The sequence below is a fragment of the Watersipora subatra genome, chromosome 1 (genome assembly GCF_963576615.1).
Source record: "Watersipora subatra chromosome 1, tzWatSuba1.1, whole genome shotgun sequence".
Classification (NCBI taxonomy): Eukaryota; Metazoa; Bryozoa; class Gymnolaemata; order Cheilostomatida; family Watersiporidae; genus Watersipora; species Watersipora subatra.
The window spans coordinates 37985159-38129337 of NC_088708.1; the positions used below are offsets into that span (position 1 = coordinate 37985159).

The following is a 144179-nucleotide window of genomic DNA, read 5'->3' on the forward strand; positions in this document are numbered from 1 at the left end:
GGTCATATGTGGGTATGATTACTCAAACATTAAAATTCTTTAGGTGGCTTGATATGTTACATTTTGTGAACAATTGTTCTGTTTTTATCATTCTAGCGAGAACATTTATTCAGAAGTGGAAGTGATTCCAAAGGTTTCTGAACTACAGCGCCAGAAATGGTAATGATTTCTGCTTCTCAAACGATTGTACATTTTATGATTCATGTGGAAGTACATACTCTGTGTGAACAATGATGATTCAATAGTAAAAAGACAAAATTACACAACACTGGGAGATATTACTGTTTATGATATGCACATCATGTACATATTATTGAGTTTTTTAAGGCAAGCAGCTATTGATGCATTCCACAAAGACATGTCGGATAAAATCGAAAACTACTATGAGGCGGCTATGTATGGTCCGGCCTTTGAGACCTTCATTGAACAGTGGAAGGTACAGTGAAGGCCCGCTGTACACTGTACAGTGAAGGCCCGTACAGCGAGTCAGAAAATCACTCTCCTGAACACACCATTGTCTTCGGGAAAAGGATACAGCTTTACGCAAAAGAGGTGAATTTTAGGGTGAATTGGCAGGGTGTAGTATTACCATAGTTTAGGTAACAAGTCAGTCAGTTATACATTAATGTACAAGCATGCCTCACATGGTATTCAATATTGATAGCTGTTTGATACATGCCTAACTATTAGGCCCAACCCCAGCGGTTTTGGGACTAATAGTTTGGCTGGTGTCAGACACTCCTCATCAGATATTCTGGATAAATTTTTGTGATTAATTGAGGTATCATCAGATTTATACCATGTAAGACATAACGCAAAACATATTTCACATGAAAAAGAACAAATATCATAATAATTACAGGACTAAAATTGGAGTGCGTGCAGCCTTCAGCAGTGGCCAAAATAAAAAGGCCACTCGGCCCAACAATGAGCCAATATGGAGGTTTTCGTAGGAAGGCTGCTGAACATGCTTATGAGAAGGAAGCCAAGAAGAACTACCCTGCCCCACATAGTTTATCATTCTGTTTGTAAAGAACCATTTCTTTAGGCAAAACTCACTCCAAGAAATGATACCGGTATGTTTATAGGTATAGAATAGTCTATGGCTGTGACTTGCGCTTTTAATTAACTGTACACACCAGAATTTATAAATGATGTCTTATGAATGATAATGGTTTCTTGTTTACACGTCCAAAGCTCTGTGAGAATGTCAGCAGGCCATGCATTTTTATTCACAGCTGTCCGATCCACATGTTTGAATGGAACATAAGTGTAAAATATTATAAATCTAAAAAACCATCTCCTTAAATCTTTTAACATTCATTCAATCAATTTTATTGATCAGTTTTTGGGATTACTTTTCAGTATTGTTGATAAGATGCATGTGAGTACATCTCAAGTCTCATTTGTCAGTTAACATTTATGTATACTTTCTGTTAGTAACACTTTCTTTTGTTATTATTGTAGTAAATTTTATGACACAATGAATGATGATCAGTTGCCAGTGGCTCAAGAAGATACCATTACTACATTAGAAAATGTTCCAGCATCTTCCATATATGACATGGAAGCTCACCCCTTTGCATTATTTTGTTTTATTATTTTAGGTGTTAGGTGTGAGACTTCATCCTCGTAGTCTGAATAGCAACTTACTGAGTATTTCCAAAAAAGGTTTTTATATATTAAACTTATTGAAAGAATACAATGAACATTCTGGGTATACATTGTAAGTGTTTTCAAACTTCATCTCACATTTTATCCCCTAATCCGCCACATCATAAAGCGGACATGATTCCTGGATGAGGCACAAGCATGAGTCTTTTTAATGGTTAACACCAGACATTGTTAATCAAACTCTACTAATTTATGCTGTAGCAATAGTGAGGATTACGACGCTTTTGGGATTTGTAAAAAGCTATAAAGACACAGCCTGGCCAATTATTTTACTTATATTTATTGATACAGCTTGATGATAAAACTGAGCCTCTTGATGAGTTAATGCCTGCATTTGCGCAAAGAATTGTCTATATAGGTCCAGCTGACTTGGTTTGATCAAGAATTATAAGTTTGGTATTGTTACTTACTATTACAACTGATCTGTTTCAAGTCACATGATGAAATGCGGATGTGTAAGTGAGTTGTGGCATGTAAAAACTCTGCAATAGTTGTACAGCAGCAGTGCTATTCATCACTGTAAATAAATCCCTATTAGATCAGCCAAGCCAAAAGCATTTTTATAGCTTACCACCCAAAGTGGGAGTATAAGTTCACTCCATTCAATGGTACACACACAAAAACTGAGTTAACTTTTGTTCTTGGCGTTGAGAAAAAAAATGATCAGTTCCCAAAATTTACGTATTCTGCAGTGACATTGCATTTTTCTATTAACAATTGCTCAATCATGAACTGAAGCTTGGAAGACAGAGTATCAAATATCAACAGAGCTAGTTCCTTGTTTGTATCAAAGCCGTATAGTTTCACAGAGTTTCGTGGCCAGCGGAAGCGTTTATGGGAGCTCTATTTTTATTTAAGTTATAATGGAGAGGCACAACATTAACCAACAAATATTACTCTCATTAGCAGTTGCTTTAAAGTTGATTGTTGTATCATACACCATTTGAAAGAGGACAACATTTTCTACAAGAAACTACAACTTTTTTTGTAAAAAAATAAAATAAATGTAAAAAAGTGAGATGTTGAGAGCGAGGTAAGAATATTCCAATAGAGATCAGTATATCGATCGGGTTTGTTTGGAAACAGCATCTTTGTTTCCGGTTCGTGGTGCAGGACTCTGAATCTCTACGGCTTTGGTTGTGATGTCATATATCGCGGCACAATCGCGCTTTCTTGACTTCTCTCACGAGAGTTTTTGGGGTAGTAATTTCCTCTCACTGCCCGGACATTGTCGCAAATGGGAGCCCACCGAATAGGTAGATTGCGATAACATAGCCTATTTATATAGTACGTGTGCAACAAGGTGGACAGTTTCATCTAGACCCTTCAACGACCTTTGATCGATGATTAGCTATCTTTTGTAGGCGGACTGTCTTTTGGTCACGTCCTTTCCCCAAGAAAGACGCAGGCTGCTGATTCCGCAAAATGCAAGCAAAAACCATGAATGCCGATATTAAAAAAGAGAGAAAGATTGGATCTTTTAATCCTGAAAATGTTACTATTCAAATATTTGGGAAAGAAGGCATGCATGCGAGACGATTAGCCCGTAAGTAATTGAGCTGCACTAAGTGTGTACTACATCTATTCGTGTTACATAAGTATATGCATGCAAATTGGGAAGAATAATGTGTTTAGTTTTAATAATTGTTTAGCTTTCCTTTGTTATCTTACAAACTATCAAGTCACTGGATAAATTATTGCACACTTTGCAGTAGAGTGCTTTGGCTCCGGTTCATGCGGGTCTTGTTAGATATGAGCAGTCTTAATTTAGTCAAAACCTTGCACCATTAATTGCTTTTATTGCACTTATTTAGGTATGTTACTAGTTTGTTATTACATCTTCGAGTTGCACTAGTCGAATGTCAGCTTGTTGTGCACTACAATACTTTGATGCATCAATTGGTTTAGTGGCTACATACAGCCTTTGAACCATGTTTTTTTCTCAAAAGCTAATTGTTGTACATTGTCTACTTGCTATTAGAACATATGGTCTAAAACTGTTCAGACAAAAGAGCTGCTGAAGACCCTGAATATAAAATTGCGGAGTCATTTGTAATGATGGACCGAGATGACTTGTATGATCACTCAGTGCGCATATACACCAGTATCGCGCAGAAGGCTAAGGAGTATGGATATGATAAAGACACTACAGGTGTTCTTAACCATTATATTCAGTAAGTGACAGACAGACATTAGATACAGTAAGTGACAACGAGAACAGTCTGAACACAAGTGACAGCGGGTGATAACTGGAACAGTCTGAGCATTAGATACAAAGCTTTAGCATTTCCTCAAGCTAATTCGCCATTAAATCACATTTGTCAGGTTCAGATTTTTAACAAGCCAAAAATTCTGCTTGGGATGCTCATATTCTATTTTCAGAGTGTGATTTTCTGATACAATGTACAACTTGGTTTTTATCTAACATCAAACTCTTATAAGCTGCCGTATAGTATTCTTGAATATAGATGCATATGTACGTTTTTTTTAAATTTTGAGTAGTATTTCTAAACAATAGTTTGTCACACTACTTTTATTCTTCTTTAAATCCTAGAGAATGTCTCAGTTTTAGTTTCACGTTGTTCTAAAGGTTCAGTGGTCGTATTTTCAGGATCTATTTGTTTTAATTAGATTACAGGTGTTTATATATGTAACAATGCGAATTTGTTCGCAGATTTAAAATCGCTTAATACACTTTTAGGCTCGATATATCGAGATGATCCTTGACATATGACCTATTATTGGTTTACGATTATTATTATTATGCTGCAAGCTCAAGATTTCTATGAAAATAAACCACTTATATTCTTAGGGCAGCGCTACTGGATACCTCGCATCCTTTTGGGCTGCACGGTTCTATGTTTGTGCCAACGATTGCAAGCCAGGGAACTGAGGCTCAGAAGGCTGAGTACCTACCTAAAGCTGAAAGATATGAGATCATAGGAACTTATGTCCAGACTGAGATTGGTCATGGTAACTAGCCTTAGGTTTAATATTTGTTTTGTCAGTTTTGTTCATATCTTTTGTACCAGCTGAGTGTTTATAGAGCAGTCAGCGTATTGTGAGTGTCCGGAGTTGCGCGCATGTTCAGAACAATGACATCTTTGCAACACATTGGGTGCAACTATCACAAACTTGTGTAGTAACTGTTTAGGTACACTGTAGCAGATGAATTATTTTTGAAATGTTTAGGAACATTTCTGAGAGGCCTCGAGACAACAGCCGTGTATGATCAAGTTGCGGATCAATTTGTAATCCACAGTCCAACAGTCAGCTCTATAAAGTATTGGCCTGGAGGCTGTGAGTATATCTCCATCTAGTTCTTATCACGTGTTGATAGTTCATAGGCTAAGCTCACTGGCATCAGCATCCTTCACTAGTGAATGCGTTTTTAACACCAGTACCTCGGCACTAGTACCTCAGGTGCATCGAGACTCTGAAGAGTTATTCAGTTGCGTGAGGGCCTATCACACACCATCATGTGTGTCGGTGTGACTCAACCTAATACACACCATCATGTGTGTCGGTGTGACTCAACCTAATACACACCATCATGTGTGTCGGTGTGACTTAACCTATCACACACCATCATGTGTGTCGGTGTGACTCAACCTATCACACACCATCATGTGTGTCGGTGTGACTTAACCTAATACACACCATCATGTGTGTCGGTGTGACTCAACCTATCACACACCATCATGTGTGTCGGTGTGACTTAACCTATCACACACCATCATGTGTGTTGGTGTGACTCAACCTATCACACACCATCATGTGTGTCGGTGTGACTCAACCTATCACACACCATCATGTGTGTTGGTGTGACTTAACCTATCACACACCATCATGTGTGTCGGTGTGACTCAACCTATCACACACCATCATGTGTGTCGGTGTGACTCAACCTATCACACACCATCATGTGTGTCGGTGTGACTCAACCTATCACACACCATCATGTGTGTCGGTGTGACTTAACCTATCACACACCATCATGTGTGTCAGTGTGACTCAACCTATCACACACCATCATGTGTGTCGGTGTGACTCAACCTATCATACACCATCATGTGTGTCGGTGTGACTCAACCTATCACACACCATCATGTGTGTTGGTGTGACTCAACCTATCACACACCATCATGTGTGTTGGTGTGACTCAACCTATCACACACCATCATGTGTGTTGGTGTGACTTAACCTAATACACACCATCATGTGTGTTGGTGTGACTTAACCTATCACACACCATCATGTGTGTCAGTGTGACTTAACCTATCACACACCATCATGTGTGTCGGTGTGACTCAACCTATCACACACCATCATGTGTGTTAGTGTGACTCAACCTATCACACACCATCATGTGTGTCGGTGTGACTCAACCTATCACACACCATCATGTGTGTCGGTGTGACTCAACCTATCACACACCATCATGTGTGTCGGTGTGACTCAACCTATCACACACCATCATGTGTGTTGGTGTGACTCAACCTATCACACACCATCATGTGTGTTGGTGTGACTCAACCTAATACACACCATCATGTGTGTTGGTGTGACTCAACCTAATACACACCATCATGTGTGTTGGTGTGACTCAACCTATCACACACCATCATGTGTGTCGGTGTGACTTAACCTATCACACACCATCATGTGTGTTGGTGTGACTCAACCTATCACACACCATCATGTGTCTCTCTACATTGCATATCTAGGAAAACTTTTTTGATTTGTTAACTCAAGTTTTGTTTTTATTTTGCCAATAAATTTGTCAAAAAAACTATCATAGAAGGTATTTAATAATAAAATGGTACTTCATTAGAATGGTTACCTTGGAAGCACCTTGGAGATTTACTTATGTCTGTGGCCACCCTTAGTAGCAGACGTGACAGTGCCATGTGGAGGATAAATGTGTGTTGGCTGTGCGTGTGTTGTTTTTGTTCTTGCAAGTTATCAATGTTGAGCCATAGCAAAGATGTTTTCATCCTTTTTTCAGTGAAAGCTCATGTAAAGCTTTTGCTACATGCATGACCAACTCATAGCGCAGACACCTGATGTGGCTACACACACGACTAATGCTCCAGAGTAACGAATTGCGTTGATAAATAAATTGATAATGAGAATCGGTTGTCATATGATCGCTGGATTTTCTTCATCGTTATAGAGATATCATACGCCTATAAGCTAATTATTGGCATTAATCAACAATTCGTGATGGCAATAGCCTTTGTTCAGCTGTTTGCACTGTTTTAGGTTTACTCAAAAAAAGACTATATTTTATGATGAAAACTACCCAGCTACAACAAGAAAAATTTGTATTCACGAAATTATCACACACCTTCGTGTGTGATAATGTTCAACTAAACAGAAAAACCGTCAGTTTTCAGTAGGTCTAGGCCTAATCGTCTAAAACAGGGGTGTGCAACATGTTTTTTTTGAGGGCCACTTTTCAATATTTGAATAACACCTAGGGCCAGCGACCCAAAATAATGTAATCTAATAGAAAATTGTGTGTCGAGTGGAGGAAACTGAGAAAATATTATAATATAAATAAGTACATTTCTTGCAAACAATAAATACAAACTTTTATTAGAATGAATCTGTAATATTGGACCAAGAAGTTGAGACAAACAAATAGAGTGCATATCAGATAATTAGTGTGAAACTTGGTATTTTACGTTTTTACACAACTTTTCAATGTCTGCTTTTACTGATGTAGTAGCAACTCGAAGTTGACTGGTCAGGTGTTCATCGGTGAGTTGACTTCGGTACCTGTCTTTAGTGAACTTCACTTTTGAAAAAAACTGTTCGCAACAATACGTACTGCCAAAAAGTGATAACATGTTTCTAGCATGCAGCTCTAGATTTGGATACTTTCCAAATACATATTTCTCATAAAAAGATACTAAATCATTATTAGTATATGCTCTCCTCAAATCAGCATCTGATTGTAATTCTATCAGCTTCATTTGATAGCGGTCAGGACTGTCTTCAGTTCCATGTTAAAGGGCTGAGAAAATAGTTTGAACTTAGGTTCACATCTCCTAAAATCAGCAAACCTCATTGAAAATTCGGAATGCAAGTTGTTCAGTATATTTGGAGCAATCTATTCCTGGCAGTTCTGCTTTTCTGACTGCTAAACAAGGAAAATGAGTAAGTTGTGTTTTACTCAGTTGATTCCGAAAAAGTTGAGGCTTCTTTTCAAAGGAACATATGTGTTCAAACATCTTGTTTACCAACTGAAATTTGCTTTGTAGTTTAACATTTAAATCTGAAAGATGTTGTATGATGTCAGTTAGAAAGGCAAGGTCATTTAAAGAGTCATCATCAGTTAAACAAGCAACATCCGGCTGCTTATTAACCATGAAAGTCATAATCTCCTTTCACAGATTCCAAAATCTTTTTAGCGTACTAGCTCGGCTCAACCAGCGCACTGCAGAGAAGTACACAACATCTGGGTAATCTGAATCGAGTTCTTCTAAAAATGCCTTGAATTGGCGATGATTGAGTCCTCGAGCACCAATGTAGTTCACACATTTAACCACACTTTTCATCACATCAGTAAAACCAAGAATTTTTGTGCATAAATTTTCCTGATGTATAATACAGTGATTCACCACAACCTCTGGCGAATCTATGGCATCTAAGAATTTCTTGGTGAATCCATTAATTGTCCCTGTCATCGAAGGTGCCCCATCAGTTGTTGGGCCAGCGAGCCTAGAAGGGTCCAGTTCAAACTTATCCATCAGCTTCACTACTTGGTCGCAAATGCCTTGTCCAGTGGTTGTTAAAGACATACTGGCCATGTCTGAAAATTCTTCAATTATTTCAAAATTATATGTGATGCCTCGTATGAAAACAACCAATTTGGCAGTGTCACTAACATCTGTGCTTTCATCAAGAGCCAAGCTATATGATGTGCATCTCTTTATTCGTTCTTTCAAAGTCTCTTCAATGTTATCCGAAAGCTGGTTAATCCTGCGTCCCACAGTAAAATGAGACAAACTGGTTTGTTGCAACAACTGTTTTTTTTCAGGACAGGCGAAATCAGTGAATATACCCAAGCAACTTTTTACGAAATCTCCATCACTAAATGGCTTCCCATTTTCTGCAAGTAACTCACAGACTTTGAAGCTAAGCTTGGTTACAAGCTCAGAGTCTTTCTTATATGAAGTAAACACCCCTTGTTGGTTCTTAATTGCTGCGGTCATCTGTTCCAGCTTGTCTAATCTAGCTTGGCCTAACAAGGTATCGTATGAGGCTGAATGTATTGATGTGTAATGTCGTTTGTGTATTCCTTCAATACAGCGATTGTAGCTTGGCAGATTACACATATAACTCCTTTGTTGTGCTCAACAACAAAATATTTGCTACTTCAATCTTTATTGAAAACTCTTCCTTCAACGTCAACTTTTCTTTTCTTAGTAGCAGACATTTTTAGCTACAAAAAACAAATTTCCTTGACTGTTATATTACCATCGCAAAAAAAGCTTTAATGAGTACAATTACATGAATGATTGCTAATAATATAAATCGCATACCTCTTTGGCCTTCTACCCAGGTAAGGCAGCAAAAAGACTTGATCACTCGTATGTCAAGCTATGATTGTTGATAAAGCATAAATATTAAAAAACTACTTGCTGCCAACTAGCAGGTAACCAGCCCCTGCATTGATAATCTTTTAGACTCTAAAAGATTATCAATTGACCCCGGTGGCCTCCATGTATGTATTGCAGTTTCAATTGACCCCAGTGGCCTCCATGTATCTATTGCAGTTTCAATTGACCCCAGTGGCCTCCGTGCATCTATTGCAGTTTCAATTGACCCCAGTGGCCTCCGTGTATCTATTGCAGTTTCAATTGACCCCAGTGGCCTCCGTGTATCTATTGCAGTTTCAATTGACCCCAGTGGCCATCGTGCATCTATTGCAGTTTCAATTGACCCCAGTGGCCTCCGTGCATCTATTGCAGTTTCAATTGACCCCAGTGGCCTCCGTGTATCTATTGCAGTTTCAATTGACCCCAGTGGCCTCCGTGCATCTATTGCAGTTTCAATTGACCCCAGTGGCCTCCGTGCATCTATTGCAGTTTCAATTGACCCCAGTGGCCTTCGTGCATCTATTGCAGTTTCAATTGGAACGGTACCCCTGCATACACATTGGCTACATGCTAGCAATGCAAACTACGCATTGATTCAAAGTGTGTAGCCCGGGCTTAATCATCTGATTTGTATGATGGCCTTGCGTCTACGCCTCTCATTTGTGCATTCTACGTAACCAACTTTATAGTTGTGTATTCTAACATTGTGTCCTCCTTTGATATTCTATTATCAGTTATTCAACGTGTGTCATACAGAGTTAAGGAAGAGCCAAGAAATGTCAATCGTCAAAGCTTTCTTCCAAGACAGCATGGAATTGTATGTTCTTGACCTAAAAATATCTGTAGTTCAAGCTTTTTTAGCTCATCTCTCCTTTTTTCTAATTGTTGTTCACTTCTATATAAGAGCCACATATCATCATTGAATTTCTTGCAGTGGGTAAGACAACCAACTATGCAGTAGTCATGGCTCAGCTTGTTATTGATGGCGAGCAACACGGAATGCATGCATTTATCTGCCAACTGAGAAACTTGGACACGCATCAACCACTCGCAGGTCAGTCGTTTCATCAATATATATATTTCTCAAAGTATGTATGTGTGTCCCTTCAAATATAGCTATTGTTAGAATGGTTGTAGTTGCACAACGCTGATGCAGCGTCATGGCATGCCATCATTAGAAGCCTAGCGTCATTAGAAGCCTAGCGCTTATTAACTAGCTTACTAGAATTTTACATTGGCAATGTGCCAGGCTAATAGCAAGTGGCGGGCAACTCTCATTATGTCTCATTGTTTATAAGCTGATTTTTAATACCGTTTTCCATTGGCAATGTGCTAAGCAAGTGGTAGGCTACTCTCATCACTTCTCATTGATTATAAGCTGATTTTTAATACCCGGGCAACGGCGGGAGGCACAGCAAGTATAAACATAGGTATGCATGTGAGTAGCAAGTGTGGCTATACGATGTCTGAAAATGAACTGTTGAGAACCGTTGAATTGTGAATACTATGGTGAAGAACATTGACTCCAGTTTGTAAATCCCTAAATGTTCTTAGACATTTACTATTACCTGATATAGTTAGAGGGTATAGGCCTACTATAGCCTTAATCCCATTAAAAATGTGATTGCGTTAAATTTTAGTTGATTTTAAAAGGCCTTTTTTGTCTATCAGTTGATATGTCGTTTTTTTGTGTTAGGCGATCTCATTGTCAAGTTTTTTAGAAGAATAAAACCAAAAAAGTTGATCGCGGTAAAAACGCTCATGCCAAAAAAGCATGGCCAGACTTGCCCAAAATGATGTCACGCGTTATACAACCTGTCTCTATTTCTCGTATTCACATCGGCTATTTGCGATAAAAGTCTAGTCCTACGCGGCTCTATTGGCATATAATTTATTTTGTATTTGCTCATGTTGGCTAGAATAAAATTTTAAATCCAGCTACAGATACATTATTATAAATGTCTCAAACGCCTTAAATAAGGGAAATTAAAAACTTGTCATATTAATTGTCCTGTAAATGCTGTGTAAACATTTGAGTACCTACTACGATTCTGCCGGTCTACGGTAATTAGGTCGTCGAGTTAATTTATTTCATCGCGGCCTTTGTATAAGCTAAGTTCTCAGTTGCTACCCGCACCGGAAACTAGCTACTAAACAAAATAAGCACGCCACCATCTTTGAAAAGAATGCATGTATGTTCGGATATATGGCGAAACCAACCGCATCCCAAAAATTCATGTATAGTCAACTAGAGTTGCCCCGACTTTGGTATCGGTGCCGATATGGGTGTTAATTATCTGAATCGGTATCGGCCGATCTTTTTTTAAAAATCTGAAACTTCCGATACTTTTTACAGATCAAATAGTTAGCAGAAAACCGTATTTTAGCCTGCTACACTAATAAAAAATCATCAGCTGCAAGCTCCTTACTTTTACCTAATGAATTTCGGGCCTGTCACACAATTTATTTCATTTCTATAGCCTGATCAAGAGAGCTGAGAAACCTTTTTACTTTAGTCAGGACGTAATCGCAAAGTGCGGTGTTTCCCAATTACAGCGATAAGATTTATTGCAGCCAATCACGAACAAGATAACAAATATGGGAGACAAGAACGCAGTGTAATATTCCCACGGCCAAACACGAGCGGAGTGATCGTTTGAGAGATTTATGATAAATGCATCTGCACACAAGTCACGAAAATTATTCATCAACGCCGTCGCAACCCCTTGTACCGAAATCTCATCAACAAATTTAACCATTTTTTAATCGAGTCGTTTAAATATAATAACGTTACAAAACACTTATAAACCAATTTAAATATGTTACAAATCTTTATTATTTGTAGACAATATCCTAAACCTTACCCATCTGATCTGGTTATACAGAAATAGACAGATTAATTTGGCCTAAATTCGCAACAAAAAACTTGACAAGCTTTTTTATTAAAATTAAGACCAGCTAACGATACGCCAATAAAGCCGTGTGACAGATAGTAGAACTATTAAGCTGGGCGCCATTCACGAGAAAAACGTGCACATTTCACCAGTCTATAGCATTGTCTAATTGCTGAAGGTTTCTAATATTTTTCAGTTTTTAATATCTTGCAAAAATATTTAATTATAAGAATAATTATTCGATTTTATAAAATTATCGTAAGATTTAATTATAAGAATAATTATTAAATTTATTTATCCGAAGGTTTCTGTAATAAACGTAGGCCGTTTGAGGCGTAGACCGATTTACAGGTACGAAATTGTGGTACACAGTTTATCAGCCTATGTTTTTTTCCATTTACCGAAGATTTCATTAAATTATTTAAAACGTTAGCCAAAATTCTTCACATTTTATGTACAAGCTAGGGCCGAACTACAACGCCCCTTTATGACGAGAACATTTTTTAATTTTGCTTCAGTTTGCTGAAAACTTCCAGACGTGTGAACGCTCATACTTGCTTTCTGCTAGATCGCTATCAAAACTATTCAACACAACCAACTTTTAAACTGTGTATATTACAGAGCAGCTTGCCTGTTTACTTCTAATATTGCATTTCAGAGATATAATAAACATATTTCCTTATTGCTGTTGTTAAATTACATACATTACAGTAGGTTAGGTCCACAGCTTTAATTAATATTGATTTTATTGTTGTAAAACATAGGTTTGAGATAGTAGTAGATTAGGTGTGATTTTTTTACAACCTTTTGTTTTGCATAATTGACTTTTTGAATTTCATTTCAAAATAACTTGACAACTACCATGGACATACAATTTCCCAGAACACCACGTCGTGGCCGACGCAGTGGCCGTCCACGTGTCTCTCAATTATTACAGCTCAATAGGAGGATAAATAGAAGGTCCTCATAGCATCCATCAACATCAAATGCTAATTTTCAACAACACGTTACTCAAATTAATAACAGCAACTCATCTGATTCAGAGAATTCTTTAGTAGATGTTCTAGGTGATGTAAATGACATGGACTTGGCAGCCCCTTTGTTTCCAGATGATGATCATGATTTTATGGACATCATTGACCATGAAAATATTGCACAAAACAACATTGCTCCTCCCAATGCTGCCCCCTTCATCACATTCCTCATTTTCAATTTTTAAATTGTCCTGATTTTCAAGAACTGCGTAACAACTTTCTAGGCAGACTTGACAACAACATATCACAGCTCACATGCACTGGATGTAATGAAAAACATTTCCTTACATACAATGCTTAAATACAACTATGTCATACGTGCCAACAAGTTCCCCTGTCAAATTCCTAGATTAATAGAATTTCCTTTTTGAAGTCATGCTCCCTCAAATTTGTTTTATATCATCTCGAACAACTCTCATTTACACTATACTCTGTCAATTCCTGCTGACAACTACTTTTTCAACAACCAGCACTACCCTTTCTTTTTTCCATTATCACTTATTCCATTATCAGGTCGTGGGCTGTATGACAGGGGAATTTCTAGTTCTATTTACTAACATTAGGAAAGTAATTTGAACAGTCAGATGCATAAAGTTATCTATCACTCTCTTGGTCCTGACAATACAATATATCGTTTGTATTGTTCAAAAACGGTAACCCCAGTGGGTTATCGGTATTTAGCCTGTCCTCCATCATCTGTGGCGAGTCAGTTCCCACTTCAGTACGACTGGCTACATTGATAGTGATAGAAGAAAGAGACTTCTTACTGAGAGAATTGAATCACCAACGGTAATTAAAAGAAACATCGATTTGCTCTAAACTTGTACAGGCGCAGCAGTTCATCCAGCAATAGAAGAGAGACTTCGATATCACGGAGAATATAATATTTATATTTTCTTTGCATTATGTTTGCATAATAAAATGAACAATTGATATTCTATGCAACACATATGATCTGAATTGGAGTATTTTTCAATAAGAATCCGTATATCGGATCGCTATCTGAATCAGCTGGTGAATTTAGAATCGGGGCATCTCTATAATAGTCAACGTTATCTAGTCATTATCAGTAGAGATGTCCCGATTCTAATTTCACCAGCCGATTCAGATCCCAATCTGATATACCGATTCTTATTGAAAAGTAATCCGATTCAGATATCGATTCATATCTTTTGTGTTGCATAGATAATTGTTAGTTTTATTATGCAAATATATTGCAAAGAAAATATAAATATTGATGTATTTATTTGTTTGTATTTATGGAAAAAAATATACATGTATATATATTCACATATTGACATACCGTGCATCTAGTAACAAAACAGTCCATGTTTCTTGTAATTTGTTATTAATAATAGTAATTACTGTTAGTGGTACAACTTTCTTTGTGATAATGAAGTCTCTCTTCTATTGCTGAACGAACTGCTGCGCTTGTACAAGTTTAGAGCAAATCAATGTATCTTTTAATTACCATTAGTGATTCAATTCTCTCAGTGAGACACCTCTATCTTCTATCACTATCGATGTAGCCAGTCGTACTGAATAAGCACTCACTTGCCCCAGGTGATGGAGGACAGGCTAAATACCGATAAGCCACTGAGGTTATTTTATGCGATACAAATGACACAATAGATCGTCAGGATCAAGAGAGAGTTACATGTAGATAACTTTATGCATCGACTGCTCAAATTACTTTCGTAATGCTAGTAAATAGAAATATTACACCAAATTCTTGTTTCTCATCATTGTTCTCTTGTTCGTGATTGGCTGCAATAAATCATATCGCTGTAATTGGGAAATACCGCACTTTGTGATTAAATCCTGACTAAAGTCAAAAGATTCCTCAGCTGTGTGGATGTTTATCAGACTATAGCCATGAAATAGATTGTGTGACAGGCTCGGAATTCATTAGGTAAAAATAAGGAACTTGCAGCTGATGATTTTTTATTAGTGTATCAGACTGAAATACTGTTTTCTGCTAAATAGTTGATTTGTAAAAAGTATCTGAAGTTTCCGATTTTTTAAGAAAAGATCGGCCGATACCGATTCAGATACTTAACACCCATAGCGGCACCGATTCTGATATTAAAATCGGGGCAAATCTCATTATCAGTATCAATTTGTAGAAGAGATTCACTGGTCGCATTCGATTAGTTAATTCAAGTATACAGTGCACCCTCGAGATACTATGTTGATCCATTCCAGGGTTGGCATCGTATGGTGAAAAATTCGTATGTAGGAGTATAGAGACCATTGTAATTATACAATGCAATCATCCCCTGGTAAACATCATCAAAATTTTATAAAAATGTACATATTGAAAATTAGCAACACATTATTATGTTAACTTTAACTGTAGGTAATTATATGTTAACAATATAGTTACCTACAGTAACTGTATTGTATTTAGTGTATTTTAATGGTTATGATCTGCAATAAAATGCAAAATTATAATGTGGGTAACAAATGCAGTACGTACGGTAAAGAGTTCTTACCTTCAAAAGGTACGCATAACAAACTTTGAATTCGCTTCAAATAAGTTTAGCTTGCTAAACTCACTCTTAAAACTAAGTTTTAGTATGTATTTTGAACTATTTTACTGAATTTCAACTTTTTATCACGAATTTTATCGTTCATCAGTGTCTGTCTTCACTTTCATTGTAAAATTTCGCGTGTCTGGTTGAACATTTGAAATTTTTCTGCCGATGTAGGCTTTTCTGTCTCTTCTACTTCCTCTCCACTAAATGGTTGATTAAATTGATTTCGACCATATTCCTCGACAATATTAACAAAACGGGCGCTTTCTCCCTATTTATTTATGACTTCCAATTTTGCTGTCATAGAAATCATTTTTCCTTCATCTTGTAACGTTTGTATCGGTCTCAGATTCCACAGCTAATGAATTAAATATAGATGCTTGTTGTTAAATACGTATGCTGACTAAAAGTTTATTGTAAAAGAGAGTATAACGCTAAAATGAATATTTGCTTTCGCTTGTGGGTTTTACACGAAATTTCCCACGCGGTATGCTGACCTGAGAAAAGTCAGTCATCATGTCTCTTATAAACGCTTTGAAAATGTTTTCGGCGAACTTTAGTTTGGCGTCTTTGTTATTTCGACGTGCGTTATGAGCACACCGACCGCCAAATTTTAACTCGGGCGAAATTTTTCTCGAATTCATATGGTGAAATAAAATTCGTATGATGAGGTGAAGATCTTACAATGTTCAACTTCGTAAGGTGAAAAATATCGTATATCAGGGTAATCATATTTCGAGGGTGCACTGTACAAAACAAATGGTTTTATGAGTTGATCAAAACAATGAACGCAAAACAACGTCAATTTCATTAAAATCGATTAACCCATCTATTCTCGCGAATGTTTACTAAAGCCATTCTTGCACCTGGTTGGCGGTTTGTGGACTCACCTGTTTTCACTTAGTAGGGTGGAGCATAACATTTTTTGAATTTGATATTTGGTCTGTTGGAATTGAGTCGAGCTATGCAAAAGCCAATACAACTCTGATTACATTTCATAAATTCATCTATCAGAGAAGATTTCAACACAGGGAAACAGGTCTATGATGTATTCGATGTTCTGCAAATCATGTTTTGCATTGTCTTCAACAATATTATTTTATTATTTTATTTTTACAAGCCAAAAAGTTTTCATCGCAGCACAAAGTTTTTATTAAAAACATCCATCCAAGTCGTGGCCATTCACATAGCTTCAGCTCATATAATAGGACAAATTAGTGTACGGCAGCAACTCAAACGAAACATATTATGGTTTGTGCAGCACACATTCGTGTCTCTCTTTCTCATTTATGGCAGTTTCCAGACTGACATGACTACTCCCGTAGTGAACCACATAAACATCCTGTAACAATAAAACAAATGTAATTAATGTCATTCATATATATGTCGTATCTACTAAAAGCTTTCAATTTGAGAATTAGATACATATATTGCGAGTGTAATTTTAAAACTGAATAAATGTTTAACAAAAGCATAAATACGCAAAGCCAACAATTCGAAGGTTTGTTCCTGAGAGTTGAAGATGAGCATTGATCAATCAATGTTCCTCACTTTCTAGAAATGAAAAATGAACATAAATTCTAATCGCTATAAATTCCCCTGTCATACAGCCTACGACCAAAGTGATATTGGAAAAAAGAAATGGTACTGCTGGTTGAGAAATGCAATATTAGCAGTCAAGTGGCACTGCAGTGCAATGGTAGCTGCAATGGTAGCTGTAATGTACTGGGTGTCATTACGTACAACAAACAACAATAATAAAAGGAAAAGGTTATATGTTTATATCTCTCCCGTGCAATAGGAGAAATGCAATATTAGAAGTAAAATGGCAAGCTGCTGTGTAATATACACAGTTTGAAAGTTGGTTGTGTTGAACATGTAGATTGGGTTTCATAGCGATCTGTAACAGAAAGCGAGCATTAGCATTCACGCGTCCGGAAGTTTTCTGCAAACTGGAGCAAAATAAAAGAATGTTCTTGTCATGAAGGGGCATTGTAGTTCGGCCCTAGCTTGTACATAAGATGTAAAGAATTTTGGCTAACGTTCTAAATAATTTTATGAAGCCTTCGGTAATTGGACAAAAAAAACAAGCTGATAAACTGTGTACCACAATTTCGTACCTGTAAATCGGTCTACGCCTCAAACGGTCTACGTTAATTACAGAAACCTTCAGATATATAAATTCAAATGATTATTAAAATTAAATCTTAAAACAATTTTATAAAATCGAATAATTATTCTTATAATTAAATATTTTTGCAAGATATTAAAAATGGAAAGATATTAAAAACCTTCGGCAATTAGACAATGCCATAGACTGGTGAAATGGGCACGTTTTCTTGTGAAATACGCATGACTTATTGGTTCTACTTTCGGTCGCACGGCTTTATTGCCGTTTCGTTGGCCGGTCTTAATTTTGATTGAAAGAGGCTTGTCAGGTTTTAATAGCGATTTTAGGCCAAATAATCTGTTTAGTTATGTATTATCCTATCAGATGGGTAAGGTTTAGGATATTGTCTACAATAATAAAGACTTGGTAATATATTTAAATAGGTTTATATGTATTTTGTATCGTTATTATTCTCAAACGACTCCATTGATAAATGGTTAAATCTGTTGATGAGATTTCGGTACAAGGGTTTGCGACGGTGTTGATGAATAATTTTCGTAAGTTGTGTGCACATATGCATTTATCATAAAGCTCCCAAACAATCGCTCCGCTCGTGTTTGGTCGTGGGATAACTCTAATTTACTAGATAAAAATGCCAAAGAAAATTTTAAGCAAATGTTATAGCTAGGTGAAACGATAAAAAGTTGTGAAACGATTACAAAGTTATGAAATGATGGTTCGTGATAGCTAAAAGTTATAATTTTACTTATTAGTAAATGTATTTATGAGTACTAAACTTATTACCGTTAGTTTAGAATATATGTAAATAATACTCAAAGTTAAAGATAAATTTACCTCCATTCTCCTATCTTTCTCTGCAGCATAACGCTGTTGGCCCCTGTCAGCTCTAATCATAACCTGTCTGTCCCAATCTTTAATCACCTGAAGCTCAGGAAACTTTGAGTCACTTTGAGTGCAGTAATTCAGTAAATTGAAGATGTCAAATAAATCAGTAAATTAAATATCGATTCACGTAGCTACTAAAATCTACTACTAGTCGATGCGCGTAACTAACTAGCGATAGAGTGAAATCCCTAACAATGAGAATCTTTGAAATCACAGACAAACCGTTTTACGATCGATTGATAACATTTATTAAGACCTATATAAAAATTGCGTGCTGATGATTGGCTAATGAAGTGATCTTATATTTTTCTCTCGTGGACTCATTTCACGCGTATCACTCATCACGTCACGAATGAAGCACCCGCTAGAATCTGAGCTTTTTGAAAGATGACCTCATTCAAACACTTATCTCTGGACAGGGTTAGTCTATGAAGACAAAAATGGCATCAAATTGTAGCTGATGTTTTAGCGTTTTATTCGTCTTAATATCATTAAATCAACCTTTTTGATTCAATAACATCTTTAAACGTCTCAAATAGAAGTAATTAAAAAATTATCATAATAGTTCCCTCTAAATGCTAGGTAAACATCGGAATACCGACTACGACTCAGCCAGTCTCCGGTAATCAAGTTGTCGAGTTAAGTTATTTCATCGAGGCCATCGTATCGGCGAAGTTCTCAGTTACTACCCACCCTGGAAACTAGTCACTAGAAAAAACAAGCAAGTCATATCTTTAAAAAGAATATGTTTGAATATATGGCAACCAACTCCATCTGAGACCATCCCTAAAATGTCATGTATAATCAACGTTGTCTAGTCGTTATTAGTATCAATTTGTAGAAAAGAATTTAATGGTCACATTTGATTAGTTGCTTCAAGTACAAAACAAATCTTTTTTTGATTTTACAAAAAAATAGTGAACTCAAAACAATGCTAATTTCGATTGATAAAATCAACCCATTGATTTTGGCAAAGGGTTAATAAAACCATTCTTGCACCTGGTTGACGGTTTGTAGCGTGAACTCACCTGTTTTCACTTAGTATCGTGGAGCATTAAATTTTTTGATTAGCTCCTAGTATTTGGTCCGTTGGAATTGAGTCCACCATGCAAAAGTACCTGCCAATACAGCCCTGATTACACACCATAAACCTACCTATTAGACAAGTTTTTGGCACAGGTAACAATGGGGCTGCAATGTATTCCATATGTTCTGCCAATCACGTTTTGCTTTATTTTTAACATTATTTTATAATTTTTGCAAGCCAAATAATTTTTTATCTCAGCAAAAAGTTTTCATTACAAACATCCACGTCCTGACCACTCATAGTTTCAGCTCATATAATAGGGCAAGTTACTCTACTGCAGTAAACTCAAACTCAGTATGTATTGTATCGGCCTATTCCTCTTCATCTTTGGTCCTAAGATATGTAGCTCTCACTATGTCGTATACGCAGGTTGTTAGTGGTCACCACTCCGCTCTAGCAAGTCCTTCCGGGTATGTCCAAAAAACCAATGATCTGTAGGTGCATGACTTCCTCTGTCTTTACATACCATGTTTTACATATCATGTTCCTGCAGCCTTTCAGATGGTTTCAGACACTCTACATTTTTATACTAGGGTACAAACAAAATATTAAACTTTCATTATCTTTGGATCACTCATTGAATGTCGCTTGGAAGTGTGTGGCAGTTTCCACACTGACATACCTGTTCCAATAACTGTTCCAATAACTGTTCCAATAACTGTTCCAATAACTGTTCCACTTTGAACTATTCCACTGGTGACATCACATAAACATCTGTAATCAATAAAACAAATGTAATAAGTGTATGTTATTCATAGATATGTCGTTCTAACGTGCATATACTGAAAGCGTTCAATTTTAGAGCTAGATAGATTGAAAGTGTAAAATTACAAAATGAACAAATGTTTAACAAAAGCATAAGTACGCCAAGCCAACAATTCGAAGCTTTCTTTCTGGAGTTAAAGAATGAGCATTGATCAATCCATTTTCTTCACTTTCTAGAAGTGAATACAAATTCTAATCATGAATCTAATTTACTTGCTAAAGAAAATTTGAAGCGAGTATTATAGCTACCTGATACGATAAAAAAGTTATGAAACGATGGTTGGTGAGAGCAAATAATTATGATTGTATCAATTAGTAAATGTATTCATGAGTAGTAGAATTATTACCTTTAGTTTATATTATTATAACGTATAAGAGATAAGTATAGTATTATAAGGATTATTGTATGGGAGACTCAAAGTCAAGGATAGATTCATTCTATCCTCTCAAGGATAGATTCATTCTATCCTTGATACCTCCATTCTCCTATCTTCCTCTGAAGCATAACGCTGCTGGCGCATGTCAGCTCCAACCATAGGCTGTCTGCCCCAATCTTTCACTACCTGATGCTCAGAAAGCTCCGAGTCACCTTCGCTGGAACTAGAAGCATTATTAAAATTCTGTTGTTCGTCAATAAAAGGTGTCAATTCAGTGTGTTTCATTAATAATTCAGTCAATTCCCTAACGACGAAAATCTTCGAGATCGCAGACAACGCGTTTTACTAGCGATAACATTTATTATAGCCTAAATAAAAATTTTGTTTTGATGATTGGCTAAAGAAGAGATCGTATATATTTATTGGTCACGGACTTTTCATATATGCTCACTATATATGTCATGATAAACGCACCCACTTGAATCTGAGCGTTTTAGAAAATTATCTCATTCAAACGCTTGAATATCTCTGGACGGGGTTAGTCTAAAAAGACAAAAATGACATCAAATTGGAGCGGACGCTGTAGTCTTATATTGGGCCTAATTTTATTTGAATGACTTCGATGGTGCAATCACATTTTTAAGACACTTATCACTTATAATGTATCTGTAGCTGGATTTACAATTTTATTTTAGCAATCATGAGCAAATACAAAATAAAATATCTGCCAATAAAGCCGCGTAGGACTCGACTTTAATCGCAATAGCCGATGTGAGTAAGAGAGATAAAGGCAGACTGCCTCACCATATACATCACACTGGGCAAGTCTGGGCACATCTTTTTCTGCCGAGCGATTTGACAGCGATAAAATTTTGTCGATTTTAATGTTGAAACATCTTAGCAGTCAGGCCACCTCAAGCATCAAAAACAATTGTAAATGATAAAATAATGCCTATACTTATGCCTATATCTGATATAATATATATATTATATCTGATAGAATCAACTAAAATTTAGTGCAACTACATTTTTATAGTTTTGATATTTTACTAAACTTGACTCTAATTTTGTCTTTGTTTTATTTTTTTCTGACTTTTTACTCGCTTTTGCCTTTAGCGGACCTTTTGCCTTTAGCAGACCTTTTGCCTTCAGCGGACCTTTTGCCTTCAGCGGACCTTTTGCCTTTAGCAGACCTTTTGCCTTTAGCGGACCTTTTGCCTTTAGCGGACCTTTTGCCTTTAGCGGACCTTTTGCCTTCAGCGGACCTTTTGCCTTTAGCAGACCTTTTGCCTTTAGCAGACCTTTTGCCTTCAGCGGACCTTTTGCCTTTAGCAGACCTTTTGCCTTTAGCGGACCTTTTGCCTTTAGCGGACCTTTTGCCTTCAGCGGACCTTTTGCCTTTAGCAGACCTTTTGCCTTCAGCGGACCTTTTGCCTTTAGCGGACCTTTTGCCTTCAGCGGACCTTTTGCCTTTAGCAGACCTTTTGCCTTCAGCGGACCTTTTGCCTTCAGCGGACCTTTTGCCTTTAGCAGACCTTTTGCCTTTAGCGGACCTTTTGCCTTTAGCGGACCTTTTGCCTTCAGCGGACCTTTTGCCTTTAGCGGACCTTTTGCCTTTAGCGGACCTTTTGCCTTCAGCGAACCTTTTGCCTTCAGCGGACCTTTTAAAAAAAATTTCGAACTGATTTCACAAGAAATACGCAGCAACACTGTTCTTGAAACTGGCCTTTTGCATACTCGGCCTTTCACATACTCGATTTCTCGCGTACTCGACCTCTCGCGTGCTCGGCCTCTCGCGTACTCGACCTCTCACGTGCTCGGCCTCTCGCGTATTCGGCCTTTCGCGTACTCGACCTCTCACGTACTCGGCCTCTCGCGTACTCGATTTCTCGCGTACTCGACCTCTCGCGTACTCGGCCTCTCGTGTACTCGGCCTCTCGCGTGCTTGGCTTCTCGCGTACTCGGCCTCTCGCGTACTCGGCCACAGTAGCAGTAGCCACTGCATGGTTGTTTTTCTAAAGAACCCAGAGTTAAACTAAAGTTGCTATTGAGTTAAAGCATTAGTCTCAAGTAAAGAGCTATGCAGTGGACAAGAGAGTTCATTTTACTTTGTGATTATCATCTAGCCAAATTTCTCCAAAGTATTACTCTACAGTTTCAGAGGTTGTTTAAAACTGATACATAAGATAAGGAATGATATGGGATGATGTTAGATCGTAGAGAACTTTTCAGCAGAAGATTTGTCTTTTCACGTATTTCATTGATTAAGTTTGCTCGATTTGGCTATTTATCAACTGCAGCACTGTGACTGTTTGCAGGGATTGAGTTGGGGGATATCAACAGGAAGTTTGGTTATGACAACATGGACAATGGCTACCTCCGGTTTAATAACTATCGCATACCAAGAACAAACATGCTTATGCGATACACTCAGGTAGATGTCTCCACTTATTCTTGTTATAATTTTCGCTAAATTTAGCAGTTTAGATGGGAGGAGTAAACACTTTAGTAGTTTAGATGGGAGGAGTAAACACTTTAAGTTTAGATGGGAGGAGTAAACACTTTAGTACAAAAAACAGTCAATTCTATGTGTGAGTGCTGCAATTAAAAAAGCAGCTTATCGCTTTACAATTTGGTAGTGTTAGCATTCTCTAGAAGCTTGGGTGTTTCTACTAATTGATGATATTGTCCTGAGTTGGTATTTCAAAAAATTCATGTGCAAAAAGAGCTGCATAGGAAATTATCCATTTTTCAGTACACTATCAGCTACCCACGGTCAAACCTTCATCTATAGCCACTACAAAATACACTTTTTACATATAATGTGTAATCTTGAAAGGAATTGGCTTGTTGCACAAAGTAATTTTCCCAGAAACAAATTCTGAAGTTTTTTGATAAATTATAACTCAGTACATAATGTATGCATTTTTATGCTCAAATAATGTTATAGCAGTCGTGGCTCAGTCGTGGCTCATTCCACCAAATATGTTGTGAACATAATAAGTATAGGTTTTAAATCCCATCACTGTTCCTGGCTCCAGAATGAAAATGTGAAGTGTCATAACTCCGATTTGCCATTATTGTTGTTAATACAATTTTAATTGAAATGATTTTTCCTTCAACAGTATAATAGTGTAAAATTATAAGCTGTTGACAATGCATCCAATAATGGAGTTTGAGCAGAGAATTATTTTTTGTTTGAAGTCAATATTTTTTGGAGCACAAAATTAAGAAGAGGCAACTCCAAGCAACATGGAATTACTTTTCTTATGCATGTTTTAAAGGCTGCTTTATTCGCCATGATCAGTAAAAAATTCTTCCTTGTTAACATTGACCTTCTGTAATGAAATGACATTTGAATGTATCTGGTTTGAGTATAAGTATCCATAGAGAATTATTACAGGTCAACTGACAGTATGTTAAAGTTACATATTTATTTCTTCTAATATATGATAATATATTGGAACAGAAACAGTTTCTTCTAACATAAATAATTTTAATGTTAGACGGACAAAAAGCTAGTTTTAAAGTTAAAAATACTATTATTGGTCAGCAAGTAATAGTAATAAATAAATTGATCAGTAATAAATATGTACAAACCTTGACATGCAAATTTAATTCATACTTGAGTGAAACCATCTTACTTTAGTGCAAAAATTCTATCAAAAATACATTGTATTTTTATTTCGTTTAATTCGTTTCTTTTAATTTTAACATTTGCATTTTAGCATTAAAATTAACATTTAATTCGTTTCTTAGCCTAAAAGCAAAAATGATTACTTCCAGTAATTACTTATAGCATTAAACAAATACATTTATATATTTACATGTACATGTATACCCTAGTTTTTGCCTGACGTGTGCCAGTTTCTTGGCACATGATGTAAAATTTGAGAAGTATGTGTCTCAACATACAACATCTACAGTTTCTTGAAACATTTGCTTTGTAAATTAGATGTAATAGATAGGATCGGTTTGCCAAGGTTCAAAACGGAGTAAAAAGCATGAATGGCCATACAATATTACAAGGAAGCGTGATAACAAATATGGCGCACCTAATTTATACATTAGTCATCAACCACTCGACTGCAGTATGTTGTGCTGATTCATTGCACGCTTGAACACAAGTGTTTGGAGCTATTTACAAGTTTAAAGAATGATAGGTTGGTCTAGCTCATAAATGCTCATTGCAATTCACCACTAGCAGCCATAATATAAGTGTTATATATAGTACCATATGTAAGTGTTATATATAGTGCCATATATAAGTGTTATATATAGTGCCATAATATAAGTGTTATATATAGTGCCATATATAAGTGTTATATATAGTGCCATATATAAGTGTGATATATATAGTGCCATATATAAGTGTTATATATAGTGCCATATATAAGTGTTATATATAGTGCCATATATAAGTGTTATATATAGTGCCATATATAAGTGTTATATATAGTGCCATATATAAGTGTTATATATAGTGCCATATATAAGTGTTATATATAGTGCCATATATAAGTGTTATATATAGTGCCATATATAAGTGTTATATATAGTGCCATAATATAAGTGTTATATATAGTGCCATATATAAGTGTTATATATAGTGCCATATATAAGTGTTATATATAGTGCCATATATAAGTGTAATGCCTCTTAAAAATTTGGGTATTTTTGGGCGCCCAATAAGCATTAATTATATAAAATACAATTGAAATGATATTACTGATATATACAGTCATACTTCGACTTACGAGCTTAATGCGTTCCGAGACTGAGCTCGTATGTCAATTTACTCGCATGTTGGTGCAATTTATTTATATATAGAACAATTAAATATATATTAATTGGTTTCTATACTCTAAAAATGCAAATAAAACACTCAAAACAAGATATTGTAACAGAAAAAACATGTTGGTTATTGTCCTAACTTACCACATGCTTTCAAAAAGCAACAAATAAAAAACAATGCAAGGAAATGTGATTAATTAAAATGTAAAATTAAATACATACAGTAGCAGCTAACGCTAGCATTTGCCAGGGAGGGAGATATAAGTCTTATTCTTTAATACAACAGTTGAATTTGATAAATTTGGATTTTATCAAAGTCTTAAAAAACAAACTTAAAAGCAAACCTAAAAGCAAACTTTCATTTTTCGTAATTAAAATTTCTTCGGCGTTCATAGTTGGAAGTTTCTCGCTGGTTAGCTAATTTTTCCTTTGTTTTGCTTTCACGATTAGCCGGCCGTTTTAAGATAAACCTATGTAAGGACGTTTGCCTTTGTCGCCCTTTCAACGTGTTGCGATTAGGACGAACACTGGTATCGTCACAAAGGGTTAATGCACGACCACTAGCCAACTTGTCCGAAAGGCTATTTTTATAGATAGCACTGGCCTTTTCACATAGGCCTTTTTGCTTTTTAATCACAGGCCTTTTCGCCTCTATTGAAACATCGTTTCAGTTACGCTGTCACCGGCCAACTGTTTATCTTTTATCCAATGCCTGAGCAGTCTCTCCATCAGCGGTCGTGAAGATCGCTGCGTCGTTTAGAAACTATGGTTAGTCCTTTTGCAAACTAAATGCCCTGAATATAACCCTTCAGTTTGATGATTGTAGACGTATTTCTGTCATATTGCTGAGCTAGATCAATCATGCATACACATTTCGCATATTTTACAATAATTTTCCATTTAATATCAATTATTATCATTTGCTTTTTCTTTCCATTATCTTTCATTTTACTGGCAAACTTTCGGTCTACGCACCGTATTTTTAATTCACATAATTCTGCACTGAAAATTGCGCACAGAAAACACGGTACAAAAGTATAACCTGAGTAGTTGAAAAATACAGAGTGATGCTGTTCTCATAAAACACCTCCGGCGTACTTTGCAACTGACTCACGTGCTCGTATCTCAAACATTGCTCATATGTTAGTGCTAAAACTTGCTTAAAAGCTGGCTCGTATCTCAAGTTTCTCGTACGTTAGAGCACTCGTAAGTTGAAGTATTACTGTAATTGAATTGGCTGTACCATTATAGCAATTCTGGCAACTTGAAACACTGCAAAACTACTTGTAACAAGTGTATTACAATTGTATATGTTCAATATCAACAAGGCATTCATATCATCCTAGCTATTTCTTAAGTACTATTATTTGTGGGAGTTGATAAACAGGCGTTTTTTAATGGGTCAACATCAATAATTTCATTGATTGTTTCGAGTATTCTTTCTAGAATTTATCATATTATAGCAAGATTTTAGATATCTCATTACTCTGTTGATGGGTAGTATATTAAAAAGAATATTAAAATCAAGTTTACCAAGTTTTTAATAAGATGTACTGAGAATTTTACCAAAGATGTGTAAATTCACTGTCTTGTAATAAAAGTCTGACCCTCACAGAAACATATAAAGCAAGTTTATCAAAATTCACTCCATTTCGATGCAGCTTAGGATGGGAATACCTATGTTTATTGTTTTATAATATATATATATATATATATATATATATATATATATATATATATATATATATATATACAGTGAAACATGGATAACTCAAACTTCACGGGACCAAGCGAAAGTGTTTGAGTTATCAGAGCATTCAAGTTATCAGAGCACAGTCACAAGTGAATGTATTTATCAGTAGATACATATATAAACTACATGTACATGTATATATAAAACTAAAGTATAGGTTGTTTGTTGTAAGTTAAAGGGCATCTGATGTAGAGTTTTGAAGCATTTATCAGAAAGTATAGATATTTTTATACACTTGAGATTTGTGTTGTTTTAGGTGATGTGACTGCCAGAACTTTTTTAGATTAAAATTGGCAAAACCTAATCGCGGTTAAAATGCTCAGAAGACATTTTTCCTTTGTTTTACTTGAGATCAATTTTCCAATTTTAATCTTAAAACGTCTTGTCAGTCACATCACCTAAAACTGCAAACAAATCTCAGCCCAATAGAAAAATATCTATTCTTTCTGATAATTTTTAAAACTGGACATAAGTAAACATTCATGACCAATGCAAAAAAGCATGCTTTACATCTGATCAGTTGTTTCATTTAAAAAACTTATCAAGTGTAGTCTGTGACAAGGTATTTTTTTGACAAAAATCAACGGTGTGACTTATTGTAGAAATAGATTTTAAACAGTTATTATAGTCCTTGCACTCTCTCGTATCTATAAAACGTCTGAGGACATCTAAAGCGTTGTTTGCATCAGCCAAGGTAGGTGGATCAGGTTCAACAATCTCAGCCTCATCCTCTCTATCGGACTCATCGAGAGTACCACAATATGTCACGGACTGCACAACCTCTGCATCACTCAAGCGCTCAGCAACAGCAATGTCTGCATCAACCACTAAAAGTTCATCTGCAAAACAAACTTAAATTTAAGCTAAATAACACTATTTTTAAAACATTTGTTAGGCACCTTAGACAGTCATAAATTTAGCCCTTTATCGGGTCGAGTTCATAATAATGTAGCAGCGTTGGCTATTTCAAGATTACTTACTTGCTGTCACATTTGATGTAGAGTCTATGGTGTGTAGTAGAAGATTTAGATTTCTCACAGTGTCACCTTCTTCATTATCATCAGCAGTTAAAGTCGCATCTGTTTGATCAAGGTTGGTATGACCAAACCCGTGGTGAAAACAGTTGGCAATCCTTAATTTTGTGACACGGCTCCATGCTCTGTCCACTCAGCGTATTGCTTGCGAAACATTGATAGAAGCATCTGGCTTCTTTCCATGAGTGTCAATGTAATCAACAGTGAATTGCAAAACTTGCTGACGATAGTAAGATTTAAAAGTTCGAATGATTCCTTGGTCCATAGGTTGCAGCACGCTTGTGGTATTGGGTGGTGTAAATAGAGGCCTGATTGACATAAGCCCATTCATAGTTGGGTGTGCTGGACAGTTGTCAATGATGAGAAGCACTTTTCTGTTTTTTCTGGTCATCCGGTGATCAAAATCTCTTACCAATGTTTGAAAGGTGTCACTCACCATCCAAGCCTTCTTATTGTGGTAATACTGACATGGAAGGTTAGTAACATTTTTAAAACAGCGGGGATTTTTGAACTTTCCTATTACAATAGGAACTTCCTTCTCGGTACCCGACATATTAGCGCAAAGTGCCACAGTCAGTCTTTCTTTTGACAACTTCCCTCCACTACACTTCTCCCCTTTAAAGTGCAACGTTTTGTCGACCATGAGCTTGTAAAACAACCTGGTTTCGTCCATATTGAATATGTCATCATAAGTGTACGTTTGAAGTAATGGAGTAAGCACCTCTTCTTTCCACTTTTCCACTTCTCCAACATTAACTGCAGCTGACTCTCCAACAACTATCTGACTGCCAATAGAATGCCTTTTCTTCCACCTGTCGATCCAACCGCGAGAAACAGTAGTATCCTTTCCTAAATCCTGTAAAAACTTGTTAGCCTTTTCTAACAAAATTGGCCCATCGATAGGTACGCCTTCACTACGCACTTGTCTAAACCAAGTCAATAATACACCATCCAAATCATCGTGCGACATTGAACGATCTCTTAGCCATAATGAATTTTGGTCTTTCTTTTTGTTTAATCCATATTGACACTGTACTTTTTGGAAGATTTTCTCTTTTTGATAAGGCTTATAGCTTTTGTCCTGCTTCGATTTCCTCGAGTACTTTAAGTTTGTCAGAAGGTTTCCACGCTTTTCTTTGCTTGCGTGATGCCATCGTAAAGCGGATGTCTGTTGTAGCGGACGCCAAGCCACGAGCCTATTTGTGACATTTTATCTTTATGTATCCGCATATAATCGCTGTTACAATATGTATTTTGCATGCTGTGTCTATCTTTATTAAATTTTTATCGCTAATACCTTCTAACGTTTATAGCTTGGCCGTAACTGAGCGAACGTCTTAGCGACCCTATTAATCATTTTTATACGATTTCTTTTTCGGTTCCATTATACGGTACGGGGGAAATTGTATGTACACTATACGCGTATAAAAAGCGCTTTCGTTAAGAAAGCAGAATAGTCTCAGCTCCGCGACTAGTGGAAACTCCTTCGAAATAAATTGAACAGAAACCACGTTTGTGAATTCGGCAAAAAACTGCTCGAGTTAACGGTGCCGAGGTCGAGTTATATAAAGCCATTTATCATTGCGTGGGAACGGACCAAGCAAATCCATTCAAATTAACCATGTGTTCGATATATCCGAGGGCGAGTTATCCATGTTTCACTGTATATATATATATATATATATACTAGCTGCATTACCCGTCTAGGGGAACAGATTCACGTACAGCAAGAGGTTATTGCGAGTATTCTTTCATACTGTAAAACAACTCCAAACATGCAGTCTACCGAAAATGTTGCCTTAATCAGAGTATGCATACACATATGCAGTCATACATGTCAATAATGTTTTGGAGAACAATGGAAATCTGCAACGTGTTTTACAGTTAGTCTGCAATGCATCAGTCTCAAACCACTCAAATCGGAGCTGTCCTATTTTTGTACAGATAACTGGTAATGAAATTGACATTTTTAGGCAAATTGAAGTTCTTTAAACGGGCAGTATTGAAAGATTTTGCATCTTTTAAGAAGTTCTAACAAATATTTTTCTATCGCCAACATTTATTGAATGGAATATTACTGCATGCTTTAAACACCAAGCATGCATCAACAGTTCTTCGTCTATAGCCTGTTTTTTGACATGGTATATACAAACAGTGCCGCAGTAATGTGGTTGTCTTGATAAAATTTATATGTATAACAGCACAGACAGTATGATGTCAAGGCGGGTACAGAATTAGCACCTTACAGTAATAAAACATAACGCGAACATGATAGCCTTTTTATGAGATACTATAAGGAAAACGAATGCTTGAAAATATATACAGTCAAACATGGATAACTCGAACTTCAAGGGACCGAGCAAAAGTGTTCGAATTATCAGAGCATTCAAGTTATCAGAGCACTGTCACAAGTCCATATATTTACTTATTTATTAGTAGATACATGTACATATACAAACTATAATATAAATCAAAAGCACAAATGGCTTGTTTCAAATTAAATGCTTCTAATGTAAAGTTTAAAACGTTTTCATGAAAAAGTATAGAGATTTTTCTATCACTTGAGATTGGTTTGTTGTTTGAGGTGATGTTATTGCCAGGACGTTTTTCAGATTGACATTGGCAAAACTTGATCGTTGTTGAAATGCTCAAAAGAAAAGACATTTTTTTATTTTGGGGTTTAACCCACAATCAATTTTGCCGTTTTTTCTTGAAGTTTATGCAGATTACCTTACTTTACCTGGGATTCGTTAAGAGCAACCCTCCGAGGCAGTTCAATTAGAAGTTTTACGAGGTTTTACGGTACATTCTATATCACTCACGCTTTTTTAATAGATACTTATTGAATGTACACACGTATTCTGTGTTTAGGTCAAACAATGAATAGTTTTTTGTAGCTCAGACAACGTATACGTTTAATTACAACATTTTTTAAGACGTTTTAAACATTCAACATTCCGACGTTGATTCAACACGGAATCAACGTCGGAAAACTATTCATCACGGGCTAGCCGAGTCACGCACTCAAGGATTTTCGCCACGCACATACAAAACAACATGGGATTTTTGTTTTGTATGTGCGTGGCGAAAATTCTTGCGCGCGTGACCCGGCTAGCCCGTGCTATTCATCGTATCGCAGTATAAATCAAATTCACCAAACTTTTAGAAAAGTCGTTGACAGAAATATTTTGCCGATGGTGGTAATAACGACGCTTATGAACTACGAAAAGATGAAGTTTACCTCTATGGCTTTGAATAAAGTGATTTTCTAAAGCGAAAACAACCGTTTCGGTAGCTGTTGGGCAAAAAAACAGTTCGAATTAACAGTGTTGAGTTCGAGTTATCTATAGCAATTTATCATTACGTGGGAACGGACCAAAGGAAATGTTCGAATTAACCATGTGTTCGAGCTATCCGTGGACGAGTTATCCATGTTTGACTGTATATATATATAGTCCTACTGAACAATATGTTAGAAAATGTTGCAGGTGGATAATATGTAGGTATAGCAGAACATGAAGAACATAGCATGACATAACAATAACATAATGATAATTCAATGCAAGCATGGCATAACAATAACACAATGTTAATTTAACGCAACACTTGCGGATAGACAACATTTTTTTTACGTTTTTCTGTCGGGTGTATGAACAAACAGTTTTTAGTTTGTGCCTACTTTTGAGCAGGCGACGTACAGCTGGTCATGGCTAAAGCAGGGTAACAGTAAGTCGATACCAGCTGCTCTCTTTTTTCTCATCATCGCCTATCGCAACGCTCCGAGTACGCGTGCGAGTTCTGTAGTAGTAAGTTACAGTACTCGTAGCTGGAAAAAAATTAGTAACTCATCTGCGAAAGGAAATTAACATGTTTACTATCACGAACAGTGGCAAATCCAACGTTTTTACATGTAAGTAGTGGAGCTGTGGCAATTCATAGACAATACAACATTGAATGAGAAGTATTTACCTTTTTAAAGCAGAAAATTAATTTAGTAGGTAAAACGCGAAAACAATTTGTCTGTGTGGCTGGGAAAAACTAACGTTCACGTGACCTTTCTCCTTTGCAGTACATATTAATTACATGTAAATCACTACTCAATAATCTATTTAATGAGTAGTAAATTTTATTTAATTTTATTGATTTATTTACTAATATCAAATCAGTTAGCTTGGATGACGGAATGGGAAAAAGGAAAGACCTCTCTATAAGGTGGACAAATACGCAAACACACAAATTTTGCCGTTTATATAGTAGATATACATTTGGCTACCAAAGGATTTGACATATTGTAATGGAGATGTAACTTGGTTCATTATGATGACCAAATATAGCAAACAGACCTGAATTTCTTTGCAATGCACATTTGAGGGATTTAAGGAACATCACTAATCATAGAAAGCTGTTTGACCAGCCTCGTCAACAGTCAATAACTTTGATTGTTGCATTTGTCTTTGACCTGCGCAGCTGCTTGTGCTCAAATAGGAAGTTATTCTAGATTTACAGACACACCTTTAACCAGTTCAATATGAGCTCCAACAAAAATTGTTATTGAGCAAAGATCATCACATGACACCTAAAATCCAACAGTGTAATGGAGGCTGATAAATAAAAAAAAACAGAATTGTTGCTCACAATGAAAACATGCATTTACTCATAACAACCATGCACAATTATTTTAGATTTTGACTGTATATTATTTTGCACTATCTCATTTTGGACAAATTGCGTTAGCTTGAATCCGATGATTATAAATATAGTTATGTAGCCTTTGATCATCAATCTCGCTTAGTTCAGCTGTTCTCGTTAAATTATTTACAGAAAGCACTACATATTTTCTGACAGTCTGGCTGGAATTTTTGTTGGCAAGGGAATTGTAAGTAGGTTTCATCATAAAATACATTTGACTTTGCTTCTCAAAATGTTCAGTACATGGTCATTGCGGAAAGGCACGTTTAGGTGTATATCATTTTGAAAAGACTTCCTTATCAAATATACGTTGTATGCCATCGTGAAAATGTGGTTTTGGTTTTGTCAAGGTACACGTTTTAATTCATAATCTAACTTTGTAATTGCCACCGTTGCATCTATTTACAATCATTTCCAAATCAACACTTGAGCCTACTTGACGACACCGACTGTTGCACTGACTGTTGCACTGATCATAAATGAATAAGACTATTATCTGATATGCCAGCTAGCTAGTATCGGATTTGAAAGTGAATCGCCAGATTGTTTTTATAGAAATGCACTTCCTACTATGTTTACGTGTTCATTGCACATCACGCTGTTGTTAACTACTCGCAAGGTGTCTACTGATGGGGAGTACACAAGACAGAAGCTGCCACAAATAGCATATATCACTATGGTGCAATTGAGGATGCTGATCACCCTAGGCTGTGGTAATGACTTGGCTATGGCTGCTACAATAGCCACAAGATACAGTGCTGTTCGCAGGCAAACCACCAACTCACAAGGGTATGTCATACCTGGACATCTCTCTAGCTTACCTTCACCTATTCACATTCAGCATTTTCTTAATTATTAAATAAACTGGGTTCTGGGAAAATTTCAATTTTGCATGCTTAATCACTCTTCATCATCTTTTAGTGAAGTTCAGTTCTCATTCCTCTTATGTTGTCTTATCTGCAGCATAGAACCTCAGATCCTTGACTATCAAACACAGCAAATGAAGCTGTTTCCTTCCATCAGTACAGCTTATGCAGTCATCTTCACAGGCTTGGCAGTTCGAAATATCTATACTGAGATATATAACTCGGTGCAGGCAGAAGACATTTCAAGACTGGCTGAGGTGAGAGTTATTATCGTACTTGCCTGTCCCTACATTTATCTTCTTTCGCATGCTTCCATCTTTCATCTCGTATAGCTTTAAACAAGATATCTTGAGATTGACAGTTTTGAGATCTTGCATAGCTTGCACAACTGTATGAGGCATCGTCTGTGCTGTAGATACACATGCTTACCTCAGGAATGAAGGCTTATGCGTCAGAAGTGTGCACTGCTATGATAGAAGTGTGCCGAAGGTCATGTGGAGGTCATGGCTATAGTCATGCTAGTGGCATACCAAAAATATACGAGCGATGTGTGCCTGCTTGCACATATGAAGGAGAGAACACTGTCATGTATCTTCAGTGTGCTAGGTTTGTGTGGCTGTTTAGTGCTTTCTTTGTCTTTACCTTCACTCACCTATATTCCTAAATTTTACTAAATGTCCATATTTTGGATTTCTTATTTTGTTGGAAGAAACCTTTTGCATCTAAAATCGCTGATTATTAAGCTTTAATATCGTTTGCATATCACGAAGGGTGAGAGTGGCGGCTCTTGTTTAGGATAGAGCCTGGATGTCCCTTTATATCGTAACTTGTAAGTGTAATGAGATGATTATTATTAGTAGCTCTCTACCCTCTATCTCAGTAAAATTATCATACTTATTCTCAGGTCACTGCTTAAGTTCTACGGCAAGGCTCAAGCTGGGGAGGAACTACCAGGCATGATCGGATTCCTCAAGGATTCTGCTGATATTCCTGTTCACTTCAAGTCTGCCAAAGTTTTCAACTTCGAATTCTATTTAAAAGCCTATAGACTAAATGCACTGATGTACGTAGTTTTCTATTTGAGTATATCTCTGAGCACTTTTTAACTCTTATCATCTTAAATGTTACCATCTTAACCATTATCATATCAATCGTTATCATCTTAACTGTTATGGGTAATTTCTAGTATTTGCTAACATGAGTAATCCTATGTATAAATAATCTTAAAGGTTGGCTTGCAACAAAATTCACATGACAGTTATTTAATATGAAATGATTCACCATGTCTTACTCTGTTGCGTTGTAGGTGCAAAATATGTGGAAATGTGATTACAAGGTCTTAAAAGCTCAAAAACAAACAGTTAATCGCAGCCACACGAGACCCCCGTAGTTTGGATTCTCTTTCCAAACGGCTCAAATGGGACGTAGTTGTGGTAGATGGTTTCTGTTTACACTTTCATGCAACCTTATTCGTCGAAATATTTCACAAATATACTTCGCGCATTCAATAAAACCATGTCAACTGTTCTTACGCGTCTGTTTTATCGTCATTGAAATGCTGTCACTTTTAGCAGTGATATCTTATAACTTACCGTAAAAATTCATTTAATTTTTTAACCTTACCTTGAAGGAGTACATATCATTGTCTGATAATCATGACGAGCCTGTTGGTCACTTGTGATAATCGAAAAGTGCTGCAGAAATTATTTGCAAAGCATTGGGTCACATGATCAAATTACGACTTGACGATTAGATCAAGCTGAAACAAAACTGTAAAGTAGCGAGCATCTATATTTGATACGGGGTCTTCTGTAAAACCCGAAGTGTTTATCATAAACTAGTGATAATAACTGTAATGTGAATTTTGTTGCAAGTCAACCTTTAAACTAAAGGATATGATAGTGTGAAGAGCTTTTGACGGGAATTCATTCATCATTCTAATTCCAAATGGAGTACAAATCATCAAACTTCCCGAAGCCTGAAAATTCCATATTTTATATAATTGTAACTATTAAAATTCTGGCAGTTAACCTTTAAATCCTGAATAAAGCTGATATTGCTTTAACAACTAATAATAGATGCTATTTTATACTATGTGAAAGCATAATTGCTTCTTGTTCTTACTGTAGGATGCTAAAGAATGTTGCCAATGCCATGCAGAAGTGCGTCTACAAACAGTCTACCGACCCAGAAATTGCATGGAACAGAAGCTCCCAAGCACTTGTTGAGACAGCAAAGGTAGGCAGCTAGTACAGTGCAGCTGGTTGTGATGTCATTTTATAAGTTTGGTGTTTAAAGATGGGATTGCGCCACATCTTAGTTGATTTCAACAGAAAGTATCCATTTTTTCGTCATTCGAGATGTTTGTTGTTTTAGGCGATCTCACTGTCAAGATATTTGAAGTTAAAAATTGATCGCTGTAAAAATGTCAAGAAATAAAAAGATGTGCCCAGACTTGCCCAAATGATGTACACGTATATATAATAGTGAGACAGGCTGTCTCTATCTCTCATATTCACATCCACTATTGAGATAAAAGTCGAGTTCTACACGGCTTTTTTTGGCAGATATTTTATTTTGTATTTGCTCATGATTGCTAAGATAGCATTTTTAATACAGCTATAAATGCATTATCATAAATGTCTCAAACGCCTCAAATAAGGGTAATTAAAAATTTTTCACATTGTTTCCTCTAAATGCTGTGTAAACATCGAGTACAGACTACGATTCTGCCAGTCTACGGTAATTCGGTCGTCTAGTTAATTTATTTCATTTTCATTTTGTATCAGCAAAGTTCTCAGTTGCTACCCCACACCGGAAACTAGTTACTAAATAAAATAAGCAAGCCACATCTTTGAAAATAATATGTTTGAATATATGGTGAAACCAACTGCATCCCTAAAAAAGTCAGGTATAGTCAGCGTTATCTAGTCATTATTAGTATCAATTTGTAGAACAGATTTACTGGTCGCATTTGATTAGTTGATTCAAGTATAAAAAAGGGTTTTTTGAGTTGACCAATATAGTTAACGCAAAACAATGTCAATTTCTTTGAAATCAATTTACCCGCCGGTTCTGGCAAAGGGTTAATAAAGCCATTGTTGCAACTGGTTGGCGGTTTGTAGACTCATTTATTTTCACGTAGTAGTGTGGAGCATAAAATGTTTTGAGTAGCATATTTGGTCTGTTGGAATTGAGTCAAGCTATGAAAAAGTACCTGTCAATACAGTTCTGATCACACTTCATAAATCCATCTATCAGACAAGATTTTGGCACAGGTTGAAACGGGGCTATGATGTATTCAATATGTTCTGCAAATCATGTTTTGCATCATCTTCAGCATTATTATTTTATTATATAATTTTTGCAAGCTAAAAAGCTTTCATCTCATATACTATATTTCATAGTTTGCGCAGCACACATTCATGTCTCTTTTTCCCGTGTATGGCAGTTTCCACACTGACATAACTGCTCCACTGGTGACATCACATAAACATACTGTAATCAATAAAACAAATGTAATAAATATATGTCATTCATAGATATGTCGTTCTAATGTGCATATACTGAAAGCTTTCAATTTGGGAGGTAGATAGATTGAGAATGTAAAATTATAAAATGGACAAATGTCTAACAAAAGCATAAGTACGCCAAGTTAACAATTCAAAGCTTTGTTTCTGGGAGTTAAAGGTGAGCAATGATCAATCCATTTTCCTCACTTTCTACAAATGAGAAGTGAACATAAATTCTAATCATGAATCTGCTAAATCTAGCTAAAACTGCCAAAGAAAATTTGGAGCAAATATTACAGCTATGTGAAACGATAAAAAAGTGATGAAATGATGGTTGGTGAGAGCAAAAAATTATTCTATCAATTAGTAAATGTATTCATGAATAGTAAAATTATTACCTTTAGTTTATATTATTGTAAAATATATATATAGGAGACTCAAAGTTAAGGATAGATTTACCTCCAGTCTATCTTCCTCTGCAGCATAATGCTCCTGATGCCTGTCAGCTCTAACCATAGGCTGTCTGCCCCAATCTTTAACCACCAGATGCTCAGAAAGCTCTGAGTCGCCTTCGCTGGAACTAGAAGCATTGTTAAAATTCTGTTGTTCATCAATAAAAGAATCTACGTAGCAAGTGCCATCTAGTAATTCAGTAAATTTCTTAACGACGAGAATCTTTGATATCATGGACAATGCGTTTCACTAGCGATATCATTTATTATAACCTTTATAACAATTTCATGCTGATGATTGGCTAAAGAGATAGTATATTTATCGCTCACCGACTCTTTTCATTGCTCACTGAATAAATATCACACATCATGGATAAAGTATCCGCTCAAATCTGAGCGTTTCAAAAATGATCTCATTCAAAAGTTTATATCTCATGTGGACAGGGCTAGTATACAAAGTTTATATCTCATGTGGACAGGGCTAGTATACAAAGTTTATATCTCATGTGGACAGGGCTAGGATACAAAGTTTATATCTCATGTGGACAGGGCTTGTATACAAAGTTTATATCTCATGTGGACAGGGCTAGTATACAAAGTTTATATCTCATGTGGACAGGGCTAGTATACAAAGTATATATCTCATGTGGACAGGGCTAGGATACAAAGTTTATATCTCATGTGGACAGGGCTTGTATACAAAGTTTATATCTCATGTGGACAGGGCTAGTATACAAAGTTTATATCTCATGTGGACAGGGCTAGTATACAAAGTTTATATCTCATGTGGACAGGGCTAGTATACAAAGTTTATATCTCATGTGGACAGGGCTAGTATACAAAGTTTATATCTCATGTGGACAGGGCTAGTATACAAAGTTTATATCTCATGTGGACAGGGCTAGTATACAAAGTTTATATCTCATGTGGACAGGGCTAGTATACAAAGTTTATATCTCATGTGGACAGGGCTAGTATACAAAGTTTATATCTCATGTGGACAGGGCTAGTATACAAAGTTTATATCTCATGTGGACAGGGCTAGTATACAAAGTTTATATCTCATGTGGACAGGGCTAGTATACAAAGTTTATATCTCATATGGACAGGGCTTGTATACAAAGTATACAAAGACAAAAATGGCATCTGATTGTAGCTAATGTTTTAGCCTTAGCCTATATTGGTCTTAATTTTATTTGAATGACTGCAAAGGTGCAATCACATTTTTACACTCTTTGTTCTCCTGTTTGTTTAGTAATGAGGCTAAGGTTAAATGTCACAAGGTAGTAGCTATCTCTCTACCATATATGCGTAATTACCTCAGAATAAGAACTATCCATTCTGTAATAGCCATCAGGCAAATATGGTAGATGACCCACAACGTAAGTAATCTGAGAACGTTTACGCTATAGGGATTTTACGTCATGTCATGCAAAGCGTAAATTTGTGTAAACAGTCTAATCTGTTACAGAATCTTCACAGGATCTTCAAACCCCTTTCATCCTTCAAAATAAAAAATGTAAACTTGACTGCTTAATTTAATGTACATTAACTGTGGTATTGTTGTTTTTTCCTTCTTTTCTTATCACCTAAACTTGGTCCATGATTAAATTAAGGGGAGCGTACGTCTTCTGAGTCAATTTTGCTCAACATTTTTCACTGTTTTCCCCAGCAAGGTCTGTCACAAATAAAAAAGTTGTATGTCTAAAATAATTTAAAGAAAATATAATAGATGCTCGTATACGTCATTTTATTTCTCATAGGTGGCAAGAGAGATGGCAACTTGATGTTTTATATTATATAGAATTTCTTACATAATAATATGTGCAAATTTTACATTAATTCTTTAATTTTCAGTGGAATTCATATAAAAAAAGGTTTAGATTATAGGGGGTCCTGCGCCGTCATAACTCTCATATATCTGTGATTTTTGTTGGGAGTGTTTGTTTCATTGGCTGCTATTCTCTTACTTTTTTTAATCCTCGCAATAAGTGGATTTGTGTCCTCTTTGTCCTCGCAATAATGCCTGTGCAGGTTAAGGCATATAGGAGTACTATTGGACGGGCAGAGTTCGCTCCCATCCTTTTTGAAGAGTTCTATCTTGTCTTGTTTTAGGCCTATGCTTTATACTTGACGGTTGTTCTCTTCATGGACCATTTGCGAACTGATGGCTGGGAGCCATGTGCAAAGGCCGTCATGGCAGAAGTTTGCGAGTTTTACGCAGTAAACAACATTCTAGAGAATTCTGGTTCATTCCTACAGGTACTGAGTGGTGGCTATAAGATTCACACTATCGCGTCATTGGTGACAGCTATAGCTTTAGACACTGACAAGCTTTTCTGGTTTTCAGCACAGAACCTCGTGTTTATATAACTAGAAATTCCCTTGTCATACAGCCCACGACCAAGGTGATATTGGAAAAAAGAAATGGTACTGATGATTGAGAAATGCAATATTAGCAGTCAAATGGCACTGCAGTGCAATAGGATAACTGCAATGGTAGCTGTAATGTACTGGGTGTGTGTGTTATTATATACAACGAACAGCAATAATGAAAGGAAAAGATTATGTTTATATTTTTCCCCTGCAATAGGAGAAATGCAATATTGGCCAATATTAGAAGTAAAATGCACTGATATTATTAGAATAACCAATATTATTAATATAGTAATAATAGAAAACCAATGCACAATTTTGTTTACATCTCAAAACGTCATAGCTAACAATATCAAGAAGTTGTGATATTTGTGTAGATTTTTAGAAAATCTATTTAAAAAAGTGTTTGGTAATGACAAACAGCAATAATGAAAGGAAAAGATTATATGTTTATATCTTTCCCCCTGCAGTAGGATAAATGCAATATTAGAAGTAAAATGCACTGATATTATTAGAATAACCAATATTATTAATATAGTAATACAGTAATAATAGAAAACCAATACACAATTTTGTTTCCTTTTTAAAATGTCATAGCTAACAATATCAAAAAGTTGTGATATTTATATAGAATTTGAAAAAATCTATTTAACAAAACTATTTAGAAAAAATAATAACAGTAACATATTGCCCATCATCGATGTTGTTAGTGTGACTATAAGACTTCAATAGTCATCCAAACTTATAATTAAATATTGTAATAATCTCATAAGAATCGTTAGAAAAAAATACCATCGTCATTTCCTTTCCTTTCACTGCTTTGGACATCAGTTAGAATACCAAAGTGCTCAAAAGTTTCCAAAATGTCAGTTACTTAGAAATCAGCAAAAAGGAAATGATTTCTGTACTTCTACATTAATTACAGAAACCTTCGGCAATTCGACAATGCTACAGACTGTTGAAATGTGCACGTTATTTTTTCGTGAAATGCGCACGATTTAATGGTTCTATTCTCTGTCGCTCGCCGTTTCGTTTGCCGGTCTTAATTTTGATAAAAGTAAGGCTTGGCCAGTTTTAATATCAATTTTCGGCCAAATTAATCTGTCTATTTGTGTATAATCCGATCAGATGGGTAAGTTTTAAGAGACTGTCGACAATTTACAAAGACTTGGTAACATATTTCGAAACGAGGGTTTGCGACGTTGTTGATAAATAATTTTCGTAAGTTGTGTGCACATGCATTTATCATAAAAACTCTTAAACGTTCGCTCCGCTTGTTTGGTCGTGGGATTAACCTTTGAATTTACATGTAGATAACTGATAGTAGATATGTAGATAACTATAGTTTTGCTGCCATATACATGTATTTAAAGCCCGTGTAACTTGAGTTATCACTTTAAAATGCATCCATGTAGCTTTAGCCTCTAATATACTAACTAGAGATGCTCCTATCGGGACATCAGTATCGGGATCAGTGTCATGGATTTTTTTAACCATGTAGAACTTCAAATACCATCTACAAGTTTGCTATCAATCGTAGTAATAACATCTTAGCTTTAACACTCTAGGATGATCAGTTGTTTGCCTTCATTAACTTACAGGAAAAAGATCTTCTTGCTTCAACCTGTATCACCCTCTCAAGACTCCTTTAGGACCAACCTCACCTCACAATTTCAACCGTATTTGAGATTAAAGGTCATGTCTGTGTCAAAGTTTTGCCAGTTATTTTGTGTGTGTGCGCCTATGAATGCCTCAAACTTCTGACTTTGTTAACAGCTCACGCTTTTCATCCTCTACATCGTTAGTATTTCACTTTGTTATTTACAAATTCCATTTACCCTGCTAAGTTCCAAAGGAAGAATATCTCATGTCATAAAGATGTCTCATTAATACTGGTACTGGTTCACATGAACTGCTTCTATTTATGCGTGAGCAACAATTTAGTGAATTCAGTGGTTTCTTGTTTTAATCAAATTAGTAGATGATACATGTCGCATTTCCGATTTACAGTAATGAAAATTATTACAGCCAATCACAGGCTAGGATTGCGGTGTAGTACATTTATATGTAATATACTAGCATTATTACATATCAGGGTGGCTATAAATGTTATATAAAACAGAATGCAGATTGTCTGTTACACATGTTGAGAAAACTAATTAACTGTTATAGAAGTTTTTTATGGTATTGTCAACTGAATGTCCTGTGTTGCATGAATAAAAAACAGCTTATAAACATTACCTTACCTACTACATAGCCTTTACCATACCTTTCCTGAAACTGTTTATAAGCTGTTTTAGTACGGCTAAACTAGTACTCACCTAGTGAGGCCTGCTACTAATCATTACCTTTGACCACAACATTATGCAAATTTTAAGCGATGTAATATCTTCACCGTTATAAATGGTCAGTTGAACGCATAGTCTAATGAATAAGCTAAATGCCTCCAGAACTGGAGGCTCCGAGCTGAAGCCTCTGCAAAGCAGATTTGCCATTTCTAAAACTGGACCGACGCACACACAGTGATATCTATATATATACAGTACATGTATATAGAGTTGCTTTGTAGAATGGAGTTCTCTCACCAGAGCAGGTGGAGGCAATTGCGACCAGAAGGGTGGAGCTTCTGGCTGTACTTCGACCCAATGCTGTTTCTCTGGTCGATGCATTTGATTATCCTGATCGCCTGCTCAACAGCTGTTTGGGAAGATACGATGGAAATGTCTATGAAGCTCTGTATGAGTATGCAAAGAGTTCTTCACTCAACAAGCAACAGGTTAGCTAGTCTATTCATACCTACATTAAACTCTTAGGGTAACAGGTTAGCTAATCTATTCATACCTACATTAGACTCTCAGTGTAACATGTTAGCTAGTCTATTCATATCTACATTACACTCTCAGTATAACAGGTTAGCTAGTCTATTCATATCTACATTACACTCTCAGTATAACAGGTCTATTCATATCTACATTACACTCTCAGTGTGGTAGCATTTTGTCAACATTTCAAATTTTCATCACAATGTGAGTGGTGTTATTTTTTAGGTTCACCCATCATTTCAGAAATACATCAAGCCCATGAGAAAGGCTTTGAAATCTATGCTATAAAGCCCCGACAATGGGAAGAATAGCTTAATCACAACCACAACTTGCATCATTGCTATTGTTACATGAACTCTTACGATGTTATATTTTTTATTAATGGACACACTCATGATTTCACTTCTACAAGATTTCTAATTTATTTTAATGCATGAAATGAGTCATTATGATTGTTAGTGATTATTGTCGTATAAATCATTTTATTACGGAAACCATTACAAAAATCAACAAGCACTACATGTATTTCGGGTAGCAATGTACAATATATACATTTTATACAATTGGCCACAATTATTATATATAATATGTTCAATTTATACAATAGCATTAAAAAGATGCAATAGCCCTTAAAAAATTATCATATTGCACATCTGACAGTTGAGAGAATGTGATGTGTAGAGCTTGTGTAGTTAGTGTCATGTGACTTCCATTGTGGATGCTACATCTGTCAGGTTGTTCAGACCTGCTGACTCAGTGAATTCTCCTTCCGAACTGCGAAGAACACAACCATGTCTACAGGCAATACTTCGAGTATGTTTCACTTTCTCATACAGTAAAGACTACACAATGTAATGATTCAATAGAACCCTGAAAGCAATAAGTTAGCACTTTTTTGGCAGTACTCAGATTAAAATACAGTGCACCCTCGAGATACGATGTTGATCCGTTCTAAGGCTGGCATCATATGTCCGAGTATAGAAACCATTGTAATTATACAATGAAAAAAAGATAGAACAAAATAGTATATTAACTTTAGTAACTATGGTTACCTACAGTAGCTGCATCGTATTAAGTGCACATAGTGATTATAATCTGTGTACCAAATGCAGATCATACGCTAAGGAGTTCTTACATTCAAAAGGTACGAATAACATAAACATTGAATTCACTTCGAATAAGTTTGGCTTGCCAAACTCACACCTAAAACTAAAGTTTTATGTTTTAAGTTTTATGCACAATGCACCCTTGGGATATGATTACCCTGGTATACGATTTTTTCACCTTACGAAGTTGAACATTGTGTGATCTTCACCTCGCTATACGAATCTTATTTCACGATACGATTTTGAGAAAAGTTTCGCCCGAGTTAACATTTGGCGGTCAGTGTGCTCATAATGCACGTCGATATAACAAAGACACCAAAAAACAGTTTGCCGAAAACATTTTCAGAACGTTTAGAAGAGATACGATGACCGACTTCTCTCAGGACAGCATTTCGCGTCGAAATTTCGTGTAAAATACACAAGTGAGAGCAAATATTCATCTTCAGCGTTATACTATCTTTTACTATAAACTTTTAGTCAGCATACGTATATAACTACCAGTATCCATATTTAATTCGTTAGCTATGGAATCTGAGACCGATACAAACGTTACAAAACGAAGAAAAAATGATTTTCATGTCAACAAAGTTGGAAGTCATAAAGAAATAAGAAGAAAGCGCCTGTATTGTTAATATTGTCAAGAAATACGGTCGTAACTAATCAGCATTTGCAGTTATTATTAAAGCAAGCACAAGGAAGAGCTTACGACTGACGATTTAAAACATTTGGAAGGCCATGCACGCGATCAGCATTAAAGAGGAGCAACCCTTTAGTATGGGCGAGGGCCGAGGAACTTGAAGATACAGAAAAACCTACATTGGCAGAAATATTTCAAGTGTTTAATTTACTGATGTGGACTGGTACATAAAACCAATGCGTGTGGAATGTATATCATTATTTATATTTTTGTGGCATGTTTTATTCATTTCATTTTATGTATTATTTATTTCATTTTGATTTTATGTTTTATTTTCTTGTTCAATCATGTCTTTGCAGTCCGGCCTGTTCTCTACTATATGAATACAATTCATCGTATGTATGTAATTCATATATAACTAGCTACTCAAGATAGTTGACGCATCCACATTACTTTCTGAAACTTGCTAAAGCCCCGTCCTCTAGGGTATAAATACGTAAAAACTTTGTATGTATGGTTACATTGATTCTTGTGCACATTTCATACAAGACAAACTACTGTACCACCTTCTCTGGATCATTTTACAAGCGTTAGCTAGCTAGCAATTTTCTGCATTGCACGATCAACCTTTTCTTTTAAACCAGGAGAAAAATTGGACAGGAATGGACAACTTCTTTTACCCTGCTAAAAAAATTCCAATTCATTACGTATTAAATTTATTTTCAAGTGTACAGCAACATAATTAGCATTGATATGCTTTCGCCTCCTCTATGCTTTACTCGCTACATGTTCCTGCTGAAGCCACGTTACTCCAAAGGTATGTACACCCTGTATAGCAAATAAAATTTTATTTTTCGGTAGCCATTAAATGGTCAAGTGTGCGAGAGGCCGCTTTCTATAACTGCATCGCTCGGCCTAATTGATTTAGGTTGAAAAAGGTTTCAACCAGACACGCTAAATTTTATAATGAAAGTGAAGATAGGAACTGCTGAATGATAGAATTTCGTGATAAAAAGTTGAAATTCAGTAAAATAGTTCAAAGTACATTCTAAAACTTAGTTTTAAGTATAGGTTTAGCAAGCTATACTTACTTGAAGTGATTTCAAAGTTTATGTTATGCGTACCTTTTGAAGGTAAGAACTCCTTACCGTACGTACTACATTTGGTAAACACATAATTTTGCATTTTATTGCAGATCATAACCATTAAAATACACTAAATACAATACAGTTACTGTATGTAACTATAATTACTAAAGTTAACATACTATTTTGTTGTTAATTGTCGGTATGTACACATTTTTATAAAAAATTTGACGATTTTTACCAGGGGATGTTTGCATTGTATAATTACAATGGTCTCTATACTCCGATATACGAATTTTTCATCATACAATGCCAACCCTGGAACGAATTAACATCGTATCTCGAGGGTGAACTGCATTTTGAAACATTTTACAGAATTTCAACTTTTTATCACGAAATTTTATCCTTCATAAGTTTCTGTTTTCACTTTCATTATAAAATTTAGCAGGTCTGGTAGAAACCTTTTTCAACCAGAATTCAATAAGGCCGAGCGATGCAGTTATCGAAAGTGGCCTCTCACACACCTGACCATTTAATGGCTACCGAAAAGAAAAATGAAATGTCATTTACTATACAGGATGTATATACCTTTGGAGTAACGTGACTTCAGCTGGTACATGTACGAAATAAAGCAGAGAGGCAAAAACGTATCAATGCTAATTATGTTGCTGTACACTTGAAGATTAATTTAATACATAATGAAATGGAACTTTTACTAGGCTAAAAGAAGTTGTCTAGCCCTGTCCAATTTTTCATCTGGTTTAAAAGAAAAAATGCTGGTGCAATGCAGAAAACTGTTAGCAAGCTAACACTTGTAGAAGGATCGAGAGAAGGTGCTACAGTACTTTTTCTTGTATGAAATGTGCACAAAAATCAAGGTAACCATACATATAGAAGTTTGTACGTGTTTATACCCTAGAGGACAGGGCTTCAACAAGTTTCAGAAAGTAATGTAGATGCGTCAACCATCTTGAGTAGTTAGTTATATGAGTTACATACATACGATGTTTTGTATTTTTGTAGGAGATAACAAGCCCACCTGCAAAGACATGGTTGAACAAGAAAATAATACATAAAATCAAAAGAAAACAAATAAAATGAATAAAATATGAAAAACATGCCACACGAGATAAATAATATATTATACATGCATTGTTTTAATGTACCAGTCCACATCAGTAAATTAAACACTTGAAATATTTCTGCCGATGTGGGGTTTTCTGTATCTTCTACTGCCTCGCTCTTACTAAATGGTTGCTCCTTTTGAATGCTGGTCGCGTGCATGGCCTTCTAACTTTTTCAAATCTTCAGTCGTAAGCTCCTTCTTGGGCTTGCTTTAATGGAGTTCTTGTTTTGATAATAATTGCAAATGCTGATTGTTTGCGATCATATTCTTTGACGGGTGCCTTCTTCATATTTACGACATCCAACTTTGTTGACATAGAAATCATTTTTCCTTCGTTTTGTAACATTTGTATCAGTCTCAGATTCCATAGCTAACGGAATTAAATATAGATACTTGTAGTTATATACGTATGCTGACTAAAAGTTTATAGTAAAAGATATTATAACGCTACAAATGAATATTTGCTCTCACTTGTGTATTTTACACGAAATTTTCCACGCGGAATGCTGACATGAGAGAAGCCTATCGACGTGTCTCTTCTAAACGTTCTAAAAGTGTTTTCGGCAAACTATAGTTCGGTCGTTTTTATTTCGGCGTGCGTTATGAGCTCACAGACCGCCAAATTTTTACACGGGTGAAACTTTTCTCGAAATCGTACGGTGAAATAAAATTTGTATAGCGAGGTGAAGATCTCACAATGTTCGACTTCGTAGGACAAAAAAAATCGTATATCAGGGTAATCGCATCTCGAAGGTGCACTGTACTGCATTTGACTTTGGTACATTGCTTCGCTGACAGAGCAGCAAAGTCAAATTGTGTTAATGTCTGTTTTAGCATTGAATAAAAAGAATGACCCGAAAAACCAAAAGGCATTTCGTATTTTGGCCCATTTGCTTGTTTTGCGTCTTAGCTCATCAGCTTCTTATGAGTGTCATTATGACGCGCAATGCATTTCACTTTCATTTGCTAGTCAGTCGATAAACAACAAATGTTTTGTTTTTGTTCGTTGTATAATTTTAGTTACAAATAAGTTACTATGTAACTCTAAGTTACAAATACAGTGTAAGGCTCTCGACCAAAAAATTTGAGATTTGTTCGTCTCGGATCTCGACCAAACCGGAGCATGCGCAATGGAATTAAAACATTCGGAACAGCTCTGGAAACAGCATTTTTATATGATTAACAGCGTTGTTTTGAGCCACTTTCAGAGGGTTCTCAAACAAAGGGATAAGTTTCGGGTCATAAATTCTATACAAAAAAGGAGCCATCTGGGCTGACGTCATCTCTACCGGAGATATTTTCTAGGGACACAACTCCTCCAGTCGAGTGACCCTAAATTGTTTTGGAGGATTCTTCTTTAAAGATGTGAAATAAACGTGTCATTGCTGTTTCTATTTCACACGATTTGTGATGTAATAGATCTGTTGCATTTTTTGCTGTTTCATTAGCAATTTCTGCGATTTTTGGTATTGTATCGCAACCTTTAATGTTTTCAATGTTTTAAGAGCAAAGCATACAAAATGTTTACTCCGTTTTCTTTTTCCATCATAAAAAGAAAATCTATTAAAATTAAACACGAGCCATATCTACCGGTTTTTATTTATAGTATACAGCACAGCTTATGGTGTGAAATGTTAAAAAATACTTTACCAAAGTTGTTAAATCGACTTGCAACAGATTAAAATTTACATACATTAATTCTAATGGAAAAACTTGTTTCGGATTTCGACCAACTCAGTTTTCGAACAACCTCCTGGAACGGATTGTGTTGAAACCGAGGTTCCACTGTAGATCACAAAGCAGGACAACTTTCTGTATTTTCTGTATAATGGAAGTTATTAATGTTCATGCCGATGTAAACAAATCTTTCTACTTGTGTTTATAAAAACATTTATTCTGAGTACAACAATACTAAAACTGATCATCATCCCACATTTCCAATCCTCGTCAATTAGCCTTGTCAATTAGCCTTATTTAGATCACCGAAGGGAAAAATCATACCAAGCATAGTTTTATTCATTATTTGTCTGTTTTTCTTTGCATGTGTATATTTTCTATTTATTATGTAGTAATATAATTCTAACTTATATTTGTTAGTTTTAACCATTTGATTTAAAATCCAATATGCAAACTTACATTACACGTATTTGTAATTTATACAAATGTTATACCTGCATTTTATGGGGCTTGAAATGGATTCGGGCATTTATACCGCAAATCAATTCCTGCTTACAAAACGGTTTCCCAAAGGAATTACATTCGTAGTTGGCGTATCCACTGTATTATGCAGCAGTTCACTGTATATGCAGTGAACTGCTGGCCCGTGAAACAAGTTAGACACCCTTGGAAACCTACCTCAACCTTGTTGGGCATGTCACATCCCCACTTTCACCAGGTATCGATCCAATGGAACTCGTATCACTCAAAGGTGTTAGCGGGTAGTTTAACTTCCGTATACTTTTCACCATAACAGTTCCAGTGGTGTGGACATCCTCATGCTTATGTTCTACAATTGATCAAATGTCAATTTAATTAGCTGGAATTTCGCATATCGATTACCGAAAAACTTTCAAATATAAGTAACCTAAATGAAAGTAAGTAATGGACTGTATGCATCAATTGAAACCTATAAACCCAAATTTAAAAACTATGTAATACATCCATTGATTGGACTGTGTGCCCACTTTGTTGTTCCCAACATGAGTCTACTAGAACTCGTCGAATTTGGCTACCTACTATTTTGCATTGGCTGTATAAAAGTCAACTCCAACAAGTTCTTTGAAGGAATAACAACTCCTAATAAGGACACCTCAGGACACCTTAAATTGTCAGGCAAACCGTTAACTAATGTAATATTGCATAAAATATAGTGGGATCAGCAGCAACTGGCTAGAACACACAATTGAAATATAAGGTGTTCTCACCTTTAGAGGGCCCATTGAGATGCTTGATACCATTACCACGAACTAAGGACGGACCATTAACAAGGGTTGAGACAGCATAAGCAACTTTTGAACGCTCCAAAGAACTGTTAGTGTTATTTTCTGACCGTGTTTCGCAGCTTACTTCGTTATCTAGTCGACCATGTCCTGTGGCCAAGTAGTGAGCATTGGCGGCACCTGAGGAGTGACTATTGGACGCATGTTGATTTTCCTGCGAGAGCAATGACCAATAAAAAATAATAATCCGTATTCGTTAAGAGCACTTGATGTGGAGATAGAGAATAGCACAAGGTGTTCAAGATTACCAAGAACTATTGCTATTCACCTTCAACCCACCTTTAGGGTCTGTAGTTGTTTGTGGTGTGGTTCATAGTCAAATGATGTAGTAGACTTGGCACTGGATGGAGTTGAAGGTGTTTTGCTATTAATGCTAGTAGTGGAGTCATGCGTATCACAGTTAGCAGACACTAGTGGCACTTCATTGTGACTAGTGTCTGGATTATGTGAGGATTGAGAGAATTCTGTAGTTGGGGAATTTAAGGGTGTCGTCACTATAGGCATAAAACCAAGTGGTAATGATGAATCGCTCATAGATTCGGGAACTATGTCTATTATAGGGTCTGTATTATCTATAAGAGGGTCTATGGCATCTTGGATGTCACCGGAAGACATATCTAGTAGAGCACCATTGAAGAGCGCATTTGCACTGTTATGATCATCTGCAGGACTGAAATGTAGCCTGTAAAATACCACAGAAGATGATATCATTACATGAACTTACCTTCAAGCGGACACAAAACAGATTTTTGCGTGAAATTATGCGTTCATAAACACGAGTTACAAGGTCGTACAGTTGAAAATAGCAGAATCATGGCAGTTATATTATGGATAGTAAGGAAACTAGGAAACTAATACTAGCAGACCTACAAGGAAAGGCTATGGATAAGATAGCATCTGAACAAACCATTTGTTATCAGTTATGAAGTCATGGAATGTAGGGGAATCCATACTCCCTTCTTTTAGGGTAGTTGTATCTGAAGAACTTTGTAAATGCTCTGTAGATCGACTTGATATGGAGAGCTGTGGAATCGAGGCCTCAAAAACTTTATCCCAGAAAGTCGCATGCTGCTCAGCATATGCTCTGTCTAATATAACCCTACCACCTCGACCTCTCCGCCTACGTGCATACCCGATGCACCGATGGCTCTCTGGGCCACAGTCTATAGAAGTTAATGAGTATCTATATCGTGTTTCGACGTGCCTGCCATCATGGAGAGGGTCCCATGGCCAGCTCCCAGATGACTCAAGAGGCTACAAGAGCATCAGAGCAGTCAGTGTTATGATAGCTGAGACAGGCGGTGTTGTTGAGCATATATACATATAGTACAAGTTGGTAGCATCTAAGAAAAACAAATTGTATTCAGCCTAATCTTTATTCTTTTAGGTTTCAAACAAACTTAACGATGCTTAACATAATTTAAATAACTACTGTTGTGACTTTCATTTCTTAAAGCACATAAATCACATAATTTTTTTATTATATATTTCAATACATCAGAGTCTTGGCTCTCGAATGAGCCTATATTCAATACACAAAGAATAATAGAACTATGAAAAACAAGGTGTCAAAAGTATGTCCTACAAAAAAAACACTTGGTTCAGGTACTCAAAATGTGGCGTCATAATTCTTATTTAGCCTTAGGTCGTCGATCCCTTTCGTTGCCATTGAGGCTGCGTTTTTCTGTGACAATCGGTGCTGTTAAACCCGGAGAGCGCTAATAATAAACTAAGATTCTAGATAATCAACAATGCCCGCGATCGCGCTATATAAACACATGTTCTGGGTTAATTAATTATGCTTCAATAAATGTACTGTCGTTGATAAAGGTAATGAAATCACATCGATTAAATTATGGCCTGCGGTTGCGTGGCCCTAGGACTAAATGTCAATCGCACTTTTGCGAGATCACGCAATGCTTGAAATTAATTAGTCTCAGTCGTCACCCTTAACATCGCATTAAAAATAAAGAGCTAGTGGATAATATCATCGGAAAAATATAGTATGGTTCTTGGAGTCTGAGGTACTTATCATAGAAATGATATGTACATGGAGAACTAATGACACTGATTCCTTTGTCATCTTCATTCGTTCTCTGGAGTTGTCCTACCTTCGCCTGCCACTAGCGTCATTATCGTCCCTTTCGTAGTTGATAAATAAGCAGTAAGAGCACACAACAACGAATATGAGAATTGTGACATCACAATTTTCAAGACTATGCCAGTAAACTTTTTCGCAGTAGAGCTTTGGGGAAATCCTATAAACACCAACCAATGTCTGTCTCACCATGGCAAACAATAGCTCATTCGCAAGCCAAGACTCTGATGTATTGAAATACACAATAAAAAAATTGTAATTTATGTGCTTTAAAAAGGAAATCTTTAAATTTTCTATACCAACTTGAACAACGTGTCAGCAACAAAAACATATTTGTATGAGTAAATTATTATGAACCTCACATCATGGCCGACTGTTACAGACTAATTACATGCACATGGATCTATCGGTCTTCTGATACATTTCAGTGTTAGCAAAAACATTGATTTTTAACTATGAATTCTGTTTAATACAAAGGATGGGTGTAATATGTAAATTACTGTTTTTTTATATAGTGATAACATGGCATCTGTACACACTTATTGGAGTTTTGTAATGTGTATGGAAATGCTTTCTTCTACCTTCTCCATTATGACTGATAACTCGCAATTGGTGCAAGGTGATCACAATGTATTCTTACATCCTTGTACCGGCAGACACAGGTTCATACATAGCATTAATAAACTATAAACAGATTCGTTATGTCAGCTTTCCAAACCATATTCTCACACATAAGCAACGCTGATAGATCCATAATGGCACTCTTGCAGGTCATTTTGATTAACTTGACAAAAAGAAAAAGCCTTAAGCGTGCCACAACAAAAATTCTATACAATTTGATGCAGTTTCATTAAGTCTTACCGCGTGGTAATTGCAGTGCTTTTTTCTACGGAACGCAAATGAACCATCCGGATGAGCCTCATCCTCTTGATCAGACACTGACATTCCCTGTAATAAAAGTCCTATTTTTTAGGTTATCATCCACACAATAGCCTGCATGGCAAGTCAAGATTTTCCACCGTAACTTAGCAATTACTTTTTGATGACTCACCGGTGATACGGCATCATCTTCATTGCTGCCATAATCCATCACATCCACCTCAGTGTGATAAACGATCGCTCCTGTTTTGTGCTTCTTTTTTTCATATTTGCGCTTCAATTTCCTGGTTGTAACTTCTGAGGTTTCCTAAACAACACAATATGCTCTAGATTATGCCTGCCAGAAACTGCTTGGTTAGTTTAAACATTTTAGATGTTACAGGACTGAGAGCAAATGTACTCAAATCAATCTACCGGTAATAGCAAATCTCATTTAACAACTGCCAACAGTATTTAGTAATGTTAACATGCAGCAGATGGCATCAATTAAACATACTACTCACCTGAGATTGCTACTAAACTGGTCAAACATAATTTAAAACCATTTTACGGTTGCCTATATACTTTAAACAATTCTTTGAAAATATATCAAGCAGGTGTTCTAGTAGCATTACAGGTTTTCAGTTACTTAATACACTGTATCTAAATTCTTAATTTTGAACTGTTTGAAGCAGGTTGGTAAAAATGACAAATCACACAAAATCACTTCCAGCAAGTAACTTCATTGATCAGTATTGCTAAAATAAAAAATTGCTGTAACATAACCCACCATTATCGAAACTAGTAAAAACTAAACGTGAGCATGGTGCCAATTTGTATAGATCTACAAGATGAGCACCATCATGACAGAACATGCCTTTTTGTAACTCTGCCTTCCATGCGTGAGAACTGAGACTGGTTTTACATGCAAAGTTGTAGATGTGATATTGAAATATAATGAAATGTGTAATGCCAACTGAGACGACTTACTTTGATCGTCTGGTCATGATATAGAGGGTACAGAGAGGAGCGTACAACCTTTTGAGCTTCCGCGTAGTTTAGATTTGAGCCATTGAAGTCATCCATCTCATATCGTTTGTCAAGGATGTCTATGGTCAACTGCAACAGCTCTTTTTTACACTTTTCTCTCTTCTTAATCATCTCCAGCACCGTCCTGTAGTGTGACACACAGGAAGCGTGTGAGAGACACGCACAAGTGTTATAAATAAATAACGCTAAGAATAGCCTACTCCCGCAAAAAAAACTAGCCAATCAGTACTTCATATTTAGTCCTGGTTCCCATATACGCCGCAAAGCACCAGCGACAGCACCGCAGGCTATTGCAGTAAAATGGGAACCTACACGCCGCGGATCGCAGTGCACCGCCGGTGGATGCCGGCGGTCAACGCAAGAGTTTGCGCATGTTCAAATTTCGCAAACGGCCGCAGGCAAAACATTCTCAAAATGCATTGTACGGGTAAAGGTCACCATTATAGGAACGGCAAAAATTTTATTTGATTACGCAATTATGTTTTCGATATTATTAACGATGCGGCTTTATGTGAACATATCCCGCAGAGCCTAGCGTCGCAAGCGTTTTACTGTGCATGTTACCGCCAGAGTCTAGCAATCGATATGGGAACCAGGCTTTAGCAGTGTCCATACACTTTCACAATGTCAGGGTGAATGATGGGGTCACCCTGGTCTAACTTAAATCAGCCCATTGAACTCTCCAACCATGGCCTTCAAAAACAGCCTAACCTACCTGTCCAGAGATAATGCGTTTGAATGAGGACATCTTTTAAGAAGCTAAGATTCTGGCAGGTGCTTCATTTGTGTCATAGTGAGTGATACATGTGAAAAGAGTCCACGAGCAATAAATATAAGATCTCTACATTAGCCAATCATCAGCCTAAATCTTTATATGAGTCATGTTAAATGTTATCGCTTGTAAAACGGTTTGTCTGTGATGTCGAAGATTCTCGTTGTTATGGAGATTACTCTATTACTAGTTAGTTACGCGCATCGACTACTAGGAGATTCTAGTAGCTACATGCATCGACATACAGTCAAACATGGATAACTCGCCCACGGATAGCTCGAACACATGGTTAATTCGAACCGTTTCTTTGGTCCGTTCCCACGTAATGATAAATTGCTATAGATAATTCGAACTCAACACTGTTAATTCGAACTGTTTTTTTGCCCAACGGCTACCGAAACGGTTGTTATCGCTTTAGAAAATCACTTTATTCAAAGCCATAGAGGTAAACCTCATCTTTTCGTAATTCATAAGCGTCATTATTACTACCATTGGCAAAATATTTTTGTCAACGACTTTTCTAAAGGTTTGGTGAAATTTGATTTATACTGCTATACGATGAATAGCACGGGCTAGCCGGGTCACGCGCGCAAGGATTTTTGCCACGCACATACAAAACAAAAACAGCATGTTGTTTTTGTTTTGTACGTGCGTGGCGAAAATCCTTGAGTGCGTGACCCGGCTAGCCCGTGATGAATAGTTTTCCGACGTTGATTCCATGTTGAATCAACGTCGGAATGTTGAATGTTTAAAACGTCTTAAAAATTGTTGTAATTAAACGTATACGTTGTCTTAGCTAAAAAAAACTATTCATCGTTTGACCTAAACACAGAATACGTGTATACATTCAATAAGTATCCATTCAAAAAGCGTGAGTGATGTACAATGTACCATAAAACCTCGTAAAACTTTTAATTGAACTGCCTCGGAGTGTTGCTCTTAACGAATCCCAGGTAAAGTAAGGTAATCTTTGCATAAACTTCAAGAAAAATCGGCAAAACTGATCGTGGGTAAAACGCTCAAAAAAAAAGATGTCTTTTCTTTTGAGCATTTCAACAACGATCAAGTTTTTCCAATGTCAATCTAAAAAATGTCCTGGCAATAACATCACCTCAAACAACAAACCAATCTCAAGTGATAGAAAAATCTCTATACTTTTTGATAAAAACGTTTTAAACTATACATTAGATTTAATTTGAAACAAGCCATTTGCGCTTTTGATTTATATTATAGTTTGTATATGTACATGTATCTACTAATAAATAAGTGAATACATGGACTTGTGACAGTGCTCTGATAACTTGAAGGCTCTGATAATTCGAACACTTTTGCTTGGTCCCCTGAAGTTCGAGTTATCCATGTTTGACTGTATTTATTTTACATTAATTATCAGACATACAGACAGGTTATGGTTAGAGCTAACAGGGTATGCTGCGAAGGAAGATAGGAGAATGGAAGTAAATTTATCTTCAACTTTGAGTATCCTATACATATATTTTAGGCTAACGGTAATAATTTTAGTACTCATGAATACATCTACTAATCCCACGACCAAACACGAGCGAATCGATTGTTTGGAAGCTTTATGATAAATGCATATGTGCACACAACTCACAAAAATTATTCATCATCGACCGTAACCAAACCCTTGTACCGAAATCCCATCAAAAAATTTAACCATTTTTGTGTAGTCGTTTAAGTATAATAATGCTACAAACACATATAAACCTATTTAAATAAGTCACCATCTTTGAAAAGTTGAGACAATATCCTAAAACTTACCCATCTGATCGGATAATACATAACTAGACAGATTAATTTGGCCTAAAATTGCCATTGAAACCTGACAAGCCTTTTTTAATCAAAATTAAGATCGGCAAGCAAAACACAAATAAAGTCGTGCGACAGATAGTAGAACTATTAGGCCTAGTAGAACTACTATTTCATGAGAAAAATGTGCACATTTCACCAGTCTATGGCATTGTCCAATTGCCAAAGGTTTCTGTAATTAACGTAGAAGTACTGAAAGGTAAAATTTCTTTTTTGCCGATTTTATTATTCGATTTAATTAATCGATTTTATAAGATAATTATAATAATTATAAGAATAATCATTCGAATTTACAAGATGGAAGTATATAGTGACCGATGGTGTGCAATATGTTACAGTTATTATTTTTCTAAGGATTTTGTTGATAATATTACGGCTGTGCCCAATATCGCGGTACTGCCAAGTCATTTTTTAATATCTGCAAAAATAAGTACTCTACAGGATGAAAATATTCGATGATTATAAAAATTCGCGATTTCGCAAACAGTCAATTCCGCGAATTATTAAATTCCGCGAAAAATTAGTTCTATTTTTAATTACAAGAGAGAATAACTACTGCCTCAAAATTAAAAACTAGACGCTAGGCATAAATACTAAACGTAGTTGAGTTCCAAAATTTTTTTAAAATCATTGCTGGGGCTTTGAATTAACCCCATTGCTAATGCATCACATTTCTTTACAAAACTATTCAAGGTTGTCACCAGATATGCAGAGTGGCGTCATCGCAAAATAGCCGCTAGGCAGAAGTACTAAATGTAGCCGAGTTCCAAAACTTCTTTAAAATCATCGCCGGGGCTTCGAGTTTTATTGCCATTGCATCGAACTTCTTTACAAAATTATTCAATGTTTTCACAAGTTATTCGGCATGGCTTCGTCATCGCAAAAATCTCTCCTAGACTTTTGACACTGAAATCAACTCCATCAATCTCTAATACTGTAGTTGAGGACGATCATGATTGTGATCTGGACATTATAGTATGTATTTGATTTGCAATGCAGATACGTTTTTTCATAATTAACTGCGTTGGTTAATTCTTTTGTTTAAAAACTGATCGTTTTCATTAAATACTTCAGCTATTGTTTTTGTACTTCCTTTACACGTATTAATATTTTTTCGTTTTTGTGTTTACTGCAGATTGAGAATGAAACATAACCTATTCCGATTACGAAAACTAGAGACAAGTAGTAATATTCATCAAGGCAGGAATATTGGCAAAGAAGCAATAAGTCAACCTAGACCCTTTCATCAACAACTCCTTGATATTGCTGCAGCAAACATGATTATATTATATATTTCATTTCATGTATAGATATATTATAATTTATTACAAACTTGAGTGTACAAATAAATTATTTCAAATACAAATAATATTTTACAAACGATGAATGGAGTAAATATAAACGGTTTAGTCCATATGGCGGTTGTCTAGCAATAAAATTAAACCGGTACTCTTAATAAGTGAATACTAGCGTGTAATGGTGCTCTCTGACTAGTTATTTTGGTAATAGCAGCTCTATATCGCTGTCACTGTTTTGGGCAGATGTTAAAGGCGATTCTCTCGCTAATACATGGCTGGTAAGGAAGTTATCATCGGAACTCTCCTCATGGATTACTATTGCAAAGTTTTGCCGGTTGGCCAAAAATTTGTGCTCGTAAAGGCGTTTTTGCTCCTTTTTAAAACAGATATATTCTTCTCGTTAGCAGCTGCAGTCACTTCTACCTAATTTCAAGACCTCTCAGAATGATTGGTGATCTTCTAAGAATGACATCTACCACCCGTGCAGTCATGGTACCTCCGTGTATGATGAAAAATCTCTCTCACACTAAAACAAATAACGAAGCGGTAGGGATGGAAAAAAATAAATATTGCGTTTTACTGAAAAACTAAAGTAAAATTCAACTAATTTAGTAAATGGTTTAAAAAAAAACTCATTACTTACCACAAGTTGTTGGTTCATCAAAGGCCTGCAAATCTATGAATATTCGTGAAAACCTCTTGAGGCAGCAAAAAATTTATAGCTTAGCACCAGCGACTCGTAGTTGTAAGCTAAATAGAAACCGAAACACGCAATGTGCGCATGCGTAGGGTTAACTCTATTGCTAGACGCAATAAAGTTAACTCATCATAAAGAGTGACAGTGTTCAGCCGCGAATAAATTAATCCACGAATATGCATGAAATGGCAATTTTCGCGAAATTTAACTCCGCGAATAAATTCATCCTGTAGGGTAATAGGCCTACATTTTCTTACAGATAGACAGCTATTTCTATGACAACCAACTTAAAAATCTGTTTAGATTATTAAATTCGGCATAATTTTTGAATATGTTCAGAAATCTAAATAAATATCACAACTTGATATTGGTTGCTATGACGTTTTGAAATGTAAACAAAATTGTTTACATTTCATTGGTTTTCGTTTCTCAAACCTTAACACCAATTTTCTCAGAACTATGTTTCCGCACTAATGGAAACATGCATTCAGTTTATTGACCATAAAATCTGCTGTAATTAAACTGGAATCAAAAAAATCTTTTCTAACTGAGAATTTTTTCCTTCTGCTGGTGTAGATAACTCTAAATCTCACACACCCGATGTAACCATGGTTTCTGTGACATGACCCATTTCTTTATTTTGCTCCAATTTGCAAAAAACTTCCAGACACACGTGAATGCTAATGCTTGCTTTCGTTACAGATACTATCAAAACCATTCTACATTCAACACAACCAGCTTTCAAACTGTATATTACACAGCAGTTTGCCATTTTACTTCTAATATTGCATTTCTCCTATTGCAGGGGAAAGATATAAACATAATATTTTCCCTACATTATTGCTGTTTGTTGTACATAATAATACCCAGAACATTACAACTACCATTGCAGTTATCCTATTGCACTGCAGTGCCATTTGACTGCTAATATTGCATTTCTCAACCAGCAGTACCCTTCCTTTTTTCCAATATCACTTTGGTCGTGGGTTGAATGACAGGGGAATTTCTAGTAAGTAAAATTGCAACTTTTTGCTATCACGAATCGTCGTTGCATAACTTTTTAATTGTTTCACAACTTTTTATCATTTCACCTAGCTATAGCATTTTCTTTGGTATTTTTAGCTAACAAATTAGATTTATGATTAGAAATTATGTTCAGTGTGTAAAAAGTGAAAAAAATCAATTGATCAATGCTCATCTTCAGCTCGCATCTTCAGCTCGCACAAACTTTTTGGCTTGTAAAATTATATAATAAAATAATACTGTTGAAGACAATGCAAAACATGATTTGCAGAACATATTGAATACATCATAGACCTGTTGCTATCTGTGCTGAAATCTTCCCTGATAGATGGATTTATGAAGTGTAATCAGAGCTGTATTGGCAGGTACTTCTGAATAGCTAGACTCAATTCCAACGGACCAAATATTAAGTTCAAAAATTTTATGCTCCACCCTACCAAGTGAAAACATCCGAGTCCACAAACCGCCAACCAGGTGCAATAATGGTTTTATTAATCCTTTACCAGAATCGGTGGGTTGCTTGATTTCAACGAACTTGACGTTGTTTAATGTTCACTATTTCGGTCAACTCATAAAGCCATTTGTTTTGCACTTGAATTGACTAATCGAATGGAACCAGTAAAATTTTCTACAAGTTGATACTAATAATGACTAGATAACAAAAGACTATACATGACTTTTTGGGATGTAGTTGGTTTCGCCATATCTTCAAACAGATTATTTCCAAAGATGGCGGCGAGCCTATTTTATTTAGTAGTGAGTTTCCGGTGTGGGTAGCAACTGAGAACTTAGCTGATACAAAGGCCGTGATGAAATAAGCTAACTCGACAACCTAATTACCGTAGACCGGTAGAATTGGTAGTCGGTACTCAAATGTTTACACAGCATTTAGAGGAAGTTAATATGACAAGTTTTCAATTTCCCTTATTGGAGGCGTCTGAAACATTCATAATAATGTTTCTATAGTTGGATTTGAAATTTTATTTTAGCCAACATGAGCAATTCCAAATAAAATATATGCCAATAGACTTTAGGACGTACGACTAGACTTTTATCGCATTAGCCGATGTGAATACGAGAGATAGAGACTGGTTGTATCACGCATTACATCATTTTCTGCAAGTCTGGGCATGTTTTTGGGCCTGAGCGTTTTTACCTCGATCAATTTTTTCCAATTTTAATCTTCAAATATCTTGACAATGAGATCGCCTAACACAACAAACAACATATCAACTGATAGACCAAAAAATTTGTTCTTTTAAAAATCAACTCAAATTTGACGCAACCCCATCTTTAACTCTCTTATGAAGTCCACTTTTTAAACCGAGATGTTGGAAGCAGGTCAATTAAATTGGTCAACTTACACAGCTCGTTGAAGGTCACGCCTTAGCTTGAGCATTTTCTCATAAGAAACTTCATCATTCTTGCGATTCTGCAACAAATCATATGGTTTATCTAGCACATGTGTCATAAGCTAATACAGGCAAATAATAGAAGAGATATGTCCCACTCACTTCTTTCTATTCTTATATATTTTAGCCTTGTTACACAAACCAACCTTTCTTGTTTGCATCTTCTCTGTACGCCGTCTGAAGGCCACATATGGGTTGTTTGTGGTTGAGCCATCCCTTTTTTCACACTTTACAGTAGGTATCAGCGAATGTGCCTACAATACAATGGCTAGACTGAGGCTTGGCGTGGTGATAGGGAATGATCAATAACGTGGAAATGACAGCCAAACAAGCAGAGGGCAGAATGGGTGACTAACCGTGCCCTTTAGACGCTTATTCAACCAATAGTCATAAACGGTGATGATCAGGTCATCATCTTCCTTGAGGAGCACTTTGGCATCTTTCAATTCAACAACCTGCCCAAAGTATGAAAAAGGTAAGGCAATCCTTCCTCAATTTGATGTCATTTTTCCATACTATTCAATATGCATGTCTGAATGCATTGTTATACAATAAGACTTTCTAATATCAGTAATGCCTTTTCTTCGAGGTCAAAATCGAATTACTGGTATAGCAATGATGAGCAACTACCTGTTGGCCACTTCCTTTTTCTAACCGGTCTATCATTTCTTCGAAGACCTTTGGTGTGATCTCCATTTTTTTACTTTGATTCTCCAACCAGGCTTCATCTTCAGAATCAATGTCGTAGTCAGGTATTTCCTGGAGACAAATATTATGTGGAGTGTGAGATATGACAATACTTGTTGCAACCTATAACCAATGCTTTTTATTTTTTATGCAAATGACGTTCTGCATTTTGCTAAACATGAAATTAACCGGATTAATAGCAATCCCGAGATACAATTAGGCCTTAAACATTCAACCCAAATGGTAATATCAAAAATCTCGGGCACGGTTCGAAGTGACGTTTACCGTAAAACCTTTATTTGAACGCCATGGCGCTTTATTTTTCAATTCTTGCCTCAGAGTGTAGCTGTATAAAAGGTGAAATTCAAACAAAGGTTGGCGTTGTATTTTCCAAACACCTTGTCGGGATGTTGAGTAGATAAATTTAACCCTTTTACGGGCGAATTGAATGTCGCCTTTATTTTCCGCTTTTTTTTGGGCGGTGCAACATTAATCCTTTTGGATGCAAAAAATTTGCTAACTTACCTCCAACTTGTCATAGATTTTTTAAATATGCGCGAGGAAACTGATACATGTCTCTACCAGTTGATAGTTATTGCTTGCAAACAACCAATGATGATCTTACAGCCTGCTTTGCCATTTGACCTTTCAAGTTTTTGATTTCATTTTAAATTTGAAGGTATATTTTCATTTTATAACTATAGTTAACGAAGTTGCATAAAATCTCATTGCAGTCATCAATGTTTGTTACAGTTCGCAGCCGAAACTGGCTTTTAATGTGCAATAGAACAGGAGCAACGAGCGTCGATTCATTGTGGGCTGAGTTCAGATTATAGCAATCATGTTATCAAATAATATGCTATAAATCTGCAAACTTACAAGTTTCATAATAATAATCTATCAAATGCTACAAATATATATTCAAGAACAACAGGCTTACTGGCATAAACAAACCATAATTATAATACATGCAGCAACAAAAATTAACATTTAAAAACAAATATTAACATTTTTAAAAAAATATTAGCATCGTTTGCTGGGCCAGTTGCATTCTGATTGTTGTCTCCATTTGAAACGATTTCATATTCTGCTGGCTGTTTAATACCTTCCACAGTGTCCTCTGACCTCAACTCCTCTTCTGCACTGAGCTAGTCGATATAGTATAAGCGTTCACAATTTTTTTTGGAAATGAAGAGAAAACGTTCGTGTTAGCCATGTTAGCATGGCTAACACGAACGTGTTAGCCATGTTAGCATGGCTAACACGAATGTGTTAGCCATGTTAACCATGCTAACATGTTAGTCCAAACATGTTAGTCTCAAAATTTGTTGCAGCACTTTTTCCGTCGCAAATACGAAAAATTTTTCAATATAAATTGAAGTATCAAGATCGTTTTAAAAAAGAAATTGCTATTAGCCTGTTACAGTTACTAATTATTTCTATGGTGTTGCAATCAAAGTTTCTAACGAAAAAATGTAAACTTTGAGTTGAAAAATGGCCTGCGATACCAACAGAAACAATGATCAAATTAATTGTTATTGATGTAATTGAGTCATTTTTAGTATGGTTAAGTGGACACTTTTTCATTTGATCACTCGCTATTATGGGTTCGTGATAATTGAGAATGTCAAATAGAAGTGGCATTCAATTAAAGGTTGGCCCTCTACTTTTCAACCCTTCTCCCATAGTGATGCTTAAATAGAGGTGGCATTCAAATAAAGATGGCGTTCAAATACAGGTTTTACGGTAAGGACACAATCCCGCTGGCTACCATTCCTAAATCGTGAAAAGGTGGATATGCCGTGTCAATGAATAGTGGATACAATTTAAAATGCATGCAATTGCAAATAAATATGATCCGCTACGAAGCTAATAGTCAATACCTAACCACTGAAAAATATATGTTGCGACATAAAAGCTAACAAATTAATTCAAAGGGTCATGCGATATATCTGGGCTGGATAAAGATACAAATGCAAATTAAACACTGAAAAAATGAATTGATGAATTGTGATGCGATTGCTCATCTTGAGTTCCATTCTAAAATATCCATCAGTACCATAACGCAATGACCAACATAAAATTAACTTTTTTTGTGAAAATGTGTTCACCTATGGGGTGCCAATATAAGCGTTAGTTATCATGTATGTGTAACCAATTCGGAGTTATAGAAAACTTTTAAGATGCAGCAAATGTTTGTGGACAAATCTAAATAGAAATATATTACTTGAAATAATTCCCAAGTTATAAAGTTGATGAGTCAATATAGCCCTCACAATATAGCTCTAGCAATGCAGTCCTAGCAATATAACCCTCCCGATGTAGCCCCAGCTGTGTAGTCCTTGCGATTCAAATCTTACAATATAACTCTCACATAGTTTACTTTACATATATGCTTTCTATGGATATAGATATAATTTTAGCTGTCATTAATGTTCTTGGGTGTATTATGGTTGCCTTTATTATGTTTACCAAATGAATGAAAGTTTTTTAAATTGTTGCAAAAGATTACTTCATAGCAGCAAAATGTGCCATACAGTCACACATCAATGTACGAGTGCCCCAACACGTGACAAAATCGAAATATGAGCAAAATTTTAAGCAAATTTTCACCTTGAGATACGAAAAAACTGAGATACGAGCTGGTTGTCTATGCGGCCATCAAGCGACCAAGTATGCGAGAGGCTGTTTACAAGAACCGCATCACTCAGTCTTTTTCGACAAATCAGTGTGACAGTTTTAAAATGGCTGGCTAACAATTATAGCGAAAATGAGGGCAAAAAGTGCCAAGTCAACAAAATCAATAAAAAATTAAAACGAGGACAAAATTAGAGTTATGTTTACTACAAAATTAAAACTTAGTTTTCAACGTTTAGTAAGCTAAATTAATTTGAGCTAAATTCAAAGTTTATGTTGTTACATAGCACCACAAGTCTAGTGTACCGAAGACATAGCTGTCAAGTCTCTCAGCACACCCTCGTTAGTCACTACGCCTGTTTCAAAGGTAATAACTCCATACAGTACTGCACATAGTGACATTGCATTTTATTGCAGGTCATAACGACTAAATAGGTATTTGTTACTTTATGAGCGTAGGTAGAGAATTGCAACAATTAAAAACGTTTTTCCGTGATAATATCCTGTTTTTAGATTTTTTTTCCAAACAGGGGAATGGATTAATTTGTATTTAGTTGTATTATATAGGAAATATTATTCAGATATGAGAAAAATGACATATGAGCTGTCCCAAAACGCATTAGGCTCAAATGTCAAGGTATGAATGTAATCCGTTATTGATGCACCTGTCTAATGAAGTATATAAATAGTAGCATAGCGTATATTATCCACAGGATAAAAACTGTAGCAACATTGGCAAAGCTTACCACAAACCATTAACATTGCTTTATCTCATTCGCACCCGACTAATTTCTAGGCGATTAGCCCCAGATACCGCTAATTTTTCAGGAAGTTGCCGTAATTCAAATTACTACTACAGGAGACAGACTTGAGATAATTTACTCATTCAAATTTCACAAGAACTAGCCAAGTCTCTTCTTTCAAATTATGTTATATTAATATACACTATGTTTCCATGGTGCGCAGTACTGCGAAGCAGCCCCCCTCCGAAGTCGAGGGGATTGTACGTTTCCATGCTGCGCAGTGGTTTTCAGAATTTCAGCAAATTAGCCAGAGAAGAGAAATTGTATAAATCGAATCGCCTGATGGAGAAATAGAATCGATCACGGATACCGAACGTCATAAACGGTCTTTTTATGATTCTGTCGTCATTATACTTTTATTTACAATACACATTCACAAGGTTTTACAAACCTTAACACACTTTTTACAAAGTAATATATTTTTAATAAGTATTTTTAAGTAATATATTATTTATACGTTAATTTAGGACTTGCCACCTATTTTTCGAAATGTGTTGGCATCGATAACAAAGTCCAGGAAAGTAATCACCTCATCATCCTCGTGAATGCGGACCATAATTAAATTTAAGTGAAAGAAGATCGGAAGAATAAAAAAACAAGATTAGCAGGACAACCTTTGTACTAGTTTATGGCCTTCGAAGAATCCGTATCCATGGCATGAGAGCTATGCGCAGCCACTGCGCAGTCGCTGTTTCTTTGCTGCGAATTTGCACTGGCTTCGCGCTGATCAGTGCGCAGTGATTTCAGTGCGAAGACGTCGTTTCCATGATTCGGAGATAGCACAACTCCGAAGCACTGCGCATCATGGAAACATAGTGATAGACAACTCATATCTCTTTTATGTAAATTCTTGCCTCAAAGAAGGTAGTTTCAGGAAATCTCCAATTTTGAAAAAATTGTCACTTGCCGAAACAAAGTTAGATTTGCACCATAACAGTTGCAAAATATACAAAGTTTGATTTAAATTACTTATTAATTACACACAATACATAGTTATGAGTATTATTATACATATGCAGTTAGTCATGAACATGAAAATCATAAAACTGTAACTTTTCCTCATGAGTATCATCCTTCAAACAAAAGCATAGCAAATCTATATGCCATTACAACTCAAATAAAACGTCATGAAAATGCTTAAGATAATAAAAATATGTTCAACAACTTTGTTCTTGACTTTTCAGAATTCATAGACAGCTCTAAGAATCAATATGATCCTATCGAAACTGAAGGATAACATTAGTCTGACTGCGGCTGGCAGCCTGAAGATTGCATTTTTATTTGAGCATAACGATTCAATTTGGCAAAATTAAAAGTTGATAAAAACTTTGAAACATTAAAAAGAATTTTTCAATTTAATTTATGCAGTCTTTTAATGTCTTACCACTTCTGAATCTGCATATTTACTTCTGGAGTTGAAAAAAAATTATCTCGAACAATAGAATTTCAAGTCAGCACAGTGATTTCCGGTTTTGGTGGATATTGAGATGGGTGTACTAATTTGGTTATAACTTTTGCCAGGGACGTCATAGAGGCATAATTTAAAGTTTCTCTGATTGGCCAAAATTTTTTCTTTCTAATTAATCAGAAATTATTTTTGATAATTTGAAAACAACGATGAGAGGAGTCGGTAGATTTCAGACGCGAGCTAACTCGCGTTGGGTGCTTAGCAACGTTATAAATAGGCGAGTTAACTCGCGCCTGGGTGCGAATGAGTTATACAAGTTGGAACGAAAACTGAATGCATTATTTTCAAATTCAAGTGTGAACTATTATACAACATTTTTGCTGCTTTACATTACAATATCTGATAATGAAACAAAAAATCCATTCACACATAAGTCATCCATCCTGATTTTTTTGGTCCACGAGAATATCTGTAAAAAAGACTATTACAAACAAAAAATATATGCTTATACATAAGTCTGTCCAAGTATGAAAACATACCTGGTCAACTCCATACGTTTGTGCATGAATATACTGTTTGGGAGGTTTGTAGTTTGTTGGGTATATTTGCTCGTACTGTCTTCTGGCATCATCAATGTCAGGGATTGGAATGACTAAAGCTTGAGACGTACCATACACCTGTTGAGCAGATAAAGCTCGCTGCAGATGATGTTCCTGCAAAAGAAGTAACATGGTTTGGAAATGGATGATATGCAATTGTCATATAGACATAGAATATTATTGCATCATTGGATACAGTTTTGCCAGCAAACATTTTTTTCAGAAACTCGTGACAAGTACGAAATAATTTAGTAATAAAAACTTGTAACCCATTTGTGTATGCGTAACTTACCGGTATAGCTAATTTTCAGAAATTTCTGGTTAAAACACCATGCCACTGAAAGGGTCAGTATATTTGCGGCATATTTACAAATGTGGCCCAACTTTGTTACTGTATACAATTTTGCAAAACATCAAGCACGGCAAAGTATTACTGTTAGTAACTGTTGCAACTAAGTTGTTATTCAGCAACAGAAAATATAATGACTTAGATATGAACATGGGTTGAACAGTCACAATGTATGATCTGGTTATTCCAACAAATGATATGATAAAATACACTTGCATGTTTTGATGTCTTTGTGCTTTTTCAGCAAACTAGCATTAATATTATTGCTTTATGTACATCACCAATAATGAAAAACGCTCCTTCACAAAACCTAGGCGGCGTGGCAGATCGGAGTAAGCTGAAGTGGTTGTGGCTTACTAGTAGCACGCAGTAAACAATGTGACGTAACCAACTCATTCATAAATCTATCACGTGACCACCTAGTTAAATACAGTTAGTATATGTATTTATATAAAATACTTTAACGCATGTCTAGTACATGAAGCTAAAATATGAAATGAAAAATGTGTATTAGCATAAACAAATATTATCAATACAAGATCATGATCACAGCTACAACAAAAAAGTTAAACTCGGTACTACAGGAAAAACGCGGGGCACAAAACAAAATGGCGGTCGTAAAACCAGGCCATTTCTTTGCAACAATCACCTACCGTTTCCTCCTCTTTCTCCATTCCAGTTGGCATTTGCGGTACTGCACGATTTATAGCTGCAACATCTGTGACTTCTGGTATTTCCTCCGAGCGGTAAATAGGCATTGCCTTGTAGACATCGAGCTGTCTAGCTCGAAAGGATAACTTGCTCATTTTTGCAACCCTGGAATTTCCGGCAGAGGAGACAATATAGTTAATAAAAGGGATTTCCTTCTTCTCACCCTTTTGGTGTCATGTTTAATTCTCTACGTACGTAGAAAAACTGATTATTGATACATAGCAATAAGTTTATCTAACTCTTACGCGGTAGTAAAGACGTATAGCCGGTTCCAAAATTGTGAATTTGTTGGATTGTCAGAGGTATCATGGCGGAGGAGGTGTCCCTAGACACCCAGAATGCCTCAGCGAGTTTGCTACCAAAGCGCTTGCGCAAAATTATTGAGCTAGGGGAGCGCAATTCCAATAAAAAGTTCTTTTAAAAGGGTAGATAATTACGGTATAGACTTTAGCGTGATAGGCTAAAGTCATTATCGTAATTATGTAATGATTTTAGCCTATACAAGTATAGCCTTGGGCTGAGCAGGCAAAAAAGTTCTAGAAATGATGTTTTGTTGGCACCCCCTTTCAGTGGCAATTTTTGCTGAGATTCAGACTAATTTTGGAATGAAGAACTCAAAACTGTAAAGTTGCCTCAGCTGCCATTCCCACTTTTAACAAAAATTTGCAAAAATTATATTTTCTGATTTATCTCCCTGTAAATAAAATTCCTTCCATAAAAGCATCGGATTTGCAACTTTTTATCATAATTATTTTGCAATAATTTAAGATGTCAGTGGTGAAGTCAAAATTCATCTATTTCTTTTCGAAAATTCCATATCCTACGATTGTTACACGCACATGTAAACTATATACATGTATATACGTATACGTACACGTGTATATTATTGTGTGGTTTAATAGCTTTGGTTTACAAAAAGATTCAAAACACTATAATTATGTTTAATAACCTGACACTGGTGAATCATAGAAACTAATAAAATACAAGATAAGTGCATTCGTGGTTTGAACTTTGACATGACTTTTGAAGCCCACATACATGGTTCTCAATAAATTAATTTGATAAACATTGACTAAGCACACAAATCAAACACTTAGCCACTGTCTATAAAACTGAAAAAGGACTTTTTAAAAAGCCTGAATGAATTGTTTCCAATGGTGTATGCCTTTAACTTGTCTGCAAGGGCTCCTAGATTCACAGAACATGCTACCGAAGACTTACTAATAACAGAAAAATTGATCTTGCTAGGAAAAAACACAGTGAGGTGAGTGAGTATTTTTTAGACTCGTGATACTTTACCACTCAAACATTTAAGGTAAAATAGCGGGACTTAGAATTATTCTATAAAATTATTATTATGTAACTTAATTACATAATTAATTATTATTATCAAAATGGAAGGAATGCTGACATTGTAATCTGTACAAACCAGCAGTGGTGGCTATTGATTGAGATGCTTGTCTTCAGTTTGAAAAATAACTAAATTTCAATCCAGCAAGGCATTAACCCTTAGTCTTGCCCTCATTTATCAAATGGACAAATCATGCATGTGTTCACTCAAGTTTATTGGTCTAAGCTGACTAAATAGTAGCGATTTCCCCAGTCAATGTTGTCCTGGCATTTATTTAGCCACATGAAAAGAGTTGGAAACCTGCTACTCAAAATACGCCTTATCAAGATGAAGATGAGCCACCAAAGAAAATCACAAGATCCAATTCTGCTGTCCACTTATATGCATCAAGACCTACATTTAAACATATATGCATGATTTGTGAAAATAAGGTGCGGTATTACTCACACCAAATCAACTCCTCACGAAGCTGTCCTTCATGTGGCTAAAACTGAGTCTGCTGGTATGTTCATCTATATATTGTATGTCTATTTATATAATGTATGTCCATCCATCTATTATATGTCCACCTGATATTCTACAAGCAATTCCATGGAAGTGTCAAAAAGGCCGGTGCCAAGGGAACTGATGTGCCAGTATCACAACAAAGCTGCCTTACATAGAGCGTTGTACATGCATGTGCTAAGACAAAACTGAACTGAGAGTAGCAGAGGATGCCGATGGTGAGAACAATGACTAAAAACTCAACATATTGAACAAACAGTTAGAATATGCGATATTGATATTTTGAAATATCCCAGCTCCTTTTGTAAGACTGTTGATATTAGCTACTGATAATACCGTATACTAATAATAATGCTAATAATAATTACCATGTTCACACTGCTTGCAGCGTTCTTATTATTTTCGATGATTCATCAGTATCAGGTTATAAAACATAATTATAGTGTTTTGAATTCTTTTGTAAACTAAAGCTATATTTTAAACCATACAATTATATACACATGTATATACATATATTTGTGTATATAGTTTACATGTGTGTGTAACAATCGTAGGATATGGAATGTTCGAAAAGAGAAGATGAATTTTTACTTCACCACTGACATCCTAAATTACTGCAAAATAATTATGCTAAAGGTTGCAAATCTGATGCTTCTAAGGAAGGAATCTTATTTACAGGGGAGATAATTCCTTAAATATCATTTTTGTCGAATTTTTTTAGAAGTGTTAATAGCAGCTGAGGCAACTCTTCAGTTTTGAATTTTTCATACCAAAATTAGTCTAAATCACTGCAGAGATTGCCACTGAAAAGAGGTGCCAAGGGAAATGCAAAATAAACTGCTATGGCCCACGGCCTAATACTAAATCAGATGCAAAGCTTATACAGATCGTAAATACAATGTACTCAAAACTCCAAGAATGGCCAAGGTCATTCGTGAGTACAGAAACCTGCCCGTGCCATGTTGAGTTAAGCATTTGAGTAAATTTCACTGTTTTCATTGGGGGTTCAACGAGAGAAAAGAAACCTAGCATCAGATTTAACAGCTGTGAAAGATCACGAATACACCGCTAGATTAAAGGGACAGACTACTGAGATTACTACTAATAATTTATGTGAGAGAGAGAAGGATGTAGGTGCACAGTGCTATCCCATCAACTGCAAAAACCGCAGGAAAGAGTTTCAAAGGAAAGGGCATCACATTTCACAAGTGAGTCACTTCTACTACTAGTTCTATTACTATCGCTAAAGTCTACTATTACTACTACTACTATAGTAGTAGTAGTAGTAGTAGTAGACTTTAGTTGTGCTACTACTAGTTATTACTACCCCTAGTTAGTTCTACTACAAGAGTGACTGGGTGAGTGAGAGTGGATCAGTTTCACTACTGAGTGTGTGAGTGTGACTGTATGTTGTCGGTGATTAGATGAATTTATAAGTTAGTGAGTGAACTTTTTTCTCCTTCGGAACAAAGGTTTTTATTATTTAAATTTGAAATTTTTATTATTATAATATTTAGGAACTACACACCGTTGTGTTATTTTTAAATAAATATTTGAAAAAAAATGTTTGTATTTCCTATAATATTATTTCTTGTTGTACCTGGATATAGCTGGCTAGCAGTAAAGAGGTAAGAATAATAATACTATTGCTATTAATACTGCTGCTAACTAACTACTACAGTTTAATTTTACTTTTTAGATTTCCAAACAAAGTAACTAAGAACTCTTGTTATTTACAATGGTATTGCAACTGCAGAAGAGTAAATATGCCTAATTATTGGGCACTTGTCTGCAACGAACATTTCAATGTTCCATGTTTGGACAGAACAGGCCAAAATGTTTGACTGAAACCAGATGCAGTGCCCCCAGTGTTTTCACTACCCAGTCATTTAAAGTTTTTTTGCAATGTTGAATGGTACTTTTCAATTATTGAATTCAAAACAATATTGTCAAGTTTTGCTGGGTTGTTCAACCTAAAGTAGATATGTTTATATACCAAAATGTCTTTCAGAAACCTCAAACAGCACGCAAAACAGAGGCAGCTGCCACAGCAAGTGCTTGTGAATATGATATCGGCAGCTTAGCAAAAGATGTTGATATGAATCTATCTAGTAATGCATCTGTGGCAATGGTTAGTACTTCTTTGCAGTATTTCTGCAAACTGTCTGTTGTCATTTTTGTTGAAATGATCTCATGGATGCAATCCATTTTGCATGCTTGATAAAAAAATTTCCATTAAGCGTTATGCCTACGATGTGTGTGAATGACTTCCGGTGAAAACTGCCACATTTACATTTTGCATAGCAATATGTTAGCATTTTGACCTATTTTATTTTCAGGATCATGACTACAGCTTTCCACTGTAGTCATTATCATAGCTGTATTGTTGCATCTTAAGGGTACTATGTTTAATGTGAATAAGGCGTTCATTTTTGTTGATTTTATGAAATTGTTCTAATTGATGCTTTTGTTTAGGTGGTTGGAATAATAATACTACTGTTACTCAGTTTAACTCTCCCCTCGTTATTCTGCCTGCTCAGCTCTCAGTGGATCACATTCCACAACAATGTTGTCTTATGGCATTAATTGATTGTTGTTTTTCTTATAGCGGATGCTATAATTTTTGTTACAACTTCTAATTTTAGAAAAATATGTTTTAAAATTAAACCAAATGTGTGTGCCTGGTACCATGTACTGGGCAAAACAATAAGTTTATCAGGTCTCTGAAAGTAAAAGAGCTCCCTTTATTTTGTAACACAAAAATACTATGTATGTTGTACTTACTGCAGCAGTTGGTAACTAAACAGTAGTAGGTGTAAAACAAAACAAAGTATGTGATAACTATTCAAAATTTTGTTTCAACACAAAAGCAACATTTTGTAACGCAAAACAACTATGTCATACTCATTAGTAACAGTAGGCGTACAACAAAACAGAGCATGGGATATATGTTCATTGTCCGCATACAATGCAAAGTAACACTGTATCTGTAACACTATGTGTACAGATGTATCTTTAATGCAAAGTAATACTTGTAGCAATTCACAATAGGTGTGCACGCACAACACAGAGTATGTCATCGCCATTTACAGTTGACATAGAGCTCAATGGAAACTTATTATCAGTGAGTATATAAGACAGAGTATATGTAATCTGTTTCAACAAGAAGATAAGCTTGAAAGTATAGATCAGAAATAATGACAAGAAATCTGGCAAATAAAATGAAATCAGCTACTGCAAGCACCTGTCCTTGTCAATATGGTGCTACAGAAATAATCAGTTAATTTGCTAGTGAAAATGTGATGATATCTGTTGGCTCTAGAGTTATACATCTTCTGTGGTATCACTTGTCGCAAGTACTGCACTGCACCGTAGATATGCTATTCTATGATAGTCATTCTCAAGCCGATGCTTGTTGTATGGCGAGTGATACACAGTAAATCTATAACAAACCAGGCATAAAATCTATGAACCACAATCAATAATCTCTTCATCCAGGTGTTTCCAAATGGATGTCATTGTGAGCTATACGACATGCACACAATGGAAAAAACTGAGCAAAGGCAAGCTTGTTAACAGAAATCTAGCCTCTTACTGTAAAGAAGCAGTAAGGAAAAATCTTGCAAAATAGATAGTCCTTTCTGTCTCCAGTTGTGTTTTATGAAATGTGCCACCTTGACCGAGGGCTGTGCTTATGTCATCAAAAGGGTGCTGTGATTATTTACTATGATTTATATAATGATGGCTTACCTTGTCACTGATAGTGTGGGCTCTAATCTGTCTGACCTTTGGCCTATGAACCCCTGAAAGCAAGTTCAAAACGGATAAGTAGAAATTATATCCTCAAGAGAAGGCTGTATTCTCTTTTACCTCACAACAGACTACTCCCTCAAACTGTTTGAGAATGTCTCTGAACATTTACAAATGTGCACAACTAGCATAGGAAATAAGTTTAGGATAAAACTGGTTGTCTACAAGTTTGCTGCAGACTTTCTTGAGGAGACGAAGGTAAGGAGGTAGGTAATGAATGAGGAGGTAATGAATGTAGTTCCCACATAAGTCAAACATTTCCTTTAACAATAACACTATCAGCTGGTTGATTGATATATTAAGCATACAAATACAAATGTACCGTATCAAGCTATAGTTTTAGACTTTACTGGGCTTATAAACAATACTGTTCAGGAATTAAATGCCACCCCTTTTGATTTTCAAAGACGCTTCCTCTCTAGCTAAGTGAACTGCTAATTTGGTATTTGCTTGCTTATAATGGATACGCGTCAGAGATATGGTTCCCTGATCTAAAATACTTATTTCATTAGATTATTAGAGAAAATTAATCATAAGGCTTTTATATGAACATATATGGCTTTAGTAGACTTAATTTTATTTCCTTTAAAGTGATAAGTAACAACTGGCAATCCCTTGAACACAGACAAGAGCTGAAAGAATTGCACACCTTCAGTAAAATCCAATCTCAAGATCTTAAAGTTACTATTCATCGGCTCACACAAACCAACTCTCAACATTTTACTAGACGCAACCACATATGGCATACTATAAATTACTAACACAATAAAAAATTTATTTTTAAATTTTGAAGCATTAAGGCTACCTTTTACAAACTTATCAGCAAATGTGGTACAGAATCAGATGCTGGTAAGACAGGTAACATTAATGCTCAAGACGAAGTTCTCATGATTCCATCTACTCCAGAGGTTGATTAGTTTTGTGGAGCTCACAATGATTTCAGATGTCAAATTTCTGTTATAGGTAACAATATAGTCTATATAGCTGGTTACTTTGTGCAAAAGCCAACTAAAGTGCTGTCACATGACATTGGCCATCAGTCGCTGGTTACCACTAAGTCAAGTATCCAGTACCGACATCTCTATACTCTACTCGTACTACAAAACAGTATAAGATTGGTGCGTCCATCAGACGATGTTATCAGGGTCCTGCTAGCTGCAGATCAATACTTCGTATTAATGCAAAGCCAGATCCACTTCATTGTGTGGTGTATGTTATCAGTAGTGTAGGATCTAGTGATGTGCTATGCATTGAGAAACAATGCATAGCACATCACACCTTACGAACACAGCAGATGGCATATCCAACCACTGTGCTTTATTCATGAGAAACCTCATTCATTCCAGGGGCGGATCTAGAAAAAAAAAGAGTGTGGTGCAAAATTTGTGTAGTATATCTAGAGAGGGAGGGGGTGCGCGGGGCGACGCCCTCACCTGGCCCCGCGCTAGCGGAACTTTTTGAATTTTAGGCATCTTAGAATGAAGGAGAGGTGTGTTTGAGCCCAAAAAAGTGTAATCATTTATTTGCAGCAAACAACAAGTTTAGAGGTAAAAATTGACATTAGATATGATTAATTAAATTGGTGTTTTATAATGTTCCTTATACTATGTATATCAAGATTACTTGTAAACGGAAAGTTAACAAACATTTATGCAATAAAATAAAATCAAGACAAAATCAATCATAAAACCTCAACAGCCATTTGGTTTGGCTGTGCAGAAATTAGCCATCATTTCTGCAAACTACCATAAAAAATGTTTTGTAGTATTAGCTACATAATGATGCTATTATAAAACAGGCATATTAGGGCATACTTTTTTGAATTGTTGTTTTTTCGTTGAAAAAAATGATCCAAAGTTTGTTCTTTACCTTTTTTTGAGACATTTTGCTTTTAAAATTGCTTGTAGTACTTCTTTCGAAAAAGTTGTGGCTCAATTGGGGATGTTTATTGGGACCACTCTCATTTGTTTATAAGCTAAACAAATTCAGGTCAATGTTATTAAAACTGATTCATTATAACGAGCTCTACTAGGCCGTTTTTGTTCGTTTCCTCCGAAAGCAAGTTCTCAGTGAAATGAATTGCAATTTACCCAATTCTTGATGGATTTTAAATCATTTTTTTTTAATTTTTTGCAATATTTATGGTGGAGCATTTGCAGCATATGCACCACAGTAGATCCGCCCCTGTATTCTTTTTATGATCTCTGGCAGCATCATTATGCTAAAAATTGTACGTACATTCAAACTGTAAGGTGCATCTTTGCGGCATAAAATACCAAAGCAATACTTTTTAAAGGCCAGTAACAATGTAATCACTGTAATATTCATCTGTAGCTGCTGTTGTGCTGTTATTTCTAATCTCATTTAGTTCTAAGAAACTCTGATGCACCTTGGCTCAATATCCAATGATATACAAATCTTTTCACACAGTTTCTGTGACGCCTATCGGTCTATGTATAGGTTGACTCATCTGATCACACCACATCCTTCATTTCCTTGTTTGCATTATTTTGATTATCCTCTATTACAACTGTTTTTAATGTCCGGTTAGTTGTTGCAGTAGTTTATTCCATCTTTTACAGATACTGTATCATAAACATCATACATTTATGAGCTATTATCACTTCATTCTTGAAAACAGTTTCTGTTTTGGCAACATTTGTGTTGTTTGTTTGTCAAAATACTTCATGTGCTAAGTTTCTCCATTATGATTTATGCATATGTAATATAACCTGTAATATAATGGAACAGTTGTTATTTGCCTGAATATATCATTTGCTGGGTTTATGCATCTGCAATACAACAGTTTGTATGAATATTATGGTCCACTAAAACCTATTTGCCTCCACTTATATATTATATCCTACTCTACATGTTATAAATAGGTTTTCTTCTATCAGAGCACTCTAAACGTTGTGTAGGAAGTTTTCATTAATACCCAGGTGGAACATAACCATTCAACATGTACGTTTTTGTCATTTTTCAATGTTTGTTTACATACGTAACTAGTACAAGATTAACTTTCCAAAATGGCGCGTGCATTACGTATCACTATCAGTGTAAAAGTCATGTAATTGCCATTTCAGAATTTTTAAGTTCAATGGTAAATACTGTACTGTGCTGTACTGTGTACAGTACTTGTACCATACAAACCCTATATGGCTGAGTGGAAGATAGAAGAGTATAGACAATTGTGTAAACATCATTTTATATAGAGCCTCACTTCCGGTGGCGACGTGCGTTCAGAAAATTTGCATACGCTTGGGAAGTAAACTTTACTAGACAAGGATAGATGACTCCCAACTTAAGAGCTAGTTCACACAGACTCGATGATGAGTTGAAAAACAGACTTGATTGTGAGCCGATAAACAGACTCGTGGGTGAGCCGATAAACAGACTCGATGGCGAGCCGATAAACAGACTCGAGAGTGAGCCGATAAACAGACTCACGGGTGAGCTGATAAACAGACTTGAAGGTGGGCCTATAAACAGACTCGTGGGTGCCTTTTCCCAACTTTTACCCCTTAGTAAGCCAATTGCGGTAATTCTTGGTGTTCGGTCAATAGCACTTATAGTGAATGCAGCTATAGTACTCTGGTTGATATCACAATGCTAAAGTCACAAACAGTGACAAGAATTTTATGCACTATTTGCCTTGGAAAATCAAGCAGAGCTATTGTAAAGGACGCAGTATTTTTATTGGTGTTATATCTCACAGCGCCAAGCAGTAATACAACAGCAATGACAAAACTGAAAGGTTATATTGTAAACCAAGGAAAAAATTCACAGTTGACTGGCTGCACAATAATTAGGTCAAGTGTTGCCACAATAAAACATTTCGAATACGAAAGCAATAATATTTGTCACTAACCAATCCCGCATCATGAGTATTAATAATTTCTGAGTATTTATATAGTAACATGCAAATCCTAGAACAGTATGGTAATAAATGGTTAAAATAAAAAAATTGCTAATACAAAACTTACATATAATATTATACTACAACGAACATTTATTAAGCGAGTGCCTTATAATTGACTGTTCAAATTTGAATAAACGGCGATAAATTCAGAGAACTCTATTACGTAGGCTAGCAGTCTATAAATACGAGTATCGACTGATAGTCACTTCATTAGTTCCCCTCTTCCATCTCAGCTCTTCTCGGGGCCACCATTCTATCTTAAAAGCTCTGTCTAGTGGTGACAATGTTGGGAATTCCGTGTCATAATTACCGCCAACCTTTTCTATTACACTTGCATTGAGCTAAATTTCTTTTTACACTTTTTGAAGCTTAGAGCTAGTGCTAAAAATAAATGTTGAATGGAGGGCTTTTATATTAGTCTCAACTAGCAAAGAAGTTTAAACTCTAATTATAATTAAAATATTGATTAATGTTATATGGGTTATTTAAGGAATTTGCTCACTCGAACACCACACTAACATCAGTGATTAGTAACTAAGATGTCTCGTTTTATCCAGACTATGCTTTTATGATTAATGTTTCAAAGGCAAGCCACTTTGTTGTTATGGTTGTCGAGAGTTGAATTTATAAGACTTGACCCAGATCTTTAGTGCAAGTCGAATTATGCCATTTCTCAGATGCATAATATAGCAATAGAAATATTCTTTATTCTCATGAACCAAAACCTTAATACTAAAGTAGCAAAATTCTAAAATAAAGCAAAGATAACAATAAGTAGTAAAAGCCAAGTAATATAAAAATATATCTTACGCCAACAGCTGTATCTGCCCTTAAGCTCAGTCTTGTACGTCTACAAGGCGTCACTGTCAAAGAGGATGAACTATGATAAGTGTTCTCTTTTATAAGCATTTGATTTGAAGGTAGATGTATAAGCTTTCAGGGTCGTGTCTTTAGATTACTGAGGTTGGTCATGGAGGAACCACCGTCTTCGAGTATGTCATCTATCGGAAATTCACCAGAATAATGAGATGGTATGTTCAAATTATTTTGTCAGTGTCTGTGTTAGCTGGCAGGATAATAGATTTCAGCCTCTCTTGGTGGTTTCTCTAATATGCGATTAGCTCATCTTCTGTGGTTGATTCTTCTCAGCTTGGAGTTTTTAATTAGCTTGATGCTGCTTTCTAATTATTGGACTTTGGATGCCTTCAGGGGTATTATTGCTGGTGTGGCTTGCTATCTGTACGTCCAGATGTGCGCATTCACTTCATTGTATGTATATCTTTTTGGGCTTACTCTCTTCTTACTTTTACCAATCTCAGAATTAGTAAAAATAGGTGATTTGAATTTTTTTTCAATGGATCCATTTTTTGTTAAAGGTTGACTTGCAACAAAATTCGCATTACAGTTATTTGGTATCAAAACATTCACCATGTCTTATTCTGTTGTGTTGTAGGTGCAAAATATGTTGGAATGTGATTACAAGCTCCTAAAAGCTAAATAACGAACCTCCATCACGAAACTGCCGTATATTAGAATCTCTTTCCAAAACGGCTCAAATGGGACGTAGTTGAACAAGATGGCTTCTGTTTACACTTTTATGCAACCTCATTCGTCGAAATATTTTCACAAATATACTTCACGTATTCAATTGTTATGTTCCTGTATGAATAATAACACAAGATGTGGTTTATTCGCTCTCATAGTATGTATTGCACTGTTGCCTTCCAGACCTAGTTTATATAAGCCTGAGCTATGGCTATGTAATAAATAGCTAAACAAAAGCATTACTTGTATTAGAATATTTAGCTATATTAAAATAGATAGCGCAAAGTTAGTTTTAGATTTAAGTTTTATGATGGCAATCTAACACCTCCTCACTGGTCTGGAGATAATATGAACAGACGAAACGTTACGGATAAAATTGTTTTTGCTGTCTCCTTCTAGATGATCTACATGGATTATCTGGTCCATAATCCCTGTGTAGAGGATGTCTAGGATTTGGTCTCTTTGGTTGACACACTGGTTCTTTGGGAGGTACCGGGTTAGATAGCCTGTCACTATTTTTATCTGATGTTTGAGATATATCCCCAGGGTGTAGGTCTTCTTCTGTGCTAAATCTAGGTTGTAGTTGTTCTACATGTCTCCCCCATGTAGGTCCGCGTGGTCATACTCTAACATTAACACTTCACTGGCCATAGACTTTAGTCAATAATGCTGGAACCCATCGAGGCTGATTAGATCTCTTAGGGCCACAGAATAATGCATAGCATGGATCTCCAACTTGATAGCTGTGAATCTTGTTTACTGTGTCATTCAGAAGCTGTGTATTTCTAGATTGTCTTCCTTGAACTGAATGAGCTGGTGATGGAATAATTGTGTCAATTTTGGATTGGATTTGTCTTCCATGTAGCAGTTGGCTTGGTGAATATCTAGTCTCTAAAGGTGTTCTTCTATAATGCATCAGTAATTCTAATAATGCTGCATTAGGTGGTAGAGTAGACTTCCTCAAAGCTTGTTTAAACGATTGCACTATTCTCTCAGCAGCTCCATTTGTTGCAGAATGATAAGGTGTTCCTGATAAATGTGTAATTCCTCTTTCTTCGCACCACTGTTGAAACTCTTCTGATTTATAGGTAGTAGCATTGTCTGTAACTAATGTGTGTGGATAGCCAGAGTGTGAAAAATCTCGTTCTAAAAGATCAGTAGTTGATTTTGTCGATGTAGAACTGGTCCTGTGAATGCAGGGATATTTAGTGTAAGCATCTGTGAGAACTAGCCAGTTACTTCCCATAAGGTTGATAACATGATCTAAGTGTAGACGACTCCATGGTTTCTCTGGTAGCATCTACGGATGTACAGGATAATTTGCAGGTAGTCTCTGATTTTCAGCACACTATGTACACAACTTGCTTGTCTCCGCAATGTCAGCATCCATTCTAGGCCAGTATACTGCTGTGCGTGCTAGCTGCTTCATCCTTTGTATCCCAAAATGTCCGGATGCAATATCTTCAGTATTTCTTTTTGTAAGCTGGTAGGAATTACTACTCTGTTTCCATAAAGTAGACAACCATTACACACAAATAGTGAGTTTTCTAACTTTTTAAATTCTTTGATTTCAGAAATAGCTGGAGTTGCTTCCTCTCAATGTGGCCCTCCCTATGTTGTATATCTCATTACTGTAGAGATAACAATGTCTTTAAAAGATTCCTTGACTATTATTCCTGGATCTGTAGAATTTAGTTGAGCTCCAATAGTTTTAATGGTGCAAATGATGTCTACGTCACCATCGTCTTCCTCTCTGTCAAACTCGACATCTGGTCCAACAGGTAGCCGGCTAAGAGCATCTGCATTCCCATGTTTGTTAGTCTTTCTATATTCAATTTTATATTCAGATTGACTGAGTAAGAGAGCCCACCTTGCTAATCGGTTAGCAGCAAGAGCAGGAGTTCCTTTGTTAGGTGCAAACATTGATGTCAATGCTCTGTGGTCAGTAACGATAGTGAATCTTTTGCCATAGAGAAATTGGTGAAACTTTTTCAACGCAAATATGATAGCTAGAGCCTCTTTTTGAATCTGACCATATTTTCTTTAGGTAACCGTCAATGTTTTAGAAGCATGCATAATAGGTCTTTCACTATTATCCTCATATCTGTGAAATAAGACAGCTCCAATTCCTTTTTCGGAAGCATCACATCTTATTCCTATAGGCAGCTTTGAGTTGAAATGTGTAAGAACTGTGTCAGCAGTCAGCAGTTGCTTCAGCTGAAGAAAACTGGTTTCCTGTTCTGCACTCCACTTCTACTGCACATTCTTTCTAGTTAGCTGATGTAATGGTTCTGTAATCATTGATAGGTTAGGTAGGAATTTGCTGTAGAACTGTACTCATCCAAAGAATGAATGTAAACTGTTTATGTTAGTAGGTGCAAGCATCTGTTTAACAGCATCTGCTTTTAGTCCTTTAGAAAGTCCTTTTGCTGAATGTTATGGCCAAGATACTCTACCGAGGGTTGAGCAAAATGACATTTTTCTTTACGACATCGTAAACCTTTTTCATTCAGTCTTGTAAATAGTTGTCGCAAATTCTGTAATTGACATGTAGCATCAGTACCACTAACCAGTATATCATCTAAATACACAGCTACCCCTGGTAGATCAGCTGTCAATTGTTCCATTATTTCTTGAAAATATCCAGTTGCTGAACTGATTCCAAACGGAAGTCTCATCTGTAGTAGTACTCCTTTTTGAGTGCTAAGAGCAAGCTTTTTCTGACTGTTTGGTGTCAGGAGGATTTGGTTGTATGCATCAGCTAGATCAATTTTAGTATATCCGTATCTTCCTCCTAACTTGTTCATCAGGTTTTCGGGTAGAGGTATAGGCTGTCGGTGAATTTCGAATTGTGGATTGACTGTTTGTGAGTAGTCTCCACATACTCTGATCGATCTTTGATGACTGTTAAAAAGTTGCGCTTTCCTGACCGGAACTACAGGCGTACCATATTGATTAAACTGTACTGGTTTCCAAATTCCTTTTTGAATTCCAGTTTCGTAGGCTAGATTTAATTCATCTTGAATAGCAAATGGAACAGGTCGAGGTTTGTGAACTCTGGTCTTGCATCTGCTTTGAATCTTATTTCTAGCTCGTAATCCTTTAGACAGTCTAAATCGTTGTTAAATAGATCGGGAAGTTTGCTACAGAGTTGCTCACAAGATTGTTGTAGACTTTTGTCAGCTGTTACCAGGTCTACTACTTTACAAGTCGTAATAGTTTGTTGGCTGAGCAGGTTGTCTATTGATATCTCAATAGTTTGATTGCTCCTCTTCTTATCAGGTTGAGATTTGGAACCCAGCTAGCTACAAAGTTCCAAGCAATATGATTTCCCTTTACGGTTTTAGTATTCAGCTGGCACTGTCCAATTACTTCAATCGGATGTTTTGAAGCAGATTTGTAGTTTGTCGTTGTTGTAGAGAGTACAGGTTTTCTAAGTTTACACCAGATTTCCTCAGTAATGAAGTTGTCACAGGCTCCTGTATCTAACTTCATTTCTACGATCTGTTCTTCTTCTATCTCAAAACTCTTTTGAAGTTGTTCCATATGTATTCTTCGAATAGTTTTAAGCTGTTGTTTTGGTGTAGATTTCTGTGTTATAGGCCTTTTATTAGTAGTTGCTTTTATTTTTCGGCAGGCAACTTCTAGATGTCCTAACTTCTGGCAAAAATTACATGTAGCAGATCTGTATGGACATTCCTTAGCAGTATGTGTAGTTTTATTGCATCTGTAGCAATTGAAAGTTGTCTGTTTTGTTTCTTTGTAGTTTGAAGTTTCTTTTGGTGTCTTAGTTCTATGATCTGGTTGTACCTGGTTGACTTTTTGTTGCTTTCTGTATACGGTTTCCTTGGCTATCTTGGCTGCATCCTTTGTTTCTGTCGCAATTTCAATAGCTCTTTTAAAAGATAGCTCAGTTTTTTTTACTTTGAACAGTGCTTTGAGAACTGCTTCATTATTTACTGAGCAAGACAAACTGTGTTCTTATAGCTTCATCTAATGGATCATTAATATTAGAAAAGTCACATGTGGTTGCTTCCTGTCTAATTCTATTTGGTAATTTATGAATAGTTTTTCCAGGTTTCCTTTTTATAGTACTCCAAAATTTATAATGCTCGCGTACTAAAAATCGTGTGGGATCGTATTCTTCTTTTAAGAAATTGTCTATTTCCTCCATGGTAACTTCATTTATAAGTTTTGGAGTCTCTAGTTGGCCAGCCATGTTGCTGATCTGTTTGTAGAGAGCAGGTGACTGATTAATTAAGAACACGTTAGTTTTTCTTTCCTCAGGTATAGAGTGAGCTGATACAAAAGTGTCATATCGATCCATGTAATCAGTCAACAGTTCGGTAGCTGGATTATACTCTGAAAACTTGGGTAAGGCTTCTGATGGTGCTAGCTTAGCAGCTGTCTTGGTTTGATCTTTCACCAGTAGTTCCATGAGTTTCCTATTTTCTTCCAGATAAGCTTGTTGTTCTTGATGAGCTTTTTGTTGCTCTTGATGAGCTTTTTGTTGCTCTTGATGAGCTTTTTGTTGTTCTTGATGAGCTTTTTGTTATTTCAATTAACTTATCCACTTCCGAAGTCATACTTGAATATACTGAGGATGGTGTATCGGTTTCTGTATTATATTCCTGTAAGAATCTCAGTTGTACTGCTCAAGAATATCCCATTCTTGTCGCCAATAACTTTGAGACGTAGTTGAACAAGATGGTGTCTGTTTACACTTTTATGCAACCTCATTTGTCGAAATATTTTCACAAATATACTTCACGCATTCAATAAAACCATGTTTATTGTTCTTACGTGTATATTTCATCATCATTGTAATGCTGTCATTTTGAGCACTGATATCTCAAAACCAACCGTAAAAATTGGTTTAATTTTCTAACCTTAGCTCGAAGGAGTACATGTCATCCTCTGATAAACATGATGAGCCTGTTGGTCACTTGTGATGGTCGAAAAATGCTTTAAAAATTGTTCACGCGATATGGCGGGAATTGTGGGTCACATGATCAGATTATGTTAGTTTCAATTCAATTTTGATTTATTGCAAATAGCAGACACGCTCTCTCGTAGTATACTTGTTAATTTCAATTCGTCATAATGCTTAACGCACAATCTGTTGTTTGTGCAGCTGCCAACTGCAATGCCGAGAAGCACCTTTTTTCTTGGCCAAGTGCAGAGAAAAGGCCAGACCAGCACCGGGCGTGGAACAACTGGGTCAACTAGATGTAAAATACCTTATTTATTTGCCTTGTTACTATCGCCTTTGTTTTTGCCATTTCAAGGACGACATGTTTTCTAGCTTGTTTGCATACTACAGATATCACCAAAGCACAGAAGTAATTTATTTTATGAACTACTTGTATTAGAAGTAGTAACTCCGGTTATTTTCTAGTATTCTTCTAATACTACTGTATTATTCTATATCATAATAATGTCATTAAATTGTAATATACTATTATATTTTATTTTTTTAATTACATGTATTATTCTTATTATAATGCCATAACTTGCACTGCATATCTATATCTGTAAAATGTTATATGGTAATCAATAATGGATAAAATAACGTTATCAGTTTTATGATTAATTTCGCCAAATTTTCTAATCCCCCGCTCACTTAGAGATATGTGGTAAAATGTGTAATTGTTATTTTCTTGTATCATCATTCATAGCACATTAGGATTATTATCATTCACACATCTTACAGTGGTTGTCACCTACATTTATTTAGTTTAATTGAAGCTCGATCGAACTAAAGCAGTTCCATCCATTCGTTTCCGGAGCGACAACTCCCGTGTTGTCCTGACATCTTGCAAGGGTTCATCGGTATTAGATGATGAAGAGTTTGTGCCAACCACTGAAGACTGGGAAGAATTTGAGCGCTATTTTGGCCGGTGTCAAATGCTCTCCAATTACATGTAAGATAGAGCTGAACTGAACGTGACAAAATATAGAAAATATCCATAGAGTTATTACTCACATTTTTATGTTTACAATATCATGGATTCTGATAAGGCTGTGTAAAATCTGTGTCATGATTGAATGACTATATTTTTATTCTTTTTTCTGATAGAGCAAATATGATATAATAAAAAGAAATTATGTTGCACAAATCTTATCGCAAGTCAAATATTGTGTTGAGATTTCAGAACTGAATTCTCCTTCAAAGAGGAGAAAATAACAGTAACTGTGTCAGTACTCAAGTGACTATTTCTCGCTCCAGCGACTGTCACGCCTGCCCCCTCCCCTGCTCATTCACGATGGTGCGAGAAGGTGGATGGGTAGAATTCCAGGTTACGTGTGCCTCCTGTCACCAATCCTACACTTGGGAGACAACTCCCAAGGTGAGGAGAGCTCACCTCATCAATCCCCTGCTGAAAACTGCCTCACTCTTTTCTCGCGGATGCCTTATGCAGAACCTTCTGAATATGCTTGCTTATTCAGATAATATAATACATTATTATTCATATAATACGAATGCTTCTGAACATTGCTATACCAAGCCACAGCATTTGCCTCTATTGACAAAGAGAATACTTACATGGTGTGAGTGTTAATATTTAACCATAAAGCTGGAAAATGTGAGTAAAACTTGGCATATTAATTGAATAATGACATTTAAAAATAGTTTTTTTCTTGAAATGAAAATATGTCATTCTTCACCAGCGAAATATATTCTAATTTGAAATTTTTGTTCTTTATCATAATATAGCACAAAAAAGTGGAAGAGGATTCTACATTCTTAGACTTATGATAATGATACAAATTAATCTTGTGTAATGAAGTATTACAACATTTTACAGTGTTATGCAGGGAGTACTGCTTAGCAGTACTCCCTGCATAACGAGCGATTGATGGCAGCAATCGATTGGGAGCTCAATTCTACGGCAGGTGACCGTAGATGCGGTAGATTAATGTATTTGTTTGTGTTTATGGACAATAAAAATATATACATATTCACATACTGACATACCATCCATGTAGTAACAAAACCGTCTATGTTTATTGTAATTTGTGAATAAAGGTAATTACTGTTAGTGGTACAGTTCTATCTGTGATAACAAAGTCTCTCTTCTATTGCTGGATGAACTGCTGATCCTGTACAAGTTTAGAGCAAATCAACATTTCTTTTTATTACCGTTAGTGATTCAAGTCTCTCAGCAAGAAGTCTCTTTCTTCTATCACTATGAATGTAGCCAGTTGCCACAGATGATGGAGAACAGGCAAAATACCGATAAGCCACTGACTCCGTCAGGTCCAAGAGAGTGATAGATAACTTTATGTATCGACTGTTTAAATTACTTTTGTAAAGCTAATAGAAATATTAAACTACGTTCTTGTCTCCTATCTTTGTTATCTTGTTCGTGATTGGCTGCGATAAACCCTATCGCTGTAATTAGGAAATACCACACTTTGTGATTACGTCCTGACTAAAGCAAAAAGGTTCCTCAGCTGTGTTGATCAGACTATAGACATGAAATAGATTTTATGACAGTCCCGCAATTCATCAGGTAAAAGTAAGGAGCTTACATCTGATGATTTTTATTAGTGTAGCAGACTAAAATACGGTTTTCTGCTAAATAGTTGATATTTAAAAAGTATCGGAAGTTTCAGATTTTTTAGGAAAAGATCAGCCGATACCGATTCAGATATTTGACGCCCATATTGGCACCGATGCATAAAAATTTAATGAGCCAGATGCTCTGATGATCCTAATATAACGCGTAAAAGCATTATAATAGTATATATAAATTGCATAATATATTGAACTACTACATGCCTGCAAACTGTACAATTCGTATGCATCTATAAAGAGAAGTCTTAAAAAAAAACTAACTTAAATCGGCTATGGACAATTTATGTCACAGCGACATAACAGTTCACTGTCCTCCATATAACATGTTTTGTGTAGCATTATGTCTGATGTTCACTTTATGTAAATCTAAGTTTCTTAAGTTGGCAAAATGGTGCTGTCTTAAATCAAAGATGTTTGAACCACTAAAGCTAGTAGTGAGAAGTGATGATTATCAATTCCTACAGAAGTGTCGGTACAATGTTGCTTCAATTCAAACATATCATAGCGCGCAATCTCTTCTTTTACACACTCCAGAATCTTGGGATATTTCAAACATTGATTTGCTGATGTAGCCACCTTCAGATACTTTTCGGTGCAAAGAACAGTTATTACAACACCATCAGAAGGAGAAACCAAGCGACCGGTGTTCTTAACTCTTAACAGAACATGAATATCATCATATTTGCTAACTTCCTTAGACTGAATTGAAGAGAATCTACATGGCTCACAACGCAACTTTTTAAGCAGTTTTCTGACAAGCCAATCAGATAATATACAGCAATGTTATCAAGAACAGGATGTGATGTAATGCTTAGCATTCCTTCGGGAAGCATAGTTTGTCTGTCAGTAACATCTTCAACATAATCTTAACTACCAACAGTAGGAGGCACATATAAGTAGTAGAAGCTTGTAACAATGCAGTGTCATTCATATATTTGACATTACCTATAGCTCCTGGTGTAACACCACATCTTGGAACCAAGCGCCTAAAGATATGCTGGAACTGCTCAACTGATGAGGTGTTATTTCAGCCTTCTGAAATAATAACAGTTATCCTTTGTTGCAATTGGAAATAAAATGGAAATGGTGTCAAAATGTGGACTGAATAATAATTATTTTTAAAAGAAATATGTTAGGCAGTTAAGGTATCAGCCAAAATGTCCCCACTACAATCAAACATACTAAGAAAATAGATTCATAGTCGAGCAATATCATGGTGTCCAGCTGCTGGACACCATGATATCGCTTCAAGCTAGGCACAAAACCTAGCTTCCAAGTAGTTGGATTACAAGAGTGCACCATGGCTGATACTGCAGCCAAATTGCCTGATAAATTGCTGGACTCCAGCAATTTATGAATTGATTATATTTAGGTTTTGGTGCCCGTCATAATGAAGCTTGCTGATATCATTTTTGTATCATCCTTGATTTGGCCCACTCGATCTATTTTGCTTGAAAGCAGCGTGTGTTCTGAAAAGCTATATCCAGCAGGTGAAATCATATACTGCAAAGCATAATATGTGCGTTTTCAGCTATTAATACTTGGATGAGATGAATTAACAAGCACTGTACTACAGACCACATCTCTTTAGTGCACAGCATTAAAGAACAAATCTAGATGGTCTTGTGAGAATTTGTACATCAGCAGATAATCTAAATGACCAAGCTTCAGTAGCTTCTCAACTAAACCGAGCACTACATCAACAGCACACACCAATCCAGTATAGCAAACATGCCTACAAACAAGCCGCCAAAATATGCCAATACATAAACATTGTTCATTTTTTTCACTGAACATGAGGGATGCGCAAATAGCAGCCTGTGGTCACCCACTATCAAATTTAATGTGGACCAGTACTGTATTGTCCTATTAGGAGACTCCGGAATCATCCGGAGCACTTCTGTCAAAATCTCGGAAATTGCGAAATCGGCAGTCTACGTAGTGGAAGTCATTACTGGCACTAAAATTCACAGGCCCGTATTCCTTGAGGCGGCTGGGCAGCTGAGACGCCCCAACTTTTTAGTGATCTTCGGCGGCTAATTAGTAAGAATTTCAGTCTAAGCTCATTCACTTGGAATTTCCAACAACTAATTACCTAGCGCTCTAGCGCAACGTTGCGCTCTCGCTCTCGCATTACGCTACTAGCGATGAAGTGGAGAGGCTCACTAATTATCTAGTATTGGTTTTGCCTGCCACCAATGCAGTGGGCGAGAGATACTTTTCAAACAAACCAAACATCGATGAGGAACACTATGGGGCAAACTGTCTAAATAACCTTCTAATATTACACATATATAAAGATGTTGAAATAGATACAGAATCAGTCGTGAAAGATTTCTGCCATGGACACATTTGCAGAAAAAGAGCTTTTTAAAAGACAAGTGTCAAGCTATAACAATCAATCTTCTATGTACACGTGTACATTTATATTTGTGTTTGCAGGCCAAGTTTGTTCCTCATTGTATTCCTAGGTGGCCATAGTTTAAACATAGTAAGTTTTAAGCAGGTCAAGTAATCTATTTGTTGTCTTTCCCTGGTGCATGTAATATATTATTTAAACTTATTTTTTGTAACTGAAACAGGTGCTTTTAAATTTAGTTTTTAAAAGACAAGTGTCAAGCTATAACAATCAATCTTCTATGTACACATGTACATGTATGTATATTTATGAATATAAATGTAAATCTACTATATAAACGGCAATCGTTGTCTGTCTGTCTATCTGTCTATCTATCTGTCTATCTGTCTGTCCGCCTTATAGAGCGGTCTTTTCTTTTATCGTCGTACGAATTTCGGTCGTACGAAGCGAACTGAATTAATATGTGTAGTAACGGTAAATAAATTATAGAGCGGTCTTTCTTTTTCCATTCGGTCGAACGAAGCCAACCGAATTAATATGAGTACTAATTATCGTAATTTCGTAATATCGTAATTTTGTAATATGGACTATTAGCCGCTACTTTTCTCTGACGATTTGAGCCAAGCGGCTTATATAAAGGTGTGGCGATTCTGTTGTTTTTCTTTCACCGCTCGAGCGCATTAACCGAAATCCCCTGTTAGCACGCTTTTTAAATGGCAAATTTTCTGCCGTGTTAAAAAGCACCTTTCCTGAGTTCTGCGGCCTATACAAAGGTGTCTATACAGCTATACAAATGTACTATTCATTAAATAAAATAAATTAATTAGTAGTTATTTACATGCAATTAATATTTACTGCCAACGTGTACCGAGAAGGTCACGTAAACGTTTGTTTCTTGGAGCCACTAGAAAAACGCATTTCTCACCTACTAAATTTCCACATCAAAAAGGTAAGTGTTTCTTATACGATGTTGTATTGTCTATGAATTGCCACATCTCCACTACTTAATAATGTTGGATTTGCCGCTGTTCGTGATAGTGGGTCATGTTCATTTCCTTCAGCAGCCGAGTTACTAATTTTTTTCCAGCTCTGAGTAGGCCTACTGTAACTTACTATTACAGAACTTTCACGAGTACTCCGAGGGTTGCAATACGCTATTGTGAAAAGAAAGAGAGCAGCGGCTATCGACTTACTGTCACCCTGCATCAGCCATGACCAGCTATACGTCGCCTGCTCAAAAGTAGGCACACGCCGAAAACTGTTTCTTCATACGCCCGACAGAAAAACCAAAAATGTTGTCTATCCGCATATGTTGCGTTGAACTAAGGGAGAGAGAGAGAAAGGGAGAGAGGGAGAGCGAGGAGGAGAGGGGGAGAGAGGGAGAGAGAGAGGGAGAGAAGGGGAGAAAGAGGGAGAGCGAGGAGGAGAGGGGGGGAGAGAGAGAGGGGGAAGAGGGAGGGAGGGAGAGAGAGAGAGGGGAGAGAGGGGAGAGACGGAGAGAGGGAGAGAGGGGAAAGAGGGAGAGAAGGAGAGAGGGGAAAGAGGGAGAGCGAGGAGGAGAGGGGGGGGGGAGAGAGGGAGAGAAAGAGGGAGGGAGAGAGAGAGGGGAGAGAGGGGAGAGACGGAGAGAGGGAGATGTAACTGCATAGTTGGCGTTGTTTTACAGTATGAAAGACAACTCTCAATAAACCTCTTGCTGTACAAGAATCTGATCCCGTTGACGGGTAATGCAGCTAGTATACATATACAAGTATATGGTTACAACTCAAACTCATGTAACTTTGTAGCTAGCTCTCTTTGCAAGACTCGAAATGACTCACCTTGGCAGGACCTAAATATCCACTTTAAATAATACAAAATACACTTTAAAATCCTCTAATTTTGCTCTTTTTCTCATTAAAATTTCTCAATTTAATAAAATTCTCATTTTTTTCTCAAAATTTTCTCGGGGGAGGGCCCCCCAACCCCTCTTCTCTAGGAGAGCATTTCAGTTCCACTCCCGGATCCTCCCCACATGGCTGAGTCGGGCCTTCGACCCTCTGGCCACTACTAAATGACAGTCTCCTGACCACTTTTTCTTTGGACAATACAGCCCTGATGTGGACCACCTTACAAGGTCTCCAAAAAATTACTTTTTGAACATATTTAGAATGCAACCCATTTTACGCTGGTTTGTAAAAATTTATGTAGAGTATTTCTCTATACAAACGGCGCACATAATCTGTATTGCATACTCACTAAAGACAACTAAACATAATTAGTTATTGACATGTGGATGTAATTGTAAAGTAATATAATACATGTATATAGAGTTATAGAAATACAATAATGTTCTTAAACTCCTATACAACTTCAGTTCATATCATCATACATCTTGTGGCCCACCAAAATTGTCAAATATTAAATATTGGCCCTCAATTAAAGACATTTGGGCACCCCTGCTGTACATCAATATAAGTTAATGCAAGCTTATAACAGTTATGCAATAATACCACACCACACTACATGATGCAGATGCTAGTCTAGAAAACTGATAAGCAGAACAATACACACATAAAGATCATAAACTAGACTAGAAATTTCCCTGCCCACAACCAAAGTGATATTGGAAAAAGACAGGATACGGATGGTTGAGAGATGCAATATTAGCAGTCAAATGGCACTGCAGCGCAATAGGATAACTGCAATGGTAGCTGTAATGTACTGGGCGTGGGTGTTATTATATACAACAAACAGCAATACCGAAAGGAAAATATTATATGTTTATATCTCTCCCCCTGCAATAGGAGAAATGCAATATTGGCCAATATTAGAAGTAAAATGCACTGATATTATTAGAATAACCAATATTATTAATATAGTAATAATAAAAAACCAATGCACAATTTTGATTACAATTACAAACGCCATAGCTAACAATATCAAGAAGTTGTGATATTTATATAGATTTTGAGAAAATCTATTTAACAAAACTATTTAGAAAAAATAATAACAGTAACATACTACCCATCATCGATGTTGTTAGTGTGACTAGTACACTTCAATAGTCATCCAAACTTATAATTAAATATTGTAATAATCTCATAAGAATCGTTAGAAAAAATATCATCGTCATTTTTTTTACTTTTACTGCTTTAGACATCAGTTAGAATACCAAAGTACTCAAAAGTTTCCAAAATGTCAGTTACTTTGAAATCGGCAAAAAAGAAACGAATTCTGTACTTCTATGTTAATTATAAAAACCTTTGGCAATTCGACAATGCTATAGACTGGTGAAATGTGCACGTTATTATTTTTTGAAATGCGCACGACTTAGTGGTTCTATTCTCTGTCACTTGGCGTTTTATTTGCCGGTCTTCATTTTGATAAAAGTAAGGCTTGGCCAGTTTTAATAAAAATTTTCTACCAAATTAATTTGTCTATTTGTGTATAATCCGATCAGATAGGTCAGGTTTAGGAATATGTCGACAATTTACAAAGACTTGGTAACATATTTAAATAGGCTTATATGTGTTATGTATTGTTATTATACTTTAACGACTCTACAACAAATGGTTAAATTTGTTGATGAGATTTCGATACAAGGGTTTGCGATGTTGTTGAAGAATAATTTTTGTAAGTTGTGTGCACATGCATTTATCATAAAAACTCTCAAACATTGGCTCCGCTCGTTTGGTCGTGGAAAAAGGGAACAATAAACGAAGAATATTTAAACATAGAAACAACCTAAAATCGTTGTATTTGTGTGTCTATTTTATATATCTTTATTGGTAAATATCGAATATGCTGCGATAACACAAGTACGAATATTTAATATAAGCGCGTTTTTCTCTGTAACTGCCAGAAAACGATCCGTGCACATGCGTCAACCACAAGTATAAAAGATAAGATAACAGCTAAGCATATACGGTAAGATAACTATGAAATGTAGACGAATGTATAGTGTGAGACAAGATGACTCTTAATTATATACAACATCTCCTTCCCAAGCTGACTCTCACAGTTTGACTTGACATCTAATCCTAACAATGAAAAATAATTAATATGACTAACATTCCTCAATCAGTCTGCGTGGCTTATGAATTACACGACATGATTTTCTCATTGGAGAATTTGATGGCCTGGGTGCGGGTGAGATGGCTGACGGGGACCGAGTTGGTGATGCCCCTGGCAGGCCATCTTTCTGAGCAGGTGGAGGAGTATACACTAATGCTGATCGATTACGTCTTAGAACGTTGCCATTAGAATTAACTGTGTAGCTGCGGGTGCCTGGATGTCCTTGTTGTACAATTCCTTGGCGATGCATGTCACGTATAAATACTTGGTCTCCTGGAGCCAATGTTGAAAGCTCTTTAACTCTGTGCCTTGCATCGTGGTTCTGCTTCATTTGTTGTTTGTACATCTGATTTCTAATGAAGTGCTGTTGATGGTTAGTTACATTGAACTCAACATTTGCTGACGGTATTGTTGACCTAAGGGTTCTGTTCATCATGAGTTCAGCTGGAGAAAAGCCTGTGGACAGTGGAGAAGTTCTGTATGCCAATAAGCCTAGAAATAGGTCTGCCGACTTATCCAGAATGTTTTTCTTCGTCTGTACCATCCTCTCGGCTGCCCCGTTAGCTCTTGGGTACTGTGGGGATGAAGTCACTGAGCGAAACTGGTAATTGTGGGTAAACTCGCGAAACTCTTCCGAGGTATATTGACCAGCATTGTCTGAAATTAGCAACTCCGGTATTCCATGTCTCGCAAAAAAGCTTTTGAGGTGTTTAACTATTTCCTTTGATGTGGTGGATTGCAGGGCAGTTTTTTTCCGGATATCTGGAGTACAAATCTACTACTAAAATATAATCTCATCCGTTGAGATGGAACAAATCTGAAGCCAATACTTGCCAGGGATGTCTTGGGGTGTCTAGAGGCCTCAAAGGTTCTTTCACTTCGGGTGCTCTGTTTCTGCCGACAGAGCAGTGGCTAATCATTTCTTCTATAGCTTTGTTCAGTGAAGGCCACACACTGCTCTTTTTGCTCTCTGGGTACATTTAGAAACTCTTAAATGCCCTTCACGAATCCTTTCCAAAATCTCCATTCTTTCTAGTTGTAGAATGATGATTCTATCTTAGTATAAAAGAAGGTCGTGTGCGGGGTGGAGTGTAATAAGGCCTCTCTTTTCGAAGTACGGCTTTATGACTGAATCGGTGTTTGATAAGTATGCAGGCCATCCTTTCTCGACATACTCCCATATGATCTGTAGCACTTCATCTGACTTTTGAGCTGCTGACAACTTTTCCAGCCTAATATCTGTAGCTGGGAGACTATATGACCTGGCAAATGCTTCTATTTCACTTGTTGCAAGCATCTCACGAACTGTTGGCTTTTCTGATGGATCCCTTGATAATGCATCTGCTGAGCTGTTTTGCTTTCCTGGAACGTATACTATGTGGAACTTGTACCGCATAAGTTTGAGCTTGAATCTTAATATCCTGGGTGGTAGCTTGTGTATAGGTTTAGATCCCAACAGTGACACTAATGGTTTATGATCCGTGTGTACTTCAAAGTCTTGTAGCCCTAGTAGATATCTAGAAAACTTCTCTAACCCCCATGTAACACCTAACGCTTCCTTATCAATTGTAGCATACCCTTCTTCTGCTGACGTCAGCGACCTGCTAGCTGCTGTTACTAGACGCTCGGAGTTGTCCTCTTGTATTTGCGTCATGACAACTCCCTGGCCTTTATTAGACGCATCTGTTGAAATAAGTCCTTTCCTTGAGGTCATAAGAAACCAACACAGGTGGTTTGGCGAACTCCTGCTTGAGTGCTTGTAGAGCATCTTCTTGTGGTTTGTCCCAGATCCATGGTGCATCTTTTTTCAATAGCTCTCTAAGTGGCTCGCTAACCTTAGCAATGTTCGGGCTAAAATTTGCTGATTGGTTTACCAATCCTAAAAAACTCTGAATGTCGCGAGTTGAGGTCGGCGTATGGAAATTGAGTATGTTTTGAATTTGCTCCTCACTAGCGTGAATGCCGTCTGAGTCTACTCTGTGGCCTAAGAATGTAACGCTAGCTTTCCCAAATTCACACTCACTGCGGTTAAGTGTTATTCCAGCACTTTTGATCTTCTGCAGTACATCGTTTAGTCTCTTGTCGTGTTCACATTTATTCTTCCCATAGACTAATATGTCATCCATGTAGACAATTACGCCTTCCGTGTTTTCCAGTATATGTAACATCTTTCTGTAGAATATTTCTGGAGATGAACACAATACAAATGGTAGTTTTTGTACATGAATCTCCCGAAAGGAGTGAGAAAGGTGGTTAGTTCACAGGATGCTGGAGTCAAAGGGATCTGCCAAAATCCACTATTGACATCCAGTTTTGAGAATACTTTCCCACTTATTTGTGATAAGCTGTCATCTACCGTGGCCATTGGATACACTTCGTGTTTGACATATCTATTTAATAGAGTTACATCTGAACATATTCTTACTCGACTGTTGCTCTTGGGGATCACTACCATCGGCAAGCACCACTCGGTCGGCCCAGTCACCCTCTCAACCACACCCAGGTCCACCATCCTCTCCAATTCGAGCCTAGTTTTATCCAACAATAGTATTGGTACTGGTCTAGAAACCGTTATAGCATATGGTACAACATTGTCAACAAGTTTGATATCGTAAAATGCATCCTTCATTTGGCCCAGGCACTCAAAAACTGGCAAGAATTTGTCTAAGTTCAACTCAGACCTATTTACATCAGTTTCATCTACTGAACATGAAAGCAAAGACAAAGCTGCACAGGCACGTTTACTCAATAGATTGGCTCTCTGGTTGTTGACCACAAAAATGTCCTCTTTTACGGAAAAAAACTTTTATGACACAGGACAGCATTTACAAATGCTAAATATGGTATCTCTGCATTTCCAGGACCTACTAAAAGTTTGTCACTTTTCAACATTGTTACACCAGAGGGTATTTCCTTGGATGAACAGACAGTGACTGCAGCCCCACTGTCTAGTTTAAATGTAATGTCAACTTGCTTAGTATTTGGTAGCTTAGTGGTTACCTGTGCTGTCCATGGCTTTGAAGATGCCTCCTTTACCTCAATAACGCCTAGAAATAAATCGGTGAGCTCTTCCTGCTCTACCTCTGCTACTGGCTTATGCGCTGTTATGCTTCTGCATTTTCGAGCAAAATGTCCCATAATGCCACATTTCAGGCAATTCTTGCTGATAGCTGGGCATTTACTTCTAGAGTGCCCAGGCCTACTACCACATCTGGCGCATTTGTTGCTACTGCTATAGCTATTGTTATTCTCTGATTTAGCTACCATTGATGCCGAATGTTGCCTTTTGTCACTCTGATATTTTGTTTGTCTCCATATCGAGTCCACTTCACCACTACGGTTTCCTCTTACTATTGTTTGAGCTTGCTTTGCAGCCTCATATTGTCTCACTGTGAGTGTAGCGACGTCTAGAGTCAGATTGGGCATAGCCTGGAGTTTCTCCGACAACTCATCATCTTGTATCAGTTCTTGCTTAAGTGCCTTGTAGTCACAATATTCTGCTTGTCGATAGAGTTTATTTATAAACACGTGCACAGAGTCACTCCCTTGGCTGAGATGATTGAACTTTGCCCTCTCGGCAATCGAATTTCTCCTCAGTCCAAAATATGTATCAAATGCTTCTAGTACATTGTTATGAGTGTCTTCTGTAATGTTCCTGCTCAGCACTATATCTTCAGCTTGATCACCAAGGACATAAAGCAAAGAGTTTATTTGGTCGGTCTCTGGCCGGTTTTTGAGGCAACTCGCCTCCCTATAGCGCTTCCACCGAGCTGACCATCGTGCCTAACTGCCTGGATCATCAAAGTCAAACTTTTCTGGCATACTCAGCAGAGGAGGTCGATATCTGATGGCCGATGCCGATACATCTTGAGTTTCTTCTGCCATCGTAGATATCTCTTTCTATTATTCTCGTATGAATGTCCGTAAGCATCCACATCAGTGACGAAATAACTGTTTATTTTACAGTATCACTATTCAATGTAAACGTTTAACAAAATGTCAACCGAATATTGTAGGCTCCACTGCTGCCACCATGTTGTATTTGTATGTCTATTTTATATATATTTATTGGTAAATATCGAATATGCTGCGATAACACAAGTACAAGTATTTAATATAAGCACATGTACTCCGTAACTGCTGGGAAACGATCCATGCACATGCGTCAACCACAAGTATAAAATATAAGATAACCGCTAAGCATATACGGTAAGATAACTATGAAATGTAGACGAATGTATAATGTGAGAGAAGACGACTCTTAATTATATACAACAAAAATATTATGAAAAGATAACAGACTATATCAGGTCACAAAACAATAGACCATTACCAGAATATTATGTGTGCAGTTTTGATTCAATCCAAAATTTGAATTAGTGTTTCAGTCTATTTCGACCATAGCGGAGAAATAGGAAGCGAACAGTAAAACAAGCAACAATTTCAACGAAAAATGTAGTACCGCCTAATGTTGTATAAAAGCGTATCATCTATTGTTCTCAAACTCATAAGATCAGGGCTGTATCCTCCTATACTGCAGCTACTGTCATGGCAGCACCATTTTTTGAGGCTCAAAATTTCGGAATTTGTGTCATTTTTGCTTGATTTTAATAAATCTGCTGAAGAAAAAAGCTGAAGAAACACAGGATTTTCACTTATGGGTGCTGCCATTTTGAATCATTATCTGTGGTAACAACACTAAGTCACGCGTTTCGCGAGAGGTATCATTGATGTCTAAATCATCCAACTCATAGCCAAGTATCGAAGATCGGTGCGCCATTTACCGGTATTTGCCATTTGTGATTTGTCAATGACAGAAGAGATAATGAGGAACGAAAGAGTATAGTTTCTATTGGAAAAATCTCATTTCCTGTTACTTAGTTGACTCGCTGATTGCCGTGAAAGGTATTGGGAAGGTATAAGATATTGGGCTAAGTAGTGAACCTGCACGTAAATTACTGTTAGAGTATCTGGAAATTATACAGTTTGAACCTGGTATAATCTTTCAACGCAATCAGAATGAGTGATGATGAAGAGAGTCTGACAGGCAAAAGAGAAAGCAATAAGAAGGGTGAGTGAATAATGTTGTAGATACTAGAAGTTTGTCTATCTATGCAGGGTATCTCCAGTGGTGTGGTTAGTTTGCGTAGATAAGCTGGTTCAATTTTAGAAAAATAGAAGAAAAAGTTAAATAAATTGTGAAACTTTAAGCCAGTCAGAGCCGAGATGGGTCTCAAGGTCAGGTATAATGGCAGTGGCTCAAAACCTGGTCAGTTTCTGGGTCGTTTTGTAGGGGTGGAGCTTAATCCGGAAATACACATGGTTTGTCGGCACTAAGCGACGAGGACACAAGCTACTGCCAATGTTTAGTTGGTTAGAAATTGAGTCTGTAATCTTCTTGTTTTGTTTAACAAAATAAAGCATAAACACCTTTTTAGGCAAATCTTTAATTAAAAATATTAGATCTTTCATCAAACTAGCATAACGTATTTACAGAGTTGTTTATCGTAGTTTTGTCGCGCTAAGACAAAATAGTAACATGCTCACGAAACGAAAAAAAGAATCTTCTCAAAAATACATCATTAATTATTCTGTATTTGTTTATACAGTGTACTTGAAAAATATTTTACATACGTTGTAATATGATTGCACTTACATGTATGTAACGCGGTATTACATGAGTTATTGAATATTTGCGATTATGTTCTAACCAAATGAAATGCACATTGAAACAGTTGTCTACTTTGCTACCATTCTGAGAGCTAAAGAAGATTCTATTTCATTTTGTGTACCTATTTATGTTAGCGTATCGTGAAACAAAGATTGTGAAAAGGCAACATAAAACATTTGTCTATCTTATCTTTACTGCAAACACCGACTTCAACAACTAACTTTATTTAGATTTTGAACATGACCGCACTCTGTAGGTATTCATTTGTCCCTTTGCTTACATATTTATTATTTAAGCACAACAATGCGTGACCAAGAAAATTTTCTTGATTTGTTGAGCAAAAAATATTTTTTTGCTGTTGGCATGATGATGCATTTTCTTGCTCCAATATAAATAATGCATGTGGCAATCGTTGTACATCATTAGCAGCTCTCCCCCTACCACTACAAGCACAGTGTAGCCGTATCTGGAAAATCAGAGGGCAGCGCACACAAAATATTTAGCAGGATGTATGTCTATTGGCATTGCTGACGTTATACAGCATACCATACGTTGTTTGAAAATTCAATGCGCAATGACACAATGTCTGGTGATGGACCACTGGAGCAATGATAGGAAGCAAGTTGTTTCAGTCATCGGACGAATCTATCATGATAAATTGTTAAGTTGAATAATTTTACTTTATTTGATATAAAAAGAAAATATTGCACATAACTTAATTACTACCACATCAGCACCAAAGCCATAAAAGGCCTTTAACAAGCACAAATAAAAACAGAATAACACAGTAGAAAAGGGCCACATATACTACATGTAGATATGTGAAAATAAGTGAATATAAGTCTGGATTATTTAAAAAAATCAGTGTTGAAAATCCTGAATGTTGTATGTATGCAGGTATGTTTTTATTTGATCGATATATTCACTCAAAATTGAGCACAGTACCAAGCTGAAACAGTTCGAGTTTTTGCATATAAAAGTATTCCTATCTAGAACAAGTTTGTTCTCTATGGCTGCGGATGAACTGGCAATGAGAGGGAGGGCACGCCAGATGCCCTCTGGCGTGCCCTCCCCTCATTGCCAGTTCACCCACAGCTATAGGGAACAAACTTGTTCTATGCCTATCTAGATATTGCATGTATTAGAAAGCCTCAGGAAGCATTTTTGCTCTGTCATTTCTTACTCCCTGCAAACTCCTCTTGGAGATCCTTGATCTAAAATAAAAACAATCATAGCATGTGTATTTACATCTCCATAAACTTGTAAAGTACTGTAAATGCAGTATCCAAGTGGCATTATTTGTGACGTTTTTTGAGTTTGACAGGAATATTATTTGTTAATTTAATGAAGTAGATCGGAAAGTTACATTGGACATTGTGATTAGCTGGAAGTTAATTTGGCAATCTCAATGTACCGGGCAAATCTGCTTTTGCTAGTTCCTGACTTTATTACTGTTTTTACAGGTTTTATTTCCCAATTGTTTCCTGGCTTCATATATCTTCTCCGATCCTACATTGCTCAACCGACTTAGCCCATACTGTTGACTTGTAGAAGACAACAGCGACATTAGTCCAAGTACTCAGTCTACGAATCGGATGGTGTTGTGGCACCTTGTTATCAACTTCTCAAAGTGTTGGTAACTCCAGAGATGTTTCCAATCCTGACTAGATATTTGCAAATCGGATCAAATCATCAATGATGAGATTGGCATCAAAGCACCATGAAAATGGATTACCCAGCTTGTAAATTAAATCAAATTAAACCCATTAATTACATAGTGGATGATGGTTTTAATTTCATTTTATTTGAAAGCTGAGCAGTCACTCTTCTCAGTGATTTTATTTGTAGCAAATCGCATGCCAGTGATTTGATATGCTTTACAAATCTGAAATCAGAGATTTGGGAGCATCTCAGCACAACTCTCTCCAATTCAGACACTGAGCACTTAGACTAAAGTGGCACGAAAGCATCATACAACCGGGTTCTAATTTTAAAACTGAGTTACTGAATATTATCACTCACCGGACTGTCAGGTATGAAAGTACCATCAGGTATCAGAGTTACATTTATAATGCTGTCATTTGTGGCGTTTCGTAGATGCTCTCGACATCTATGGAAGCTCGCATAGCCTCTGCTCTTACTCCTACCCATCCTGAGCAAGCACTGCGTTTCCTCCTTATCTTGAGCTATAAATCAGAATGTTCGCGGCATTGAACGTTTGGCTGGGTGTGAGCAGGCAACTTAACAAATATCGCAATTGGCAGAAAAAAATTTGTTTCTGAAACCCAATCCTGCCTACACAATGAGTTCTTCTGCATTATCTTACTATAACTTCACGTTTTTCTAGCTATCAATCTACGATTATAAAGGGCTTGAAAATCCGCCTATCAATGAAATTGCACATTTAACCATAAGTAATATTGCACAATTTGCCTAAAATTTTATTGCTGGTTATGTGAGTGAGTACCTTCGTGTTACTATCAGATGTATTGTCTTGAGGATGCAGTCTCTTTGTTGGATTCCGTGACTGAAAATATAAACAATACGTAAATTATGTATATCGACACCATGTGACAACATATATGAATTTATGCACATGTATAGCATATTTATATTTGTGGGCACAATCTAACTAAATTCAAATTGGCAAAAGCGTCCAAACAAAGGCTTTGTTGCCAGGGCTCCAAAATAAGCATTCATTTCATCTTGCTTTAATGATTGTTTTTGCAAATTTTAGGCGTGAAATATTAAATGTAAAATAAAATATTACGTCCAAGTTTAACCAAAGGTGTGAAATGCGATATAATACTATCTGGCGCATGTGTGAGGCCTTGGGATGAGAAATTATCAAGAAAAATGAGACAGATTGTCGCGAACTTCACTGGCTATTGGGTCAAGGATATGGTATCTGAGCATTCCAATCAAGTCCTTGTTTCTTTGCAATTCTACCAAATTTCTATGAGAGTGCAGATGAATTAAAATAAGAGAAAATGTTTTTGAACTTTGATGTACTGTGAAACCGAAAGCAAAGTATCGAATACAGCTTAGACATGTCGCAACCCTCACAGTAGTGTAGACTTAGATTTACTGCATTCTCTGATTTCAGGCTTACAAAAATATAAATGTGCACGCGTGCTTTTGTTATAAGATAGCTATTTCAAAAATAAGACAAATTAAAATCTATAAAAGTAATAAATATTATTTATCATCTCTATGTAAAAACCATACTATACTATCTGTACCTTAGAGTCTTGCTGGATGTTGTGTACAGCTAGCTGGTCTACTTTTTCTGTACTCCCTTTGCATATCAATGAAGCTGACTTCAAGATATCTTGCAGATTGGAAAGCCTGTCTTGGTCAGGAATTAGATATGTATGCGAGCGGATTTGGTCTAACAGCTCTCGACATTCACCGGCAAGGCTTTTTGCTGTTTTCCTAGAGGGGAGTTCCAGTGGCGGTGACTCAGAGTAAACTGCAATGTCTACGGGAGGGGAGTGGTTCGCAAGAGGTTCTGGTGGATTTGGGATTGTGACTAAGTGGGAGGTATCACAGTCATCTGCATCTGACAACATATCCTGCAGAGACATACCAGTTATGCTAGTATCATGGCTTGATGCAACCACCTCCTAGTCTATACAAAACCAGGGCTGTGACATATAGTGCATGGGAAGCTTCCTGTTGAAGTGTCGACAGACCGCCGACATATGTTTGCAGGGAAAGTTATTGCTTAGCCAGGAAAAAAACTCACAACTAGGAAGGAAGATGTCTACCAAGTTTTTAGATAACCCAACCCTACATTGTAGTTCAGAGACCTCCTCAATCTGCGTCGCATATATACATGTACTGCGAGATTCTGCCTCTAGGTAGTAGTCTATCAGCTCTTGCTGTCACTCTCGCAGAAAGGAGGAGAGCAAAGCATCATAGGGCTTGTGGAGCGCCGATAGCGAGACATTTCCGGTACAGTACCTATTGAATACAATCATCATACAGATGTATCAAAGTTAAACATTTTTAGGTTTGGATCTCCATAATAAAATCATTATTAAAACACCGGAATTGTCTTTTCTACAAAATGGATACCACAATGATGAATACCACATATAGAGGATATCGCCGTAGGAGAGATGTGCACATCAACATCATCCTGTTTTAGCCCAAAAACTTGACAAACTTTCTTATTTTACGAACAAAGTCCTAATTCATGATTTTTTTTATCTATCAGTGCTAAAAGTTACAGAAATGAAAACTATTCAAACATCAACATTGGTAGGTCCAGTCACTCCCTGTGAAAATAGGTGGGAGATATTTAATTTTAAAGTCAGATCTCTGTGGTTTGAGTATGATTTTTTACTGGTGAGTAGCATATCTGGGTTTTCGGAGCATGCATCATATCCTTATAATAATTCCTTTCAACTACTCAGTCATTTACCACAGTTGCCGACATTACTGGCACTTTAATTAGCCTTAAAAATACAAAACTTGCAGTGGTGATACTGCGCCCTGCAAGGCCTATACAAGGTGCCAGACAACACTCATCCAATAGGAGCGCACTCCATACATAGAGCCTTGTAGAAGCGTAAGAGCCTTGCATGGGCAATGTATGCTAGCACTCCTGGGTGTTGTTGAGTCCCAAAATACACGCATTCCAATTATCCATATGCAGGAATGTCAACCCATCCTCACACTTACATATATACCAAATACTATAGGAAAAATATTTATCGCGAGGGAAAATGACACCATTTCAAGAGGAAATATTAGCCAGCGTAAATGAGCCAAATGATTTGTGAGAGAAACTAATTATCAGATTGAGGCACATGTTTACATTGTACCAGTTTACTCTGGGGACTAGTAGTATAGTAGTAGTACTCTGCCGTTACTAGTTAGTGCAAGCGAAGAGACAAAATAAGGTTAATGGAAGAGAATAGACCGGCTTGGTTATTCATTGATTATAATGCATTGCATCTAAGGATTAGATGATCGACACTTACCCATTGTTAGCTAAAATATAAGTTAATGTAATGTAAAGTTATGCGATGGGAAATTTAATCCACTTCTGGTAAATTCACACACCAGGTGAAAATATGTCAATATAAACGAAGACGATACATCTCAATGATTTGTTTTGCCAACATAAACATTTGTACTATGCATCTTGTTATTTTCTCAACATCGATTTAAACAATGTATTACCTAAATGAACGTAATGTAGCATTAATCTTTCAGCAAATTATCAGAAACAAAACACATATGTAATGGGATAGACAATGCAGAGATGCCTAATCTTTCAGACGCAGCACCAGACAGGAAATAAATATGTTAGAGGAGTCCTCATAGTGCCACAATCGGCTATGGTACCTTCAAATGCAAAACACTTTTTTGCCTATTTAAAAATTTCTCCATTGTTGGACGCAACTAAGAGTTTATTTGCAAGAACATCTTTGAATACAACAAATACATGCGGTACTCACTTTTTTATGTAAGAATGGAAAGAACTTTTTCACAAGAATTCGAACTGTCATAAACAGTGTATTTGTAGTGCGATTGCTCAGGAAGCTGTTCTTGAATACTCCGTTCAATCGCTCCCCACCATTGTTTGTGGACTCCTCTCTAAGCACTCAATTTTTGCGATAACAGCTTGTCCATTTCTGAAAAAGCAAAACTAATGTTTTACACACAGTAAGCCGAATGTTCTCCTGTAACTGAATATAAATGTATTTCCAATGGAAGCCTTTCAATTCGTTTGCAGCACTACACTTGGTCAGCTAAAATGTGTCAATAGAACTTTCCAATATTTGTACAAATATATTTATTTCGATAATAAAAACATTTTTCAGCCTGTAAAGCATGCCTGAGCTCATACAATTGCAGAAAACAGCACCACTTCGAGTACACGTAGAATAGAAACCAGTACCTTGATTACATTTTTATCAAGCCAGACATTGCATATATACTCTCTAAGTTCCCTGTGTTTCTCACCGACCCAAGCATTATGCTCCTTCAGTGCCTGTATAGCTTTCAATTGAACTTCAGAAGTGCTGTAAAATGCAATGACTTGAGATAGGTATAATACATGTTTCTTTGTCACAACAGGAATTCAAGAGCATCAATTCACAGATAAATGGCAAAGTCCAGTACTCTGAGAGACTCTGTGAAAGCATGATTATTCAATTCCTCGTTTTACACCCGCGCTTCGCTTTGAATATACCCCTTAGGTAATTCTACATAACAGGACCATTTGAGTTTGATAGCAGCTGAAGAGAATGCTGTATGGCAGTGGGTACAGACTAATGAATGGGTGAAGGATAGTAATAGTTTAGTTCATAGGGATCCTTGTTGTGTCAGCCTCTGTTTACATGAGCAGCCATCTGGGGGCCTGGCTATGCAGAACCAAGAAACAAAGAGGCGGGGGGGGGGGGGGGGTGTGTGTGTGCAATGGTGACTAGTGATTAGTCACAAATGGTTGCAATGGACCAAAATGCAAGAGAATAATGGCAATGTGAACCGCACGACATGACTTCACCTCAGAAGATTTATGCTCTCTCACTATGAAAGCAAGTGTAAAGAAATTTGAAGATGAGATAGCAAATATGAAAACTGACTGTGAGCTGAATGTGAAGTCAGGTTGTGAGAGTTTGCATTATTTGGTATTTGCACATGGACAAGAAAACCTGATACAGACCTTTCAGGTTATAATATAAACAATCATATCACATGTATTTACATCTCCATGAACTTGCAAAGTACAGTCAAACATGGATAACCCGTCCACGGATAGCTCGAACACATGGTTAATTCGAACCGTTTCTTTGGTCCGTTCCCACGTAATGATAAATTGCTATAGATAACTGGATCTCAACACTGTTAATTCGAACTGTTTTTTTGCCCAACGGCTACCGAAATGGTTGTTATCGCTTTAGAAAATCACTTTATTCAAAGCCATAGAGGTAAACTTCATCTTTTCGTAATTCATAAGCATTGTTATTACCACCATCGGCAAAATAATTTTGTCAACGACTTTTCTAAAGGTTTGGTCAAATTTGATTTGTACTGCTATACGATTAATAGCACGGGCTTGCCGGCTCACGCTCGCAAGGATTTTCGCCACGCACATACAAAACAAAAACAGCATGTTGTTTTGTATGTGCGTGGCGAAAATCCTTGAGTGCGTGACCCGGCTAGCCCGTGACGAATAGTTTTCCGACGTTGATTCCGTGTTGAATCAACGTCGGAATGTTGAATGTTTAAAACGTCTTAAAAATTGTTTTTACTAAACGTATACGTTGTCTTAGCTAAAAAAAACTATTCATCGTTTGACCTAAACACAGAATACGTGTGTACATTCAATAAGTATCCATTCAAAAAGCGTGAGTGATATACAATGTACCGTTAAACCTTGTAAAACTTTTAATTGAACTGCCTCGGAGTGTTGCTCTTAACGAATCCCAGGTAAAGTAAGGGATTTCTTTTTGGTAACTTTTTCTTGAAGTTGCATAAACTTCAAGAAAAATCGGCAAAATTGATCGTGGGTAAAAGGCTCAAAAGAAAAAGATGTTTTTTCTTTTGAGCATTTCAACAACGATCAAGTTTTGCCAATGTCAATCTAAAAAAACGTCCTGGCAATAACATCACCTCAAACAACAAACCAATCTCAAGTGATAGAAAAATCTCTATACTTTTTGATAAAAACGTTTTAAACTTTACATTAGAAGCATTTAATTTGAAACAAGCCATTTGTGCTTTTGATTTATATTATAGTTTGCATATGTACATGTATCTACTAATAAATAAGTAAATACATGGACTTGTGACAGTGCTCTGCTAACTTGAACACTCTGATAATTCGAACACTTTTGCTCGGTCCCGTGAAGTTCGAGTTATCCATGTTTGACTGTACTGCGAATGCAGTATCCAAGTGGCATTATCTGTGACGTTTTTTGACTTTGACAGGAATATTATTTGTTAATTCAATGAAGTAGATCAGAAAGTTACATTGGACATAGTGATTAGCTGGAAGTTAATTTGGCAACCTCAATGTACCGGGCAAATCTGCTTTTGCTAGTTCCTGACTTTATTACTGTTTTTACAGTAGTTTTAGTTCACAATTATTTCCTGGATTCATATATCTTCTCCGATCCTACATTGCTCGACCGACTTAGCCCAAAGAGTTGACTTGTAGAAGACAACAGCGACATTAGCCCAAGTACTCAGTCTATGAATCGGATGGTGTTGTGGCACCTTGTTATCAACTTCTCAAAGAGTTGATAACATCTTCAGAGATGCTCCCAAATCCTGATTAGAGATTTGCAAATCAGATCAAATCACCAATCATGAGATTGGCATCAAAGCACCATGAAAATGGATTACCCAGCTTGTAAATTAAATCAAATTAAAACCATCAATTACATAGTGGATGATGGTTTTAATTTTATTCTATTTGAAAGCTGAGCAGTCACCCTTCCAGTGATTTGATTACAAATCTTGAATCAGAGACTTGGGAGCATCTCAGCACAACTCTCTCCAATTCAGACACTGAGCACTTAGGCTAAAGTGACACGAAAGCATCATGCAACCGGGTTCTAATTTTAAAACTGAGTTACTGAATATTATCACTCACCGGACTGTCAGGTATGAAAGTAACATCAGGTGTTTGAGTTACATTTATAATGCTGTTGTTTGTGGCGTTTCGTAGATGCTCCCCACATCTATGGAAGCTCGCATAGCCTCTGCTCTTACTCCTACCCGTCCTGAGCAAGCACTGCGTTTCCTCCTTATCTTGAGCTATTAATCAGAATATATATATCGAGGCAATGAACGTTTGGCTGGGTGTGAACAGGCAACTTAAACAAATATCGCAGTTGGCAGCAAATAATTTGTTTCTAAAACCTAATCCTGCCTACACAAGGGGTTTTTCTGCATTATTCTACTATAACTTCACGTTTTTCTAGCTACTAACCTAGGGTTATAAAGGGCTTGAAGATCCGCCTACCAATGAAATTGCACATTTAACCATAAGTAATATTGCACAATTTGCCTAAAATTGTATTGCTGGTTATGTGAGTGAGTACCTCCGTGTTACTATCAGATGTATTGTCTTGAGGATGCGGTCTCTTTGTTGGATTCCGTGACTGAAAATATAAACAATACGTAAATTATGTATATCGACACCATGTGACAACATATATGAATTTATGCACATGTATAGCATATTTGTGGGCACAATCTAACTAAATTCAAATTGGCAAAAGCGTCCAAACAAAGGCTTTGTTGCCAGGGCTCCAAAATAAGCATTCATTTCATCTTGCTTTAATGATTGTTTTTAAAAATTTTAGGTGTGAAATATTAAATGTAAAACAAAATATTACGTTCAAATTTAACCAAAGGTGTGAACTGCGATATAATACTATCTGGCGCATGTGTGAGGCCTCGGGATGAGAAATTCTTAAGAAAAATGAGACAGATTGCCGTAAACTTCACTGGCTATTGGGTCAAGGATATTTGAATTTTGAGATTTGAAGATGAGATAGCAAATATAAAAACTGACTGTGAGCTGAATGTGAAGTCAGTTTGTGAGCGTTTGTATTATTTGGAATTTGCACATGGACAAGAAAACCTGACACAGACCTTTTAGGTTGTACGGTTAATCTGTTACGGAATGTTATGAAAGTTTTCTTTTCAAATAAGTATTTATCAATTAAGGCTATTTGAAGCAAGACATGGACATGCAGTGTAAAATGAGTGCATTGGAGAACTGTCACAAACACGCCCCTCTGAAAGTGAGTGTACCCCTAACACAATCATAGACTATGTACCTAGCTCGTGCGATTTGTCTCATATGCGATAAGACTATGTCATATTCGGCATCGGTAAGGCCCATCTTGGTCTTTTTGAAATTTCTCAGTCATGCCTGTTGGCGATGAAAGTCACAGAGTAATACTTGCACATCTGAAATGAAGAGAAACATGCTTCATACCTAAGGGCAATGGAAGAACAGGTTAATGGGGATGAACTTGCAGCATAAATCCCATGTACACGTAGGTATGTGGGTACGACCTGAAGCTAGGGAATGTTACTAAGACTCAACCATCTACTACTCAGAATGAATCACTTGAACAATATTTTTACACTAATAAACAAAGCAACGTGTATTGTATGTACACAATGTATCCCACGGTCAGACAAATTAAATGTCTTTATGATTTGCTACAAAATGATTGTCTCAAAATGCGGGGTTAGGCCCGCTTATATATCACTTGTACTCACTCTGCCAATAGTAAAGCAAAAATGCTAACCTTACGCAGTTGATGTTGCTTTGTTGATTGTATAATTAGAATGGAAGAAAATAATGTTTCTACCTGGAAAAGATTACTCTAGTGCGGCTATTTCGGCCTGTGAGTAGTCCGTCATGAAAAACTTTGGCTTCCACGATGGGTTTCATTCCTTTATTTTATTCAGAGCCATACATATATGCTTTTTCATTTCCTGCTCCAGAATAAATGTTGCCACCACCTGTTATAACAAGCATAGTGCGCATGTCACAAGTAAAAGTACCAATAAAGAGCTTGCTCCTTTCCCTAACTTCGCCATAAGGCAATACGGCAATGATTATTACCTTTACCATACCTTCCAGGAAATGCAGACTGGCAAAATGGAAAGTGATTGACCACAGACCAAAGATGTGTGTTGGTAAGGCTGACTGTTAAAAGCGTGCTACTTATTAATAGTAAACTGAAAAGACAGGGTAGGAGCACAATTGTTCTAAGGACAATTGCCTATGCATATTTAATGCTAGGCTGCAAATTTTTATCACATACATGGCTTACCTGATAATCAATATTAGTCTTCACCACCACAAAGAAAAGAGGCAGAGCATACTTGGTGGTTCGATGGGTCGCATCCATAAAGCTTATTTCGTCGCCATATCTGCAAAGCATTCGCTTTTGATGATGGGTCTGGGTAACGAAGAGAAAGCTATCGGAATTCTAGTACTTTTGAAAATGAAATTCAGCTGTACTTTGGTCCTTTTCTATAGTGAGCTGAAGATTTTTTTGGTCAGAAGATGAATATCTATATTTGATGGGAAAACAGAACAGCTTAAAAAATTATGACGAGTCTGCGCAAACATTTTGAAGTGTACTGCTGACTAGTTTCAGAGTATAACCTGACCTTTGCGTACACCTCTCAAACAACGCTCACATCAGTCTATGCCTTTTAACTAGATGATGGGCAAAATGACTTTTTATTGATGAGCAATAAAGAAATCCTGAACAGAAGGAGGGTCAAGTTCAATGGCAGTGGCTCATAATCTCGCCAGTTTCTGGGTCATTTTTACAGGGACGAGGCTTAATCCAGAAGAACAAATGTTTAGTCGGTGGAAAAATTGAGACACTGATAGTCGTTAATAGTTTAATTTTGTTCAAAACAAATTTAAAACCAAATAAAACGTTTGTTTTATTTCGTTAATCAATGTTTTATTTTGTAAACATTGACCCCAACAGCAAACCCCAAATGTTTGCTGTTGGGGTCTTTCCTTGTTGAAAAAGGCTTATGTTTTGTTTGGCAAAATAAAACATAAGCCTTTTTCAAAAAGGAGAGACCCCAACAGCAAACATTTGCCTTTTGGATTGAAATGCTAATAACCTTGGTGATTCTTCTGTCAGTGTTTCCTAAAGTTTGAAGTTACAAATTAAACATACACAACATATTAGATTGAGTTTGCTAGGTGTTTCAACAGTGCAGGCCAACATCCCGTATGCAAAAGAAGATTGAGATACTCACATTGTTTCTGCAAAGGCTATTTGAATGTGATTCTTCATAGTGCGGTCATCAGGATAGAAGCGCTTGTTCATGCTGAATGCTAGAGGGAAGTTAGTTGATGCATAGTCACTAAGATGCTTCCTCATCTCTGGCAGTGTATAAACTCCTTGGCTAATTGATGATTTTTTTGTTTGACGCACTGATCCACTGGTGCTACAAGTTCAGCGACCTAAAACAAAACATGCCATATACATTATGACTACTGAGCATGAAGGACTGGAAACATCATCCATCTGATAATAAACTGTCAGATGACTGCTCTACATCTAAATGAGTGTGGGAGAGATACAACATGTGAGTTCTTTCGGGTTCCATAGGCGACAGGGGCCATACCAATATGGTGTAGGAGTTGAGAGAACATCGATTATCGTATCACAACATACCTCTCTCAGAAAGTGTTTTTCATGGACTGAGACATCGGGTAAGGACACTTCATACACGGTCTCATATGAGGGATTTGATGTTGATCTAAGACGTTTCGATAGCTGCTCCTTCTCCCACTTAGTCCCTTTAAAAGAATAAGAACAAAACTGTGATAGTATGATGCCCAAAATGCTCTCTTCTCATTGGCTTATGAACTGCTTTTATCACATCCGAGCTAGTGAGAATGGTTTTCTAACGCAGTGTGAGTTAAAAACTATGCAGTGAGGGGTCCATAATAGGGATGCATGATATTGAAAATATTGTGATATGATATCTGCGATGGTCTACAATATATCACACACCTACGATATATTTTGATGTGGGAAATTCCAGCTTCGGGTTAGTCTTATCGAGCTTTGTAACCATATCCACAGCTGTGAAGGTTTACATTACTAACTCCTATAGTGAGGCCTGCAGAAGTTTACCTCCCGAAATCAAGGGGAAATGAGGTCTAGTTAGAGCCATGAGCTTTGGTATAAAGGAAGATTTAAATCTGATTGACAAATGTGAAATAAGTGCAGAGATTGGGCGATCACAGTGAGATATGAAGATTAAATTTTGCCACAGTTGTAATTTAGCTATAATGCGATATCTGTTAAATATCAGCTATGACATAATCTCATTGATCAAATGTCTCAATCTTACAATCATATCTCAATATCATGCATATTACTCCAAAATTCAAACATTTTTCATCAAGCACTGTTAAATGTCTGATACTGAGAAAAATCAATGCAAACTAATAGTGCTTACAAGAAGTTTATGTCATTCAAGAAGTGTATGTACGGTACCTGGAAAGCAGGAAATCTGTACAATTTTCTAATCTTAACTTTAGCTGGACAATCAGCTTTGATAGAAGGCTGGTAGTTGGTCTTTGTCCTTATTGTGAAATTATGATCACCTGTTTGTTTGTTCTACAATAAGTAGATGTGTAGAACATGACATACAAGTACCAGATTACAAGCAAATGATGGTTAAAACTCAAGTCTTATTCTAATGATGTAATAACCATGCCATATTTTCCAAATTCAAATGTGTATCAAAATCAAATGAATCAAAATTTTGTTGTTAGAAGAAACACAGAGAAGCTGGAGTGAATTTGCCTACATATCAGCATAATCTGCTGATATCCATCTAGCACCCAGTCAACATTCCGGAGCCTGTGTCATTTGTGGACATTTATCTGCATCCATTCATATACATGTGTATGCACACAACACGGTGATACAGAGCTTTGCGACAATGGAGGCCTTCAAACACTCAGATTTATGTACATGTACTGAAAAGCTTTGCCATTTTTCCTGAAAAATAGTTTGTGCACACGTAAGAAGGAGACGGATGAACAGAGACATACCTTTGTGTCGGGCAAGTTTCGTCCATGCTGTGCATTTTCAAAGACATGAAAGGATAGCCTTGTCTAAATATATTGGACATACAATGACCGAGTTTTGCTTTCCCAAAATTATCCCTTATAATAGGCTGAGTGAAATATTCTTGGTGTACTGGTAACTTACTCTCCGCTGTTCTTTGTACTTTTCCTTCTGGGTTTGATGTCTTTCAGGACCGTACATGCAGCCATACGCTTTTTCCCCGCCATACATACATCTAGAAATTCCCCTGTCATACAGCCCACGACCAAAGTGATATTGGAAAAAAGAAAGGGTACTGATGGTTGAGAAATGCAATATTAGCAGTCAAATGGCACTGCGGTGCAATAGGATAACTGCAATGGTAGCTGTAATGTACTGGGTGTGTGTGTTATTATATACAACAAACAGCAATAATGAAAGGAAAAGATTATATGTTTATATCTCTCCCCCTGCAATAGGAGAAATGCAATATTAACCAATATTAGAAGTAAAATGCACTGATATTATTAGAATAACCAATATTATTAATATAGTAATAATAGAAAACCAATGCACAATTTTGTTTACAATTCCAAACGTCATAGCTAACAATATCAAGAAGTTGTGATATTTATATAGATTTTTAGAACATCTATTTAAAAAAGTGTTTTGTCATGACAAACAGCAATAATGAAAGGAAAAGATTATATGTTTATATCTCTCCCCCTGCAAGAGAAATGCAATATTAGAAGTAAAATGCACTAATATTATTAGAATAACCAATATTATTAATATAGTAATACAGAAATAATAGAAAACCAATGCACAATTTTGTTTACATTTCAAAACGTCATAGCTAACAATATCAAGAAGTTGTGATAATCTCAATTGAATCATTAGAAAGAAATATCATCGTCATTTCCTTTAGTCCACTCATTTTTGATTATTAGGTTCACGGATCCGCCGACGCGAGATAAAAACTACCGCTGAAAAAATAAAAAGTCTGTGTACTTTTATTTTTATTTGAACCGCCAAAACTTGCAATTTGTTTTTGCTATTTGCTTTTCTTTGAAAACGTAACGTTAGCTTTCTTGTAACCAGGGCCGTATTGTTCATTGTTCTATGAGGCAGCCTCTGGCTGCCTCATAGAACAATACGAGGTAGCAAAATTCTATGAGTGCGTTCTATGAGGCAGCTGTTATGTTAGCATGTTAGATGTTATTGATTGGTTATATATTTGTTAATAACAGAAGCACGCTAAAAAGGACAACTCATTTTCTAGCACGAGTTTTCATGAATGCTTTGCGCATGTCACGCACATACGCATTTCTGAATTTAACTGAAAGCGAAACTAACTAAACGTAATCTAAATATAACATCTCCCTTTCTGTAGAACAAACAGAGGCAGTAAGAAAGCAACGAACTAAAAGCAGCAAATGTGAGAAAACAAGATTACAGACATGATAAACTAAGGTACTAGATACTGAAGAAAATTGTCACTCACGATACCCCAGAGGTCTCACCACAGTTCTACCAGAACGAGTACGTAAGGCCGGGGTCGTAACAGGAATGGATTTTTCCTTGTGACTAGCACTTGAATCAACAGGCTGCTTGATAGGTGTGCCAACCAGTGGTACATTTGAAACCATAGGGGGACTTGATGCTGTATCACTAGTTTTTTTTCCTACAGGTTTTGATACAATGTCAGAATAAGTATTTGCAGGTAAAGTATTGTCTGTCATAGTCACAGGTTGTGAGATCTGTCTGCTCGCACCTGGCTTAGTAAAATCTGGTCGTAGGTGCTGACGATTCCGTCGTAGCTCATGTCCTGTTGCATGATTTTGAATGACATAAGACCTGTCATGTAGGTGATGATCTATCACTGTAGCTTTATGCCACTTGCCATCCTGACCATGAAACCTAACTGGTTGACCTGGTTTCGAAACAGGTCTTTCCTTGCAGACTTTCACATCATGGTTTGCTTTCATGACTTCTTGTCGAGATGACAGTTTGGTATGAATGTATTTCCTGTCGTAAGCTCTAGGAAACAAACAATGTCCTTTTACTGGAATACCATCAAAGAGATTTCTGCCTTGCAGAAGTTGAGCTGGAGATGGCAAATCTGCTGCCAAAGGAGTGTTTCTGAGCATCTGCAAAGACCGCCAGAAACACTTGCCATCCTCATCAGCTTTGATCATCAGACGCTTGACGGTTTGAACCATGCGCTCTACTTGACCATTTGATCTGGGATAACCTGGAGATGATGTTACATGAGTAATACCTAGCTGTTTTGTGAATTCTTTAAACTCATGACTGGAGTACTGAGGACCATTGTCAGGCTTTATAGTGAGAGGACAACCAAAATCAGCAAACAGTTTCTGAAACTCTTGTACACTTTTGCTAGTTGTATCACAGGGCTTAGACACACTAATCCACTTAGAGTAGTAGTCTACAGTAATGAGATAATGAGCATCCTTGAACTGAAACATATCACTTCCAATGACGTGCCATGGATGTGTGGGAATTTCACTTGGAGTTAGAGGTGCATTCACCTGAGCTTTGTCATGTTGTTTGCATATGTCACACCCAGCAACTCGATCTTCAATCTGTCTACTCATACCAGGCCAAAACAAAGCAGTACGAGCTCGCTGCTGGGTTTTTATTATGCCCTGATGACTTTCATGTACATGTAGCTGATCAATAAGCCTAGACTGCTTCTCATAAGGAACTATCAGACGATCTTCATAGAATAAGAGATTGTCAAGAACACTTATCTGGTTGCGATATTGCCAGAATGATTTTGCCAGTGGATGGCACTGCCTTCTCTGCTTTGGCCAACCATTCTGAGTATATCTTAAGACAACTTGTAGAGTAGTATCTTTTACAGTCGACTCACTATAGTTATTTACATCAGTGTCAGTTCTGAGAATGACTGCACAGATTTCAGGTAAGGGATCGTCTATGTTCAAATCTTCCACTATGGTATATACAGGGCATGAACGTAATAGATAGTTCGACATGTACATAAATTTGCCTGGTACATGAACTACTTCGTAGTCATAGTGCTGCATTCGCATTTTCATCCTCTGCATGCGAGGCGTCAGATCATGTAGAGGCTTCTTGGTAATATTTACCAAAGGCATATGGTCTGATTCAACCTGTACAGTACGACCATAGACATACTGGTGGAAATGAGTCAGCCCAAACTGAATGGCTAATAGTTCCTTTTTTATTTGAGGATAAAGAGTCTGTCAGTGTTAGTGATTGAGCAGCAAACTCTATGGGTTTGCCCTCTTGAGTCAAAACTGCTCCCAGACTATGGGAGCTGGCATCAACATTGACAACCACAGCTTTTGTGGGATCAAAATGAGTCAAAGTGGGTGCCTTACTGACCATACTTTTCACATTTTTGAAAGCCTCCTGTTGAGCCTTATTCCAGTGAAATTCCACATTGTTTTTAGTTAACTCTCATAGAGGTTTAGTCACCTCTGACAAGTTGGAACAAAACTTGGCTAAGTAGGTCACCAAGCCAAGAAGTGACCTTACCTCACCTTTATTACTGGGTGCAACTGCTTCTTGTATAGCCGTTACCTTGGCAGGTGATGGATTGATGCCGTCTTTTGACAGTGTGGCCTAGAAATTGAACAGCATGTTTACTGAAATGACACTTTTTCAGGTTCAGCTTGAGACCAGTTTCCTTTAATCTAGTTAGTACTTGACTCAATATGGTATCACGCAACTCCTTAGTAGGTGCATGTACCAGCATGTCATCCATATAGATCTCTACTCCAGATATATCGCCTACCATCTCTACCATGGTCTTATGAAAGAATTCAGGAGCACTTGTAACTCCAAAAGGGAGGCGTTTATACCTGTATTTCCCAAAAGGTGTCAGGAAAGTTGTAAGTATAGATGACTCTTCATCAATAGGTATTTGATGAAAGCCTGAGCTCACATCTAGCGTCGAGAATACTTTGGAGCCAGACAGTCTAGCATATATGTCCGACACTTTTGGAAGTGTGTACCTATCATGCACTGTTGCCCTATTCAAATCTTGCGGATCTAAACAAATCCTCAAGGACCCATCTGGTTTAAGCACAGGCACTATGTGATTTAACCACTCACTTGCTTCATCCGTTTTAGCAACAACATCTAATGAAACTAATCTGTCAAGTTCATTTTTGAGTTTGTCTCTTATGGCATAAGGCACAGTCCTAGGTGAGCAAGCATGAGGTACAGCATTTGGCTTGAGCCTGATTTTGTGAATAGTGCGTAACTTGCCTAGCCCTGTAAACACATCTGGGAACCGGTTTGCTATCTCTGATTTGTGACAGTCTGGGTCATCTTTGTTAACTAGTGATACAGCAGCCCCTAGTAACCCTAGTTGTTTGATTGAAGGAAAGCCTAGCAAAGTTTTTGCTTTTAACCCCTGTTCTAGCACATGAAATAGTATTGTATAAGATTTTCCATTGTAACAAAGCTCAATACGCGCCACTCCTATAACGGGCAGCGCATGACCCGAGTATGCAGTCAAACGGGTTAAACTAGGTGTAATAGAGGCCTTTGGTGAGATTCTCTGAAGCTCAGCGTACGGTATAACATTAGTTTGTGCACCAGCATCAACTTTGGTCATCAAAATGTCATTTCCATTACACACAAGCTCGATTAGCCATTCACTATCAACACTAGAGACATCACAACCATCATCTAGCAAAAACCATCGACAAATACACTCCTATTAGAACTCTGTTCAATAGCATGTACTGTATCACTAGACTGTATAAAAATTTGATCTGAATATTTGGAATTTTCTCTGTCTACAGTCACCTCATCGGTTTGTCGGAGCTTCTGCTTGCAAACAGCTGCAAAATGATTGGGTTTTTCACAGTTTACAAATTTTACCAAACGCGAGACATGAACGAGGAGCATGTGATCTACCGCAGTATCGGCAATCACGTATTATGCCTCCTGCCTGTTTAGAAACGCCTGCTTTATTGAATTTTGACTTTGATGAACCTAGCTTAACAGCAGCTACTTTAGTCTCATTTTGCATTTGCATTGAAATAGTTTCTTTAGCTCTCATTTTAGAGGTGACTGTGGCTAGTGAAACATACTCATTAAGTTGAAGTTCAAAGCTCAATGATGCATCTATCATTCCAGAAAGGAGCCTATCTTTGACCATGTCAGTTTGTGTAAGCCCGGTGCTAAATCTACATTTAGATGCCAATGCATGTATGGCCCTAATGTACTCTTCAGCACTTTCATCAGCGCCTTGTTTACGTTGATAAAATTGAGTTCTATAGTGCAAAACATTCCTTCGTGGCTGAAAGTACTGAGTAAAAGCTTCTGTAACAACATCAAGTGTCCTCTCTTCTTCTTCTTCATCAAACTCCAACTGATCATATATGTCATCACTCTCTCGCCCCATAATGTACAAAAGAGTGTCAACCTGCACTTCATTGCTTTGATATGCCAATCCACTTATATTGCAAAACCTCTTGAAGCGTCTGAGCCAGTCAGACCATTCAGTAGCAGTGTTAGCAAAATCAAGAGACTTAGGATTGTCAACTTTAATTCTCAGTGGAGGCACTCTAGGCTGTTGTGCTGCTGGTGTGTCAGTTTGTGCGTCTTCCGACATGTTTGCAAAGCCCTTGCAATAAAACGCAAAAATTAAGTTTGCCAATAACACAAATAAAATATTTACTAAATATAATGTATCTAGAAGCCAAGGAACTAAACATCAGCATAGATTCGGATTGTCACAATGATATATCATAGATCGCGAAATAGACGGGCAAATTCTTTCTGTCTGCGCCTATAATAGCCCTTCTCAGCTTCACAATATACACCATATCACCCGAATACTTAGCTCAATAGCCTCCGTGCTGTGTCTAGACAATCAGGGTTGCCTAGTCGACACAGCAGTTCTTGCCTTGGGTTCAGTGCCCTGACACCATGTTATATGTTAGCTTGATAGATGTTATTGATTGGTTATATATTTGTTAATAACTGAAGCACGCTAACAAAGACCATTCGTTTTCTAGCACGAGTTTTCATCAACGCTTTGCGCATGTCACGCACATATGCATTTCCGAATTTAACTGAAAGCGAAACTAACTAAACGTAATCTAAATATAACAGAGAACCCTCTTGGTGGAAGGTTTTTTTCATAAGATGTCCTTGATGAGAACAACCTGTATCTGGCGTCGGCTTCACTTGTAGAATCAGACTTGCCATAAAGATGCAGTGTTGAATGTGTTAGTGCGTTGAACAACCTTTTATCTATTAGAATGTGGTAGTTGATTATATTGAATTATGTAATCCATGACAGCTAGCTTTGGAAATCGGTATAATTAGTAAATTAAAGTTTTCGATCATTACTCCAAACGCCGGCGGTCGCTCGATGAGACAGGAAACTGACTACAAACCTAATTAATATCGGGGTAATTTAATACCCCCGTACTACAGCATGACGTAAATGTTGGTCTACGGCTCTGATTAGCTGGTCCGACTGACTGCACACGGCGTAAGAAAAAATTTATTTTTGTATAACTACTCACCATTTAATGGCAAATTACTCTTAGCTTATCAACTAAAATAGCGGTAGGAAACTAAATTAATAATGAATAAATTAGAAACATGTTAAAAGTGTCAAGCTACCATAGACCCCATCTTCTGCCACCTGTTGACACGATAATGCCCTGTGGCCACCAGACTACAGCCAAATTTCAGCATACGGCACCCAAATTTACACCCAGAACGGCCAAACGGTGATTTTCTCGTTGCTTAGTGTCGATAATGCTCGGACGAAAGGTGCGAACGTATCGTGCAGAGCCCGTTTTCAGGATATTACTAGTGGTTGCAAACCTAGCGAATCCATTTCGACACCATTTTACTGCTGAGAAAGGAATGGAAAACGGGCTTTTCGGTTTTATCTGTTCTGGATTCACATATTTAATGATAATGATTAAGTTGAAATGTGCTAGACGCTGTTGAACTGACGAAGAGTTTTGATTTTGACGACTGCCATAAATTCTGGACTTTTAAAACATTTACTTCCACTTAAGATGAATATTTTGATAGTTATGGGAGGCCAATTACGGGATAATGTAGAATAATTCTTGGTTGGCTTCACTAGCCGTATTGCAGTTTGACGAGTTATTCTGACGATAGTCACTTGACTGATTACAGTTTGCAAATTGTATTTGAAATTTTTACTTTGTCATTACTATTATTGTTATATCGACGCTGCGCGAAGCAGCCGTGTTTAGAACTATCTTGAAACCTTAAAAAAGAGATTTGTTCGCATCTTTCTTCTTATTGCTCATATATCGAGTATGCTTGCTAATTTCTTCACACTATTTTTACGTGAAAACATCTACTTCATTGCAAGGAAGTCAACTCAGGATTTTCTGGGGCTGCATACATGTGTTGTAAACTTAAAAATCAAGCGAGACATTCAAACGCATAAACTCCATGAAAATACTGATGGCCCCGAAAAGGGCCGTGGGAGGAATAGTTCTGGAGAATTATCCTATTTGGTTGTTGGTTGTGCCGAGAACGTCCAGGTCATCAAGGCCAAGAGGATCTCGGGGGTTCTTGGCGACTATGCGAGAGGAAACCTCACGTATCGGAGTGGCCAATGTCCTAACCGAGTGGAATGGACGCCACACCAGCCTCCGGTGCCCACTTGGCAGCTGCCTCGGAGAAGGCGCCCTCCTCTCCTTTGGCTTACTGGTGCATGGAGGCTTTGTGGGCAATGTCTGTGTGGCCACAGATCGCCGATGTATCTCGTTTGTGTGCTGTACTAGAAGCGCCCTGGTGGCGAAGACGCTCTCGCAGGAGGGACACTTAATCTTGCTGACGTGACATCGCTCATGTCGTTGCAGCTCTCTGAGCGAGGCGAAATGCTTAGGGCACTCCGCGCAGAAAAACATGGTTAACTGATCCAAAGGTAAAAGGTGACGTAGCCAATATATATATGGAGAAGGAACTTCTGGGATATTGGTTGACCTAGAAAAGATAACAGACGCCATGTATTAAACTTTTTACGCAATGAACAATCTTCTATAATTTATTTCTTATCGTTCACTTATTGAAAGACATTTGTTATGTTCATGGTTACATGCCAAAATAATCTAAGTTTCTGTTATAATTGATTGTTAGGGGTTTAAGATTACTTAAACGAATTGTTTCCGTTTTTGTTGTACGTTTTCTCGAGATAAGATTTTGTAATTAGCCCTTTCTGTTATCGAAATATGTCTTATTGTTTTTTTACGATTACTGTTCGCTACCCAGTGTATGTGGAATTTTTTGGACTTTTTGTTAGTGTTTAAGATTGTTACGCTGCAATGACTCGTTGTCTAACAATAATTTTTATTGTTACGAGTGTGAATATTTTTAGAAAGTCAGCAGTCAGCAAGACGATATGATTGGTCGGTTTGAAAAATAACTGTTAATCTCTAGGCCAATCGCTTATGTAATATAAATACTGCCACTAATTTTTAGGCAGTTCAGCTTGTGTTTGGCTCTTGAAATAGCTACATGATTGATATTATCATAATAAAGTCGTTGTTATTGGAAATATATCACTTATCATCGTCACTAGCAAGCTCACACAAAGTTACTACAAGCAATTTGGATAATTAAATAATTATTATCCTTACAAGAGTTGTGTTCTCTCCTGTTGGTTTCAGCAGGTTATAGAGTTCGCAGCGTTGGTTTCAGCGCACTCTGTTGGTTTTAGCAGAACACAAGTGAGTTGGGTTCAGCTCCCTCCTGTTGGTTTCGGCAGGTTGTACAGTCGGCAGCGTTGGGTTCAGCGCACTCTGTTGGGTTCAGCAGAGCACAAGTGAGTTGGTTTCAGCTCCCTCCTGTTGGGTTCGGCAGGTTGTAGCGTTGGCAGCGTTGGTTTCAGCGCACTCTGTTGGTTTCAGCAGAACACAAGTGAGTTGGGTTCAGCTCCCTCCTGTTGGTTTCAGCAGGTTGTACGGTCAGCAGCGTTGGGTTCAGCGCACTCTGTTGGGTTCAGCAGAGCACAAGTGAGTTGGTTTCAGCTCCCTCCTGTTGGTTTCGGCAGGTTGTACAGTCGGCAGCGTTGGGTTCAGTGCACTCTGTTGGGTTCAGCAGAGCACAAGTGAGTTGGTTTCAGCTCCCTCCTGTTGGGTTCAGCAGGTTGTATTGACGGCAGCGTTGGTTACAGCGCACTAAATAAAAATAAGAGTTGCCCCCACCCCACTCTTGCGAGTTTTCTTCACATGTAACAACTGATTTAAACTTTTTGTAATTTTGTGTGTTTCTTTTTTAATATCTGCTTGACAAGCTCTAGTCACGTAGTATATGTCTATAATTTGTTTGTTTAGTGAGCTATGTTATCTATATTTGCATGGAAATATTTATTTGTATAGTTTTTTGTATATATATATATATATATATATATATATATATGTGTGTGTGTGTATGTATGTCTATTTTATTTTCTAATTTCGACATTGAAAATTTGCCATTAAAAAAAAGAAAACACAGACATTGACACTTTTATTGTTATTTCGACCGACATACTCTAAAATGTGTTGAAAAAATCCCTGAACCTAAAAATAAAAAATGAGTGGCCTTACTTTTACTGCTTTGGACATCAGTTGGAATGCCAAAGTACTCAAAAGTTTCCAAATGTCAGTTACTTTGAAATCGGCAAAAGAAACGATTTCTGTACTTTTACGTTAATTACATAAACCTTCGGCAATTCGACAATGCTATAGACTGGTGAAATTTGCATGTTATTTTTTCGTGAAATACGCACAACTTAATGGTTCTATTCTCTGTCGCTCGGCGTTTCGTTTGCCAGTCTTAATTTTGATAAAAGTAAGGCTTGGCCAGTTTTAATAAAGATTTCCGGCCAAATTAATCTGTCTATTTGTGTATAATCTGATCAGATGGGTAAGGTTTAGGAATATGTTGACAATTTTCAAAGACTTGGTAACATATTCAAATAGGCTTATATATGTTTTGTATCGTTATTATACTTTAACGGCTCTACAAAAAAATGGTTAAATTTGTTGATGAGATTTCGATACAAGGGTTTGTGACGTTGTTGATGAATAATTTTTTTAAGTTGTGCGCACATGCATTTATTATAAAAGCTCTCAAACTTCGCTCCGCTCGTTTGGTCATGGGAAAATAGCCTTGACTGTCATGAATGACCTTCTTACCTCTCCAAATATCTTCCCCTTGATAAATTAGAGCAGATAAAATTTTAAAGTTAAGAAAAAATTATGTCAACTCTGCCTCAAGTAGGGCCTGTGACATCATAGACCCCATGGTACAAAAACAAGCCAAAAAGGGCCTCATAAAACTGCAGCATAAAAAACATATAAGCTGCTATTGACACGTTCTTCTATTGCACAACAACCAAGCATAGGCCTATATTTTTCAATCAAGGTTACACTTCACAATCAAGGTTACACTAAAATATCTGAGGTGTAAAATGTTCATTTTTAACACAAGATCACAAATTAGGCAGTAGAGAAAAAGTGCTTTAAGGATATGAGATTACCTTCAAAAAGTCTTTCATGCTTGTTGAATATGCCATTCTCATCGTATGTGTAAAACTTGTTCCCATATTCGAGTTCATAGGCTTTGATGGCTTGCTCAGCCTCGTCTAACGATGAGGAGGGAACGAGTGGCATAACGCTTAAATGCACTGCAATTAAAAAATATATCTGGTAGGCCATCAGGCTTCTCGTAGAAGTTGACCGTCGTCAGCAATCATGTCATTCCGCTATCGAGGCTTCAATAACCTACCGACACGATTTCCGACCACAGGTATGGGAGGCCTGTAGATAGGCCTATATAAAAGATGAAATGACGAATACAAAAATTTAGTTATGAATACATGATGACCCACTGAGGTCTTCTTTTATTGTTGAAGCAATATGAATATGTAGTGCATTTCAATTAATTTTTAAGACAAATTGCAAGCAGTAAGCGACTCTAACTACTGATCACAGGCAGGCTGTCTAGTCCGAAAATATAACTGCCCTGTATTGCAGGAGACTACCAAAATTTGCTTTACCTTGCTTACTCTCCTACACTTCTTGTGAACCCAACAGATGAGATACAGCCTGGGCCTGGCGGTGCTACTGACAATGCACCATTGTAGCAACAAGTTCAAATAAAATTTGAGATACACAATTAAATGGTTGTTCCTTAGGTAGCTACAAACTGTCGTTGTTTCAAAAGGTGCTACAGTTGAGACTTAGTAGTAATATAAAGTTGGTTGTTAAAAAAGTGTGTGCTTGCATTAAATACAGTAAAGATAAGAGACTCATGTTTTCTGTTGCCTTCATTTTTATAGTCAATGCCTAACGAGATGCTAACATTAATATTTACAGTGAAATGAAATAGAATCATTTTAAGCTCTCAGAATGGTAACAAAGTGGACAACCGTTTTGTTATGTGTGGTTGTCGAGAAATTATGTTATGCATAACTAATCCGAATCCACACACAACATCAGTGTTGAATTTGCTTGTCATATTATTCTATTTTGACTATGTTTAATTTGTGCAATTTTACTTAGCTTGTCGGAACTAATTTAATTATTACTGGTTCAGGATTAGTGAAGGTGTTAAGCTATTGTAAGTTATGCTGATATTTACCAGTACAAGTTACTTCTTTATTCTATAAGTCAAACAATTAAAATACACAACTAACAAAATTCTAAAACAATAATATTAATGACAAAACAATTAGAATAGCTAATGAAAGTGACATCTTTACTCGAACAGTCGTCTATGCTTGTTGATCAGTTCTGTACAGTTGTTAGTTTCGACAGTCAAACGAGAGTCGTAAGAGGTCATAGGTAGAGAGTGTCAGCAGTTGAGACAGTGGCGTAGAGGAGACTCAGCTGGTAGAGGAAAAGGAGGCTCTATTGGTAGAGAAGAGAGAGGCTCCTCAGCAGGCAGATAGGAAAGTGTCCAAGGAGGCCCTTGGGAAGAGAGAGCCGGAGCTCAAGCTAGCCGGAGATAAAGATGGGGATAGAGATATTGAGTCATTGGAGCTGTTCTCTTTTATAGATGACATGTGGGATGGTTAGCCTGTGGGTGTAGGTTGAGTGTTAAGGTTCAATGCTTTCTGTCAGGCGTGTGAAGATATCTTGTTTGCGTAAGTCTTCAGCTGGTGCACGTGATGTTGACATGTAGGGTGGAGCTCGTGACTTACTCCTGGTATCTAGGTCATGTTGGACAGGAGTGGCAGATCTGTATGTGACTCATTTGACTCGTCTCTAATGTTTCTCTGGTGGCTTTTTGATGATGGTGGTTGGTAGGTTTAATTGCTTCGACTTCCCTTTAGCATGTTCTCCATCTGGTGTTGGCGCAGTTTCTATGATTGATTTCTTCCAAATTTGAAGTTTCTAATTTGCTTTTGACATTTTCTAATTATTGAATCTTTTAATGTCTTTGGGCGTCTTGGTGCTTGTACGTATCATATGGTTATCCTGTGGTCTGGCTACATTCCCTGTTGGTATAATGTTTTCGCAGTATCTCCATACAACATTTCTCCCGTTGTTAAATAATGATATGTCCTCATATCAGTGACGGCGTTCCATGGTGGGGTTAATAAGGATGTAAGGGTAAAAAAATATATGTATAACAAAATGAAAAAAAAAACGAACCTAGTTATTGAAGTGAGAGTAAGACTAAAATGATAGTATTCTTTAAAACCTTGCACCAACAATAATAAAGTTAAACATGATTAATAAAAACCAAAACCATAATAGTAGACAATTTTCAAACAAGGCTGAAGTAAAATGTCATATATGAATACAATTGGTAGTTTGTTGGGCGATTTAGTCAAGTGTCTATTGTCATTTTGGAGTCGAGTGTTACGATCTTGTCGTTTGTATTGTACCTCCCTAGTGATGGAAACGGGTCTTCCCGTATATTGGTATGTGCGGGTGGCTGAAAGCAACACTGTGGTCATTCCGGTGGCAGTTGTAGAAGGAAAGAAGATAGTAACATATAACAGAAACTTCATACATTGCAAACATGAATCAACGTACATTGACCTCCAAAAAAAAAAAAACAACTTAACAGTAATTATTAAATGAGTGATTTATTCAGCAAGTTTTTTTGTTGTTCTACTTAATAATTTATTTAAAACACATGTAAAACACATACTTTTGGCTACCTATCTTACCCTAAAAAATGAAAAATTCTGAAAATTTTAAAGAAAAAAAAGATTACAATTAAGTGGTCATATCTTTTTTTGCTATGTGCTGATCTACTTACAACAAAAGATCTATCATACAAATTTGGAAACAGAATTTTATAACATTATTGTGAGGTGCGCCGTTAGCTTTAATGTGGCGAAATAGGTTTTTTTCCAGAACATTAATCAATAGTGAAATTATCAGTTACAATCGATTAGCCACATCCAAAATAATAACTCGGCACGTTACCTGTAAAGGAACATAAGTTTTATAAACAAGATGTTTGTACCAAATGAAAGTCAATGATCTGTCATAGTTAGCATTTTTGTTCTTTCCAGTATAATTATCATGATTCCAACAGCAGCTTTTTACTTCAACTTGGCGATTTTACAATCCATCCTCGAAGAAAATAATGAAAATTTTGTATCAAAAATGTCAAATTCCATCCCCAATCCTTATGTTTTGATATTTCTTTCCAAGTTGATATTCACATTCATGAGATTCTAACTTTATGGAACTGCTGAGAGTCACTGCTGAAACACGATAACCAACGGATCAAATAATAGGTAGAAAGGTTATGTTGGTTCAGTTGGATAGAAATTGAAAAGGGGTTAGAAGGGTGACTGAGCTGAAAATGAGAGGGTTGTATCTCTCAGTAATGTGTATATGTTGTGAGTGCAAGGAAGAGTGAATGTCAATGAATGCTTTGAATGCATTGCAGTAAAGGACGAGGTTGTGGTTAATAGTGAAAGGCATTGTCGACGGTTAGCTAGGTTGGGTTTGCGAAACATTCATTAGTTGCGGCCTTGAATAATAGTCTGCAGTTGCAAATGACTTGAGATAATTGCAAATGAAAAGTGAGTAACGAAAATCCAACTTGATAGTAAAGCATTGTCGAGAGTCAGGTGAGTCTGGGAGATAGGTTAGTGGAAGTTGATAGTTATGAGAATTTGAGTGGAAGCTGTTCATAAGCAGTATTAAGTTAGAAAGTCTAACAATAAATGTCAAGTATGTGAAGCCGCATCATTGGTGAAGTTAGTTGTCCCGGTCATAGGTAAAGCTAGGTTTGTGACTGGTTAGAGAAGCACATGCAGAGATTATATGGTATTCTTTCATGTTTGGTTGAAGTATGTTAGTAGTAAGTCATAGTCAACAGTTAGTTATTAAGCGAAAGTCATAAGTACATCAAATACAATTAATCTGTTTTTGTCTTAAATCTGGAAAACGTTATAAGTTATAATGTCAGAAAGTCATGTTGTAATTTCAAATAAGCAAGTCATAAAGATTTTCTTTTGGAGTTTTCCACTCATCTTTGTTTAAGCAAATTGGGAAGACAAGTCTTAATATCACTTACACTTTGTTCAGTTCAAGCAAAAGCTATCAAAGGATTGCATACATGTTTTAATAGCATGGCTGTTTTGAGCTTCTACTAAAATGTTATCAAAAGGTTGTGTCTCAGCTAATTTGTAAATTAATATACTTAACTTCAAGTTTAATTATCAAAACTGAAAGTTTAATTTGTGTAAAACTATGTAGGAAAGTTTGGCTTGTAAAAGTCAACAAGTAATTAAATTAAATCAATTGAAAATATGTAACTCTATCACTTTACTGTCAATTTAAAGCGTAGCATTGAGATGATTGATAGCCAAGTAGTGATGGTATTGGTACGATAGCAACCATATATTACAAAAGTTGCATAGAGCTGGCGTACCATATTTTGGGATGATATTTTTTGTGAATGAATAAGTTAGAACTACCTTATGTAAGAGAACTTCCTTGTCAAACCACTTTTGTGAAACAAAATATGAGTGTTTTACTTGACTAGTTTTTTAAATATTAAACTGAAAGTTAATAAAAAGGCTGCTGTGGTGTACAGGTGTCCGTTCAAATATTAAACTGAAAGTTAATGAAAAGGCTGCTGTGGTGTACAGGTGTCTGTTCAAATGGAAGCACATTTTTTGTGGGTGTTATTTTAATTAAGTTAAATGTTTATTGTTGCTTTATAATTTCTTATGCTAAAGTTTTAGATGAAACAGAAACTCTTGGGATTATACACAGTATGAATATCTTTTTCTTATAACTGAAATCAAGTCAAACAACCGGAACATGGCAGATCAACTATCTGGATTAGCTGGTCTGTCATGACAAGCTGAGCATGACCTGAGGCTAGCGCAAATATTCAGGGTGTTGCAGTTTTACCTAGTTTGTTTTAACATATTTAACTCATCAATATGCAGTTTAATTATGAAATGTGTCTTTAAATGAATTTGTGGTAAGATTGTCTGGTACCTTATTCAGCAATTAAAGTGAAATATAATCCCATGACTCTAAGTAATATAGCTGTTAACCATTTCACAAACGGAACATCAAATTTGGTTTTAGTTATATACTTTTGTAAATCTTTTGATTTTAATCCTGGAAATGAATCAAACATCATTCCATGATATCAACAAGCTGTTGAGTCTCGAGTTTTGGAGTTAAGCAATTACGATTGAAATTAACGAAGCGTTTAGAAGTTGGAAATAGAGCAATTTATTTTTTGGTCAAAACCGTTTTTGTGAAAATTTAACATAGCGAGTTGTTGAAATTTAAAGTAAATGTAAACAAATTTTTTTCCGATTTGTCGTATGGGCCAAAAATTATTTTAAATTTTATTTTAACAGATGATTTTTGATTTTGTTTTCGAATTCGATTTTTGAATTGTATTTTTTTAAACTCTCAACTACAGGAGAAGGTTGCAAACTATCTGTTTTTTAAATTCATACAAATTGTCAGACAAAATTTACCTGAGCCTTACCTATGATGATAATAGCATGTGGTTCTATCTAGGGTGGACTGACAAGGGTGACACATCTTCCTGAGGCACACATTCAAATTTTTCTTGCTTACATGCGAATGATTGTACATTAATAAGTCAGACAAAGCAGATGTTTAGCCAAAATATGTTTAAAAGCATGTTGCACTGAATAACCAGTTGTTGTCATGGCAACCATGGCAGTTATCAGATCCTAAGAAGCTTTCACGCTTTGCAATTATTAAGCGCATTGGGAATGGAACGCAAATTTATTTATCAGCCCTGTTGCTTCAGGCATACCAGAGCTACCAGTCTTGGTACTGGGGCTAATTAGCTTTCATGACTTTGTTGGTACAGCAAGGCATGATTTATTTCTCTGACCAGCAGAGGATGAATATAACACTAAGAATGGATGTAGCAAAACTTCGTGTCTCAAATTTGCCTTGCCATTCAGTAATCATGAGCTAAGCGAATGCTACAAAGTACGGTGTGCAACTTTTATAAGAACCAAATTGTTAATAGCGCTGAATGAAGATGTTCTCAATATCTAACCAAATCAAGCTTAGAAATGGCTGCCTGGATTTTAATCTATTATCGGCTGCATGCTAGCCAATAATAGTCACCAAGTAATGATGCAAGACAAGCCAATGTCTTTAGCCAAAAATGTTGCGCACAAAGTTTCGTGAAAAAGTCAATAGGTGAGGGTTTTTTTCCCAGATACTAGTTTGGGTAGGGCTAGTAGTCCATGATATTATAAGGATAATTATAAGTTTGTGCAATAGGTGGTATATGATAGTGTTAAAATTAAAACTTACTATCAATATATAATAAGAAGGTTCTAGATGCATAGTAAGCCAAATGTGTACATAAGAGTAAGGCGTTGATACTTACAGTAACATAAGTATAAGAGGAGCAAATTCTTTTTTGTAAATTTTTCAAGGCTTAAAATTGTTTGCTAAGCATATGTATATATCTTTAGAATACCTAAGGGAAGCTAATCCACATTGGATTATTGTTGTTGCGCAATTCATTGTATGCTAGCTATTGTTCAAAGATTGTAAAAGAACTTGTTGGTTGGCCGAGTGCATGTCGTTATTGCAGTTTATAATGGTTCCATCATTCTGTATTGTCTCAAAATTAGTCAGTTTTATATATTATTACAATGACTTGTTATAACACTAAATTAATAATCTTTTAAATAGCAAGCTTTTCATAGAAAAGGTTCTCAAAAATAGGAAACTGCAATCAAGCCTCAACTAGCATAGCGTAATAAAATTCGCCCACAACTGAAAATTAGTAATTTATCAGTCTGCCCAGTAAGCAAGATAGACAGTCTAATTATGACAAACTTTCTATAGTAATCAGACCTGTGCTAGTTCCTGTTGTGCTGTATTTATCAAATGTAATTTTAAGAACTTGTACTAGTTCTATAGAATTGCCAAGTGTTAAGTCATTTTTAGGCTTCAAAGAATCAATTTAAACATTTAATTAATTAATTTAATAGAATCACTAAGATTCACTTCAATGAAAAATTAGTTTTTAATATTCATTTCCTTTGAACTAATTTTTAAGTTTTTATAAGTTTATTTTCTTTAAGAAATGCAAGCTGCATAAATGGGTACACGGCCAAACACAGTTTTTTTAAGATCTTACATGTTTAGGTTAGATATAATCTTGAGCTCAATATATCTACAGTCACTAATAATTAGTAATCTAATCATCTCGATACGCGCTTTCCCTGCGAATGAAACAGTCGGAAAGGATATGAGTTTGATGTCCCTGCGAACAAAACAGTCGGAAATAGTATGAAACTATGCTTTCTCTGCGAGAGAAACAGTCAGAAAGATAGGTTGAGTGTGAGCATGTGACTGGATAAATCTGCAGAATTGAACGTACATATAAGGTTGCCAATGTATAAATAGATTTATGCTTTCTCTGCAAGCGAAACAGTCAGAAAGGTCAATCAAAGTAGAAAGTGTCCTAAGAATTTTGTGAAATTGTGCGTATATCAAGTTCTGATATGTGTAAGCCCTGGAGCAAAACAGTCAGAAAGGTAATAACAGTGCTCAGCTGTGAATCGTGTGTATATAATTTCCCTGCAAGCGAAACAGTCGGAAATGGTGGACACTATGGCAAATGTAAAGTGAAAGCACGCGGCTGTGGAATTGTTTATGTGTGATTTCCCTGCAAGCAAAACAGTCGGAAATGGTGGACACTATGGCCAATGTAAAGTTAAAGCGCGCAGTTGTGAAATAGTTTGTGGAATTTCCTTGCAAGCGAAACAGTTGTAAATAGTGAATTAATTCAAGTTTTATCCTAGGCAAGTTAAAATCTGTCTACAGATTTACTTAAAATACTAGCATGTTCAAGCCTATAGTTAATATGCGGTGGGCGATCAATTCCAATATAGGCTACAATTAAGCGCTGCAAAAGTATAACGAAAGGCATTACGAAAGGTTTGGGCGTTGGGGGGAATGCTTGTCTAGCTATGTGGTTACGCTTTGGCTAAATGATAGAGATTAGTCACTAGCATCTCAGCTAACATAGACTTTTAATTAGTCCCACGACAGATATGTTAATTATCTACCTGCCCAGTAGAATACAGTGACCAAATAAATATTTTAGATAGCTAAGCAACCAAATATGAATAAAGATAAAAATGTTAGATTCACTAGCAGATGCTATCATGAGCTGAAATGAAAAGGGGAATTTATTAATAAAAGTAGATTCAAGATTGGCATGTGAAAGGTTGGGATCGAGACCGCATCTCCACCAAAAATGTTATGTGTGGTTGTGGAAAAATTCTGTTATGCATAACTAATCCAAATCTACACACAACATCAGTATTGAATTTGCTTGTCATATTTTTCTATTTTGACTATGTTTAGTTTGTGCAATTTTACTTAGCTTGTCGGAACTAATTTAATTATTACTGGTTCAGGATTAGTGAAGGTGTTAAGCTATTGTAAGTTATGCTGATATTTACCAGTACAAGTTACTTCTTTATCCTATAAGTCAAACAATTAAAATACACGACTAACAAAATTCTAAAACAATAATATTAATGACAAAACAATTAGAATAGCTAATGAAAGTGACATCTTTACTCGAACAGTCGTCTATGCTTGTTGATCAGTCCAGTACAGTTGTTAGTTTTGACAATCCAACGAGAGTCGTAAGAGGTCATAGGTAGAGAGTGTCGGCAGTTGAGATAGTGGCGTAGAGGAGGCTCAGCTGGTGGAGGAGGCTCCATTGGTAGAGAAGAGAGGGAGGCTCCTCAGCAGGCAGATGGGAAAGCATCCAAGGAGGCTCTTGGGAAGAGAGAGAGAGAGAGCCAGAGCTCAAGCTAGAATTAGCTAGCATTAATAGTTTGTAGTAGTTTGTTAGTTAGTTTAATAATACAGCTAGCATTAGCAGTTTTGTAGTTCCGTAGAAACGACCTTGTCAACGTGCAGTTATATTGTAGGCGTCAAAATTGATTTCTGTGTACATTCCGCAACCGAGTTAGGAATTGCTGCTAGAAACTCACAAATCGTTATCTTTTTTAGATCTGACCCAGGTTTTGAGCCACTGCCATTATACCTGACCCTGTAAAGGTGCCATAATAATTCAGCGGTACATGTATGTACAAACTACAAACGCATATAGCTTTACGAACCAAAGACTATCACACGGAAAAAATAGATCAAACCGTTCCTAATAAAAATCAATAAAGTTAATGTTAACTCGCGGTGTAAAATGGACGCCAGAGCTTCAAGGGTGAAAACCACCGCATCAAGCATTGCCGACATACCTGCCAATTATCACGCATTGGGCGTGAGACTCACGAAATCACCCCAAAGAAAAAATGAAAATGCGTGAGATTTTTGCCCCAATTTCCACAATTTTATATATACTATCATTGATACATCAATTGCCCCAAAACCAAATCTCACACACTGCCCTGCTCTTGGGTTGGCAGGTCTGATTGCCGAGTATGTACTTTAGTAACTGGTGCAGTCAAGTCGTGATTCTGTAACAAAAGATATAAGGACCTAGATTCAAAACGGATTGAACAGTCACAATTTACAATCCAATTATTTCAACAAATGATAGGATCAAATACACTTGCATAAAATTACTAATTAGTTTTTGTAGGCAACTTCAAAAACTGTTGAGATTAAAATAAAACCGGTCAGTAGAACGGGTCAGTTGCGTAGCTTTCATGCTGTACGCGTACTCTGTATCTAGTTTCGAGAAATAATTACACCGGGAACGCCCAGTTAGTGTAACTCATAATTATGTACTTCTAACTTTTTTTACAGAGCCTATCCTTGACCACTTCACCACCAACATTATTCATATCAATCCTCCAAGCCTGCTTTTTACATATTTTATGCTTTTAATTCCAACATTATATTAGTTAGATCACTCATTGGTTTGTTTTGTTTGTTTAGTTTGTATACTGCTATTTAGTATATGCTACTTGCTGAAGTACTTGTTTAAAAAAAACATTGTAAAATATGACTATTGCTTACCACAATAAAGATTGCTCATATCAATAATAATAAATTGTACTGCGATAAAATAGATAGAATGTGTAATAGAATTTTAGCGTATATTCATGAATGACATCTCATTACAAAGCTGCTTTGCCGCGATCAATATATCAGCCCTTCTTAAGATCAAATTAGGTGAGCAGGGTTAGATAAAGTTGTCGAACTTGTAGGAACATCAAATGGTTCCCTTATTGTTTGCAAGATTTCTAATGCGCCAAAACAGTAGTAATCTGTAGCAAAAGCTGCTGTATGTTGAGCTGAAAACCTTAGTGAGTGCAAGGCTTAATTAACTTATCATTGGCCTATTTTTTGTTCATTTGTCCATTAATGCATGCTATTCATTTTTTAACTTTGGCCAACTTTCAGTCCTAACTTTGGCTGTAATTTCAATGTGTATCTAATTATTTTCTGGATATTGTGAAAATTTCCAATACAGTATAGAACAATTGCTCATAAACGCTTCTAGTACATGTATGTATTTTCAACCAACATGTATGTAAAAGTCATTTGGCATTTTTAATTGATTACATCAGAGTTTATAAATTTATGTATGTACATACGAATTTATGTATATACATACAAATTTATGTATATACATTCAAATTTATGTATATACGTGTAGAATGTATTGGCTATTGCCTATGTAGAATGTACAGCCTATATGCTTACATTACGTCATGCTTGATGCAATGATTGTGTGTTAGAGATTCACTGCGTTTTGAATTTGAATAAACTAAGTGTTTGATAAACATACCTCAAGCTATTTCGGCAAAACTGTGACAATAATGGCAGTAAAACTTTCAGACTTGATTAAATCCTATGAAGACGTAGAGAAGAGTGGTGACTTTTCTGAGTGGTGTGACAAGCTAGAGCTTGTAGCTGAGCTGCAGAATATTACGGAGTTGAAATCTTTTGTGCCACTCTTTCTGTCTAAACCGGCATTCACCATTTATAAACAACTGTCAGCCGACACTAAAAAGGATTATGCACTGATTAAACAGGAGCTAATGACTGCTTTTGGAGTAAATAACTTTTGCGCATATGGACAACTACAAAGAAGGATATGCAAAGGAGAAACTGTTGATGTTTACTTGGCAGATTTGTGTAGGCTAGTAGCTCTGATTGGCCAAACAGTACCTGAACCCTTGTTGAAGTGTGCTTTTGTGGCTGGGTTACCAATTGACGTAGCTACCCAGATAAAATCCATTTCAGCAGTTGAAAAACTATCGTTGTCAGAGTTGGCCACAAGAGCCAGAATGATTATGTCTAGCAATGGTGGAGCACAAGGAGTCTGTGCAATGGGGTATGTAGGCTCAAAACCTGCTGGACAGATTTGTTCAATTTGTAATGGCAGAGGTCATGGAGCCCACCAGTGCCTATCCAAGGTTGTAAAGAGTGCAAAAAGGCTAACAAAGTGTTACAACTGTCAAGAGCTTGGCAATCACATAGCTAGGAATTGCTGTAAGGCTAAGGTAAACGAGAATGGGGGTGTGTCTGCACCGGATATTCTCCCCGCTACAAGTCACTGAACAGAGGTGCTACCATTTATTGATATATATGGAAACAAAGTATCGGCAAGAGCTTTTGTAGATACTGGTTGCGAACAGACTTTGGTTTTAGATGATTTTTGTGTTAAATTGGATAAAAGGCCTAGCGGTCCTGTTCGAATTGTCAGCATGTTAAATGGTAAAACTACTGAGTGTAAGGGTGAAACCTTTTTAGAAGTCAATGTCACAGGAAATGAAGAGCTTCCTCTGCAGTGCTTGATTGCGTCAGCACTAGTAGGTGGAGCACAAGTGATATTGGGAATGGATGCTATTGCTAAACTCGGCGGAGTTAATGTTGATGTTCACAATGGTGTTAAGTTTGGCGGTGAGGTGCCAGTGATAAGTGTTGGCACAAGACACCAGAGTAGTTTAGAGATTGATGATAAAGATTTCATAGCATGGTTTGATGGTAGTGCATGGTTTGTCAAATGGAAATGGAAAGATGATGAACCGATTCTACAAAATCATTGCTATGAATACAAGGTAAATGATGATGACAGAAAAGAGTTTGATGAAGAAGTGCAACGCTGGATAGATGATGAATGGCTGGAGTTATATGATAGCACAGTCCATGGTCATGTAGAGAGGATCATTCCATTGATGGCTGCAAAACAACCAAACAAGACCAATAAGATTCGCCCTGTTATGGATTACCGTGAACTAAACAACTATATTCACAGTAATCCAGGTGTTGAGACTGCAATTTACCAAGAAAAACTGCGAGATTGTAGGTTAGGAAGAAGCAAAGCATGTCTGTTAGATTTGAAGAAGGCTTATCCACAAATTCATATAAAGCCTAGTCTGAAAAGATTCCAGGCAGTGAAGTACAGAGGTAAAACGTATGTAATGACACACATGGGATTTGGTTTGAATGTTGCTTCCAAGATAATGTCCAAGATCATAGATAAAGTGCTCTCATTGGATGAACAGATTTGCCATGGAACTGATCACTACATTGATGACATTTGGGTAGACGAGGAGGTGGTTCAAGCTGATGTTGTTAGAGCTCACTTACTAAGGTTTGGACTTGTGGCAAAAGACCCATTGACACTATCAGATACTCATGTGTTGGGTCTTAGAGTAAACAAAGCAGAAGATGATCAGTACAACTGGAAGCGAGATGGTGATTTGCCTGTAGTTTCAGAAAAGGTTACAAAAAGAGACCTTTTTTTCCATTTGTGGCAAACTAGTTACACATTACCCAGTTGCTGGATGGTTAAGAGTTGCTTGTAGCTATGTAAAGAGATTGACTAATGACATAGACTGGTCTGAAACAGTTCCTAGTTCTGTGAAATCTTTGTTGGATAAAATATTTCAAAAAGTACAAGAGCAAGACCCAGTGAAAGGCAAGTAGGATGTCAAGAAGACCTCTCATTGTACTGTGTGGTGTGACACCAGCAACTTGGCTCTCGGAGTGTCTCTGGAGGTAGGTGGTTACACTGTTGAGGATGCAGCATGGCTACGTAAAGAGGATGATGGTGCTCATATAAATGTTGCTGAGCTAGAAGCTGCATTGAAAGGAATCAAACTAGCACTAAAGTGGAAAATGAAAAATGTGCAAGTGATCACAGATTCAGCTACTGTTTATGGGTGGATAAATTCAGTGATAGAAGATACCAAAAGGCCTAAGGTTACTGGCCTCAGTGAGTTGATCATTCGATGTAGACTTGGAATTATTGGTCAGCTGATTGATGAATACAGGTTAACACTAATGATAAAACTTGTTCCATTGGGTGAGAACAAGTCGGATGTCCTAACCAGAGTACCAAAAATGATGGTTACAAGTTGTTGCATGCTCAGGGGTTGTACTTTCTAACACAGATGAGATAGAAGATGTAAAGAAAGTTCATCAAAGCCACTACTTTGGTGTCAGCAAAACCCTGTACTTGGCACAGAAAAAGCTTGGACGAACAATCAAGAAAGACATAGTTGAGCAAGTAGTGAAAACTTGTCTTACGTGTAACAGTGTAGATCCTCATCCAATCAAATGGGATCATGGTCAGCTAAACGTAGCGAATGTATGGGAGCGCCTTGCATCAGATATTATTCATGTGAATGGTTGACCTTTTCTGACTGTTATTGATTGTGGGCTTAGCAGGCTTTCTCTTTGGTTCAAACTGGCTAATGAAACATCAGACGTGGTAATCGAACAGTTGGACAATGTGTTTCGAGAACGTAGACCTCCTAAGGAGTTTCTGAGTGACTATGGCCCATGTTTCACAAGTGCTAGAATGAAAGAGTTTCTGCAGAAATAGAGTGTAGACCAGATCCTCAGCTGTGCCTATAAACCTACTGGAAATGGAATGATTGAAAGACATCACCATACTATAAAAAAGAGCAGTCATGAGAACTGGTGAAGGAACTGAAGAAATAGCATATTGGTATAACAATTCACCAAACTCCAATGGTATAGTGCCTGTGGAAGAACTATACAGCTATCGCAGTGACTTGGCAGGGGCGACCAAATCGACAGAAATACCACAAAAGCTTAGTGACAATAGAGACTGCAGCCTTAACCCATACAAAGTTGGAGACACTGTTTATGTCAAGCCAATTAATGCTAGGTGCTTTGATAAGTGGAAATGCCGAAAAGTGACAAAGATAAATTCTAGCACTTTGGTTGAAGTCGATGGCACAAATAGGCATGTGTCTGATCTTAGATTGGCTCATCAAGACGACATTGCAGATGGTATACATGTGTCAACTAGGCCAACTAGAGAGTCTAATCAAGTCGCAGTTGGGTTTCGTACTTCAGACCTGCTTGATAACAATGCTCAGTTGAATCGAGAGCCTGTTGACTCTGATCTCGATCAAAATAGTGACTTTGAAAACATACCTGTTTGAGATAGACGTCTTCCTAAGTGGTTATCAAATTTTGTGCTGTAATGGTTATACAAGTCAGTTAATCCTGAGATCTATTAGATGTTATGCTGTATGGTTTTACAACAAGTGATCTTGAGATCAAGAGGAGATGTAGAATGTATTGCCTATGTAGAATGTACAGCCTATGGCAATGCTTACATTACGTCATGCTTGATGCAATGACTTTGTGTTAGAGACTCACTTGCGTTTTGAATTTTAATAAACTGGGTGTTTAATAAACATACCACAATACGTACAAATTTATGTACATATATACATACAAATTTATGTGTATACATACAAATTTATGTATATACACACAAATTTATCTATACACATACAAATTTATGTATATACATACAAAATTATGTATGTACATACAAATTTATGTATATACATACAAATTTATCTATACACATACCAACTTATGTATATACATATATATATTATATGCTCTGATGAAAAACCAAAAAAACTTTTCAAGGTATACTTCTCTCCAGTCATACTTCGTTTTCAACTCAAGTTTAACATCATATTATGACGTAAAACTTGAGTTCGTCGAACTTGAGTTTTGAGTCGGAATGTGCAGCGACAGCTAAAATATAAACTGCAAGGTTTTACAGCATGTTCCATTGCACTCGATGAAATGACAGATGCAACAGGTAAAGCCCAGTTAACTGTGTTTATTCGTGGAGTAGACAAAGAGCACGCTATTACTGAAAGTTTTCTTGCTCTGTGCGACATGCATGGTCGTACAACAGGAAAAAATGTGTAGGCTGAAATACAAAAGGTGATAGAGCAGAAAAATTTCGATCTCGGCAAATTATGTACCATAGCAGCAGATGGAGTGGTGCTGTGATTGGCTACGTCAATGATTTTAGCAGTTTGCTAATGGAGGAGCTCGAGAAAAATGGGATTATACCCTAATCCACTTTTTTTTACAATTCCATTCAATTCGATTACAATTCCACAATTCTACATCAGCAAATCCTGGCTGCTGAAGCAATGAAACTGGATCATGTTGTACTGTTATTAAAGATGTTGTCATCTATTTTCAGCACAAAGGGTTGAGACATTGTCAGTTTCTCACTGATAGCGAACTAGAATTTGAAAATGCTCTATATTTTGCTCAAGTGCGCTGGTTATCAAAAGGAAAGATGTTACTCTGATCCTTCAACTTGCAAGCTGAAATAATATAATTCTATAGATTGCAAGAGAAACAGCTGCCTGAGTTCCAATCTGTTCAATTTTTGGATGACTTTATTTTTCTTGTGGACAGGATGCTGCACCTTAATGAACTCAACACTAAACTGCAAGGTGGAAATCATCTGATTAGTGACATGTATCATGCTGTTGTTAGTTTTCATGGTCAACTTGAAATGTGGGCATCACAGTTGAGAGAGGACACCATTGATGTACAAAGCTTTCCAATGCTTTGTTATCGGTCAACTGAGCCAACGCTAGGAAAGTATGCTGATGTTGTGTGTGATCTAAAGCAAGAATTTGAAGCCAGATTTCATGACTTTAGAAATATAAAAAAGAGTTCTATTTTTTCTCAGTGGTGCTAACTGTAGAAGACCTCATTTTCAACTAAACGACTGATTTAGTAGAAATGATTGATCTTAGAAATTATTTCATCTCATTGCTGTTTAACCCTGGCCAAGTTCTCACCCACGCCTATCGTATGCTTCCCTGTCTGAAATACCCACAACTAAAGGCCTTTGCGGCATAAATCTTGGTCATGTTCGAAAGCACGTACAGGTCTGAACAATTCTTCTCTCAACTGCATTATGTTAAAAATAAATACCGAACAAGGCTCACAGATGAGCACTTCAACAACATTCTTCACCTCTCTGCTAAAGACATTACCCTTCGGTTCACCCAAATCATTGATGACATTCGATGCCAAACATCTCAATGAAGGAGTTGTGTGTAAATATAAACTACCGTTATCATTTTTACAATATCTTACTTTTGCTTTCTATGTATATACTAAAACATGTTTATTTGCATTCAAGGAGAATTAAAACAAGCAAAAAATGGCTGCCAACAGAACATTATTTCTTTTCATACTCCTGTTTACATAGGATTGCAAAGTTTTGGTGAGCATTTGCGGTGAGCATTTGCGGTATGTTTTTAGTCTAATTCCAAAGTTTCAAGTTGATTAAACTGTTAGTTTTTGAGATATTCGTGTAATGTCGATGGCACTTTCATATGACCGAGAAATTTAAAAATCGCTGCTGACCAGAGCATTAGTTTCTCATGACATACTGATTGAAATCTTTTTTAGCAATGAGGATCAAAGTAGACAAAACTTGAAAGCTTTTTTCTCTCAGCATAAGAGCTTCACACCAAAAATATTAGATTTTAATCCACAAAAATATACACACTCTATCAGGCGTGGTCTACATCAACCATTATGTTTGTTCAGCTAACTCCAAAACATCATATCTTTAAAATAGTGTGAAAAAAATTATTTACCATATTTGTTTTCTGTTTTTTAAAAATTATATTTTTAGAGCTTTAAAATGATATGTAATTAAAAAAAGATGTTGTCCTAAGTGTATTCACAGTCAATTGAAAGTGGTCAATATGATCTAGCACCAGGGGACTTGCTTGTGTATACAAGGTTAGGCTTAAAAGTGTTAGGACTGTAAGTTACATAAATGGTTAGTAAATTATTTGAGCAAAATATTTTTTGCCTGTATTGTTTGCTCCCAATAAAATTCTGCGGCGATGTTGTCCAGTCTGAATATTGAATTTCAGGTGATTACTGTGTGCAGGTCTCTCACTGGTGAATAAAATTTGTGTCTGTCATGTCTGACGGTAGTGAAGAGGATGGAGCCTTTCTAAGCATGGATCCAATACAGCAAGAACTGCTATGGAAGGTGTGCTGGGTAGTTTTAATGCTGCAATATTTTTCTTGACCCATTTAAAGGCATCCTACACATTTAGTTGTGATCTACTTTGATTGATAATGGCAAGAATAGTTTTCCCCCGATGTTTACAACTTCAAGGTTACCGTTATAAAAATACTCACACTCACTTCTTTACTAAGAAAGCTTTAATTTAGGTATTTATACTGTGAATATGTTAATATATTGGGTGGTAACACTGACAGTTTTGTTTCTGATTTATCTTTTGTTTTCTAACTTTATCGCCTTAGAATCCGTTGTATAAACTCTATATATCCTAGAGCAGCTCTCACTCGAAAATCACCATTTAGTCGGTATTTTACTGATGGGGAAAATCACTACAGTAAGAAATCAGAATTAAAACCTTAGAATGCCAACTAAAGCTGTCAATACTTGTCTTTTCTTTAATCCACAACTTTTTATTGTAACAACTCCTTTCTGGTGAGTCAAAACACACTATCTCTCTCTCAAAGGTCTTTCAAGATGTTCCTTTTGAATTCACAGCAAATCGTAGAAAACGGTGTTGAACAGACAACTTGCAAGCTTTTTGTGATAAATTAACAGGCATTCGGGAGAAAGCTGAAGTTGTAGACATATACTACAACAGGTATTCCATGTATTCCATATTACAATATTATTAATGCCACCATACTTGCATTGAATATTCACTAGATATTGAGTGCAAAAGATGGCCAAGCGAGTTCGATGCCAAGTGCCTTCATGGAGGATGAAATTTTTGCGGAGCCCTTTACCCAGAAGGAGATAGAATCAGATCCCAGCAAGCACATTCTTTGGGCAGCAGAAAATAACAAGCTAAACCAAGTCAAGGAATTACTCCTCTCTCATTCAAGTCTAGTCAATGCCCAGGATGATGATAAATACACGCCGTTACACAGAGCAGCTTATAATGGCCATCTTGATATGATATCACTGTTGCTTGAAAATAGTGCTGACATTCACGCCAAGACCGTAGATGGGTGGCAGCCTTTTCACAGTGCTTGCAGATGGGATAACGTGGCTGCTGCCAAGCTGCTAATTTCAAAGGGCGCTGAAGTGCATAGCCTCACTAATGGCAATAACACAGCTCTTCATCTCGCGGCTTTTAATGGTAAAGCTGAATCCATGATTAAGTTTCTTCTCATAGAAACAGACATAGATATGTCAGTAGTGAATGATGGCAATGACACAGCACAAGCGATAGCCAATAGAAACTCACCATTCGCTAAATATTTCACATCTCTACGAAAAGTATCAAATGCATCCGTAGAGATTCCAAGAGTGCTAGGTGAGGACATGACTGGTATCTGGTACAAATGTACTTTGTGAATATTTGTTTTTGATTCAAGCAATTTTAATAAGCGTAATACAATTAGAATTGATTATCCTACTGAAAGGAAAAATATATCATGATTTGGGTGATTGATTCAAAAAACTATATCATATTCAGTAACAGCAGTAATACAAAAGTTTGTTGCGAAAGTCTAGAGGGGTATGTTAATAATACCATAAGCTGCACTAATCAATAACTGCTAAAGCAACTAGCCTCAACAACAGGAGCTTCAAATAACTGGAATCTATCATTTGGCTACAGTCGTTCCACGACAACCTCGTTGAAAACTCCTTATAAATCTTAAATAGGGCACATTTTAGAAAATATTTTTGTTTTGTAGTTTTACACCAAATATACCACACCGTTAGATTGGTTTGTGTACTTATGTACTGCAGTGGTGAATATGACTAGTGGATCTGAATAGTAGATATGACTGTAGCAGATATTGGAATAATAGATATGACTGTGGTAGATATTTGAATAATAGATATGACTTTGGTAGATGTTTGAATAATCGATATGACTGGTAGATATTTGAATAATAGATATGACTGTGGTAGATATTTGAATAATAGATATGACTGGTAGATATTTGAATAATAGATATGACTGTGGTAGATATTTGAATAATAGATATGATTGTGGTAGATATTTGAATAATAGATATGACTGTGGTAGATATTTGAATAATAGATATGACTGTGGTAGATATTTGAATAATAGATATGACTGTGGTAGATATTTGAATAATGGATATGACTGTGGTAGATATTTGAATAATAGATATGACTGTGGTAGATGTTTGAATAATATATAATACTGGTAGATATGACTAGCAGATACGACTGTAGTAGATACGTGTATATGAATAATAGATATGACTAGCAGATATGACTGTGGTAGACGAAAGGTAAAAATAGTAGGTAGAAGTGATTTTAGCACAAAATTAAGTGGTGGCTGGAATAGGTAAAGTCAGTGTGTTGTCGCCTGTTTGCCAGTGCTTATGTAGTCTTGCATTAAAATTAATACTGCCTTTAATTATTGTACAGATCTTCTTCCGTAGAAAGCAAGTCTGCTCTCGCTAAAGAAGGTGAAGTTGTAAGGAGGAAGGTTGTTATAGTCCCAGGGAATGGATCAGGAGATGTACTTCATGCGAACTGGTACGGCTGGGCTTGCAAACGCCTCAAGAAGAATGAAGGGTTAGAGTGTAAGCTAGAGAATATGCCTGACCCAATATATGCACGAGAGAATATATGGCTGCCATTCATGGAGAAGGCGCTGCAGTGCGATAAAAACACCATTATCATTGGTCACAGGTTTGTATCATATATCATCAGGTACTGACCTCAAATCTCGGAGAACATTTAGTGGTACACCCATTTTTGAGGGAAGTATGTTTTGTGCTCCTTGTTGGGTACAGTTTGGTGCTATATTCTGCTCTGAGGATTATCTGTACTGGGGATTATCTGCTCTGGGGATTATCTGTACTGGGATTATATGTACTAGGATTATCTGTACTGGGGATTATCTGTACTGGGGATTATCTGTACTGGGGATTATCTGTACTGGGTACAATCTGCACCTGCATGCGTTTATAGGCGTCAAGTTTGGAAATACATTTTGGAATATGCACTGTATATTATCTTGTCACGTGTCACATAACTGTACTGATGTCAGTCACGTGTCACATAACTGTACTGAGGTCAGTCACGTGTCACAGAACTGTACTGGGGTCAGTTACGTGTCACAGAACTGTACTGAGATTAGTCCTGTGTCACAGACCTGTACTGAGATCAGTCACGTGTCATAGAACTGTACTGAAGTCAGTCACGTGTCACATAACTGTACTGAGGTCAGTCACGTGTCATGGAACTCTACTGAGGTCAGTCATATGTCACAGAATTGTACTGAGGTCAGTCACGTGTTGTAGAACTGTACTGAAGTCAGTCACGTGTCACAGAACTGTACTGAGGTCATTCACGTGTCACAGATCTGTATCAGTTGTTATCTAATATTAGCAATGGTAGCAACCTCGTTTGCTATTTCACACTTTTGTCTTCACACTAATTTTGTGAAGGACCTCGTTTGCCAGTGTTGCTATTGGCAACGCTGAACAGAA

The 144179-nt window shown here is 36.6% G+C and overlaps 6 protein-coding genes across 13 annotated transcripts in view; 3 read left to right on the top strand and 3 right to left on the bottom strand.

Annotated features, from left to right (window-relative positions):
* Nucleotides 1-3021: 3021 nt before the first annotated feature.
* On the top strand, nt 3022-43855 carry LOC137406795 (peroxisomal acyl-coenzyme A oxidase 1-like). Of its 2 annotated transcripts, none has more exons than XM_068093410.1 (14): nt 3022-3220; nt 3680-3848; nt 4487-4647; nt 4867-4974; nt 10219-10338; nt 23313-23428; nt 33884-34053; nt 34228-34387; nt 34546-34736; nt 35035-35193; nt 36260-36368; nt 40210-40356; nt 43040-43246; nt 43518-43855. In XM_068093410.1, the coding sequence occupies exons 1-14, from the start codon at nt 3100-3102 to the stop codon at nt 43578-43580; spliced, it is 2001 nt and encodes a 666-aa protein (XP_067949511.1). In that variant the 5' UTR covers nt 3022-3099; the 3' UTR covers nt 43581-43855. The 2 variants fall into 2 exon arrangements, with proteins under 2 accessions (XP_067949511.1, XP_067949519.1); XM_068093418.1 differs by having other exon boundaries at nt 3079-3220; nt 3656-3848.
* Nucleotides 9334-9989, bottom strand: LOC137385285 (uncharacterized). Its single transcript, XM_068071729.1, has 2 exons — nt 9967-9989; nt 9334-9832 (listed from the first exon to the last, which is right to left on the bottom strand). Exons 1-2 carry the CDS (start codon nt 9987-9989, stop codon nt 9334-9336), a joined length of 522 nt encoding a protein of 173 aa, XP_067927830.1.
* A 73-nt stretch (nt 43856-43928) lies between the features above and the next one.
* Nucleotides 43929-68800, bottom strand: LOC137406784 (enhancer of polycomb homolog 1-like). Of its 2 annotated transcripts, XM_068093399.1 has the most exons (15): nt 68723-68791; nt 68420-68582; nt 67358-67531; nt 61914-62042; nt 61640-61738; nt 61430-61537; nt 61236-61303; nt 54192-54375; nt 53395-53529; nt 53205-53291; nt 51153-51499; nt 50525-50927; nt 50171-50399; nt 49602-49752; nt 43929-44066 (listed from the first exon to the last, which is right to left on the bottom strand). In XM_068093399.1, the coding sequence occupies exons 2-15, from the start codon at nt 68570-68572 to the stop codon at nt 43991-43993; spliced, it is 2343 nt and encodes a 780-aa protein (XP_067949500.1). In that variant the 5' UTR covers nt 68573-68582; nt 68723-68791; the 3' UTR covers nt 43929-43990. The 2 variants fall into 2 exon arrangements, with proteins under 2 accessions (XP_067949500.1, XP_067949506.1); XM_068093405.1 differs by lacking the exons at nt 43929-44066; nt 49602-49752 and having other exon boundaries at nt 50261-50399; nt 50514-50927; nt 68420-68800.
* A 31550-nt stretch (nt 68801-100350) lies between these two features.
* On the bottom strand, nt 100351-114191 carry LOC137400947 (uncharacterized). Of its 5 annotated transcripts, none has more exons than XM_068087302.1 (17): nt 113032-114191; nt 112309-112431; nt 111820-111928; nt 111478-111602; nt 111056-111263; nt 110101-110200; nt 109633-109786; nt 109090-109222; nt 108346-108405; nt 107895-108058; nt 105192-105315; nt 104749-104914; nt 103074-103243; nt 102520-102852; nt 101745-101804; nt 101300-101463; nt 100351-100491 (listed from the first exon to the last, which is right to left on the bottom strand). In XM_068087302.1, the coding sequence occupies exons 13-16, from the start codon at nt 103107-103109 to the stop codon at nt 101344-101346; spliced, it is 549 nt and encodes a 182-aa protein (XP_067943403.1). In that variant the 5' UTR covers nt 103110-103243; nt 104749-104914; nt 105192-105315; nt 107895-108058; nt 108346-108405; nt 109090-109222; nt 109633-109786; nt 110101-110200; nt 111056-111263; nt 111478-111602; nt 111820-111928; nt 112309-112431; nt 113032-114191; the 3' UTR covers nt 100351-100491; nt 101300-101343. The 5 variants fall into 5 exon arrangements, with proteins under 5 accessions (XP_067943403.1, XP_067943388.1, XP_067943397.1 ...); XM_068087287.1 differs by having other exon boundaries at nt 104749-104925; XM_068087296.1 differs by lacking the exon at nt 111820-111928 and having other exon boundaries at nt 104749-104925.
* Nucleotides 114192-135082: 20891 nt separating this feature from the next.
* LOC137387304 (uncharacterized) lies at nt 135083-137208 on the top strand. The gene is made up of 4 exons (XM_068073683.1): nt 135083-136134; nt 136352-136596; nt 136775-136951; nt 137090-137208. The coding sequence occupies exons 1-4, from the start codon at nt 135083-135085 to the stop codon at nt 137206-137208; spliced, it is 1593 nt and encodes a 530-aa protein (XP_067929784.1).
* A 3378-nt stretch (nt 137209-140586) lies between these two features.
* The window catches only part of LOC137393469 (uncharacterized), a 4177-nt gene continuing 584 nt past the window's right edge, over nt 140587-144179 (top strand). Inside the window, exons 1-3 of one of the 2 annotated variants that reach the window (XM_068080042.1) lie at nt 140587-140703; nt 141403-142015; nt 143124-143376. In XM_068080042.1, the coding sequence (XP_067936143.1) occupies nt 140632-140703; nt 141403-142015; nt 143124-143376 (938 nt within the window). In that variant the 5' untranslated portion in view covers nt 140587-140631. The remainder of the gene's footprint in view (nt 140704-141402; nt 142016-143123; nt 143377-144179) is intronic. The other variant, XM_068080050.1, reaches the window with a different exon arrangement.

Coding starts and splice junctions, on each gene's coding strand:
- LOC137406795 (XM_068093410.1), top strand. CDS start 3,100: ATGCAAGCAAAAACCATGAATGCCGATATTAAAAAAGAGAGAAAGATT. Junction 4,648..4,866: donor CCAGACTGAGATTGGTCATG/GTAACTAGCCTT, acceptor TGAAATGTTTAG/GAACATTTCTGAGAGGCCTC. Junction 4,975..10,218: donor AAAGTATTGGCCTGGAGGCT/GTGAGTATATCT, acceptor AATTTCTTGCAG/TGGGTAAGACAACCAACTAT.
- LOC137385285 (XM_068071729.1), bottom strand. CDS start 9,989: ATGTTAGAATACACAACTATAAA. Junction 9,833..9,966: donor TTAGAATACACAACTATAAA/GTTGGTTACGTA, acceptor ATGTGTATGCAG/GGGTACCGTTCCAATTGAAA.
- LOC137406784 (XM_068093399.1), bottom strand. CDS start 68,572: ATGAGCAAGTTATCCTTTCGAGCTAGACAGCTCGATGTCTACAAGGCA. Junction 67,532..68,419: donor TGGAGAAAGAGGAGGAAACG/GTAGGTGATTGT, acceptor CTTCTTTTGCAG/GAACATCATCTGCAGCGAGC. Junction 53,530..54,191: donor ATCATGACCAGACGATCAAA/GTAAGTCGTCTC, acceptor TGTGTTGTTTAG/GAAACCTCAGAAGTTACAAC.
- LOC137400947 (XM_068087296.1), bottom strand. CDS start 103,109: ATGCGACGCAGATTGAGGAGGTCTCTGAACTACAAT. Junction 101,805..102,519: donor ACATCCAGCAAGACTCTAAG/GTACAGATAGTA, acceptor TTATATTTTCAG/TCACGGAATCCAACAAAGAG. Junction 101,464..101,744: donor CATCTGATAGTAACACGAAG/GTACTCACTCAC, acceptor TCTGATTTATAG/CTCAAGATAAGGAGGAAACG.
- LOC137387304 (XM_068073683.1), top strand. CDS start 135,083: ATGTTAAATGGTAAAACTACTGAGTGTAAGGGTGAAACCTTTTTAGAA. Junction 136,135..136,351: donor GACCTTTTTTTCCATTTGTG/GCAAACTAGTTA, acceptor GTGTGACACCAG/CAACTTGGCTCTCGGAGTGT. Junction 136,952..137,089: donor TCCAATCAAATGGGATCATG/GTCAGCTAAACG, acceptor ATGAAACATCAG/ACGTGGTAATCGAACAGTTG.